Source organism: Balearica regulorum, chromosome 8 (genome assembly GCF_011004875.1).
Source record: "Balearica regulorum gibbericeps isolate bBalReg1 chromosome 8, bBalReg1.pri, whole genome shotgun sequence".
NCBI classification, from domain to species: Eukaryota; Metazoa; Chordata; class Aves; order Gruiformes; family Gruidae; genus Balearica; species Balearica regulorum.
The window spans coordinates 29,940,684-30,056,304 of NC_046191.1; the positions used below are offsets into that span (position 1 = coordinate 29,940,684).

The 115,621-nt window shown below is 48.8% G+C and overlaps 2 protein-coding genes across 3 annotated transcripts; one reads left to right on the forward strand and one right to left on the reverse strand.

Annotated features, from left to right (window-relative positions):
• The first annotated feature begins 13,771 nt into the window (after positions 1-13,771).
• Positions 13,772-99,928, forward strand: ACBD6 (acyl-CoA binding domain containing 6). Of its 2 annotated transcripts, XM_075760390.1 has the most exons (8): positions 13,774-14,021; positions 20,249-20,313; positions 20,845-20,941; positions 40,389-40,471; positions 50,986-51,091; positions 57,425-57,514; positions 95,127-95,157; positions 99,309-99,928. In XM_075760390.1, exons 1-8 carry the CDS (start codon positions 13,809-13,811, stop codon positions 99,461-99,463), a joined length of 840 nt encoding a protein of 279 aa, XP_075616505.1. In that variant the 5' UTR covers positions 13,774-13,808; the 3' UTR covers positions 99,464-99,928. The 2 variants fall into 2 exon arrangements, with proteins under 2 accessions (XP_075616506.1, XP_075616505.1); XM_075760391.1 differs by lacking the exons at positions 95,127-95,157; positions 99,309-99,928 and adding an exon at positions 61,878-61,952 and having other exon boundaries at positions 13,772-14,021.
• Positions 99,929-103,431: 3,503 nt separating this feature from the next.
• On the reverse strand, positions 103,432-115,390 carry LHX4 (LIM homeobox 4). The gene is made up of 6 exons (XM_075759079.1): positions 115,125-115,390; positions 108,438-108,609; positions 104,844-105,046; positions 104,518-104,672; positions 103,920-104,091; positions 103,432-103,829 (listed from the first exon to the last, which is right to left on the reverse strand). The coding sequence occupies exons 1-6, from the start codon at positions 115,384-115,386 to the stop codon at positions 103,432-103,434; spliced, it is 1,362 nt and encodes a 453-aa protein (XP_075615194.1). The 5' UTR covers positions 115,387-115,390.
• Between the last annotated feature and the right edge of the window lie 231 nt (positions 115,391-115,621).

Below are 115,621 nucleotides of genomic sequence, written 5' to 3' on the forward strand. Positions count from 1 at the left end.
CGGGATCTCCAGCCCGGCGCCACCATCAGCGATGGCGGCTCTGGGACAGCCCCGGGTTGAATCCTGAACCCTTTGGGGCTGGCGGGGAGGGATGGGGTGGGATTGGGGTGGGGATGGGGATGGGGGTGAGATGGGGACGGGTTGGGGATGGGATGGGGTTGGGATGGGAATGGGGTGAGATGGAGATAGGAAGGGGTTGGGGATGGGATGGGAATGGGAAGGGGTTGGGATGGGGATGGGAATGGGGTGAGGATGGGGATGGGAAGGGGTTGGGATGGGAATGGGGATGGGATGAGGATGGGGATGGGAAGGGGTTGGGATGGGAATGGGGGTGAGATGGAGAGGGGTTGAGGATGGGATGGGGTTGGGATGGGATGAGGATGGGATGGAGATAGGAAGGGGTTGGGATGGGAATGGGGATGGGATGGGATGGGGATGGGAAGGGGTTGGGATGGGAATGGGGATGGGAAGGGGTTGGGATGGGAGTGGGAATGGGATGAGGATGGGAATGGGAATGGGATGAGGATGGGAATGGGGATGGGAAGGGGTTGGGATGGGCATGCGATGGAGATGGGAATGGGATGAGGATGGGAATGGGATGAGGATGGGAATGGGGATGGGAAGGGGTTGGGATGGGCATGCGATGGAGATGGGAATGGGATGGGGATGGGAATGGGATGAGATGAGCATGAGAAGGGGTTGGGATGGGCGTAGGATGGGGATGGGGATGGGAATGAGATGGGATGGGTATGGGAATGGGATTTGAATGGAATGGGATGAGATGGGGATATGATGGGGATAGGAACGGGATGGGAATGGCATGGAATGGGATGAGGATGGGATGGGAATGGGATTTGAAGGGAATGGGATGAGATGGGGATGGGATAAGGATAGGAATGGGATGGGGATGGGGATGGGGATGGGGTGGGATGGGATGGGATGGGGAGAAGTGTGGCAGGGAGAACAGTGTGCATGGGAGGGAAGAGGTGGGGGCATGGGGAGGTACCAGCCAGGGAAAAGAAAGAGTGAGGATGGAGACCGAGGGGAAGGGTAGGAGAAAACACAAGAAAGATGGGTAAGAATTGAGGGAGGAGGGAAAATTGGCTGGCAGGCCACAAAAAGATGGGGGGAAGGAAAAGAAAAAGAAGACAGTGCAAAGGAAAAGGCGGAGGGGAAGAAAAAGAAAAAAAAAAAGGGGAAATTCTCCAAAAGTTGCACGATGACAAAAGCCTTTGCCCTTGCACCACTCGCCACGCTTCCCGGCAGGGTGCTGGGCACACCGCAGCGGGGCGAGGGGGAGCAGGGACACCCAGGGCGGGGGTAACAACAAGCCCACCTGGGCGGGGGCACGGCTGCCCCGAAATGCAGACACCCCCAGGGGCGGGAGGGCTCAGTACCCGCCGCGTTACAGTGTGAGACACCAAATAGGAGCCATTCGGAGCAGTTATCCCGGGGGCATCCCAGTGGCCCTAATCCTGCCCCTCCCCAATCCCCAGATTTTGGGAATTTGTTGTGTTTTGTTTCTCCTCGAAGCCTCCCAACCTCAGGAGCTTTTTCCCATACCCGCAGCGGGGTGTTAAAGAAGCGGCGGATCCCATCCCAGCTGAAAGCCCATCCCCGAGGCAGCGTTCCTGCCTGCGCCGCAGGCAGCTGCCTGGAGCATCACCGCTTCTGCCGTCTGCGGGAGCAGCACCGGCCCACCCGCCCGCAGAGCTCCTTTGCCGTGGTGATTTATCGGGGTCTTGTCACAGGCCCGGGGACCTCTGATTTGCGAGCGCTTTTACCCGCACCGAGATTTACCCGGCAGCGACAACGGCGCATAGAGCAGCAGCGATGCTCGCTGATACCATCTCTTAATTATGTTTGCAGAAAACCGTTTAATGAATAGACCCTTAGTGCCCTTCGTCTGAAACTTCACACTCAGCAACCTGCCCGGCGCTGACCTCAGCGTGAGCCAACCGCTATGTCACAGCTTGACTTAACATTTAGCAGGTCACCAGCTTTTTTAATGCGTTACCTTTGCAGGCTTGGACCAGATCAAATCACCCGGGGGCTGAGCCTGCTCCCACCACGCTCGGTGGCGTTGACTTCGGCGGGAGCAGACGAGAGGTGGGTCTCCCCCCTCTTTTGAATGCCGTCGGGCTTCCAGAAATAACGTGCAGCATGGGGGGGGGGGGGGGGAGGAGAATGGATTAAGAAATAAATATTCTCTTTAGTATTTGCTGGATGCATTGCATGAAATATGCACCGTGATGTATAATAGGTGAATATCTTCTGATACCGCAGTTTGCAAAAGCAGTGGCTGAAAAGACCTAGTGATCCCCCCTTCCCTTTGTACCTCAAAGAGTTTTTTAGCCGACAATAAATGCTATTTATTTAATATCAATAAATGCTATTTATTTAATACCAATAAATGCTATTTCTTTATTTAATATCAATAAATGCTATTTATTGGTGTTAAACAAAGACAGACGATAGCAGGGGAGGCAGAGCAGAGGTTAGACTCCTTCTCACTCACCATTGCCATGTTCTCTAGCAACAACTCTGTTTAAATATCTGATTGGCAAAACCCTGCCTCCCGTTATCAGACGCGCTTTGGGACCGCGCTTGGCATCGTGACAGCGTTTCGCTGCTCTGCTGGGACTCGGGGCTTTCCAGCTCCTCAAAACGTTTCAAAACTCTCAGCTCTGCACATCCAGGGGCTGGGGGAGGAGGGCAGGAAGGAAGAGAGGGCAAAGAGAAGCCTTAAATGAAAGAGGAAAGGCCACCGCTGCCTGCATCTGCTGCCTTCTGCCCGCAGCCGGGCTGGAGAACGCAGGCAGGGAGAGCGCAGGCAGCGCATCCCAGCCGAGGAGGGATGCGGATCCCAGCCGATCCCAGTCCCCGTGCCTCGGGTCTGGATCCCGTCCCCATGCCTCGCTTGCGCCAGGCTGCCGCGTTCCCCTTGTCTCTCACTCCTTTCCAGGAAGGAGTTTACATTGTGATTTTCCCCCATGCTGTTGTAGCTAGGAAAATATAAAAGAAGCGACATTATTTGCATTTTTAAACTGAGCGAGGAGAAGTCAGGAGTGGGCTTTCAGCCAGTGCAGTCTGGCACTTGCTTTATTGAGAGCATATAGAATTATTTATAAATAGCATGGTGGGGTTTTTTAAAAAAATATATAATTACACTTTTAAAGATCCCGTATTGCTGAGGAGAAGGAGTTTTCAAAAGAGGCTTTAGAAAAAGAGTCTTGCAGAGGGAAAATTTTCTTTAATGGCATTCATAAAATCACAAAGAGGAGGGAGTTCCGTAGCAGGAGACAATGCAGGACACCCGCAGACAACCATTCCTACACCTCCCTTCCCACCTCCTCCCTAGGCAGCTGACTTTTAAGACGCCTGGATATTTAGGGGCTGGTTTGTCACGGGAGGGGATGCTTTAGCCCCAAGAGCACAGCGGGACGTGCCGAGCCTGGACCGCCGGATAGGTCAACGTCAGGGGGAGCTGGGGAAGATGAATTCATCTCCTCTCCATCATCGTGCGGGGAAATGGCTGCTCTCTGCATCCTCCGCTGCCCTGCCCTGCCCCGGAGGTGATTCCTGCTCCCAAGGGAGGACCAGGGACTCCACTGCTGGGGGGAATAAAGAAATAGGGAAATAAAAGCAGGTCAGGGGCGACCTTGGTGTGGAATGATGAGGGGATTTAGTAAATCATGCCAGGAGATGCTGCCCTGCCTGTCAGAATCAACAGGGCATCAGCCCTGGGCTTCGGACATCCTCAGCATCCGGCGGCCAGCCCCGAACGTTCCCATTATCTGCTTCATCAATACCGGTCTTGAGAAACGCAATCGATACATTGGATTTCCCACAGACAGTGGTGCAAAATGCACAAATCCTCTGGCAGCTTGAGCTGAAGCTATTGATTTTTTCATATATTCTCTCTCCCCTCTGGGTACTGGCGGAGGACGAGGGTGTGATGATGAGCATCAGGAGCTGGGGGGGGGTCTCAGTCCCCAGGGCAGAGGCAGCGCATGGGGTCAGACCGGGAGCAGCGCGGCCCAATCCACTGAGAATCGTTAGGACGTTTATACGCCCAGGCGAGCTGCCTGCGGCAGGTTTTTTAAGCCAAGAGGAGCAATGGTTTCCAGGCAATAATAATGCACTGGATGGGCCTGATTCCAGAGGCAGGAATGTCGGTACCAATCCAGGCTCTTCCAAGCACTGTCCTAACAGCCATAACCTCCGGTGGCTCTTCCGAGCGTGGTAAGATGATGCTTTCCTCCCCGTTTCAGCGGGAGCCAGGATGAGACCTGCCAGCACGGGCCATGCCTCCCTCCGCCCTGGCTGCAGATGGTCACTTTACTCGCCCACTGAATTTGATCCATCGGGACCCGAGCCCGTCACAGAGGTGGATTTAGGACTCGAGATCCCCAACAGCCAGTCCCACGCTGGGGTGGGGACGGGCATGGGGCAGCCCTGTCCCCAGCCGCAAGCGCACGGGCATATGGGTCTGTGGGCAGTAACCATGCCCCGCCGGGCTTACTTATCGCCTCCCCTGCACTCTCCGGGGCAGGATTTGGCCCGTACGTTGCTCAGCCAGTGTCAACGTGCTTGATCTTAAAAACCCCAAGGTCAGGCAACAACATACCCCAGGCTGCAAGCCCGCGGGTAGAAGCACGTGGGGATGCAGAAACACGGAGCAAAAAGCCCAAGCAGCAGCAGCTCCCCTTTGCCGGGAGCCTACCCCGCGGGGAGCGGGGGGAGCGGGGATGCCTCCGCTCGTCGCCTGACGCCCCCGAGCAAGCTGACCTTTCCCGGGCTGACTCACGACCGACGTATGCACGGCTGCGAGCAGGCGGCAGCTCCTCGCTGTTTGCACGCGTCCCCTCCGCTTTACTTGAGATGGCAGGGGTGTTCTGCCTGGAAACCCAGCCGGGGAATAAGAAAAAAACCATCCGCCGAGATGGTTTAGGTCACGATGCCCCTGCCAGGTTGCTTCCAGCCCCGCTCCTGCGCTGTGAGGGGTGCACCCTCCACCGCCGTAGAGCCCCGGGGAGCTGTGCTGGTGGTGCTGGGCCGGGGACTCACTGTGCTGTCTTACAACCGGGAGCAGATGGGGGGTTTCACGCCCTTCACTGGCGTGTAAGTGATTGCTCCTGGATCATTTCCAATACATATATATGTGTCTGGTTTAATTTATGCACGCTTGCTTTGTGCGAGAAGACAGCAGCTGACCGGTGGTTAAGAAAACTGAACACCCCGAAAAGGTCTAAAATTAGAGAAGAAACAAGAGCTGCTTCCTCCGAGCCCCGGAACTGCCTGGGCTGCTTCCAGGAGAGCCCTGGGAAGAGCCTCTGATCTCCCTGCTCCGGTCCCGGGACTGCCCCACTGCTAAACCCCTCTCCTCACCGGCTGAAGCTGGGGGGAGCGCAGCATCCATCCCCCCCAGCACCTCTCCGCGTCCGTGGCGTTGCCCTGCCGTGCCCTGGGGCAGGATGGACCCTTATCCCTTCGGGATGTTTTCCCGGGGACAGGGGCTGGTAAAGTGCCAGGTGGCCTTGGGACCATCCCCGTCCTGTTTACCCCAACCTCGCTTTGCCTTGTTAAACACACTCTCACCTCCCCATCGTCATTCCTGGCTGCTGGCCCCTTCCCGGGGGGATAAACCCCAGCAGAGGGGTGAAGGAAGGGGGGCAGCACCCCACCAGACAGTAGGAAGGGAGGTGTCCTGGGACAAGAAACAGCATCCCCAGAGCTGCTGCTGCCGGCTCACACAGCCAACGCCACCGTCATGCCGGAGTCGCGGCAGGTCACAGAGGAAACATGAGATATCGGCACATCTCGGTTTATCGATGCTGCAGGCACCAAGCCCCCGCGAGCACAACAAAGCGGCAGAGCGGCGCTGGCAGCGGCACCGTGCCCTTTGCAGGGCACCCGGGACAGGGAACGTGCCGGGGGGGGAGCTTGGCACCTCTGCAGGCATCGCACCCCCGAACGGCGCCTGGCAGCCGGGGTGGGCTCTGCAAAGCGTGCCGGGGAGCAGGGCGCACAGCTCCCGCCGCTTGCCTAGGTAGAAATCAAGCGGTGCTTTGCTTCTGTGGGCTAACCCACGAGTGACCAGCTCCCTCCCTCCCTCCCACTGTCCCAGAAGGAGCCCACGCCGAGCCGCTCTCTCGCTCCCTTTGCTCCAGAGCCAGCCGGATCCAGGGACGCGGGGTAGGGCTGGGGCAACCGCCCTTTTCTGTGCCACCCCCGCGGTGGGTGGGCTGCGAATGGACAAATGCCGGCGTTGTGCCTTGGTGCTGCTACGAAGATGCTTTTTGTTTGGCGAGCGGTCCCCGCTGGGAAAGGAGGGTGGGTCATACTCATGTGTGACATCATGCATTAGTGGAACCGCACGCTAGAGGACGTGTCACTGCGATTCTCTGCGCTAAACCTGCGACCCTTAACTGGCACGTCTATAACGGCAACGAAAAGCAAAGTGCAGGCGAGGTTGAGGTGTGTGGTAATAGCTACGGTGGAAATCTCCAAAGCTGGCTGGACTTTCTGGGAATTTTTTGCAATCCTGCTATAGCTTTGTGGGTTTTTAACAACCTCTGAACCTTATCAAAGTGCACAAAAGGCCACAGGTTTCCTATTTGCAAGCGCCACGTTAGGAAAACAACGGCCGTTCCTGCCAAACCCGGCTTGACCCTGCCTCTCGGGCTCCAGACCTCACCGCCAAGCTCTGCATCACGAGCACCCTTAGGGCGGTCACCTCCTGCTGATGCACCCAGCGCGTTGCAGGGGATGAACCCTGTCCACAGCGAGTCCATCTGGTGATCTCCCGGGACAGCGCTACGTCAGGCTGTTTCTCCACGGAAGGTCCGTGTGTCTCCAGGACGGAAGACAGGAATCGTGTGTCTCCGGGTCGCGTTCCCTTATGCATCAGGGCTTGAGTGGTGAACCGTCCGTAGGGGCCATAACACGCGGCTCCGGGTCCTGCAACCTCGGGACAGATGTCAGATTGGAAAGAATCACGTAAAGCAAGTGGGGACACGTCCCAAAGGTTTGTGCCACCGGGGCAGAGAGCGAGAGGCTGCACGGCAGCTGGGCTCCCAGGGAGCGGCCGGGATGAGTTCGTGCCGGGGACTCCACATCTGTTCCCAGCCAGCTGTTCGGAAAACAACGGCTCTGGTCTCCAACGGCAGCCGCGGACCGGACACAGCCTGGCTTTGTCCTTGCCGTAGAAATTAGTCCCGGTGCTGCAAACCGCACGTACGCGGAAAGTCCCCCAGCATTTCTCAGTGCCTCTGACTGGTGCCAGATTTGGCGAGGGTCGCCTCTGCAGCCTGAGACCCCCCCGTCCGCCGCAGTTCCTCTCTGGCTCCAGACGTCGTTGCAGGAATCTTATCACACGTCTGGCAGGAATTAGGCTAAACCCCGTCCCTCGCTAACAGGGACCACCGAAGGGGCAGGGGCGGGGGCTCTGACGCCCAGGCTCACCACGGGCAGGGCGATGCAAAGGGGATACCGGGTGTCCCCTTCCTCCGAACCACCCCAGCCTGCCCGGTCAGGACATACCGACCTGCAACCCGAGCCCTGCCCGCTCTATTTTACAGCCAAAACAAGCCATAAATCTCCTTCGGCAGAGCTGGAAGGTGCAATTGCTTTTCTGCGGTGCAGGTTTTTCTTTCTTGTAGCATCACGTGAGGGAAATCTGTAAGTAAAAGTCAGGCTGGAGCCATTTATAACGGCAGTGCCGTGATTGTTACTGCTGACAGCGGCAATTACAGGCACTCCCTTCCATTGCTCCTCGCTGGGGGAGAGTGGAGCCAGCACCAGAGCGGGGAAGGGGTCGGGAACAGATTTTCCAGAGCTGCGTCCCCTCTCCGGTGGACCTTGTCACCCCTGGGCAGAGCTCAGGGAGGGTTTCAGGGAGGAATGTAGGATGGGGAGTAACTCCTGGTAAGGAGGGTTTGGGGAGGGATGCAGGATGCTCCCCAGTAAGGAGAATTCATTGAACACATCATCGGCTGGTGCTCACCTCCATGGGCACGACATCAGCTGGTGCTCACCTCCATGGGCACGACATCGGCTGGTGCTCCCCTCCATGGGCACGACATCAGCTGGTGCTCCCCTCCATGGGCACGACATCAGCTGGTGCTCCCCTCCATGGGCACGACATCGGCTGGTGCTCACCTCCATGGGCACGACATCGGCTGGTGCTCCCCTCCATGGGCACGACATCGGCTGGTGCTCCCCTCCATGGGCACGACATCGGCTGGTGCTCCCCTCCATGGGCATGACATCGGCTGGTGCTCCCCTCCATGGGCACGACATCGGTGGGCAGGACGGAGGATTGCCCCCGGGGCTGTGTAGGGACAGACAACAAGGTCCAAGCACTGGCCGGGGAGAAACGCTGCTGGTGGCTCCAGAGAACCCCAAGGTGGGGCGCAGGTGAGGGCAGCATCCCCGGCAGGTCACTGCCGGACACATCTTGCCAACACCATGGTCTAGGTCTCCTGCCTGGGAGATGTGACGGTGGCTGAGGAGCTGCCAGGGGATTTGAGAGCCGGGTACCTGTGCCCGGCGCGACAGCGGAGGGATGCAGAGCCAGGCGTGGCGCGAGCAGGGGATGGGTGGGCAGCAGACCTTGCCCGGGGGAGACGGAGAGGAAAATGAGGGACATCTGTGGCCTCGCAGTGACAGGGCAGTGACAAACGGAGCCGTTACTCGCTGTCTGCTGCTGCGCGGAGATGCGAGACGAGGGGGAGCGTGGAGGTGGCAGCCCTGCAGCAGCAGAACCGCAGCGGGGCTTTCCTGCTGAACGCCTCGGCTCTGTCTTCTCAACGCAGTTTCAGGGGAACTGAAACAGCCAAAAGCAAGCTAAATTTCATAATTAGCTTAGGTGAAAAAAAAAAAAACCCTTAAGAAGTGACTTTTTGTTTTTTGCCGTTTTCAATGAATAACACCCAGGGGGTTGTCTCAAAACTAAGGGCTCTGCTGCGGTTTTTGCACATTCATGAAAAAAGATGGGAAAGAGGATGGATGGAGCAGGAGGCTGAGTAAAGCGAAGCAAAAATGAAGCTTTTTGTGTTTGTTTCACATCAAGCAAGACACGAGGTCAACCAAACTGAAATTTCTCCTTATGTCTTTTGTTCAAATTTAGAAAACAAAACACCACTCGAAATTTTTATCTGATTGCTCCCAAACCGAACAGACTCAGCGCTGAGATCTCTCTCTCCACGGGAAGATCCACTATTTGCACAGCTCCGGCTGCAACCTTCGAACCGCTGGCCAGCCGCCGTGTTCCAACCGCGCTGCTGCCGGTATCAGCCCAGCAAGGTTCGGGCACGCTTGGGAAGCAGCGCTTGGCACCTGGCAGAGGAGTTTTTCCATCAGTGTTTAGGAGGTCTGATGAAATTCCGAGGAGAGGGGAGATTTATGCATTTCTGAGGGAGGTTATGCATTCCTTTTCCGTCGCGGCTACTGATTTGTATTCACCACGGCGCGGGAATTTATGGAAGGAGGGAATTGATATTTTATCGATATCTAAAAAACCTGCGTGATGGATGTGCTAATTACACGCTTTTCTCCCAGATCCTCTTTATTATACACAAACAAATGACCCCGGTGCTATAACGAATGCAGGTAAAACGTGCGACGGAGCTGAACGCCGCGGAGGTGATGCACGCAAGGGAGACCTCGGCCCTTTGTTTAGCTTCTTCCCTGGCCGGTATTGAATTTTGGTTTCCCGTTGCCTGTGGCTCCATTTTAACTTCATGGAGATCACTCCCCTTGTCGGGGACGGGAGGCACGGCTCTTGCAGCCACGCTGTGGGCTCCTGGCTGCTACGGCATCTATCGGCTCCCAAAAATATTGAACAGGGTGTGCATTTGCTCTGCCTTGCTAATGGGGGACATGCGGACAGGGTGAAAAATGGTCAGGTTTTTGTCGTTTCTCTGCTAAAGCAGCGAGCGTGCAGAGTAGAGGGGCAGCGGTGGGTGGTTGTCTCCTCTCCTTCCTCTCCCACTGCAGGGGTGAAGGCGAGCTGGGTGCCGTGACACGTATGGTGTGTAGCAAGATATGTAAAAAATCCACATTCCAGATGGAAATCACAGCTCAAGACAGGCACACGCCACCCCGTCCCTGCCCGATGAGCTGGGCACTGCTGCAGCCCCGTGCGAGCCCTCCTCCTGTGGGCAGGGACGGACGATGGCTCCGCTCCGGGGTCTGCTTTCTGCACGGGGTACGTGGCGTTTGGGGAGCCACCAGCGCAGTGAAGGGACCTTCTTGGTGCAGGATCCGGGATAGATACAAGAGGTGGTAGCACCATAGAAGAAAAGGCGGGATGAAGCACAGAGCCCAAAGCATCGCACCGCAGCATGGCTTGGTTTTTTACAGTGAGGACTTTGTGATCCTGGGGGACGGGGAAAAGCTCTCGGCCATCAGCCTCGCGTATCGCCAAGAGGAGGCTTCGGCAGGCAGCTGCCACCCGTACAGCTCCAGGCTTCATCAGCAGGTAAAGCCTGGCCCGGCCCGGGGGTCCCCAGCTTTGGGGGGGCTTGGTGGTTCCCCATGGGGATGTTTGGCAAAGGCAAAGGCTCGGTCAGGAGTGAGTCCCATCTCGGTCCCTCCTGTGCCCTGGGCATGGGATCTCCCGTACGGGGATAGTGGGAGGCACGATGGGGAGGAGGCTTCTCCCCCTGGGGTGCGGGCACAGGGGGCAAACCTCCCGAGAAGTAGCGATGAGGGAGACGAAGGAGACGAAAGCGGTGGGACAAGGACACACGCAATGGGTAGCCCGGAGTCGCTCAGGAGACAGGAGGGGACACTTATTACCCAGAGGCACAGCTCTGCCCGCAGCGGAGGTGACGCGTGCCGGGTCGAGGCGTGCCGGGGGCCGTGCCGCAGGAGGGGAGCGTGCTCCGGCTCCCCCTGCTCCCCCTGCCCATCGCCCTCGTGTCCCCCGTGCTTCTCCTCCATAGATAGGTGTCTCCCGAAGTAAAATGCCCAGCCACAAACAAACCAGCTCTTAATTGCCTCTTTCTCCTTTTGTTGTGGGGAGAAAAAAAAAAAAAAAGTAATCATAGCTTAGCTCGCAGGGATCCCTTCAGCTGTTCCTTTCAGGCTGGCCGGGGTTTGATGCACACAATGCAGAGGGACAATGACAGCTCTCCCGGCTGACCGGCAGGATGGATATGATAATTATACAGGGATATTTTTTCCCTGCTCAGCACTGCTGGTCACAGCCTGTTATTGTGTCTCTGGGATCCCGGCACGGGACCCGGGGCTGACCCACAGGCGCGGCTCGTGCAAGGGCTCCGCATGATTTTTGTATTGCTCAGTGCCCGTAACGCTTCTGGGTTTGTGCGCTTTGCAGCCTGGGGCTGGGAGAATGGGCCAAATTTGGCCCGGCTCATACTGGGATGACTGGGGCTCTCCCAGCCCTGCACCGCTTCATGTTTGCAGGGGGTGGTTGGTGCAGCTGGCACAAGGACATCGGCACTGGCGTCCCCCGAGCCCCGGTCCTGTCCTCTCCCCGGCCGGTGGGGACCAGCAACTAAATAAACATCATCCCGCAGAGCAGGCGCAGCGTGTCTGAGCCCAGCATCCCCGTCCTCACCGTTTAGTGCCAGGCTCCTAAAACCTCCACGGGCGCCTTGCATCAAACCTGCTCCCACGCCTGCCAAAGCGAGGGGGTGGAAGGAAGGATCAGGCCCTTGGTGCATGTCGCTTTTTAAAAGAAAAGCAAGGAGAAAGTGAGAGAGATCTAGTAGGAGCTGTAAGTGCTCTAGCGAAGAAACCCAGCGAGGTAGCGAGGCCTCTCTCACCATGGAGACAAGCTGGAGAGCGTGCGGAGGCTGTGCGCTTTGGTTAATTTGCTGCGAGTACTTTTTCCAAGCTATTCAAAGCGGGTTTCATCCTGCCAGCCTGCCCGGCTGCCTGCTCCTTGCTGAACGCCGGCAGACTCGGACCAGGCGATGCTTCCCCATGGGCAACGGGGCCGGTCGGGGTGACACAGCCAGCTGGATGGAGCCAAACGGCTTCTGGTGCAGAGCGGCGGGGAGGACGAGTTCGCTGTAAATATTGCGGTTTGTTTGTGAGGCTGGGTGTTAATCATGCACTGGAGAGGAGCTATTATATTTTATCTGCAAGTGACAGAGCCAAGCCATTTCCGCCTTTCTCCCGCTTCCCGGTTCAAAGTGGGGCTTCGTTCCGCCTGCACAGGCGAGGAGGCTGCGGGGCCCACAGACTCGCTCGAGGGGCACCCTTCTTCGTCCCCTCAGCAGGCAGCCCTGGGCCGAGCGGGCGCTCGCAGGCACGCTCCCAGCTCCGGCAAAGCCGAGCCCATCTCCGCTCCCACCACCCCAACCGTGGGGTCCCCTCCTGCTCCGTGCAGGGCTACGGTGTAGCTACGCTCCCGCGGTTGGACCCTGACGCCCTTCTTGTACGCACAGCCCAGGAATGGGGACACTGCCGTGGCTTGGTGGGAGAGTGGTGGTGGCTCCACAGGGCCGTGTCCAGGCATGCCAGTGATGCTCCAGCTTGCTGCCCTGGCTGTGTCGGGGCTGTTTTCCCCCTGAGTAAAACCTCCTGCACCCAGTGGAGGCTGTGAAGGGAGTAAGAGAATAAAAGCCAGCTTATTTCTGGCTCTGATGGAAGGTCTTTTCACAGCTCCTGCATTTCCCCCTGCAAGCCCCAGGATGGAAAGACGGGTGCGCGCATTGCTCACAGGCTGCACGAACGAGTCTGTAGTGTCTGGGACACGGCCGGGAGACCCCAAGCAGCCACGCGGATGGACCACGTCAAGCACGGGATGTCCCTCCATCCTCATCCTCGTACCCGGGGGGGAACAAGAGCTCATCCGACACCCAGTGCTTTGGAGCAAGACCTCTAAAACCACGGTGCAAAACCCTCTGCTCGCTGCTTGCCCCTCTTCGCCTCGGCGTGCCCACCCGTAAGAGGGGGTCAGGCTGTGGGGCAGCCCCCCACGCGGTGCAGCGGGCCGGGGGGAGCAGCGTGCCCCGGTCGAGGCGGCCGGAGAAGCGGGTCGGGGCGCTGCCGGGGTGGCCAAGGTGTCCCCAGGAAGACCCAGGGCTGCCATTTGCTGAGGCCGGGGGTGGAGGAGGGAGATGGACTCGACAGCTGTGCCAGGGAGGGGGGAAAACTTTCCGCCCGAAGTAGATACCGGGCTAAATATAAACCGCCTTTGGGCTGGCGCTGCGCCGGGACCCCCGGGACGGCGGGCAGGGCCAGCACCCGGCACCCGCACGCCGGGAGGACGCTGGCTGCCATCCCGCACCCGCCGCGTCCCGTCCGCCCAGGGCCTCCACCGAGAGCCGGGGGCTCCCCCCGCCCCCGCCCGGAGCCGCGGGCGGCCTGCGAGTGCCCTCCAGCGGCAGCGGGGAGGCGGCGGGTCCCCCTCGGCCCGGCAGGCTGCGGGAGCGGTGGCGGCGGCCCCCGGGCCAGGACCTCGGGGCACAGGGGGCCCAGCCAAGGGCAAAGGAGGGGGGGGGGGGTTTGGGGGCGCGGGGTGCTCGCGGGGGAGTGGAGGGCACGACACACAGGTTTGGCAAAAGTTATGAAAAGTGTGAGCGTGCGGACAGCCCCCTCGGCAGGTGTTTCTGTTTAATCCCCGCCGGCAGAGCCGCGGGCGGGGTCTTACAAAGCCGAGCTTAGGGGACGTGTCCTCCCCCTCGCTGACGTGCTGCTCTTAGATCCGCGGCCACCCCGGAACTCCCGGACACGGCGCGCGTTTCCCGGCGGCCGGCCGGTCCGCGCGTACCGAGGCGTAAGGGGGACCGGCGCGGCGGGCGGACCTGGGAGGGCGGCGGGCCGCCATGGCGTCGCCCCCGCTGGCGGCGGCGGCGGTGGTGGTAGCGGCGGGGCCCGGGAGCGGCGGTGAGGCGAGCTCGGGATCCGAGGAGACGGGGACGGCGCCGCCGGGCCGCGACCTGGCCGCGCTCTTCGAGCAGGCGGCCGAGAGGCTGCCGGGGCTGCTGCCCGCCGCCAGCAAGGAGCAGCTGCTCTACCTGTACGCCCGCTACAAGCAGGTGAGGCGGGACCGGAGCGGCTCGGCCCGGCCCACAGCCTGGGCCCGGGCACCCAGCGGGGCGGGCGGGACGTGAGGCCCGGGCGGAGGAGCGGGGTGAGGGCCGGCTCGTTACCCGAGTGGCCGGGCCTGAAGCTCTCCCGGGGCCGCCGGCCGAGGGCCTGGGCGGCTGCTGCACAAAACGTGGCGATGGCGAGTGGAAAAAGTTGTGTCGGGGGTGTGGGAGACGGGTGCGGGGAGCTTTCTGTCCTGTGCGGCACAAAGTTCCGTGCCTGTGGTGAAGGTAGCCAAAGTCTGGTAGGACAGTGTCCCGGTAAATTCATCACGCTAATTGTTGTTCTCAGCTCTCGCCCAGCTCCGTGTGGATAGCCCAAGCGTCGGGCCTCTGCTGCGGAGACGTGGGTTTGGCTTCGGCGGTGGATTGCAGCCGGGTGTCGGTGTGGAGGATTTGGCCTCTGTCGTTGGCGGCGGCGGCAAGTCACCCGTGGGTCGGTGGCCTGTCCGAGGGTCCGCTGGGTCTTTGCGGAGTGACTCGGCGGGCAAATCCAGCTGCCTTGCACGTGTTTGGCAGGCTCCCTGCGTGTGCTGGGTGATGAGCCGACTGGGACTCGTTAGGGAAGGTGACTGAATGGTTTGTAGTGCTCGTGTCCCTGTTAGAGACGTCGGGGATCTGCCATAATGGCCCAGGCATTAAATCTTTGGGGTTTTGATGCAACCATGTGAAGGACGTGTCTGTGGAGGGCTACGGAGTGGACTGGGAAACTAAACTGGTTGGTTCTAGTTATAATGTTGAACGTGACTCCTTTTCCCATTCAGTCCCTGTGAACTGAGCGAGCTCTAGGATGCATCCTGTGGGAATCCACGATGTGACTCTTTCCTGCTCCTGTGGGAGAAGTTACGTAAAACAAATAAAAAAACCCCACCAATTAAGATACAAAGGACTGTAATAATCACCTAACCTAGAGAAACACCTGGAAGATTAAAGAGTAGAAGTACAAATAGGACTGAGGCGTGTGGCAAGAGGTGCTGCCTTGACATGAAAACTGAATCCCACCCATTTGGATTAGTAGTCCAAGTTGGGTGTGCACATCTTTCCCAGGATTTTCCTCCCATATGCAATACCCTTGTCCTACTACTGCCACTTGTAAGCGCTTTCATTTTTTAATGCACTATTTAATTATCCTCTGGCTCCCAGGCTGTGGTTTGTGGACCATTAAGTGTATTAAAACACGTCACATGAGGTTTTGTTTTCAGAGCCTCACAAACACGTGGTCACGTGAGGTTTTGTTTTCAGATTTTTCTAATGTTTAAAGAGATCTCCAGGTTTCTCTTTCTCTTTTTAAGAAAGGGTAAAAAAAAAAACAGTAGGAGAACTTTTAAGAATAACAGGACCATGCCTAGGATGAAATGAAAAGAAAGGGTGTTTTTTCTCTTCTGTAATTTTTTGTCTGTATTCTCAGGAGATTTGTTGCAAACAACCTCTTATTTTTTACTCTGTTGTAAATGTTTTGTAGCTGTCCTAGGTGGAAATGGGAAGCCATTACTCATATATCAGCCCGTGATTATCTACAGACTCCAGAGGGTTTCCTGGTGTTAGCTCTGTAAGACCGATAAGGCGTTTAATGTTAAAAATTACTTAAATCGGAAGCTATTTGACAATAGTTTTGATACAAGTCAGAAAAAGCTGATAATTAACACTGGGACAGCACAGATTTCCAGTTGTCTTCAGCGGAGGGGAGCAGGGCACTTCTGTCCTCTTGTCCTTGGCCAAGCAGGATGCAACAGCACGTGCCTTTGTCCTCCTTGGTGGCAGGCTGTGCTTGGCTCCTGGGTTTCCGTGCCTTTGGCCGCCCACTGCTGTCCAGAAAGATGCCATCCCTCTTAGAGTGCCTGTAACAGAGGGTAGCGCTGGCAGTAGAGATGGGAGAAGTTTGCTAGCACAGCTACTGCAGGATTATGCTTTGCTAAGTTTGAGTTTTGCAGCGTTTTGTGCTTTAAATCAAAATGAGGGTGCTTAATGCAAGTTTTCTCTATTTAATTATAGCAGCTGTATCAGTATGCATAATGGACTGCTAATATATTACTCCGGTGGACAGTAGTATTGCTAGTGCACAAAAGGTGCTGACTCAGATCTGTCCACTGTCCTTGATTTGGCATCCTTGTCTTTCCTCAGTTTAGTGTTTTATGTCACTAAGGGCTTTGATTTAGGATACAGCACCGTCATAAAAGAGGTGACAGTAACAGCTGAGCTCTCTGTTAAAATACTGTATATTATTTATTTCAAACTGTTTGGGTAATAGGCATTTTCCTGGAATTTTATTACCTTTTATTGGAGGCCATTTCAGCATTTTATTACTTTTCTCTCTGATTTTGTTTATGTGTCAGAGACTTGAAAATAAGGGAATTGCTTAGTTGTCATCTCCAGTGAGGTTTTTAGAAGATGTTGCTGAGTTTACAACTCTGCCCCAGATCAGGAGGAAAAACAGACTAGTCGGTAGGGCTCTGGACTGGGACTGATTTTTTTTTTTTCTGTTTCTTCCCCTGCTTTCTCTGTAGCTTTGGACAAATCACTGGTCTGTGCCTTGAGTCTGTAGTGGTGAAGTGAAGATAACGCTTTCCTGTCATGTTGAGGATGCAAAAAAACCTGAGGTTCAGAAGGCATAGTAATGGAGACCAATGTAGCGGTCATCATTTGGAGAGGGGAGGGGATCCAGAACTTGCTGGAAATGATCAGACTGAGAAAGCTGCCCTGCTAGGAGGAGGATGTGCCTGTAAACGCTGAGAGGTGCAGGCAAGCTGGAAACCCAGTGCCACTGGCAAAATGGGGCTTATGCTTCATCTGAGTGCAGGCTCAAGAATATAATCTCATATTTACATGACGTCTTTCAAATATTGTAGAACGCGATGCCACGAATCTGCCCTGACCATGGGACTCTTCTGCCTGCAGCTCCCTGTCGCACGGAATAGCGTGATGGTGCTGACTTGGTGTCACGGTCTCTATCTCCTGGGACGTACAGCCCCTTGGTCATGGGGGCCAGACCCCTTGCCTTCTGTGGTTGATGTTTGCTCATTCTTCCTTACACCTTGCTTTCAGTCGATGGAGTATGGGGCTTTCCCACGGGTTGGGGCAGGTTAACGGGGCAGAGCTTTGGGCAGGAACAGGCAGGAATTCCTGTCTTGCCAAAGAAATTCATCTTACTTGGCCTGTGTACAGCTAGAGCTTAGTCCTTAGAGCCTCCTCGTGGAGACAAGTTCTGTTCTTATTATTACTACTCCGTAAGGAGACTGCAAATATGATTCACCTTACAAGATTTACAATCAGGTAAGAAGATTTGGCTGGAACTCCCTGGTGTATAAATGCATTAGTTGAAAAATTAGCAAAGAGCTGTTTTCCCACCGCCACCAGGAGCAGAGGTGGGGGGAGCATCAGTTGTGGAGTGATAGGTGAGGAGAATCTCGAGGTTTCTCCCAGTCCGGACCAGGAGCTGAAGTTGTATGGGGATGGTATGCAGTGCTGACGCATCTCTGAGCATCTGTCTATCCGGGCATTCTTCTGGATGTTGTGACCTTCAGCTCTAAGATGAAGGCTTCATCCAAGGTTTCTAAATTTCCATTTTGGCCACAAATGGAGGCGTCTGCAGACACTTCCCATTGGGAGCTGCCTGGGTCATCTTTGTACAATTCATGAGTATAGTGCCTGCAGGCGACTCTGCATGCAGAAGCAATACTTTAGGAAAGTATTTAATGCGTTCTGCCTGTCGTCTTTTTTTTTTTTTAATGCAGCTGATGAACTGTAAATGAGGAGAGCTAAGCATCAAGTGACCAGTCAGCCCCCTGGAGACCATCAGTAATTATTTTGTGGACACGGAATGGGAAACTCTAACTAGAAATAGTAATGTGGGCTCTTGTCTTTCTGCTGGTTATGGAGAAAAACAGCTTTTGAGGCCCTCCAGGGAAGTAGCAGGAGGGCAGAATCCTTCACAAAATTACACACACACACAGGATTTGTCATGGATTTGCACTGGCATATTTAACTAAAACTCCCTTTCCTCAGCCGTCAGGCTCTGGTCTCCTCTAATGTTAGATTCCTGGTTGGTTTCTGATGCATTACGGAGTCCTGCAGCAAAAAGAGGGAAGCCAAGATCTTTATTTTCTTATTTCCAACAAACCCATTGCAAGCCTTTTTAATATATCTTAAAATAGCAAACAGGGCACAAGTGCACTTTTTCCTCTCATGATGGATGAAATTTAACTACTGTTCCTTGATTTGTATTACTATTGATGTTACTAACAGTCTTTCCCAATGCTGGAACAGCTTTTGAATGCCAAATCTAAAGAGGAAACTGCTGTCGTGTTTTGATGATGGCAGTGGAAAATTAATATTAAAACAGATGAGTGGTTTTTTTTAATCCAACTTGGCCAATTTTTGCAGGTTAGATGTTGAAATACAGAATTGCCAAGCAGGCATTTTCTGTACAGATAATGAATATGCATTTTACTTCCATGTTTTGGTTTTTTGAAACAAATAGTCCAGTCCTGTTCTGAGCACAGGGGAAAACATTTACAGTACAACATGAATCGTGACTGATTTGTAGGACTTAACTGTTGCTAGCCCTTTCTCCTATTTCTCCATGAAATGTGTGATGTTGTTTTAAAGGCTGGCTAAGATGTTCTAATTTGAATGCATTGCTCACTCGGAGACAGTCAGATGTATAGAAAATTAATTTCAGTTACAGTCACTCATATCCTCTAACACTTTAAATGAAAACATAGTGTAACTAATAAATATCTCTCAGCACGGGCATGCTCTCTTTAAAGCCTGATTAATGATTCCATCCTCAGCATAAAATCCCCACCCTGTTAAGGTGAAGAATTGTTAGTTGATTTAAGCACTTCACCTGCCTGAACACTTGAGCATATTTCATAAAACATTTGATGAATGCAGTTTCTTTTTGCTTGGCTAACAAAATGTTCAACCAGCAGCCTTCGTCCGCCTCCAGAACGTACCAGAACGTACCTGTGTTCCCTCCCTGGGGTCTGTTTTGTGTCAGTTCATTCCCTGTCACAATGATACTTTAATTTTGGTTGGATTCACTTTACCAATGACACCTGTGTGCAAGGGGCTTTATTTTCTATGAGAAAGGGACACTGATAACAGCCAGATCTGGTGAGTCCTGACCCATATTCCCTGGCTCTTCCAGGCGCGGATGGAGGCACAGTCACTTAGACGTTCTCCTGAGCTGACTTGAAGAAAATACCTCTGTTACCCAAATCTCAGCCTGCTAATTGCTCTGTTCTGCAGGCCATTGTCAGCGCAGGAACGTGGTTGTGCCTTTGGAGCCCTGGGCAGGCGTAACCTCTGCCAGTCCTTTGTTTTTCCCTTTGTGGGCGAGCTTATGGAGGAGATACGGCTGCTAGACTTCTCTGCAGTGGGAGGAAGGGCTTTGTATTTGTCCCATCAGTACACCACCCTGTGGAAAACTGCCTGAATTCCACTGGCACCAGGTCCATTTTACACTGGCTATAAGATTTTTAATTTTTTCCATATATCTATCCACCAATTATAGCTCGTTCCATTGCTTCCTTGTGCTTCTTATTTCTCCCCCCACATTTTAATTTCTGGCTTGCTTCTGACAGATTGGTTCATCTCTGGCACTTAGGCCTTGACTTGTCTCTCTTGCAGTGCTTCCTATGCAGCCAGATGCCTCGGAGCAAATTCAGAAGCTGCTTGGCGTTCCTTTGCTCTGAGTCTGTCCCCTTGCCTTCCAGAAAATAATTAAGCAAAGTCTGTTTACTTGAGCTTTGTGTGGAAGCAGGTGAATTTCAGCCGTAATGAATAATCATCTCTGTAGAAACCCTAATCAACAGAATTTTTCTTGATACTGGTGGAGGATGAGGCATTTGCCTGGGTAATAAACATAACATTAAGTGAGAAATCACTTGCTGGTTATTCCTGTGGGGTAATGCATGCAAAAGAAATGAGCTGCATAACAAAATTGCTTCCCTTGCATCACGCAAAGAAAACACAGGGATGCAGGGGTGCTAATGACTATGAGAGTGCTAAAATGAGGGTAAGATGGGCCTGAGTTGTGTCAGTTCTTTCCCTCAAAAAACCTTTCCTCTGGCACAAGAACAGAATTACCCTGAAGCCATCAGAACCCAGTATTACCTTATGCAAGTCCCCTTCCCTTTGTTTTGTTCTAACAGAAGGAAATTTCTTTTCTTTAGGTGAAATGTGGAACCTGTAACACTCCGAAGCCAAGCTTCTTTGATTTTGAGGGAAAGCAGAAATGGTAAGAGGAAATCCTTGTATTTTTCCTCGCAATTCCCGGCTCTACTTTTTGTTGCATCTTGTCTCATCTGTTAACAGATTAGGGACCTAGAGGATGTCAACTCTGAGAGTCTGCCACTAAACTGGTTTTAAAATCCTTTGTTTAATAGGGAAGTGTTTGCGACTATGCCTGGTGCAGACATGAAATACCAGACTTCCTGTATTTACCTTGTTTATCCAGAATTAGCCTGCATACAACAAAAATTTTGTGATAATAACTACAGCTTTGCAAGCAGCTTTACTTTGTCAACGCAAACTATGTTCCAGCCTGGATCAGGATCCTCTGAAAGATCCTTTCACAGCGGGGTGCTGCACTGACAGTGGCCATTCACGGCTTCAGAGAAAAGTTGACCATTTCAAACTGAATGGAAGATGACTTTGCACACCCTGAAAGTATTTAGATGAATCTATTCACTGTGTTCCACTGATGACACTATAAAAATACATCGTGCTGTGTCTGAGTGGCTTGCTGATGTTTTGTTCTTTCTCCTAGGGAGGCTTGGAAAGCCCTGGGAGATACCAGCCCTCATCAAGCTATGCAGGAGTATGTTGCTACAGTGAAAAAACTGGACCCCAGTTGGAATCCGCAGGTAGGAAATATGAAAATATTGTTCAGAAAACGAACCAGCATTTGTCTTTGTAAAGCTGACAGTGGTTCAGCTTCGCACAGATTTTAATTGCTGCATGGCAAACTTCATTGTGAGCAGATTAAAGTCTGAATTCATTTTTAAAACTCTCCTTTTGTTATGCCTGAAACATGAAGAACCATCTCTTTCATTCATAATTATCCTCATTACAGTGAGCGCATGCACAGGGCTGGTTTGGCTATAGTGATCTAATTTATTTTGCTTTTATTGGTTCATGCTGTATTTAGCATGTAAAGATACTTTTTATTCTTTTCTCATCTTTCTCTTTTCAACTACTATTTAAATGTTGATCAATAGAAAGTAATCTCCATGAAAGTGACATGAACTGAATGATCAATTCTAAAAATGTTTCCTTTTTGTTTCGATGCAGCAAATTACCAAATCTGATTATGATTAGGTACTCCAACATAACAAGTGTATTTGTAAGTCCCGTCCGTATATGTGTGTTATAGGGAGGCTGTACTGTCATTTTAATTAATCTGTCTTTCATCTACTAGGTTTATTACTTGATTGAATATTTAAGGAGATCTCCTGTTTATAGACTGATTTTTATACAATTTTTGAAGAGGATTGCTCTTTAGAAAAAGTATTGCCTTTGATTGGAGTTAGAGTGGAGATATTTCACTAATAGCAAAATGCTGAAGGCATGGTAATTTCTTTTCATGGTAGGAAATTGATTCTTTTTTTGGTCCTGTGCTTTGGAAGCAAATTCTTGTGTGAGCACAAGCCTATGAATCAAGAATTTGATTCTCAGTTGTTTTCTGATGGTGTTCTGGAGACTAAAGAGTAATTGTTTTTTCTCCACTAGTTCATGTTTCGTGGTGTTGATCCTGATTTTGCAGCAAAGAAAGTGTCATTTAGAGAAAACCCTTTTTGATGCCCTTGGGGAAAATAGTTTTATGTGCTGTGCAGTTAGCAAGAGCTGGCTGCATGCTGTGTAAATTCTTGTCCAATCTAAAATTATCATATAGAAATAAAGCAATATTAAAAGAATCTATGTACAATCCTGAATGAAGAAAGTGTCGAGCAGTGTCAAGTGAAATGTACGGATATCTATTAAACAATAAAAACAACCAAAGAAAAAAGCCCCCAACACTTTCCTGAATTTTTATGAGTAAAGCTTCTGTTCATAAAAAGATTTCTCATGCATGGTGACAACCTTAGCTTTGGGTACTCCCTTCACTTTTTTGCCTCAGAGAAATACTTGTCACAGGTGTGACCTTTAGGTTACAAAGCTGTCAGCTGGGAAAGTGGAATAACCTGTTATTTAAAAAAAAACCAAACGTATTTTAAAGAAGCCATATAGCAAAGAAAGAATGGTTTGCAGCACTGCTCCTCCTCCGTTCCCCTAAGATGAGCATGTTTCTTCCCGGTGTTGTCCTTGCATAAGCCTGTTCCCAGGACTCAGGAGAAACTAGACCGTGCTGGATAGTGCTGTTGCACCAGCGTGTTTGCTCATTCCTGTGTTGCTCCATCCTTCCTTTTTGAATAGTTGGTGCAAGAAGTATGGGCTTGCAGGAGGAGAGCAGTGCTGGAGCTTGAACACAAATTTCTGTGAAGATGGCAGGGCTGTCAGAGTGGTTTAAAGAAATGTGATTTTCTTTCTTCAGACGCTTTTGTTGTAGCGTTTCAATTGATGTGCTTCTCACCCATGTAACTATGCAGATATTTCTTGGCTTTTTGAAGCCAATGGGTTTTTTTTTTTTTTTTTGCTGTGTGGTCTCAGTGCATGGAGCTACCATGCTGAGAAAAATCCATAGGATGCTGTCTGGTTTACTGTCCCTGCATAGGCGCTGCATTTCTTGTCTTGACTCTCTGTTTCCTGTGCCTTGCCTATGGCTGAGCTAGAAACCTGTGAAGAGATCCGAGTGCTTTACACTGAAGGAATATGCTCAGGCGCGGAAAAGGCCTAGCAGAGGAAGTTCCATCAGCAGAGAACATAATCTAAAAGTTAGCATTACAGTACAGATTACATCGCTTTCTTTAAAAGGAGTCACCTGTCCTTCTTACTACATCTGCCTTTTAATTCCACTTTTATACAACCAAGATGCTCTCAGGAGTCCTCTCATTCTGCTCTGTCTCATGCTGCTCTATACTCTTTTTTTTCTTTTTTTTTTTTCCCTACCAAATCCTCCCTCTGGAGCCACGAGAGGGAGCTCTGTTCTTTAAAATGATGGAGGTACATGTGTCAGGGGCATGGAAATAAAATAGCTATTTTAGTCTTCAAATTTGAAATTGGATTTATAGAAAAGATCTATGGGTACGTTACAGGGTGCTTCATCACTGTCATTGTCTCCTTTACATGCTCATCTGCTGGGTTCCTTTGAATTTTTCTTACATTTAGCGGATCATGAATGAAATACTTCTGGTGTTTGGTGAAAAGCAGTATAAAATGCTTGGTACAAATTTGAAAAGTTCAGCTTTCAGATCATTATGAATCATAAATTGTAATTACAGTGCAAGGGTGTTGGAATTTCTCATTGTACAACTTCATTAATTTTGCTATCGTAAAGCTTTCTCAATATTACCTACCTGGTTTCTCTTCAACAGTTCAGCTCATCCCTTAAAGTTGTTCTTGTGTGTAAACTTAAATCCTCTCAGTATCCTGTTTCATATATTTGCAAAGGGTTTTTCATGCCTTGATCCTTTAGTACTGAATATGCAAAATTTAAAACTTGGAAACACCTTATCTTTTTCATAGGTTCATTTTTTCCCCAGCAGATTTGCTGCTGTTCTGCAGCTTTCAGGCTGTCAGTATTTTTCTTAATAAGTAGAATGGATCTAAATGCAGAATTTCTTTTGTGATCTAAACAGATCCAGTCTTCATTCCTTCTCCGTGATTCTTCATTGATTCATTCTTTCATATTGACCTTGCAGTTTCTGTGCTAGTACATTTTCAGCATTGTACTGTAACTGCTATAATTTAGCAATCTTTTTTGTTTTGGATGGGGAAAGTAAAACTCCAAAGTAAAAACATTCTGATGCAGTAGGAGCACCCTGAATTTGTGCTCAGAAGCACTGAGAACACCGGCAGCAGCCAAAATCTGACCTGCTGCTTCCTACTCCTGCATGGAGTTTGGAGTACCTGCACTTTATTAGGATATGACTGAACATGGAGAGGCAGCGGCACAGCTGTTCTCTGCTCTGTGAAGCTGGTATGCTGCTTTTGACCATAGAGGCACATCTGTTGGCTCATCTCCATGGCTATTTCCAGTGTGGTTTAGTGTTCTTCACCCTTGCTGCTAGCAGGTTGTCTGATAGTCATGCCTAATCTTTTCTTTCAGAGCTTTGTCGAAAACCTGGAAGGAAATGATCATACTGCATTTATTTTCAGCAATTTTGTTGGTAGGACATCTTTAAAATAGCAGATAACCTGAAGGACACATAGGTGAGATCCATTGTCTTTACATTCATGAAGCTGCGGGAATCTTCTTGCTGTATTTATCTTGAACCCAGAAGCCTAGAACCAGCCATCACAATTGCCTTTCTGGATGCTTTGCAGTTAGGTCTTCCTATGTTGGCATGGGTCTTACCGTGTTTTGTGTTGTGGCCTTTGTTCCTTTTCCCAAGAACAGCTGTTAGTAGGAGGTCAGGACTACACTTTTCCATGTTCGTCTCCATTCTCCTCTTGTCACAGTCTTCCTTCGTCATCTTCTACCTTTTAGCACATCTTTTTGTTTCTTGTTCTTTCTTGTGAGTCATTCCTTCCAGTCTGAAGTTCCAGGCAGTGGAAAGGTAATTCTTGGACCAGCTCAGCTCTATTTGCATATTTCAGAGACATCACCTGTCCTTCAAGTCTATTCACTCTTCCTCCAGAACAGAGAATAATTTATAAAGCAATTCTTTTGCATTCCCTATCCTTAAACAGAAATGTTTCATGCCGTCAACACCTCCCACTGCTTTGGGTCCTTTAGAGAGGTAAATACGTCCTGGCTGCTTCGCCTCTCAGCCGTTCACCTGTCGTCTTCCCACTGGCAGCAAATCCCGTGTTGCTTTCGATGGCTTTTGCTGGGGTGTGTGCGCGTGAGTTTGGCAATGATTATTTATCTGCTGTCCTTGCCAGCCACCTGCAGCTTATTGCCTACGCGTGCCGGTCCCTCTGGCCCCTCTCTCACGCGGTGGCTCTGCGGTACCCGCTGTTGGGGTCCTACCCTGCAGTCTCAGCGATGGGTTTGGTGATTTTGGGAGGTTCTCCTTCACAAGCTGGTTGTCTTACATCTTTATGCAATAACTTCATTGTCATGAATATCCCCGTCTCTTTTGTATAATTGGTCACTTCTAGTGCTTGTAGCTTTTGAGACAGTCTCAGTAGCTGTATTTCCATTCCCCTCCACACTCTAAATTTCTAATCTCTGGCATGTATTTGATGTCACAAATCCCCACTGGCTTTAAGCATCCAGATTTTTCAAACCTCAGATTGACATGGGAGTTTGTGTCCGCAGGTGCTGACCACCCGGAGATGGGACGGCACCTCTCTTGCTCAGCATTGTCGTACACATCTCTTCAGCTGAGCTTGTGTCGCAAGGGACAGGGGTGGAGGTGTGTACACGACACTGCAGTGAGGCGGTTAGGAGCTGTTATTGATTGTTTCTTGTTACAAGATGGTTATATGGCACAGCTTAATAAAAATAAATAATAAAAAAAGCATCCAGATTTGCTCATCAGTTTTAGCCTTCCATTTGCTGATTGCAGTTTTGGCATCTCTTGATTCTAAATATTTCCTTTTCCTATTTCTTATATTGCACACTTACCAGTTCCAATCTCAACAGCTTGTCACGCTACTAACTTCAATGGCATCCTTCCCCAAACGCTCAGAGGCCACCTTTTATTTGCTTTGACTGTTGAAACTTGCAGGAGGACTTAATGACCTTCTATTTCTCTATTTAAAAAAAAAAAAAAAAAAATCTGCATTTTAACTTGTTTGACTCTACTTCACCAATAATGCACTTAGTAAGATTTCTTCTGTGTAGTGAGGAAAGTTGCATATAGGAATCGGAAGAGCAGAGACATGTCTCTAAGGCGAAGCAGGAAGAGAGCTCGAGTTGAAAGAAAATAGACATTCACCAAACATCTTTTTTTAAGCCCTAAAGGTTTGAAATTCCAGTGTTGATGTTTGCAGGGGAGAAAGCTGCCCATGTTTTTTCAAATACTGTTTTGTGCCTTGTTTGAGTAGAGGAGGATTTATTTCTCTGTACGCTGGACCAAGTAGTCAATAGGAGTAAAATATTTCTGTTGCTGTGCTGGTGTGGGAGCACCGAGTCGCGGTGTTTGGAGCAGCCAGGAGAGGACCCCTGGGGAACAAACAGTCTTATGAAAAAGAGAACAAACTTCCAAGTGAAAAAAATAGCAAATGCACTATTGCTGCAGGCTCAGAGCAGTCCAGTAAGCTGGAAAACCTGCAGGAATAAAACAAATTGATTTGTCCGGTGGCCAGTGGGTGTTTTTGCAGGAAGTACTGCAGGGGGCAATATTTGATAAGGTGGGTGGCCGGTTCCCCTATGCACAGGGCTGGGCTCCATCCCCCTGCTTTCTCTTGAAATAACCTTTCTCTATCACGGTTGAAATGCAACAAGCAAGTTGAAGCTAAAACGTGGAAAAGAGAACTTGCAATTCAAGGATACAGGGAAAAGCAGGAGAAACAATTTCCAGATTTGCAGGGGAGCTGAGTATGTATGCTTTTTATAGGTTGAGCGAGGTGTTACTGAAATATTTGAATGATTGATTTGAATTGGTGAGCCTCTTGTATTTAAGTAGGATCTCCAAGGCAACTTAAAATTTCTGTAGTGACTCAAATACAAACTGCGTATCCAATGATTTGGAAATCCAAACCTGAATTTTTCTTAAATTTGGATTCATTGCTCAAATCTGGTCTGTTCATGTCTGGAGCAAGAAGCTTTGCTCTTTTGCAGCTTACAGGTTTTGGTCAACTTCTAAGAATTACATTAGCGAATGGGAAATCACTCTGTATTTTCAGGCTGAAATCTGTGGATTTCTTGGTTAGTACTGCAGGCTGATTGAATTTCTGCTGGAAATTAATAAATGCATTAGAAGAACCATGGTCTGTAAACAAAATGAGTGCACCCATCGTGTTTTCCTGTTTTGTCTGTCAGTCAAACAGATGTCTCCCTTCATAATCTGTCCAAGCAACCACCGTTTGTGGTTGGGAAAGAGCAGCGGAGCGGTGTGGGCAGGATTACCAGGGGGATGGGAAGAGCAGGAAGGGACAAGACCTGTTTGGGCTGCAGCCCGTCACAGGCAGCAGCAAATTCACATACCCGCTGTGCAGTTAGTTTGGATAAACATCTCCGTTTGCGGCTTGAGGTCAGAAACTTTGAAAATAGTGACTTTATTTCTTTTTGTAGTATAAAAGCGATTTAATTTCATCGTGTAAAGTGGGAACTAATCGAATTATGGCTGTGCTCCTTAAAGCTTACCCCCCTGTGCCATGCTAATGCAGCAGGCTGGGGAGAGGAGCCTCCTGGGTTCCTGCGTGCTACGCAGCCGCGCTGCCAGGCTCCTCACTGTTCCTCTGTCTTTCTGGGTTTGCGTAGCTCCTTGTGTGTCACTTTACTCTGAGTGAATTTTGTGTTCGAGGGTTTCATTGTTTGGTTTTACCCAAATGTTAATAATTGAACTTCAGAATGCATTTTGTAACATCATGCTGGAAACAAACTGTACTGTTTGTTATATATTTTTGAAAGCTGTCATTTGAATGGCTGACCACATGGGAAGAAGCAAATCACTGAGATAATTCATAAACTCTGATTGGGCTCTTCCCCTTTGAAAAAACCCAACCAAAAAAAAAAAAAAATCCCCCCAAAATCCCTACCCAAACACCCAGCAAGCCTGTAAATTTTTTTTTTATTCTTTTAACAGAAAAGGAAGCACTAGAAATTAAGAACAAAACCAAAAAACTGATCCACCCCAGGCTTCTGATTTTGGGGAGTGTAAGACTAATGTTCTCTGGATTTAGGCAGCCTTGCAAACTGCAGAATTGGGTTTTTTTTGCGAACCACCTTGGGGCATGTGATAGTTTGGCATATGTCCTGAAAGGGCGTAGATCTTAACACAGAGATTCTTCTGCCCCGCTGCTCTTTGCCAGCGTGCAAGCAGAGTTCGTGGTAGATGCGGCCCTCTGGGAGGAGGGAATCTGCCCATGGTTTGTGTACACCTTACTTGTATGTGCGAGACTACTGGCAGTGACTCCTTTATTTTGTCAAAGTTGGATAAATGGCAATTTATTAGCTGCACAAGTTAAGCCTCAAGTGTTTTGCTACTGGAGCATGCTTTCAGCATAATTTTTTTTTTTACTAGCAAGGGGGTGTTTTCTTGTTCCTGTTGTGCAAGACAGTACAATATCACACTACAAACATGAACTAAACTTCCCCACGATAAAGATGGATGAAGTCGTACCCTTTGCTTCTCTGCACCTTCTCATGAGGAAAGTGTGCTGATGCTTCAGGTACTTGATATAGGTCCTACTCATAAACAAAGCTGTCCATAGGTCATTTGCTCCCTCTGTCCCTGTCCTTGCACATGTAACTGTTTATAAATTTTATTCCATGGAAGATAGCTCAACTCTGGCACACCAAGCAGGAGGGAGGTTGTTATGCTCTGAGCAGCAAATCAAATTCAATTTCCTATTTATGCTTACTCCTTTTAAAAGCAGCACAGGCTCACGGGCAGCGCAAGTCCTCGCTCAGTACTGTGAAGGTAACACTGCCATCCCTTGGCTGTTGTTTAAATGATGGAGCGGATTAATAAAATAGTATGTACAACTTCTGTTCGTAATGGTGACAGCGTAGATGGGAGCTGGGGGTGGTTTGCCACGAGCCTGCGGTTTGGGGATGGAGTTGTCAGAGGTGTCCTGAGGGTGCTTTGTTCTAGCAAGTGTCTCACATGCCAGGCGTAGGGTGCTGGGCTGGTGGGGCTGACAGCCGTGGTGGTCTGGGATTTTGCCTGTGGACAAGCTTGACAAATGATAGGGCGTTTTCTCCTCTGCAGCTGTGTTTTATTGTAGAGCACAAACCAAAATGCCAGATCCAGAGTGAGATTTTCAGGTTTTTGGAATTGCGGTTCTGGCAAGCTGTGCATAAGTGAAAAGTTAAAATGAGCAAGTGTCTCGTAGTAGAAATATAAACAGCTGGAATATGTGTCAGCCTTCCAACCCCTGGGAGTCTGTTGGATTGTTCTCTTTGATTTTACATCTCCGCAGAAATTTATGGTCTCAGTTCCTTTTATTTATGACATTGCAATCCTCGTTCAAGCAATTGATTGAAGTAGAACAGTGCCAAGCTGCAAGCCTGTATTTTAGAAATGTTGAAGTTTAGAAAGCAAACCAGTGATGCAAACAGCTGTGTATTGAAAGCAGCTCTGGAATCCAGTACAGAGGTTACCCATGTTTCCATGTTCCTAAACTTCTTCAAAGTAAAGAATTATCATGACAAGTGTTTGTACCTCTTCTCTCCCTCCTTTTTAAGCTGCCTGGTCTTGCTAAAAATATACTGTATGTTAAATATGTAATCTTACTAGCCCTGCAAGGGTTAACTTTTGCTTGTAACAATGTTAGCCCCTATTTTTCCGGCTCAGATCCAGCAGTGCTGATGCGTTATGTTGTTAGTGTACTGTGGGCAGCAGAATATATTCTCTCGCAGCTACCTGAATGTAACAGTAGTTGCTTTATGGAACTGCAAGCAAGAAATTGGGGGGCTCATCATTTTTTGCCTACCAATGCAGTGATTTTGGTTAAACATTTAAGCAAAGATGAAATATTTTTTCCTTTTGAATATGAAAATTAATTCATTGACATAATCTTGCACTAATTCAAAAAAAATCTTGTACTATCTAGAATGTATTCACAAAAAAAAAGAATAGAGACGTAGCTCTGCGTTGCTGATGCTGAGTGTGCTGCTGCAGCATAGTGATGTGTGTGACATCCCAGCATCACGATTCCTGGCTTACTGTTGGATTAAGACACTGCATGCTAGCCAGATATACCAGAGGCAACTGAAAAGGAAAAAAAAAAATCAAATTAATTTAAATATATATATATCAAATTATTGGCATTCAATGATGACAAGATGTAACAGAATGAGGCAAGGTACTTTACCATCCAACTTTCTGTGCAGCAGAGACCTAGTTGCTTTTCTTTCTTTCTTTCTTTCCCCCCTTCATAGATGTCAAGAAGTAACTGGGTTTGCTGAATGGCTGTAGGGCACAGGCAGCAGTGCTACAGCACCTGGTAATTCTGTGATCCTGCAGCTGTGGGATTGGAGGCATGGGACACAGCTGAGCTCTGCGACCTTAAAACTTCACTTGAGCAAGCACTCTCCTAGCTGAGAAAGTATCTCAATATCGGAGGACCACTAGATCCGGTTTAAGTTGCTGCTATGGCTGAGATAACAGAAAATGGATAGGTGCTGATACTTCCAGGGAAAGCCCGGGATTTTGGCTTAAATTGAGATGGCAAGGTTGAATTTGTTAAGATGTCAGACCACAAGCTGAAGTGGGTGAGATGCAACCAGGTATTGCTCTCTGCCATTTCTGCCTTGAGGTGGTAGGTTCTGGCAAGGAAGGGGTTTAAATGCCATGTGCAGTTTTTATTTGTTGCAGGGTTTAGCAGCAATGCTGTTTTCTCCCCAGCAACAAAAACGTGGATAACTAAAGTATTGAAAAGCTTGTTTTTATGAAGCAGCTGTGTGAGGCTGGAAGCAAAAAAGAGCAGTGTTGTGGCATGAGAAGTGACCCCGCCAGCAATCAAAACTTTCCTGTTGGGTTCATTTCTGTACTGAAACTCCACTGGCTAAAACAAAGTGGAAAATGAAGTTTTCAGTAGTGCTGGGCAACACTACAAAGCTGAGGTCTGGGGAGGTTGCAGCATGGGCTGGTGGAGGAGAGGCGTTGAACCAAGCAGGATGCTGTCGTGGGCTGTGGAGACGGGAGGCCAAGCAGGCAGCGAGGTGCAGGTAGGAGCTTGGGGCAGAGGTGGAAAGCCGAGCAGCCTGATGGAACAGGAGGTTTGGAAGGGGAGGAAAACCAAATGGGAAGTTGCAAGGGGAGGTGGGGAGGACCAGGAGGGTAAGAGGTGCTTTCTTTGCTCTGTCTTAGCTTCCCACTGGCCCGGTCAGTTCCCAAGCAGTGGGGAGCCTCCCTGACATCCATGGACCCCAATATTTGCCTGGGGTGCCCAGAAACCTAGAGGATCGCCTGATTTAATGCACCCATGTCACCCGGGATAGCAAAGCGAGGGGGTGAGTGAGGGTGGGAGGAGCAGGGACAGTCTCCTCTACTTGTGGCGGGAGGTGGGCTTTGAATTGCTCTGGAGCTCATGGTAGCCTCTCATCACACTCTTGTTCCTGTTTTGGCCAGCAACCCACCGGGCTGTGCTAGGAGCCTGACTGTTTTAAATGGGAAAGGGTGCAACCTCTAATTAAAAAAAAAAAACACACCTCACTCTTTCAAAGTAATTGAAGCTGTTGCAGAGCTTTCAACTTGCTGTGTCAGAGGCTGTTAAAAAAAAAAAAATCAGGAACTTGGGTAGAAATTACGGGTTTATCTTACTGTGAAGTATGTAATGCCTTGATTTTTAGGTGTGGAGTTGTAGACTTTACTTGATGGTACTCAGACACAGGAAGGGTCAGTGTACCCTGCTGCTTCACATGGCTGTGTAAAGGCTGGTTTAAAAGAGAATGTGTTACTTAAAAAGAGCATATGCTTTTGGTTAGGAGAAAATAGCTATGATTGTTTTGTGTGTAACATAAGCTGTAGCATAATTAAGCTGTTTCTTTAGTGAAAATACAGCTTTTCATGTTAGAAAAAGGTTAAGTGGTTATGTTTAGCTTGCTCTTTACATGAAGTATCAAGGAGATATTGAGTGTAATTACTGGAGATTAAGATTTTGTTTGGATGTTAGCTAACACATTGGTTAATGTCTTGTTAGGAGGAAAAAGAGTTATCCTTTAGAAGATTGTGTATTGTCTAACACTTAGAAACTCAGGCACTATTGTACCCAATTACTCCTATTGTAAGAAAAGACGGCAATCCTTAAATGTCTCTAGAGCATCCCATAAGTATTTTGAGCTGGGCTAACCAGCAGAGAGGCACGTAAAGGCTGAGCCACAGTGGCAGTGCACAGCGCTGAAGGCTGTTCAGCAGGCAGCTGCCTCCAGATCCTGCTGCGTCCTTCTGGCTGAGCCTGCCAAGGGTTACACCGTAACTTCCGAAGCCTTCTGTTCCTGCTGGGATGCTCTGGTCCTTCCCTTGCCTAAGTCTGTGGAGACAGGGACTAGTGAAGATCTCTTCATTCTCTTCATTTCTCTGCCTGCAGAGCTCATAAATCCACCCCTTCTCTGCTTTCACGACCCAGATCTGTTGGATTGTACTGTCTGGTCCGGTGTCACTCCAGCAAGCAGAGGATGAATATGTCAATAGGCAGGCTGGGGATGGGGGCTGGTGTCCTGCCACTGCTCTGTATCTCAAAAGTTAGGGTTGCCTTCAGCTCTCAACCTTCAGAGCACATGTTTCATCCCAAGCTAGGTAGTCTTTCGGTATTTCCAGTTTGGCTCAGAATATATTTATTTCTTGCTCATACAACTGTCTGTGTAACTCTAAACAAATATCTTGTATTAGATTGACAAACCCCAGCAATTACAGTACAGGCTGTGTTTGTATCTATAGCTTGGTCCCCTCTGCCTGAATACCTGCGGATTTTCATATAGGTGATGTGACGGAAGTGGTGAATTGTTTCCAGGACTACGATGGAACGCTCTGTGTTCCGCTTGTGAAAGCTCCTGATTTCTGCAGGCTGCCTCACACCAGAAGGGTGCAAACAGGCTGTTTGCTTCACCCTTTGGTCTGCAGCCATTGGGAGCCTGCAAGGAACTGCAGAGTCCACGAAAAGGAGACAAGGGAAGGAGGGTCTGCTGTCTGTCTTATGTTTGCCACCTGCGTAGCTGGTTTTATATTTTAAAAAAAAAAAAAAGCTTCACAAGTCAAAAACTGTTGGAAGCCACTGCATCATTTTTTTGATTGTGCGTATTTCATTCCATGTGTACGTTAAAATGTATACAGTGAGTCATGAAATCACAGCTACTAGCAGGCATAAAACATGCTCAAAATTACGTTAAGCATTTTACATTTATTTCCCTTCCCCTGACTGTCTTTACTACTAATTTCCAACTGTGATTATGATGCAGTTACTAACTCGTTAAATGAGTAATCTACGAGGCCTTGTTTTAGATCACAGCACTGTTTAACTATGCAGCACAATCACATTAATTATAGTATGTTTGGTTTTACTTTTAATATCATCTGGAAAATATTTTCCCTGTCTTAATCATGTTTATAAGAGGAAATTCTGCGATGAGATTTAAAAGAACCAGAAAACTTTTTTTTTTATGTAGCCATTAATGGAATAGTAACTAAACTCCCTGCGATATTTAAAACAAACACAAAAAAATCCCCAACACTATCCTGCAGAGCATACTGCCATTATTTATAGGACAGTTTGCTCAAATTGTACAGATCTTCAGTGGTCTTTTGAAAATGCTCCAGGTGCTGAGTCATGTGCACGCTCTCGCTGAGCTGCTGCTGGGAGCCAAGAAGGATTGTTGAGAGAGGAATATTAAAATAGTCTGTTTATGACGGCCATTAATATGGCTGGTGCGGAGGGTACCGCAGCCTTTCACGAAAGTGCAAGGGAGGGTTTTATGAATCCTGCTCAAGTGTTTAATACAGTGCCTAATTTTATAGATGGTAAAAAAAAAAAAAAAATCTTTTAGTAGCATCACCTCCAAAGGGTTAATATTTACCTTCCCTCCTGCTGCAGGTAGCATGAAGTTCAGCTGAGCTGTAAAGTCAGAAGGATACAGGTGGAAAATACCTTTGGAAGAGGACATTGTTTGTCCTCATTTCATGCTTCATTAGCCACCCTGCCGGAGGACCCTCTCGCATTGTCCCGGGGTCAGGAGCCTCCCGCGGTGTTGGGGGAGAAGGGACATCTCCTCCTTGTCCAAGGGCTCTCATCTCCTGACCACCTGCATTTGGGGTGGAGAGCACCCTCCTCCCCTTGGCTCTCCTGGCACTGGCCTTAACCAGTGAAGGAAAAGACGGGCAGCAATTATGGCACACACAATTAACGAGCTTCTAATCTCCAGCCTTGCGTGTAATTGCTGCTGTCAAATACAATTAGTGTCTGCCCAAGTTCCCTTCCCAGGGGGACGGATGGGCTGTGGCACAGAGGGAGAGGAGGGGAGTGAGCGTCTGAAACTTCAGGAGAGTTTATGTTTTCTTGTTGCCTCCCTAATAATCCTCACTGCTGAAATTGGGTCCAGAAATGTTAATCCAGAGCATTAAGGGGACACGGTGGCCAGCGAAGCAGACTTTGAGGTCTACTGTTGGGTTAACTCTGTGTCTTCTGTAAAATTTGTCAACTGAGACTATACCAGCTTAATTACAATTCAATCAGCACGCTTCAGGGACTTACTGGTGCCTTTGTGTCAGCCTGCCAAGGTTCCAGGATGTCACCTGTCTTGTCATGGCAGCTGAAATTGGAGCTGTGATCACCTCCCAGGTGTAGTTTGGGGAGTTGTGACGCACTCCAGGGTTTCTCCTGCCTCTGCCAAGCAGACCTCTGTGAACATCCAGTGCTTGCAGCTCCTCCAGGCTCAGTGGCTCAAGACCCTTGGTTGCACCCTAAAGCCCTGCAGGCACCCTGTGAGGCCGAGGCAGATTTTGGTTGCTGCTTTTATGGCTGCTGGAGGCTGCCACGTTCCTGTCGAGCAGGGTGTTTCACTGTTCTGTACATGCACCTTTCTCCAAACTGTTACAGAGCAAGGTAACGTGTGTCCCTGGCCCCAGCGCTGGGCCAGGCAGGCACCTGCAGCTGGAGGAATGGGTGAGCTGTAGGAAGGTGAATTACGTAGAAGAAATGCAGATTGGAATCTGCACTACGTATTTGCTGCTGTGGAAACACTTGAAGTTTTGATTGTAGTAATTTTGTTGGGAGTATTTCTTGTCTCCATCCCATAAAGCCCAATGCAGCTGCTACTCTGACTCAAGTTGCATTAGGCTCAGAGGAAGAGAAGAATAATACAATTAAGTAGCCTCTGAACATAACCTGTGAATTTCTTCACGCACTGCGGTGGCTCGGGTGTAAGATCCCAATGCATAGCTCTTATTTAAGTTGTCTGACTTTCCTATTTCCAAGATGCCTGATGATGAGGAGGGCCACAAAGCTGATCAGAGGGCTGGAGCACCTCTCCTATGAGGACAGGCTGAGAGAGTTGGGGTTGTTCAGCCTGGAGAAGAGAAGGCTCCAGGGAGATCTAATTGCGGCTTACCAGTTTCTGAAGGGGGCCTACAGGAAAGATGGTGAGGGACTGTTTATCAGGGAGTGTAGTGACAGGACAAGGGGGAATGGGTTTAAGCTGAAGGAGGGTCAATTTAGATCAGATGTTAGTAATAAATTCTTCACTGTTAGAGTGGCGAGGCACTGGAACAGGTTGCCCAGAGAGGTTGTGGAGGCCCCATCCCTGGAAGTGTTCAAGGCCAGGCTGGATGAGGCTTTGGGCAACGTGGTCTAGTGGAGGGTGTCCCTGCCCACAGCAGGGGGGTTGGAACTAGATGATCTTTAAGGTCCCTTCCAACCCAAACCAGTCTATGAAGACCTTAAGTCTTGACCATTCCAAGGCATTAGCCGATGTAACTTCAAAGACAAGTATTTTGATGAGGTGAACCTTTTTTGCTAATGGCTTTCTCTTTTTCTTAACTATATATTTATGTGAAGCTACTTAAAGGTTTTGGGTGTGGAGAAGAGCCAGAGTGTGAGACATGAGGGAATTGGCGGGATGATAGATGTACTGTGCAACACAGCCACGTGCCTTGCCAAACACCTATTGCTGCTGGGTGTCTAGACAGGCAAAACTAGCCAGAGTTCTCTTTTTGCTCTGGATAAACTGGGATGCCCTACATTTAACCCATGCCTATGACCTAGCTCTTCTATTAATTCCAAGTTATGGATTTGGGTTTGTTTTTTTAAAGTTTCAGTAAAACTTGTGCTATTCCTGCTGTTTTGTAGTATCTTTGTAGGACTTCTCTGTACCTCTCTTTCTGTCAGATTGAGTCCCTCACCCTACATATAACATAGCTGTCTAGAATTCGGTCCAGTTCGGTCCCAGCTAATCACCGGTGGTAAGTTCACTTGCATTTTTATAACGAGTTCTGGCACATGAGTTTGAAGTGAGTCATCGGAAGGGCCCTTGGAAGTGCCATCTTGTTAAATCTGTGGCAGCCTGTTTTGTGTAGATTGGAACAAAGCTTGGGCTTCGAGATGAAAAATAATAAATCCCTGTCTTGTCTTCAGGGATAGAGCAAGACGTTGGCCCACCAAACCAACCCCTGACAGGAAACTACCGGTCTTCCTCTTATGCTGTAATTTTCATTCTGCTCTCCAAAAATGCAAGAAGAGAAATGGATTGTGCTGTGATCGTGGGAAACTTTTAAGACCAAAATAGAAAGTGAACTCAAAACCCTCACAAAGAAGATGCTTGTCTCTAATTGTCTTTCCTTTCCATAATGCATAGTATGATAAAACTATCTTCTCTTTCTCCTTTATTTTTCAATCATGATTAGACTTTAATGTTGTTAAAGCTTATAAGTGAGTTTGAGTTGCTGTCTTGTTGAAGAGAAGATGGAGCTGAAATTCTCAGTGAGGCATTGGACAGAGTTTTTTAATGTGTCTGTCATTGTATGTTAACCTCTGAACTGGGACACGACGTCTGTTTTATGGCTGACAACAATTTAAAGGTATACATCTTGACATCGTGGATAAAGGAAGAAGGGGGAGTGGAGAAAAAAAATGAATTAATGATGTTAGCAAATATTAGTCCCTGTATTTCCATTTTGTTCAGAGAGTGGTTGTCAGGCTTTGAGGCCGTCTGGAGCAGCATTGTCAGTGACAGCCAGTCGAGATGCGATTGTACCTCGAATCAAGCCAGTCTTTTATTGACAAATACAGTGCACTGAGACAGGGATGAGGATGCTCTGCTGTCTGTTCCGGGAGGAGTGCGGCTTTTCTCCTGGCATTCCCGGTGACATTTGAAAAGGATAGTTCTGGGCTTAGTGGAGTTCCCTGCACTGGTCCGCGAGCACGTCGGGAGTCAGGGGAGTTGAAAATGTCTCTTAATGAGTATGTATGCTGCATGCTGAAGCACATATTGTCCATGATTTATGCTAGCTTTGGTCAACCTGATCCACCTACCAAAGTTAACTGTCATGAGTAATAGTGACTTTGATATCGGCCTTAATTGTACACGAGCAACAAAGAATCAATGGGCAAGAGTTAGGGGAAAACACGACAAATTCCAGTGCCTCTTAAGGCATCTCTTACGCTGCTTTAACAGCTCTTCCCAGACCTCTTTACGTGCCACTGCCCATGCTTTGGCACTTGAGTGCTATCCTCCGAGGTTTCTTTTTGTGCTGTCACTAATTCCCCCTTTTTTCCCCCCACAGTTTTTCACTTGCAGTTTGAGGCCACCCCCCCCACGCTCATGGAGCCTGCAGTTGTTTTTGCCTTTTCTACAGCATCTCTCTTGCCTGATCCTGCCTGCAGATAACACTGCTGTCATCTCTCTCGGATTCAGGTTGCAAATTATGGGAGCCTGGGATCATGTTATTTTTTTTTTTAACTATCATTAGTTACATGTGTATCTGTAGTGCTTTTGGACAGCAGCTGCCAGCAGTGAAAGAAATTGAGCTGGCTTAATTGAGAGCCATATAGTTAATTATTAGTGCCTTTTTTAAAGGAGGAGAGAGAAAATTTGCAGTGTCAGTTTTTAATTTCATTGTGGTTTGCAGGCTAATGCGACTTTAAACTCACTGGTCACTATCCGTGTATCTGTAGCGTTTCTTTTATCTTTCCAGCCCTAAAAGCCCTTTTGTGCCGTAGAAATGTCAAGAGATTTAAGGAGGAAAGTGCATGTGCACATTACTGATCCCTTCAGCCGGTATGAGTGACAAAAATACTGGTTCGTGAGCGTGCAATAGCTGTGATGTGGTTTGGAAGGAGCAACTGCTTTGTCCCACCGCTTTCATTACCCGGTTTGGTACGTTGCGCTCAGATCCTGGGTGCAAGTCCCTGGCAGGCTGGGTAGGATAGACATTGGAAGCGGGCAGATGAGCTCATGGTATAGGCAAGTTGTCAAGGGCGGCTGGAAAGAACCCAGTTTGTATCTGTGTTGAGGCAGAGGTAGCCTTTTTGAGAAGAAGTGTTGCTCGTAGCCTGGATAGATTCCCCTTGGGAAGTCCAGGGGTGATGAATGGTGGAGCCATGATGCTGTCTTTAGGGCTTTGCAGAGCAGAGGCGCAGGTTAAATCCAGAGAGAGTACCGAGACTTTTCCTGTACGTCTTTCACAAACTTGCTGTACATATTGAGGACTGTGATGGAATAAGCTTGATTCAGCGTTCATAAACTGAATATTGAGTTACCTATTTCTGTGTGAAAGAGATGGGATAAAAGCTACTTGGACAAAATAACCTGTGTATGGATTAAGAGCCAGAGAAGTTTTTGCCTGAGCATTTTTGGGAAAGCCTTTATTGCTAAGTTTCCCGATGACCTTATGTGTACTCAATCAACATGATTAATCTTCGGTAGAAAGGCATTGGTTGTGCAAAGAAGGTGAACTTAATCCAAGAAACCTGTTTTACAATTTCTGCCTGTAGAAAGATGAAATGTATTTTCTCAAGTCTTGTTTCTGATTTGAAAAAAAAAGCAGCAGCCAAAAAACTGTAGTGGGAAGAGATGAAAGAATATAGGTTAAAATTTTTTTGTTGTTTCTGATACTGGTTGAATGACCACTGTCCCTCAATATGAAAGATGATAGACTAGTTGTGAGTATAGCTTCATTTTGTAGATATTACTCTTGCATGTACTAGCAGATGATCTGAAATGAATTTTCTTTATAAGCGGTGCAGAAATAATTGATGGACAGTAAGGTTCTCTGCTAAATAATTTTTTAAGAGGGGCATTGCACTGTAAAGACTCTGAAGCCCTTTCCCTTCAGGAAAGGAGAACTTTGTGTCATCTTTCACTCTAAATTAGAGAAAGCCTACTTGCCATAGAATAGTTTTCAAAGCAAATTTCCTTTCCTTTTTTTCTTTTAAAGAAGTATGTCTGTGACATCTGCAAACCCAAATATTACAGCTTTGGGCTGGTATAGGAGAGCTGAAAGGTGCAACTGGTTGGCTCAAACCAGGCAGAATGTAAAAGTTAATGTATTCTGGGGAAATAGTAAATTAATTTCAAATGAAACCAACATAGGGAGCAGGAAGAAAGACAAATGTAAGTGTGTTTTATTTAAAAAAAAAAAAAAATTAAAAAATCAACATATTTCTAGGTGGAATTCTGATGAGGCAGCAATGCTTTTTGGTGTAATCGGCAATGTATTGCAGCTACTGAGAGACTGCTAGAGGCTGGGATGGCTTTCCCTTTGCTTCTGATTTTACTCACCCTGCGTATGATAATCTCCTCGTGGAAAGCCACAGAACTGTGCCCTGACACCAACACGTTGCAATTAATGGGCTGGGTTTATAAGGAATTTACTGCTGCGAATTGCAAACGAGTTTCGACTGCTTACCTGAAGACTGAGATATTAGATGCCCCAGAAGAGTTAGAGTTTCTGGTGCCCTGCACCCACTAATAGGGTCAGGCTTTCAGACAGAGCAGGCACTTACCCCTTTCTGCAAGTCTGGCATCAATGTGAAGGCAGCCAATTGAAGATCCCAAGCTGCAGGATGGGGTGGGTTTTTTTGGTTTGTTTTTTTTGTGGTTTTTTTTTTTTTTTTTTAAAAGGTAGGCCTGAGGCTCTGTATCGATCAATCATTATTCTAATTGTTCATTTCTATTATGGTGGGAATCATTCAGAATCCTAGAGTTCCTGGGAGTAAATCATTTGGAAATGCTGCCCATTATAAAATTTAATTTTAAATCTATATTAAATAGATTTATAAAGGCAAGCTTTGCAATCTAGTAACATAACATTATGCTGCCTCACAGAGGCTCAGCTTTTGGGTCCTAAGGGGCCACGGCTGGGAGTGCTACGGTGGCAACGCTTGGGCTCGTTGTGAGCGGGCCAGCAAGGCTACCGAGCCCACCTCTTGGGTGACCCTTCCGGGCCACCTTCAGAGGAGCGCTGATCCCATGGGCCAAGAGATCTGTCCCGCTGTTCTGGATGGAGTAGGATCATGGGCTACCATTTGCCGTGAAGATGAGGTTTCCAGAGGGCTGATTCCCATCTCTGGGGCAGGGGAAGGGGTGGGAGATGGTGGAGGGGTGGCACAGGCTGGAACGGGATGGGAGCCAACATGCTGGACCAATCTTTCTTTTTCTTTCAGACGGCAGAGAAGAGGGGAAAGGAAAGCAAAACTGCATTTGGAGGCCCGGTTGTCAGCTCGTTATATCAAGAAGAAACAATCAGGTGATTATCTGCGCTGGACTTTAGTTAAAACCAGTATTTTTCTAATGTAATTTTGTTAAGCTTTTTCTTTTTTTTAACATTGCACAAGTGTGGTGGCAACTACAACAGCATAATAAATGACAGGAAAGAACTTTTCAGGTCCATAATCATTTAAATCAATAACTGCCTGTATCATTGCCAGGTAGTAACCTTTCCCTAGCACGAGATGTGGGGGAAGGGCAAGGCTTCCCATTTTTCAGTTATATGGCTAAAAAAGGTAATATTGGGTATTTTTAATAGCAAGCTGTTCAGACACTACCTCTTTCAAATAGTTATTTCTTTACCAATACATTCATTAAGGATTGTTCAGTGAAGGTTTTAATGTTGGACAATGTTTGCCTTCAGGGAGAGTTTGTACCTTATATCAAATTAATTTTTTCAAGCTTCTGCAGCTAGCATAGCAGAAATGCATTTACTGAACTAGAATGGCTGCTATTTAAAAACTGTCAAGGTGCAAGTAGTTAGTGACATTAGCTACTGAATAAGGACAGCTGGGTTTTCTTGTTTGGTTGGGTTTTACTGTTCCAGACTACTAATCATGAGTATAATATTAACTCCAATACCTAAATGATTGTCTGGAGGATCTTTCAGAATATAGCATCGTATTTTTACTTAAAATGAACAGTCAGGGAAAACTAAATTTTTGAGCAGTGTTTGCCGTCATGTTGCAGTCACCTATTTATGTGTGTGCAATCCCATCTGTTTTGTTGAATGTCTTGCATCATTTTAGTCCCAGGAAACTAAAAAGTAAACACTGATTTCTCTACACACAGCCTCCCAAGCTTGCTGAGAACTCTCCCAAAGTGTTGAAATTCTAACACAGCATTTCTTTGACTTCTTGTCACAAACTAATGAAAACTAAGCCTTGAGCAGGTGGCTCCAAACCCAGGTCAGGTAGAAATTGGTACAGCTGTGTCCAGAGTAAGCAAATAGGGTTGCAGCTTTGTGCTTGGCAGTAGTGTGGGCACTTCCCTTGGTGTTGCAATCCGCTTTATGGTGAGATGGAACAGTTGGCCAGGAGTTGCCTTCTCTGCCTCGCGTGGAGAGCCAATGCGTCTTTAACTTGCCTCTGGACCCCAACCAGAAGTGGTGAGGTATGACCTTGGTGTAACACGCTGTTTGAGGCATAGCACTTCTGCTAGCCACAAGCTCCTTTTGCTTCCCTGCTCAGTCAATGTAGGTCTCATCCTTGATCTCATAGTTTGACCTTGTGGTTTAAATCCTGTTCGAAGTGTTCTTTCAGGAGTGGAATGTATCGGTGCTGCCCACTGAGCGCTAACTATGAGCTAAGTTAGTCCTACACTGCTTGCGGAGTCTTGGCTCTCCCCAGTACTGCCTGTGCCCCTTCTTGGATAGGAAATACAGTACAATATACAGGAAAACAGAGTTTGCCCTGGTTGGCTTGACTAGCCTAAATCTTCTTGTCATAACTTTTGTTTTTATTTCCATGAGAATGTGACTTGTGTAAGACTTGAAGTACAGGTCTGAATACGCTGTTTTCCAACATACCATGAGGAATATATGTGCTGTATGTTTAGTAGAGCGTAGCTGTACTGGCTGTAGGCAGATTTAGGCTCTGATCCTGCTGTAGGGAGTTAAATGAAGTCCCCCAACTCTGCTGGCAGAATGGAAACTTGTGTATAGGCACATCTCTAATGGTAATAATTATAAAAGTAAAAGCATAGCCCTAACCAGCAAAATTGCACTGGTACAAAATCTGCAAGCAGATGAGTCAAAGGATGGCACTGGACTTTCAGTTTGGCATCCAAGTTTCTCTAGAGCTTGCAGTGGATTGATTTGGTAGTAATACCACTCACCTGAGAAGGGTGACTTTTCTGAAGCTGTGAGCAGTTACTTACAAGAACCTAAGATTAGCATTCAGTGAATCTTCAGTGCATTTGTGAATAGAATGTAGCTTTTAAAAAAAAAGTCATTTTCTGTAGTGGAAGAAAATGAAAATGTTTAAGGGGAAAGAAAACGTAATAGTTACAGCCAGCATAAACTTAAACACATTGATAGTTACTGGTAAGTTCAGAGTGCATGTATAGACTGCCTCAAAACCTAAGATCTGAGAAAAGAAACTTTGATGCAGACTATTTTATTGACTCAGTTGTCTATGGTAGGCCTTACTGAAGCTTTACAACAAGCCTGCAAAAATTGGAATATAAATCAAACCACTTTAGTCTCTGTTTTCCCAGGGCTGTTGATATGATCCTTTAACTAAAAAATATTTATCCTATTAAGGAAGCCCGGAATAAGAAAAAAAAATAATCTTATTTTGTGTACTAAAAACTAAAACTTGAGTCCTCATCACCCCTCATCTGGGTTCTGACAGACTGCTGAAAACAATTTCTCAGCGGGCATTACTCTGCCAAACACAGCCTACCATATACCCTTTAGGATTGTGCTGATGCGAAGGCAGGTAAAGTCTGTCTAATTTATCTGGATTTCGGCATCTTCCCACCCTCACTTTATACCAGGAGATAGACAAGAATGCAGGTGCAGAGTTTTGAAGGTTCTCCTAAGCAGGTTGACTTATTTTTATTCGTAGCAGAAGCTTTTGAACAGTTTAACAAATGATTAACCTCCTCCAAGCTGCCACTGTTTAATAGGAACATGAGAGATCTTATTTTAAATGGTGTAAACCACTAGTTTACCATCAGCAGTAAATTACCATAATGCTCACATTCCTTTTGTGGAATTAAATGCTTGGGGTTTAGGGTGCAAATCTGTAAATGTTGGACAAAGTGGAATAACCATACCCTACCCGAAAGTCAAGTGGATCAGAAGTAAGAGGAACTGGGATGGTGCCAGGGCTGATTTTGCCTTATCACTAATTATCTCAGATGTTTCTGCTTTGAGAAGAAGATAGAAAAATGGTCAGCCTGACTCACAGAAGTACATTGCACTGATTCCAAAATAAATTCAAAAGCATCCATAGAAACAGGTTATACCGATCTAATTAAATCAATTTAGAAGGAGATTCGGTTAAATCAGTGCAATTTGTGTGTTCATAGATCAATCCTGAAATCAGGAGAAGGTCTCTTGAGCTAATGAGGCGTAGCAGTTATTTACTTTGGGGTGCTGGGCACTGGTCATCAATTAGGAGTCATTAATAAACCCTGGCAATAAAGAGCTCAAGTACCCCCAGTGACTAATGGGGAGCAGTTGCAGTATGTATTAGCATAGTGCTCTGCCTCTGTGTTTCTCTGCAAATCACTTATCTCACTCCAGGCATTACATAAAATAATGCGTGCTGGTGACTGATGATGGGACTTGGAGGTTCCCATGGAAGGAAGGATTTAGAAATTATCTGTGATTTCAGGCTGGGTATAGTGGCGGGTTTGGTTGGTTGTTTTTTTTTTTACTGCTATATAAAGCTTTGTGTCTCTTTTCTGGTCTTATTATCAGAACAAAAGCAGTAGTAGTTGAGCTCTTTCATGATCAAATAGCTATAATTACAGTTTCACAAACCTGGGAAATGAGCAGTGAGATGAGGTTGACTGATGCGTCACCACTATAAATCTAATCTAAGGCATGAACTGAGGGAGATGACAAAAATACTGTAGCACTGGAAATTCAACTTTAAAGTTATTTTTCAGTATTTTTTTTAAAGCGGAGGCGAGGGGGAGGTAGTTTATGAGTGTTTCCAGCAAACAAAACCATTGATTTGGTAGATGAAGAATGCAAAATAATGTTGCCAAATGTCCGTGTCCCTTTCCCTTTCCACTGGAGGAGCCCTCCTGCACTCTGCCGTGGACCACTTCCACGTGGCCTCGGCATGCCGGGGTGGGAATGATGTCCACCGGTCGGCCCGGAGGCCTTCCTGAGCTATGCTTTACACTCCTGCCATCCCGAGGGATGCTGAAGAAGCCTTTCTCTGGTAGAAACTTCCACCCTTTCCTGTAATGCTTGGGAGTGACTCTGTTCACAAGCGGAGCTCCGTTTAGGATTGGGGTGCGGAGCAGGCACCCCTCAGATTTGGGAGCCCGCCTGATGCCGTTTAATCTATCAGAATTGTATTAATCCCACTAACGCAGCCGCCATCTGGCCCTGCTGCCGGGCCAGCTCGCGCAAGCCCCCGTGATGGATGGCCTCGGGAATTGATTAGTTGTTGTGCGAGACAAATGAACTGTTTTGGCAGAAAATACCAGAGGTCGCTGCGTGTGGTCAGGCACAAAGGCTGCTGAATTTTAAAGAGCTGCTTCCAGCATCCATTGCAAGGATGCCACTTCGGAGCGGCGACGGCTTTTGAGACGAACTCAGCGCTCCGGAGCACGGTTGGGGTTTTTTTCTCTTTTTCCAGCCCTGCATTCAGGAACGCCGGCACTGGAAATAAGCACGGAGATGCGGGAGCCGGCGTTCTTGCTGTGTTGGGAATTACAGGCTCACGCTGGTATTGTGCGTGCGTTTTGGTGGCTGTGCCACAGATGTCGGTCGCACAAATGCTGGGCTGTGCAATCCCTGCAGAAGAGCTTTCCTGGTTGTGCAGAGCCCGAGCGGCCTGCGGCGTGCTCAGCCGTGGCGCGTCTCAAACAAAACACCTGCGGGTCCAGGCAGCTGGGGTTTGGGTTTGGGTTTTTTTTCAGGTCAGTGTTATTTAGAAATGGATGCTCTTTTGGTGATGTTCAGCGGGCAAGTATCTGACTTCAAGATGATTGCCAAGTTTATTGCTTCCCTTGCTTTTTATTGTCCCCGGAGCGACCACCCTTGGGGTTTTGCTTTGTTGTGCAAAGGGGCGGCTTGGCTCAGGCCTGCCTTCCCTTTGGGAGAGAGCATCCTTCAGTGGTGGCTCCTGTTTGGGCTTTGCTCGGCCGCTTCCTCGCCGGTGCTGCCGCTAATCTACCAAAGTGCATGCGGCGACGGGTGGGGAATTGGATGACACATGTCTCGCTATGTCCCGGCTGCTCTCGGAGGACGGCACGCGAGCGTGCCGGCAAGTGGGCAACACTTCCCCCGGGACGGCCTGCCGGCTCAGAATAAACTTGAGTTATGGATTTATTCAGCTTGTAAAACCTCAGCTGGCATAAATAATTGAGAAAGCAAAGGTTTGTCTGTGGTGCATACCTCAGGGACCCACTCCTGCCTCCCTCCCTCCCACCACCCTTTCTTATGAAAATGATCCCAGTTGCACTGATAGATAATAACAACACCAAGCAATTAAAAGCTATGGGTGGCTGGAGAGAGGAGAAAAGGTTCAGTTAATGAGCTTTTCCTCTTCCTGTGCCCAGGAGAGCCTCAGAAGTGACGAGGCGATTAAAGCGAAGAGATAATTATAGATTATGTGAAAATGGGTCCCTTGGGGGCCGAGGGCCTTGACATAAACAGTAAGTGTTGCTAGTGTCTCTTGGCTCCCCGCACGCTGCCTGCTCCGCTCCACCGCGCTCCCGCTCGCTCGGCAGCGCCGTGCCAAGCAGACGGGCGAAGCCACCTGTTAGCGGCACCCGGGGCCGCTCCGCAGCGGGTCCGCTGGGACGTGGCTTGGACCAGCCCCGGGAAAAGGGGAGAGAAAGAGAGAGAGAGGACGCCCAAAGTAGCACCCGATCGCAGCCCTCTGCCCAGAGCTTTGTGCTGGAGGTAACCTGCAAGGGGGGGAGGAAGGGGATGGGGCAAATGTGGAGGATGCTCTCTGCGCGAGGGTGGAATATCTGCATTTCAGTGCCCTTTTTCGTGGCAGTCTTGGTGGCTGTTTAGGAAGCAAATAGGTTTACAGCACTCCAGGTGAAAAGTGAAGACTGATTAACCGGTGGCAGATCTTTTCCACGAGATGTTTAAAAACTGTTGGCTCAACATGTGTGTTTTGGATGGCTTATGAAGAAGGCTTGTGAAGAGTTCCAAGCTTGGGGAAGAGATGGCTTGGTTTAAGTCCTTCCACGTGCTTTTATTCAAGGATGGAAAAAGCTGCCCATGTGCTACCTGCAGGCAACAGATACGCTTCAGCTCAACGTTAAATCAGTTAGCATCTCTTACTGGGGATGGGGGAGAGCAGAAGATAATAGCTTTGGGGGCTGAACACGTGTCAGCAAGGGAGCAGAGAAAACCCTTCTGGCCATCCTCAAGAAACAAACATATTCACTGCTTTCACTGACAGTCAAGTGGTGGCTGATTTGAAGACTCCTTTTTAGCTCAGCAGAGCCGGTGCTTGTATATCACACAATCTGACGTGGAAACAAAACCGCATCGTAGTCTTCCTTTTAACTACAAGTTTTAAATAATTGTGCGCATCTCCATGAGGTTGAGTTTAATGGTCTTTCCCATCTGAAGAGGTCTTGAATGCTGTATTTTTACTTAAATTGAGATTTTCCTGAAAATACTGATGGAAGTGCAATGGGTTGTGGCCACCTGTCCATCCCCCCTTCCGATATTATGTGAGCAATGTCTTTGCAGTGTCACTTTTGTGTTTCTGATGTGCTTCTGTCTGGTTTTAGACTGTTTCTACCAGTTTCTGGGCCTTGCTGCTGGCTCTTACCAGTTCTATGTGGAGTGCAAATTCCTGCTTGGAACCAGTCTGATAAAAACACTGCATCCTTTTTTGTTTTCTTGTAGGAGGGATTATTCAGTATGTACACATACACGTGTGTAAAATAAAGGGAAGGCAGGGGGGAAACCTGAGTTGCAAGGTTTTCAAGCTGTGTTTCTTATTTGTCCTGTGTGGTTTTGAATGCAAAGTCAGCAAATAACAGTAACTTGGCTTTATTCCATTCACACCTTTCAAGTGGAGCTTTTTCCCTACTATTGGTTCCTCAAAAAATCTGGTTTTAACTCCTATGAGCTCTTTTCTCAGCTTCCCTTTCTGGTTTTGGCACATGACTAGATCAAATTGTTTTAAATGTCGGGAGTGCAGCTTCACGTGACTATTTTGTTTGCAGGTAAAATGTCTTTGTTACGATTGTATAGACTTCCCTTGAATCTATTCAGGAAAGGGCTCATTTTTCTTGGTTAATATTTATCAAAAAGTTGAAGATAATATATGCTAATTTTTTTTAAAGAGGGCATCAGAGGCAGAGGAATGGTTTAAAGCTTGAGAAATAAATGCAGAGTAGAAAGATAAAATTTCCCAAAACCTTATCTTCAGGTGGGGAAATTGCTATTCTGGATTAATTCCATTGTGGACACTTCTGAAAGAAGAGTGGTTTTTTGGAAGGGGGATATATAGAGCATTTGCAGAGCTGGTTATTCCAGAAAAGCTAAATCATATCCAAATAGCTGTGTCAGGTCATTTCCCCCTAACAGATAATAATATCCTCGGGGGAAAAAAAAAACAACTGTAGAAGTTTTGTCTGGAGGCTGCAGTAGGAAGATTGCCTGGTTTTGGTATGTCAGTGTTAACGTGCCCTCTCTCTGCTGGTGCAGAGCCCGCAGCATGGTACCCGGGGAGCACAGTCAGCTGCTTTATGGGTGCCACGTACCTTCGGGTACCTCTGGTGCTGCCGTGTGAGGTCCGGCGGGGCTCTGCAGCACGTGGAAACGCCGGTGCCCGGGCTGACTGGGTGGCATTGCCTCCAGGGATGGAGGGCACAGCCTGAGCTCGTGGTTGTGACGCAGAAAACCATCCAGGAGTAACTGAGGATGGCTGTGGACTTCTTTAGCACTGAGAGACTGGGCTCTGCTTTGGCGTTACGGAAGAGAGTGGTTTGTAATAAATGAAGTGTGTGTGGCCACGCAGTGGGGGAAATGCTGCTGGAACCAAGTTACTGTGCAGTGTCGCCTGAACAGCAGCTTCCTCCGAACGGCTGCTTTCAGCAGCCAAGGGTGCGTTTGAGAGGTTGGACTAACAAGGTAGGACTAGAGGGACTTCCTGGCATATCAAATCAGCCTTTGTTAGTGGGGGCAGGCATGTCTCATAACCTCCATCATGAATCTGTCAAGCTCCATCTCGAGCAATATAAGCTTTTGCCTTTTCTAATCCTGCCGTGAGATTCTTTTTTCCTCAGATTTCAAAGTAATTGCATCTAAAGCATGCAGTGATCTATTTCCCAGGAGCTTGTGTAGTGTACAGACAAGACCTCCAGCGAATGAGTTCATGAGAGACTGGTTAAGAAACTGGAAGACTTCTGTGATGTCCCTAGGCCTATACATGGAGTGTAAAATCTTGTGCAGCATCCATCCCTTTGCTGGAAAGGTGCAAGTCAGCTATGAGGAAGGACTGCTTGGGTACAAAGACATGGGGTGATGTGCAGGTGAACTAAAGGAGCTATTAAAGGAGCAACATGAGAGAGAGGTCAGAAGAAGTGACTTCTTTGGAGAAAGCACCACTTTACTGCAGGAGCTGAATATCAGCACTTTTCTCCCACCTTTTACTGGCACTGAAGAAGGAAACAGATGCTTGAGATCTGAAAAATAGAGTGTAACTTAGTAAGCCAGGTGTGTCATAATTAGACTGGAAGTCAAACTTGTGTCACAGAGCTCTGCCTGTCCTGATGGGAACTGGGGACGTAGTCTTGGTGGCATTGGTATTGTTTTTTGGGGACTATAGGTCAGAGAGCATCACTTCTTTTGTAACCCACTGCTCAAATGGAAATAACGTTTAGATTTTACTTTTCCTTGCTCTGATGTTGTTCAGCCTGTGAGGTTCAAGAGCAGTGCAGATGAACAGGAGGAGTACTGTCGCCTTTTAGCACCGGGGGATCGGTTCTCGAACTGCCCTGTTGCATTGCAGAGGCTGTTCTCTCTCCTGCCCGAAAGGCCCACGGCAGAACGACCTCCCTACTGGGTGTGACCTGCTCCAGGAATTTTTACAAGGAATTTTCTTTGAGGCTGTCAGGTCTGAGTTCTGCTGAACATCCAGTCTGTCTTAAGTTAAGGCAATTGAAAACTGGGGATGTCTTGAGAGGCAACTATTTTGTGTTTAACTCTTTGAAGCTGCCGAGTCCCAGAGCAACGCTGATTGAGCCACGGTTTTCATCTGAAAACCAGAGAGGGTAGTGTCTGGGCTTTTGGTTCACTTCTGGAAAACCCATGACCTCTTTTCTTTACTCCTTACTGGCAACACAGCTGTATCAGTGTATCTATACCTAAAGGTGTTACTGTAAAGGTGCCTCGTGCTAGTATGGCATAGCCCCCTTTCCATTGGAATAAGTAACTTTCCACCAGCATACCAGCACAGACAGTAGGGGAGTTGTACTTTCTCAGCAATACTGGTGTCAGTAACTTCCCAGCATGAGATTTATTACAGCAAGATAAAAATGTCTTGGTTCTGCTCTGGCCTGTTGCTAAAGATTCCTAATATTTGCTGCTTTAACTTCCACGAAGCTCTGTAGCTCCAGTCAAAAGCTTGTACAAAGATATTTTGTATTGTTTTAAGAATCTGTGAAAGGCCTTAACTTCATTAGAGATTCTGTTTGGTTAGGTGATAAGAACAGAAGTTTTACCATGTCTGAAGCCAGGGTATTGCTTTTAGCTCTAGAAGAAGCTGTAGGTGTAACTCAAGCACCTGTGACACCACAGCTTGATCTTTCTGCCCACAAGCAGACCTAAGCGAGCACGCACTGGCGTCCCAGTGCAGACACGTCTGGTCCCTCTGCATACGCTGGCCTGCTGCTCTGAGCAGAGATCACAGTCGAGCTTTGTCTTAAAGGGAGGACTGCAGTTGGGTCACCTGCAGGCTGGTAAATACTTAAAAAAAAAAACAAACCAAACCCAAAAACAAAACCAACCAAGCCCCGTGGTCAGATTCCAAGACAAACACCAAAGTTTTCACAAATCCCTGGACAATTACTTACCAAAGAGTACCCAATAATAGCAGGCACCTGTTTTAAAGCCACCAAAAGAAAGTGCTTGCCTACTGTTCACCCCTTCACACATAGAATACTAAGTTGTGGAGCTTGTCCTTTAGAGAGGCCAAGAGTATAGTAGGTTAAAGAGCAGAATAGACTGGGAAAAGGACCTGGAAAAGGCTGATAAATCTGCTCATCTGGATGCCACTGCTAGCTAAAGAAATCCTTAAGCCACTGAGTTTCTGAAGCTGGGAGGATCCAATTGGGAACAGATTGCTTTGCGTGTGTCCTGTTTCTTCTGCTTTTTTCTCCAAGCCACCCTTAGTAGCCACTGTCCGAGATGGATGGCATCGGAAGGGTCTTTGGTCTGACCCGGAGTGGCTGCTACAGGTCTGTATAGCAGGGAGAAGAGCAGCTTTAGCCTTTTCTCTTCTGTGGGATTGCAGTGATTTATACCAGGACTTGAAGGTGGGTTTTGCTGGCTAACTTTATAGACTTCCTGTGCCCGTTCACAGGAGTAAGCTGACTTTTGCCCTGGCATAATATTGTTTAAAAACAACCTTTGTTTTCCAGGAGCCAGAGTCTTCTGTCTCTTACCTTGGAAAAAACTCATATTATTCTGCATGTGCAATACTAGGCATCTGTTTTAGTCCAGTAATGCTATTGAAATGTCTTAAGAAAATTAGAGCATGGGATGTGCATGAGGCCTTTGCGTTGTGCAGTAACACGCTTTTTCTTTTGCTTTTGTTTCCTGAATAGGGAAGAGGACAAGAACATTTTTGATTACTGCAGAGAAAACAACATTGACCATGTAACCAAAGCCATTCGATCAAAAAAAGTGGATGTGAATGTCACAGATGAGGAGGTATGGAGAGAAAGATGAAGACTATCAATCTTTTAACTGTTTGGTGTATTAATTCACTGCTGCTCCTTTTCAAAATTCCCTGCTTAGGATTGTTATAACAAGGTACTACAACAGTTGGACAAACACTTGGTCACAGAGACAGGGATAATCTATTTGAAAATAGCCTTCCGAGTGTGGATGCACTAACTGTGATGCTGTAGCATATCAGAAACTTTCTGTGTTATTTTCAGCAATGCCAGCAGCCGCTTGCAGAATAAGATCTTCTGAATCCACCCCCCTTTTCCCCACCTTGTACACTAAATGTGGTCAAATAGAAGTAGGAAGTGAGGGAAATGGCTTTTTTGACCGATGACCTCTGTTCACGGGTGAAGTAAGATTTCTGCCATGCCATCAGGTTTTCATTGTTCCCGGGTGGAGGGCAAATGAGTGACACTGGCTTTCCGGCTTCACGGAAACAGTGACATCTTCCAGTCTTTCTCTGCTCATCAAACTCAAAAACTCCATTTCCCCACAGGGAGCTAATACAGGCATTGCCAGAAACCTCAAGAAAAAGGAGTGTCTAAAATTGTGAATTGGCTCAATCCTGTTCTTGGTAAAAGTAAACACTGGATGTGGACAGTTTCCTGTTCATCCTTCAGGAAATGTTGTGGTACCAGCTTTGTCGCCTTGGTTTCGATGCTTGCATACTGCCACCTAGCCCTGCTCGTGGCCCGTCGTACGTACAGCTCCTTTTGCCCGCTGCTTTCCAGCACATTGTGTTTTGGTGAACAGATGAAGTGCTTACACATTCATAGACTGAGACGCCACAAATTCAGTTGGGTTCTCCTGTAGCTCTAAGCAGATTTCTGCCCTCTGAGCCATGACAGCCCCGGCTGGGGCTCTGAATGCTGATAGCAGAGCCTTTTATTATTAATCAGGAATTCATGTGAATTAATTTTCAGAGGAGAGGAGGGAGGGTGTTCACGATCAGGGTTGGAATTTCACATCATAAATTCAATGAACTGAAACTGTCATGTGCCACGTAGTTGCTGCAACAGTGCCATTACTGACCTCCGTCCCTCCTCCTGCCGATCACCAGCAAATGTCCAGGGCAGTCCCACAGAATGCAGCTGGAGTCCTTTCATTAATAAAAGCTCATTTTTGGGATCACATGCTTGCAATAAGTGTATAATAATATCGTGTTAGCATTGCTTCATTTCCAAGGGCAAGATGCTCTTTCACAGTTAGCAGGGTTCAGAAGCTCGTACCTTCCTTTGTGTTCAAGCAACAACTGTGTGAGTTTTCAGCCAAAGAAACTGGGGGGTTTTAAAAAAAAATCAAAATATTTGGTGAAAGATGGCTGAAATACTTTTGTGCTCTAACAACATAAATATTTAGAGCCAGATCTGAAAACTGCCAGGTGACATCCTCCTTGGGAATTATCCATGAGTCCCTGATGTAAGAGAGGTCCTGTTTCTGAACTCATGGGTACTAGCACATGGCTGTTGCAGAGAGTGGAATTGCTTCAGCAGAGGTAGGAGCTGCGAACCCTGCCTGCCTGTGAAGGGCTCATGGGAAGATTCCCCCGTGGAGGAAATTCTCACAGCCTCAGTGATTTTTGGCTTACCCCAGCAAATGCTTAAACAGGGAAGCAAGAACTTTTTTTTTTTTTTTTTGGCAAGTGCTGGCTTCCTTAGGCTTGACCCTAACTGGTCCAAAAAATATAATAAATTAGTGTACTAAAAAGAAAAATGTGAAAGAAATATTTCTTTCATGTTATGTTGGGGACCTGAAAGCATGACCAATGTTTGGTATCCAAACGTGTTCCTCACAGTCTGCAGGGTAGCTTATTTTCCAGTATCATGCAGGTTGATTGAAGTTTTAGAACCCATTTTAGACTAGCGATAACCCAGACTGAGCCTTTGGTAGAGTGAAGTGTATGCAAGCATAATCTTGTCACTTTTATTAACTATTTTAGTGTTACTGTATAAATACATCCTGCCATAGCCAAAAGATGCCTCTCCTAGCCCTCTGAACATAGCGCACGCTGTCAATCCTTTGATGTAAGTGCACATAAATTTAAAATGGCAGCAGGGATACGTACAAAGAGTTAACTTGTTATGAAACAAAATCTACTTGAGCACCAAATAGTCTCGTGCTAAACTGCAAAGACGCTAGGCTCAGCCTTTCCTTCTACGACAAAGGCTTGGCTGAGGTTGTAAGGTGTTTAGGTCTTATTTCTATGTGATGCATTAGTACTGTATCTAATTGTATCCCCTCATTCTGCGCAAACCTGAAATAAGTTAGCGAAAGGAGAAAAGAAATGAAGAATAAAATTGTAAAATGGGGATGGGCCGACTTAGTTGAAGCAAAAGGATTTTGGAAGGGGCAACAGGAGTCTCTGGGGTTTAGATAGATGCACTTGGCGACTTTCAAAGCATAAGTGGTCTTCTCCCCGCAAGAAATAGAGATCTTCGTGTACAGCATTCAAGCCAGCATACCTGCTAACAGTTTGGATATAATAAACTTCAATTTAGAATTAAAGAATCTAATGACAGTAATCATGTACAAGCTTCCATTTACTGTGTCTAAATTGCCAAGAGTTCAGCAGAATAGCTCGCATTCGCTTAGAAGTGGCACGGACTAGAACAACCCGTTTCTCTTACATATGTCAGCAGGACTAACGAAATAAGGAATGGACTATGGCTGCGGAGTCGCCTTTTTGAGAAGACTATTTCTTTGACTTTTAACAAACCAGAAACTGCTCAAAAGCATATAGATGAGTTGCTTTTGTAATTTGTGCCAAGGGCTGTGGAGGTTGTAGATAGAGAATATTTATTTTTAATTGTTGGAGAAATCCCAGTAAACAAACATGTTACCTGTGTGCAGTATTTAAGCCCTTGCCAAAACTTTAATGAAAGGCATCTGAAATGATGCTCGCTTAGTCCCTGATCCTCATGCTTTTGAGACAGCAAGTGCCAAATTGGTGCCAGCTTGCCAAGGAAAGGACGGGGGGGGAGATGGGTTTGTAGAAGGATCACATACTTCTGGATTTACAGGCTTACTCCCATTAGAAAAACTTCCCCAGCTGTTTCAGAGCCCTGAAAGCGCTTGACTTCCAAATCAAACCTGAAGTTTACCTGTATAATTGCAACAATGGCCCTTCCATTCGCTGTTTTTTGCTGTTATGGGAGGATGCAGCCATTCTATATATATCTTTTCTTAATTACCAGTAATAAAGCACTTGCCACAAGTTAGAGCGGCTCTCATTGCTATACAGCCATTACAGCTGCAAACGTTGTGCCTAGAAGTATAGCTTAATATTGTAGCGCATCCATTCAGTTTGGCTTTGTTCTCTTCTTTCTCTGCACTGGCTAATTGATGTGAAAATCATCCCCATCCGTTTGTCTGCTGAGACTCGGTATATCCGAGACAAATCCCTGTCCTGTGCTTTGTTTGTGAACACCCTGTGACTTGGAGCTGAGCAAAATTGATGTGCTGTTGGCTTGAGAAACTGCTGCAGAAGCCGGCCAAGCTGGCAGCAGTTATCCAAGCAAAGCACAGAAGATTTAAGAGGCAGGGTTAGTGCACTGGGGCTATTTTTATGCTTTTTTTATTAAATACTTCAAAGGTAGGAGAAAATGCATCCTCTCAAGTAACTTCTGCAACAACTGCTGTGTGCTTGAATTGCATGGAAGGAGTACCTTGATGTTTGACTACGTTTAGTTGCGACCTCGCTACTGCGGTGCTTTCCTCTACAAAATTATTGGTGTTGCTTTCAGTCTGTCGTTGCCTAATGAAATAGTCATATGGGAAGCGTTTTGGGAAAGCTCAATCTGGCTCTTAAGATTTCTGCCATGTTATTTAAACGCAGAACCACGTTATATGCTGATACAAAGCAGCAGCTATGCAGACTAAAGAATTTTTTTAACATGCATAGGTGATATCCATGCTATACAAAGAGTTGAATTGCACATTTAGTTTAAGTTTGTCTTATTGCTAAGGTTTGTTTTACGGAAGACATGGGAAACAAGTGGATTTTGTAGCCGTATAGCTACCAAAGTACATTAAAACACTCAGGAGTTCTAGCTAATTTGCCTGATACTGTGCAAACAGTAGTGAATATTATCTTGGTTTAAATACAATTTTCTTAGCAATGCTTTTTGTTATACGTTAAGTAGGTTGAGATTCTTTTGCAGGTATTTTTGCTTCCACATCAAATGACGTGCTCTTGCACAGAAGGTCTCCAAAGTCCTTTACACGCCATGTTCAGGGCACAGCATGCTGCAAGGGTGCAGACATTTCTTGGGTGGAACGTGTCAGCTTTTTAATAGTGCACAATTACGATGCAGAGCCATTTAAGGCACTAATTGGAAAATATTGTATCCATTTAGAATTGCAGAGAAAATATATAGGTAAGCAGAGTGTAATTACCCAAAGTGGAATTGGCCCAAGACTTGAAATCCATACTCCTGCAAATAGCACAAGGAGATTTTTAATGACTCTAGATGATCAGGCTTCAGTTTCTTGTTCAAAAGGCAACATTTGCAGCAGAACCAGCCTTCCAGTGTCATGGGAAGGGACCGCTCGCACAGTGCTGCAGTAGCCCTGTGCAGCACTGTCTCTCCAGAACTGTTGGATTTCCTTTACTGGTTGCAGCCAAGTTCAGCACCAATAACATGAGGTTTTGCTTGTCCAGAGACAAATGCAAAGCAGTATATTCTAGCCACTAATCTGGAACGTGGATTTTGTTATAAAGGATAGAAATGCCTTTATTTTGTTGTGTAATTGCACAATAATTACACTTGTGTAATTACAATATTATTCCTCTTGCATATATAAAAAACCTGAAATCATCTGTTGAAGTATTTATTGCTATTGTGCTTATTGCAGATAGTGCTTCCTTCTTTTGAAATAAACATCTGTAGCACAAAAAAGTAGATATTATTTGTCCAACTGAAATGCTAATTCTGAAGTAATTACCAGTCCAGACATGAGTAAAGTATGCTAAAAATAAATTAAAGATCTTTCCATGTTTACCAATTGGTTTATATTATACTCTTCCCACTTTTAGACTTTGATAGTGGTGTTGAGTGCAAGAACATCAATCATTAAATGGCCCATGGATGTCATCAGTGCTTCCACAGAAAGTCATTGTCAGAAAATTCATTCTAATTCAGGGTTAATTAGTGTAACATTAAAATTATGTGTTACAAAAATTAATTACTTGCTGGGTCAAAAAGCGTGTTAAAAAGCTTAATGCCTTGTGTCTGAGATTGCATTTCCTTACTCAAAATCATGTTCTACCTCTGCTGCCCTGCCCAAGAACATCGAGCAGAAGCAGCGTGAGCTTCGGTTGCAGGTGTCTTCTGCCCCTCCTGCTGTTTTGGCACCGTGGTCGGGGAAATTTGGCTCACAGTTCCCATTAGCAGATAAATGAGTTGCTCACCTTGTTCCCCACTGCTCTGCCGAGAGATTTATAACCAGGCGTGGGCGAGTTTCACTGATTTCATCTGTGTAGCATACTGGAAAACACAGGTCAGTCTGTCGGTGCCGCAGCTTGGGGGATAATTTTCTGGTTATCCGCAGGGTGATTTCCAAGGAATCCCCTGCAAGTGTGCCACATGCCGTCCTAAATCAGGAGAGACTGATACTAACAGTAAATCTAATTTACTAAGTGTACGTAGTAAATAGAGAAGAAAACCTTTCATCTCGAGCTATTTGGAGCTACCTTTCTCTTTGGAGTTGCCGATGTATAAAATCATCTATAGTTTATAGAAAATGTCTTCAAGCTGCTTGTCAAAAGGCTCCGCTGCTGCTTTGAATGCATTTTTGCATTATAAGCACTCCAGGCTCTGCGCCGGGCTGTTACAGTGTGCGAAACTACCCGGGCCCTTGGGTGTTGAGTGTTTCGGACCTGCCAGAGGAATGCGCTGCTGGGGACTTGGTGTCCGAGTGACTTAGGAAGCATTGAAAATAGTACCCTTGCTCTGTAAGTCCTTGCTCCAACAAAAGTCAGAGGTTTCAAAATCCCAAATTTATATAGGAAAACAAATCATATTATGGCTCCTGCTTTTCATGCTTTGCTGCTTTTCCCCTCTAAATTTTTGCTGGCTTGTGGGTTTGATGCTACATTAATGAAAGACTGAACTATGTGTCACTTTTAACATTTCTAGCATTATTCTGTAAGTCCAAATCAGAACCAATAGTATGTTACATACTAATATTAGTGTATTTTTTTTTAAAAGGTCTGTGTTAATTTTGTTACTGGTATTCACTCCTTCATAGCAATACTGTGACTCTCTGTGCTTTTTTTTTTTTCTGGCTTTCTTAATTTTCTCCTGGATGTTTCAGGGCCGGGCTTTGCTCCACTGGGCGTGCGACAGAGGACACAAGGACCTGGTTTCAGTACTGTTACAGCACGCTGCTGACGTTAACAGCCAGGTAAGAAAGGAATAAGAAGTTGAATTTGATTGATGTGTTATGTAGCCTCCTGACCAAATGTTTTGCGTGAAACTGAATTCTTCCAAAACTCCATAGCAAGTTCTCTCAGGGCATTTATCACAGAGAAGAACATCCAAAAAGGTAACCTGGGAAAAACAACAGAACTTGATTAAATGAAATACATAGTCGTAAGGGGCCTTTTTCAGTTCCTTCTGAAGCTTCTCCCTGCAGTAGCGTTTTCTGATCACCTGGCTGTGGCTTCCAGTGTGACTCGTGGTACTGATGGCGAGAGGGATTCCCTGCGTACGAGGTGTTTGGTCGCTTCCTACATAAAGTGTGTTCTCCGGTGTATTTTGTGTAACACTGCGCTCTCAGCAGAACTTTGTGGACTAATGGAAAGAATCCCACATTGCCTAGCAGAAAAGCATCCAATAAATGCCTGGTTTTGGCAGAGCACCCCACAGGGGTAGGTGATGCTTCAGGTCACAACGTGGTGGATACGCAACAGCTACAGTAGGATCTCAGTGCCAACCGAGGGCAAAGTCAAACAGCTTATGCCATTTCTGTCCCCACAAACCCACCTCACCCCCTTGGGGGTCACTATTTCTAGCACAACTTGACTTACCTGAATGTAAATCAGCTTTTTAGCCGCTGCAGTTTGCAGGCCACATGTCTGAGCTTAACTAACAGCAGTTTTAGGGTACCTTAATAGACCAGGCTGTGACCTGTACTGGTTCAGCAACTGCTTTGCAAGTGGTTCATCCCAGCCAGCTTGGGTCTGCCTGTGCTCATGAGTCAACACTCCTAGTTTTGTCAGCTTGCTGTAATTAAGAGCTGACCCGTGTAAATGCGATCGTGTTCGGAAATATTTGTCTGACATATTTCTGTCAAATTATGATTGACTGCTCTTTACCAGCATGGTGCTTAATTGGCTTTGCTCTCTTGCCCAGTTTGGACATAGATAGACCTCTGCTGACAAATTTGCTAGCTCTTACCGATGAGATCTTAAGCAGCCTTGCGACAAAAGCTTCAGGAATTTGTAAGAGGTGGACCATAAGCACAGTTGCGATCTGAAGGCCTGTCAGCAGACCTGTAGTGTTCACAGGCTAAAAATAGCTGTGTTGGTATTAACACACGCATCAAATTGTTGTAGAAAACTCTTTCTTGCCCTTGCCTGGGCAAGAATTGCAGGCGGGATGGGTATTAGAAAGCGTGGCTGGTGAGACGTGTATCTTCATGCTTAGACCTCAGTGATTCCAGTTGTAATGGATTTTATGGGAGTTTTTCCTTACATAGAAGAGGGGCAGTGGAGCAAGTACAAACAGGGCTTTGTGTGCCCCGCTGCCAGACTAGACTGTCGCCTTTCAGTCAGAGCTGGTGAGTGTTGTGTCGAAGACACACGGGAACAGCTTTGCCTTGAAATTGGGCAGGAGTCGGATCAGACACCTGCCCGTCCCCTGGCAGCCCGGGACATGGTTCTATCTGGGACGCTGTACAGCTGCAGCAGTCTGAAAAGTCCTTTCTTTGATGTTTGTCTCACTTTGGAGGTAAAGTTTGACTCTTAGAAGAAAAGGCTGAAGGGAGAGTCATCTTATTTTTTTCCTGAACATTAATTTTCTGTTAAAATCTTCTTCTCTTTTTTTCTTTCTGATGTATTGCACATTTTCTAACCAGATTATTTTTGGCCAGTAACAAAAGGTTAATAATAGCCATAAAAAGAAAATCAATCTTTGATTTTATTTTTTTTTCCCCACCAAGGTAATAAAGGAGAATTTTTTATAAAGGTCTCTGTTTGCACATAGGTGTGTTCCCAGAGAAGGCAGACACATTTTTATTCTCAGCCATATATAAATTGCAATAACATTTCAAGACTTTGTGACCTAATGTTTATTTCTCTTTTTTTTTTTTTTTTATTTTGACCTTTACCCCATAAGAATTCACATCCAAAGCAAGAGCAGAAGGAATTTTAAGAGCAACCAGAAGAAAAAGGGAGAGGGGAAAAAACTCTGGCTTCCTAACAGGCCATAAACACCGCAGCCCCTGCTATTATACATTACCAAATGCACTATCAGTTAATGTGTAGGCTATAAAGAACAGTGGGTTAAGTGTAAGGGAATCTGCGGTGACTTGGATCAGCGGCGCTGTTATTTCAGAGTGATGTGCTCTCGGTAGAGGTTCCCTTCGCAGGCTGCATGCAGCACCTCTGCCAGAGCCCGGCGTGCAAGCAGCCTCTGCGATTTCCATCCGCCGCTCAGGTTTTCAGGTGTTTTTCTCTGTCCTTCAATTTTGCAGCAGTACGTACATGCAGGCAGAAAAAGAGATAAAGAATAAATTAGGGATTAGGAGAGTTATGAGCTGGTAGTGAAGGAGTGAAATGTTATAGACCAATTTTTTTTTTTAAATTGCCTGTGTTTTAGTATGCTTCTAAAAAGTTAGTCAAACAGCACGACAGATTTATGCTCTCTTCCATTACCTTTTTAATAAATGCTCTTCCATCTTGGCTCTCTTGGAGTGTGCTAAAGGATTTAGCTGCCCTAAGCAGATGGTGATGGTGGTGTTCTGCTAGGTGACCTGGAGCAAGTCATACCAGTTCACTGTGCCTGCAGATGTGCCTTATTCTCTTTTTGCTGCCTTATTTTAGTTATCTTTGTGCTGTGTGTTATCAAACTATTTGCAGTCTCTAGATCAAGAGGCTCTGCAAGAGTCAACTTACTGCTCATTGTTAATAAACAGGCAGCTTGGGAGCAGGAGGAGAGGTCGCCTGGCTCCGCTCATTCCTGTAGCGTGCTCGAAACCGCTTTTTAATTCTGGGAATAACCACACGCTCCTGGACTGCCGTGGTCCAGCGCCGTGGTTTTTGTTTTAAACAGTGGTACTGCGCTTTCAAAAAGGGTGGTTCACTGAAAAGCTGCAGCCATTGAGTTCTCTGATTTGTTCATAATTAGCTCTAATACCACATTTGAAAAGAGGTGGTAAGCGATTGCCATGGGCAAGGGGATACAGAAAGGCAACAGGCTTCTCTGCTTTGTTGAAAAGGGGCATTTGTGTAATTGAATTACCTAAATCTTCAGAGCCAGAGGCCATTTCAAAGTGGGTGGTGGTATGGTAATTTGCAGCTCTGCTGGAGATGCTCAGTCTGAAAACAGCCTCCTTCCACTGGAGCTGTTTGCCTGACATGTAGGCTTCTAACTGAGTGATGGAGTGAAAGGAAGGGGAGTATATTCATAACGTAACAGTTAGGAAGGAGCTCAGCAATGTGATTATAATATCCATTTCTAGCTTTAAAATATATGAAGACATGAATTAAGTTTTCCTTGCAGAGGATGAGCAACAAAAGAACAACCTTTTTCCCCCTACAGGGAATTTTTTCCTTGCAATATTTCCTCCAGCCCCACATTGTGCTCCCCTGCGGCTGTGCCAGGGCACTCTCAGTGTTCCCATGCCAGGAGCAGCGAGCTGGTCTGGTCAGAGACTTTATTTCACCTCAGTTGTATCTGATGGTGCAGTGCCAGTGTGGAGGAGACGGCAGAACTCTGCTCCGCTCCTGGTGCTGCTCAACCAGCTTTCAGAGGAGCTTCTTTAGTGTACTGAGGGGGAAGCTGAGGCACAGCGTACCGCTTCGGTGCTGTTAGGTGGAAGAGTGCTCTTGGGGCTGGTCACCTCCTCCTGCGAGAGCAAGGCGAGTAAGGTGGCTTGAAAAGGAGGATTCTGTGCTCTGGTGCAAAGGCGCCCCGTGATTGCTCATCCTCCTCAGGGAGCATTGCAGGTATACAAATTACTTGTGCTGTTTTAAGAAAGATGAAGGGCATCGTGGTAGAGTGAGAGAAAGGATGACAAATGGCATCTCTAGTACATAACATCAAAACAGTAGACCATAAGGCTCTGCTTCCAGGCTTGCTGTGGCTGCACTTTGTTCCATTTGTGGGTACTCTTTACTCCAAAATAATAATCTCTGCATTCAGGGTGTGCCCTCGGGAGTGCATGGGGAACTATGTTGGAGTGGTTGCCACAGATCAGCTTGCTCTGAAAAAGCTTTGCGAGCCTACCTGGCCATGTGAACAAGCCTTAAAATAAATATTGTTGGTTGTAAGTGGAACTGTGTACATATCTGTGTGGTAGAGCAGTTGAGTTAAAATTGTATCTAAATACTATTTTATGATTTTTAAACTACATCATTGTGCGGTTCTATTAATCATCTTATCAATGGTATGGTAATCATTTGTGTATGCTAAAATTATACTGTAGTTATGACTACAAGGATGAAAAAAGCTATAACCGATGTTCAGGTTTTATTTGCTGACCTTTCACTTTCCTAATAAAGGTGCAAATCACTGTATTGAGACTTCAAACCACTTGTCAGCAGGTTCTCAGTGGTCACCCATGGACCCTCAGGAGTCTTGAGAAGGAAATGTGAGAACCAAAGCTGAAAAACATCAGGTTAGGAAATCTGTTGCTAGTAAATGCGGACTCTTCTTTTATTCATTCATATACGCCAGTAATTTCAGTGAAAAGCATCTAGTGTCTGTGCTGTCTGCAGAGAGACTTGGTTGCTCTTTGGTGCATCTTCCTATTTGCATGCTAACACACTTGTGAGTCGGAGGGATTCTGGAGTAGCCGTCCCCTTGTAATACCTTCACTCACGTCCTCATTGGAAAGGAAAAAAAAAAAAGAAAAAAAAAATCTTTTCAAATGAAGACAATACAAACATAATAAATGGCAGGGAGGGTTCATCTCCCGCATGACTCAATCGTTCTCAAACAACATTATTATTGACTGGCCTATTGGTTGCCAAAAAGGAAAATCAATTGTACTAGAAGTAGTTGCTGGGCCACAGATCATGGTACTAACCCAGCAGAGACAGGTTGATTTTTATCAACTATCCAAAGACTAATTTCCACCATTAGCTAAAAATGAAGTAGAAATTATGGCTATGTCGAAGATTGCAAAGGTTGGTGGTCTGTTGGTTTTGTTTTATTTGTATGTGTTTTCTGTTTTCCTGCCTGACTTTAGTAGGATTGTGCCTGTATAGGATAAAAAGAAGCAGGGAAGAGTCAGACCTGCTTGCCTGCCTGTCACTGCCTGGGTTTTTTTCTTTTCAGTCTTGTTCATTTGGATTTCACAGCAAGAACACAGGCTGCTTTGGCCTTATGTTGGCGGCGTTGCATAGACATTTCAAAATGAAGCTGGTTTCAGCAAACGTGCAACCAATATAGCTCATGCCCTCATTTTTCTGTATCTGTAGGGAGTGTAGTGACAGGACAAGGGGGAATGGGTTTAAGCTGAAGGAGGGTTGATTTAGATTAGATGTTAGAAAGAAATTCTTTACTGTTAGAGTGGTGAGGTACTGGTTGCCCAGAGAGGTTGTGGATGCCCCATCCCTGGCAGTGTTCAAGGCCAGGTTGGATGGGGCTTTGGGCAACGTGGTCTAGTGGAGGGGGTGTCCCTGCCCACAGCAGGGGGTTGGAACTAGATGATCTTTAAGGTCCCTTCCAACCCAAACCATTCTATGGTTCTATGAAATCAGTGCATTGTGACTGTTCTGACCAAGGACCAAAGGCCTGTATCTACACAGCTTTCCCGCTCCCCAGTGAATACGTGCGTGTCCGTGCAGCCCACCGCCTTTGCTGCAAGCTGACGGGTGCAAACACACGTGTAGGTAGGATGCCAGCTGCCGACGTACTCGGCTGTTATGACCATTCTCTAAACCTGGCCGAGATTAAAAAGGAAAATGTCTGAGCCTTGTGCCCTTGCAGTTAATGTCCCTAGTATAAATTTCCCCCTAAATATACTAAAAGCCTGGCTCATAAAGCCAGGAGGGACCCTGTCCTGGATCTGATGTTTGCTGCAGAGGCTTTGGCATAGTTACGCTCACGGCAAGCAAAGGATGTCGCAGGTACTGCTGAATTGACCGTAGCTGCAGTAGGAAGGGACAGTGGCAAGCAGATGAAGACGCTAAACAAAGACAAAAAGCAAAGCAGTGAGTAATGAGAGCAGAATTATTAACCGCAATAGTTTCCTCCTTTCCTTCTATCCCCCCTCCAATCCCCATCTCAGTATTTCTATAGTCAGCTTTGCCAAGCAGATCTCAGAAGACTCTGCAGGCTCATACCCCTTCAGTCTTGACATTGTTGCCAATGGGTGTGAAAGCCATTAGCCAAAAGAAAGGAGAGATCTGCTTAGTGACAGAGGGTAGCGTTCCACATTAAAGCATTGACATGGTGCCAGTCACACAGTTATGGGAAGTGGCACAGCTCCATGTCTCTCCTGCGGGTCTCTCTGTGGAATGTAGATTGGCAGCAGGTTGAATGTTAAATGGTCACCACTCAGCAGATGCTGATTTTACCTACTGGGAGAAAAGTCCCTTTCAGCAGAAACATTTGCAAAATATTTGCGGCTCTAAATATATGCTGGGAGATGCAGACATTTATCTCCGGTTTGCTCTTCAGCTTCTGAAGACACCTCAAGCCCCATCAAAACAAACTAGGTTGTACGGCGAATGAGATGTTTCCTGCTGCTTGTGCAGGCTGGGCTTTTTTGCATTGTTTCTTTCCATCTTCCAGGCTTGACATGTACAGTCTTTGTTTCTTCTGCTCCCTGTAGACATATGAATCATTGCTTCATTGCTGGTGCAGCAAAGCAGTTGGCACCCTTGCTCAGGCAGTACGCGTGCAGCGTTGCCTGCAAAGCAGGCTCACCAGCCGAGAAAGCAACTGCAGGTTTCTGTGCTGTTCCAGCAGCGATTTCAGGCTCCGCACGGTCCTTTCAACCTCTATGTGCAAAACCGGTGTTTGAAAGATGAAATTCAAGAGCTCATCCTGAGGAAAAAAAAAAAAAAATAGCAGTGGTCTCTTGTTGCTTTACCCTCAAAATGTAAAGCTGCTTTCAGGGTAATCCAAATGCAGGGTTTAAAGCTGGGGGCTGAGGACAGACGCATGTTTTAGTGGCTCGCTGTGAGATTGCATGGCTTGTGGGCATCACCTTGTATTGAGGGCTGCGTTGTGCAGAGGGAGGCACTTTCTGTGGCCGGTGCAGGAGGAATGCAGTCTGGCAGTAAGCACGTAGTTTTAGCTCAGGGAGCGTGACCACCCTCTGCATCAGGGAGCCTTGTCCCTGTTTCCGTGCCTGACCGGCACAGCTATTTTGTGGTGTAACGGTTGCAATCTCTGCCACGCTCACAGCAGACAGAGGCCAGCAGCAGTGAGCTTTGAGGTCAGCGCAGGTGGCACCACGGTGCTGTCGTGTGTTCTGGTGCAGGGGAGAAACAGAAGCTCCCTACTGTCTTTATATGTCTTTGCAGAGGCAGGCAAGAGCCTTCCTTACCTTGAATGCCTCCCACTGAGGACATGGGATGGTCCCATGCCCCTTTGTCTCTTGGTCTCGGGATCATCTTTGAAATAGGCATGTGTTAGAACACCTGTAATTTGTGAAGTCGTTGTTGGAAATGCTTTAGCCCCTCATTAAGGTGTTTGGTTAACTGCACAAACAGGATACCACTGGAAGCCGAGCTGGTTTTTCAGGTGAACGCATCACCATAGGAATGGTCTCTAATCACCATAGGAATGGTCTCTAGCCTTGCTTCATTTCCTATAGCCTTGGCGTCACCCCTCCCTGCCAAAGGAACCACCTTTGCCAAGCAGTCGGCTACTCTTTGCTCAGGAGAGGTGGTTCCCAGAACATTTTTATTTTTTTGCATTCAGCCTCTTGAAAAAGCTTTCCCTGTTTTGAAGGAGTTAAATTCTGCTGCTCACCTTCTCCCTTTCAATATGGGAAAGTCTGGTTCTACTTTCCAAATGGAATTTTGTATTCATCTGTTGTCGGCAGTTGTCTCTTCCATTTTGCTCTAAAAAACAGAACTAAACAAACCCACACACAATAAAACCCGACAAAAACCCTGGTTCTGAGTGCATCATTGGAGCGTCTTGAATTTGCAGTTGTTGGTGCAAAGTACTTTTGTTGTTTTCCTAAATAAGGTTGCTCTAACACTTTAGATGTCGGGAAAATAACTCTTTATGCTTATTTGGTTTAGATTTTAAGTAAGATTTTTGATGATCATAGCTGTTTCTTGGCTCTGTGGACTGTTAAGTTGCAAAATGGCACTCAAAATGGCAAAGCTAATTTAGGAGGTTCCCGTCTCTCAACTTTTACGTCTTACTTCTGCATCCATGCAGAAGTAGCTGTCATTGCAGGAGTTTTTCTAGCTCAGTATCGTGTTTCCAGCGGCAGGGAAGAGTGAATGCTTAGGGGACAGAGTAGGGTAAGCATACAGTGATAATTTCATATATTTTCTCAGAGTCTGCGGCTTGGAGGATTCCTGAACCATTGGTATTATCTTTGTGCTCCTGGATTTTTCTTTGATAAATTTCTCACATCCCTCTTTAGATTCCCAACCTTTTATGCCAGTGGGAGTTCTGTAGTTTAACTGTGCATTTGCTTTGCACTTGCCACGATCATTTCGTGTGAGAGCCCATCGTTCTTGTGTAATGAGAAACAGTAATTGTTCCCCCAGTTACCTTCTCTGTCCTGCTTTTGACTTTATTGGCCTCCTTGATTCCCCTTGATCACTTCTTTCTCAGACTGCGGAGTTTAATCTATTTAATCCCACCCCATTTGGAAGCTGCTCAGTAACTTTGCTCCTTGCCATTCTTTGAATCATTTCTAGTTCTTTCTGATTTCCTTTCCGATGAAGGGAGTAGCACTTCTCTCAGTGCCCAAGCTGTTAAGTGCAATATGAGGTTTAATGAAGCAATATAATGATGTTTTCTTATTTCCTCTTTTTTTTTTTTCCCCCCAAATGCCTCCTTGTTGTTTGCCTTTTATTAACTACCATTGAATACTGAGTTGGTGTTATAATAGCTGTCCATAATAACTCATGAGCTGTTTCCACAGAGGTAATAGCTACTTCGGAGCCCATCGCTGTGGATTTAGTTGTTTTTCCACCTATGCATTACTTGGTGTTTAGTGCTGAATTTCACCTGCAGGTTTTTCACCTCGAGATCCTTTTGTAGCATTTTACAGTCAGCTTTTGGTTTAACAGACTTGGATGCTTCACTCTCAGCCTGCTTCTCCTGTTCATCTGTATGCGTTGAACAACCCAAGCCCTTGCACAGATCCCTCGGACACCAGCAATCACCAGCAATTGTGCAAGCTGGTTGTTTATTCCTATTCCATCTTTACTTTTGTAATCAGTTATCAAGCAGCTCAAGACCTTCCCTCTTGCTCTATGACAGTATCATTTAATAGCCTTTGGTGGGAGGATGTATCAAAAGGTTTTTGGAAATCCATGTGAACCAGCATCCCCGCTGGTGTGAGCGATAGCAGAAGTCTCGGCGGTGCTTGCCTGCATAGGGCAACAAAGGCCGATGCCATCCTCCCTCTGCCTCTCACAGAGAGACTGCTCACTTGCTCCCTTTTGGAAAAAAAAAAAAGTAAATCCTATCCTGGAATAACCTTCTAGTTTATAAACAGACCAATTGGCTGTCCCAGCTTAGACATCCCGTGTTGAAATGGGTCTTCTGTCCTCTTCCGACAAGGCTCAGCTTGGCTGGAATAAACCACTCTGTCCTGAGAAATGTTTCTACTAAAACGAAGGCCTGAACTTACATGAAGGTGGAAGGTACGTTGAAGTTTGCTGCTGCGTTTTCTTGGGTTAGGAGTTGGCTGTCTGCAAGCTGGGTACCAGCGTTGGAAGAATTGGTAAACTTCCATCGTCTAAATCCGTTTCTGCTGTTCCAGCCAATTAAACATTAAAATGAGCATGACAAATAAGTGTTCATTTATGGGTCAATAACTCTGTAGTATGTCTGTGACATGGCTGGCCGAGACAATCCATTTCAGTACAGTCCTGGGCAACCCGACATCTTCAACTATGTAATTGCTTTTATAGGGAAAGAGAAGTAATAAGGATAATGTAGCTATCAGGCCCCGACTCGCTAGTTCAGAAACTTCCCCTTGCCAATCAAATGTCTTTGGTATTCAGTCCGTTTTAGGCTCGTTCCAAAGGCATTTTTGTGATGTCAGAAAATATCCTGATGGATATCTGTATTTTTTCCAGTGTTAGATGTTACCTTCTTGAAGACACTCGGTTTTGTCTACCAGCCAATTAATATCTGTATAAAGAGCCCTCAGCGCACGCTTTGTGGCAATAGACAGGGTTGCCTTGTCCCTCTCCTTTATTTCCCTCCCCTCCCCTATTATATATATATTTTCTCAGCACTATTAGATTATTAAATGCTTAATGACTATTCCATTCCTGCTAACTATACTTTTGATGAGCTGCAGTCATAAAACTTTGTAACAGCGAAGTGTGTTTCTGGTTCCTTTATAGGAAGGGCACATTTGGGGAGCTGAAGTAATGGGGGATAAAACTCAATTAATGAATAGAAATAAAAAGAAGTAAATGAGGTAATCAAACTCAGAGAAATTAGTATTGGCAGGTTCTGAATGATGCTCTTGGATGAACAATCTTTCAAAATCCTTCCTTGTATGCTGCTGCCGTCTCTTTATTTATTATTAAAATAACATGATCCATGAGGCGCTCGGGGTGACTCCCAGCCTAGCTAATTCTAATTAATCCAGTCAGGGAGAGCAGCAGGGTAAGTGGAGCAGTCTATCGGATTGAAATTCATAACTTAATTGAGGTCAAAGTCCCGGGTTGGGAGAACAAAAGTCTTTCGCTGGGACCAGGCAGATCAATAGCAATAAATATCTGGCTTGGATACAAGTAGCTTATAGTGACGGATTATCTGACACTGGCCAGAGGTCTTGGTCTTGTTCAGGGCAAAGTCCTATGGCATGTACAGTGTAGGGTGACTTTTGTCAGTGTTCCCTCCAAAACCGTGAAGAACCCATAAAGGGCTCATGGGAGCCACAGAAGGAGGACGGCCGTGAAGAAATCCATGTGAGTCACGACGAAATTTGGATTTGGTTTCTCAAGGTACGGGTCTCTCATCGGTAGTACAAGGGCATGCGTCACATTAGCGCTGATGGAGGTTGGAAGAAGTTGCTCAGGCTTACAGGAACTTGGAGCTAAATCACAGCTTGTCCAGAGAAGGACCTTTAGGATCGGGGGAAGCTGAGCAGTAGATTCATGGGCTTTGAGCCAAGTCTGTATTTATAGTATGTTTACATAAGAGGAAGGTTGGAAGAGGGAAGTGTAAATAATCATTAAGGTTGATTTGTAGTGTGAGAGAAACCAGCAGAGGCAGATGTGGTCTCGCCTGTTCTTCAGAAAAGCAGTCGGTGCCTCTGCGCTGACCCCCAAAATGCAGGGGTCTGTAAGTGCTAGCGATGGCTGGTTTCCCAAGCCCTTACCCATGCACGGCATGACTTTGGGGGTTGACTGCATCGCTGATCCCCTAACTCCTAAGCCAGGGGAAGAAGCACGAGGTCCTAGCCCAAGACCTGTGGCATTGCGTTATATGCACAGCCTTCCCTAGGAGTGGGTACTAGCAACCAAAGAAGCTTCTCTGAACTTTTAAATAAGTAGGTACTTCAGCTGGAGCTCAGTATTAAAATGCAATCTTCGCCCAGTCTGTTATTAATGCGATGTTTATGCAGATTTGACTGTTCTGCTCGTATCCTCTTTGCAGAGGACAAATACTGCTGTGGTCAGCATTCGATACATCCCTGATGGATGTTGTTCTGCCAATGTACTTCAACACAGCTTGGAAGAGAGATGGAAACCGCAGCTTGGACACAGCCAGTGACTTAGTTTGACATACCTGCTCCCCCCATTAACACTGCATAAGTCTAAAGCATCCGTCAATGTCTGACTTGCCAAAAATGTTCAGAAGATCTGCTTGGCTCCACTGTTCAGGTTTGGAGGTCTAGGTCAAACCCCTCGTCTGGTCAGCTTTCAGGTTTTGACTTACTGAGCAACTGTTGATATTTCTGTGTGTATAAATGGTTGCCGTGCCCTCACACCCTTTTGAAGCTGTCTCTGGAAAACACCTCTTGCTTTCTGCGGCAGGACTTTTGCCTCGTAGAGACAGAATGTAGTGAACAAGGCAGCCGTTTAGTACACGTATATATATATACACACACACACTCTTGCTATTACTACATACTGCTATTACTACATACTGCTATTACTACATACTACTATTACTATGAACTACTTTACTTTCCTCATTCACAGCACAACCTCAACCTCCTTCTTTTTAACCCTCTCCCGGTTTCTGCTGCGTTGGTTGTGCATTCCTGCCACGTTCCTGCCAGGCCTGGACGGGAGCAAAACAGAGTTCCCAGGGCTGTTAAACACGGCTGCAAACAAAATTGCATTGGGAACTGTCGTTTTCCCCATTGTTGGGAGGGAACTGGGGGGTTGAGTTAGTTATTTCATGTTCATATAAAAGCTAACAGAAAAATCCAGATGTACCGCAATGCTGAAAGATTCACCGCTTCACAGTAAAATGTCGTGAGTGACACGTGTCCTGAACGTACAGAACTTTGAGATGGGTAATTCCTTTTAATTTACATTATAGTTCTGCTAAGGTTTAGGAGAAAAAAATGAAAATACGAATATTAGATTTTTTTTTTTTCCTCTTCATGGAGACACATCTGTGATGCAGACCTGCTATTTGAAATTTTCAGAACCAGCAATCGATATACTTTCAAGTGCTTTTGCTAAACTTCAGGCTTCCTCTGTCTAGTAGTGGGGGTAGGCTAGTTTTATTTATTAAAGAGAATTTACTTGTCTTTCAGCTGAGAGAAATAACAGGATCTGCTCCTTCAGAGCTGGGTTATGTATGTTATTAAAAACATAGCTGTAGATGTCGAGGTCTGTAGAATCCTTGTTGATTCAATGAGGAAATTCCCTTTATGGCTATTTTCAGAATCGAGTTCAGGTTTCTAATTCTCCAGTTTTGCTACAGAATTCCGGCGTGACCTTGAACAAGTCACTTGATTTCTTTCTGTCTTGGTTTCCCATTTGGGAAATGGTGGGGGAAATAATCGTTTTTTATCTCATGGATATAACAAGATTAAAAAAATATGGTAGTTCTAAGACCCTTAGAAAACTGATCAAATGAAATTAAACAGATCTTGCAGTCCGGATAAAATGAGATGAAACAAGCATGAAACTATTAGTGAAAGAAATGTTTCTTTATCTTCTACAAATAAAAATGCAAAGTGATTAAGTGGGTCTTTTCTAGCTATTAGCAATAACAGCTCTAGCCAGCTGACTTCTGTCACCCTTGAAAATTAATTTGCGGGGTACAGTCTTGAATTTAGTATGCTTACAATAAATACCCCTAAAAATGTTGTCACCTTTTCTGATGCATGATGTTACTGCTGCGATACTACTGCAATTACTTGCCCTACAGATAAAAAGTGGCTGCTCTAAATGAGATGCTCTAACATAATGGTTTGCAAATTTCTTTTAATTGATTTTTTTTTTTTCCTGTGGTATTTCCTTCCTTTACTGTGCATCCAGCAGTATTTTTGTGAGGCAAATGGGAATAGTATTGAAGGTTATTTTCACACGGGACTGTTTCGGAGGTCTGGTTCACAGCGTGCGCGCGTCCCGGGCAGCCGTGGAGAGGGGTGGCGTGCAAACGGAGCCGAGCGGCTGGAGACAGCCGTACCTCCGGGCAGCAGCTCTGCTGAGGCCGACCTGCTGTGCAGGCGGGAGAAAACCCCCTGCGTCCCCGCTGCTGACAGAGGCTGGACACGGTTAGGGATGAGCTTGGTGTGCGTGTGAGGTGTTGGGAGAGAGGAGGAAAGCACTGGCTCTGTCTATAGGTATTTTGCTTCACTGGCTTGGTGATCGGATGAGAAATGTCTCCCTTTCAGCATAGCCCTCAAAGTAAGGTAGCGATTAATGAACAAAAGAGTAAGGAAGGAGTCTTGACTGGTTGACTTTCTCCAACATAGAAGGAAGATAAGAGAAGTATTTCAGAAAGCAATAGGCTGGAACGTGCTGCAGACAAACCTTGACGTGTGCTTGGACTCAGCCAGAGACAGGGTTACCTGTGTGCAGGAAATTTCAATTTACTCTTATTTCTTTTTTTTTTTTAAACTCAAGTTTTAATCATGTTCAGACTGTGTACATGAAATCTGAGTCAGAAGCCAGGTCTGCAAAAGCTGCCTGGTTACCTTCTCTGTGATGCCCTATTCCTGCTTGCAATTGTGAGGATATTTTCAAGCAGTGCTCACAGATTACATGGTAATTTGGCTTCTGAAGTGGTATGAAATTGAGCATTGCACTTTAAATTCTAGTGGTCAAACTCAGAAGAGATTTGTAAAGTTATGGCTCAGCAATTGCAAATGATCAATTTTTCATAGCTTAATAACCAAGTGCTTCTTTTTGAATGACGGGAAGTGATCATATACACCCTTACCTCCAGTCCTAATTGCAAAGTAAAAGAGGTTCATTTAAACCATGAAGGCGGTTGCAATCTGGATGTTTCACACCAGCAGGAAAAACTCAGAGCTACGGTGACTTCAAATCATTAATTTGACTTCTCAGATGGAAAGTTAAGCGCAGATGTGGTCAGTTTGCACTCATCAGCTGGTAAGAAACAACTTGCTAAGCCATGGGAGCCCAGTTGCTTGGGATAAACCACAATGCAAAGACAGATTGTAAATGTGTATTGAGTCTAAAATTGATGATATAAACTATTCACTTAGACCTATTTTAAATCATCTCTTTTTTTCTTTTTTGCCTATCAGCTCAAGCATATCTCCTGCGCACATGTAAACTATAATCTGAGACAGCTCGCTGAATTTATGTAGTAACTACAAAATCATAGAGAAAGTAGGAGAAAGGAAAGCCCAACTTGAGTAGAAAAGAAAATCTTTCCAAGCTTTTAAAACATTTACTGAACCCACAAATTTTCACTGTTCTGCTCCATTCTCTTCTCAGATGCAGGTGAGGAGTGAATCCAACTGCGGTGCCTCTCTATGCACCGAGCAAGGCAGACCTGTACACTGGCACTTAGATAACGGCAAGTTTAATTTTGCCTTCAGCTCTTCTAGCTTATTTTGTCTGTTGTAGCTAGTGGAAATGCCGGTCAAGGCATCAAGCAAGAGCAAAGACCATCCGTATCCCAAAGAGATCATCTTGGCATGAGATGCAGTGCAACAGGTAGTGCAAATGGAAAGGTTGAGCGAATGGAAGTAAGAGAACAAAACAGAGATCAGCAGAAAAATGGTATTCTTGGCTCATCGCTTCCCCAAGCAATGCCAGAGAGCGGTGACACAGAGGGTCATGGCAGAAGTAGTCTTACTGAGGATTAAAAGGATGGTAAGGTGTCATTACCGAGGACTTTTGATGAAGGATAAACACATGAATTCCCTGCTTAAGTCAACGGGACTTCTATTGGCATGTATCTTAGGGCTGAATGCGTCCCTTTCAGTGATCAGTTAAAAAAAACCCTGCAAGTGTTGTGTTTTATCAAGTCCATTGGGGGATAAATTCAGTGACAGGGAAGAAGTAGGAGATTTTTCGTAGAGAAAAAGAGAAAATTGCTTCATTTGCATAGGAATGTATCACAGCTGTACCCAGTGCAGAAGATGTTTCCTCGTGGGATAGGGTGGTTTAAAAACACAGTGATCCGGCTGCAGAATTGTTTCTGACCTACACAGGCAGTGGCACTAATAGTGGCACTACGTTTCTGGGCGGATAATGCTTTCAACCTCGTGCCTAGCTACTGAAAACACCTGGCACAGCGCTGGTCTCCAGGATGTCATCTTCCACTTAAATGTAGGAGTTTGCTGTTTCTCAACTGAGAATATCTGAGCAATATTCCCTAACTGGGGAATTGTCCATCTAGATTTGCCAACCACAACCCATCTTGTTTGATGTGAATGCTTTTTTAGCTCCTAGGGTGGCATCTCCTGCATCGTCAAATAGTATATAAACATCCAGTGCCGTGCTTTTCAATCCTCATTTTGTCTTTGAGACGCTTAGTTTGTAGCTGGGGCTCTACTTCAGTGAGTCAGCTGTGTGTCCAGTGTATCTGGAGTTGTAGCTAGTCACAGATGGTCCAGGAGATCAGAAAATGCTTATAAGATTATGCTGGGGGTGTCTGGTGTGCTTTTAGCAACACTCCTTTTTTCCCAAATACGAGCAGGTTAGTGGTTCCTTTGTCGTCTTTGCTCTCGGTGCGTTAGGCAGGAGAGATTGCTGCAGCTCTGGAGAAGTAACAAGGTAGAAAAAGAGGAGGGGGTTGCCATGTTTTGTTGGCTAAATAAATACTCTTAAAAATGTAAGTTCTAGGTATTATTGCCGCCACCAACTTTACGCCCTACTCTAACGCCGAGGAGTTACATTTGAGATGCGGTATCAGGACATACGCCCATTGCTGCCGTGTCTTTGCCAGGTGCGGTTTTTCCCCGTTGTCTTCCATTCCAGCAAGATCCTTTTTGCTTCTTTCTTTTTAAAATACTCAACCAGTTTTCACCTCCATTTCTCTTGCGTGTCCCTTACAGCAACTGGGCAGCTAAGCTACAAAACATTAAGTGGTTACTGCCTGATCGGGCCTCCCGCTCTCAAAGTCTGTTGGCGTGAGGTGCCGAGGTACCCCCAGGAATTAATCCTTTTGTTTTCCTTTCCAAACATCCTCGTTACCTGGTATCTGCAGCTTCAGCATCTGCTATTTTTGCGTTGCTCCATTCTACTGCTCCGTTCTACACATGATAGCACGTGATGAGTAGCAGCAAGGTGCAAGGTTGCCCTGCCTTGTGCGCTCTCTTTGAAACCATCTAGAAAAAAAAAAGAGAGAAATGCAGTAAATGTTTGATCTTTAGCACTAATGGTTTCGTTTTGCTGCTCCCCCCAAAAAAATCCTAAGCGATGTTTTAGCGTAAGATTCAGAAGGTTTCAAAGAGGCGTCGGTTAAACCTGCCGGCTCTGTGATAGCCAACAAGTGGATCTTTCAGATGTCTGGGTGTTCCCTGGAGGTTCACATTATTAATATCTGCCATATGACAAGGTGGCTGTGCTGATGCCAGGGTTGTTGGTTTTTTTTTTTCCCCAGCCGGCATGATTAATTTTTCTTTCCTTTCTTAATATCTCTGAGCCAGATGCTTCTAAATGTCCTCACAGGGGTGTGTTTTGCTGTTCTTAACCGCTCCTCCTCCCCCCCCCCCTTCCAACTAATTCATATAATGGCTCCAGAGATGCGTTTTGTAGAGTCACAAAAAGCAAAACTTTGAAAGCCTCCTAAGGTGATGGACTTGACATGTGCAAATCTGGCCTCCTGACGTTCCTGGTGGGTTTGAAAGCTTCGTGCCAGGTAGTCTGTCAATAACGTTTCCCATTTCGGAGCGTGCTTATTTGCCTAGCACTTTACAAATTATATCCACGCAGAACTGCTGAAATGCAAGTCTTTCTGGTGGGGAGGGTGACAGCGGGGTGTTGAGCTGACATTCTGGAGAAAGCAAAGGAAGTTTTGGCTGAGGAAAAGGAAGCACACTTGTGTTATTTATGGGAAGCGCCATGGATCTTCAAGCACTGATTTTAGTTTAAAGGCTTCAAAACATTGCGGTACTGAAAAAAGGGCTTTATTTTGCAAATAGAAATTAATTCTCCTTCAGGCTCTTGTTCCAAAGTGCAGCTGGACAGGCTTGAGTTTTACCAGCTCGGAGAGCAGAAGACCTTAGCAAGCTCTACAGCAAATGGCTTGTTTCCAAGGTGTTCGTACTTTGGCCGTATCTCTCCATCACGGATGTGTGGCTCTTCTGTATTTCTCCTCTGCTGTTTTCAGCCATTAGTGCATTCACCTGCATCTCAGGGCATTTTTCCTGGAGGAGGCAAACCCCAGAAACAGAATAGTTAGTGGTAAATAGATTAGGATTTAGTTGCTCATTTTTGTGTGTGTGTTAATACTATATGTGAGAGGTAGATCACTGGATTTAATGATCAGAGTCTGAATTTAAGAAGCCTAGAAAATAGTGTTTCTTGATTTCTTACAGGCCAGGCTAAAATCTCCTTACATCTATTATCTTTTACTGTATTTTCTTGAAATTTGACAGTGAGAAAAGTTACAATATAAAGCAATGGATTTGCCAGTGCAAGGAGAGCTTTAATTAGGGGAATCAAGCGCTTATTCTCAGTCTCTCTTTTTCTGGGAAGATGAGGATAGTAAGAACATCCACAGAGTAAGGAGGAGAAGAGTAAGAGCAGGAGGACTCCCAGAGCATTCCTTTCCCTAATAGACAGCTGGACCAGGCAGCCTCAGACAGCAGGCAGCCCTTTAGCCCGCAGCAGCGTGGGAATTAAGTTAAAATTAACCTGAGTTTGGAAAACAACTAGCACCACTTTATTTGTCCATTTAATTGAATTATATGACGCTGTGTAAGTATGCTGACCTGCAGACGTAAATTGCTCCACCCTACCCATTTCCCTCCTTAATTCTTTCATGCTAATGGAGCTGATGGGGATGTTGACTACAGAGAGAGAGAGAGGAAAAAAGGCTGCAAATAAAAGGGACCGTTCCAGCCTCCTGCAAAAACCTTCCCCTTCGGTGAAATGCTTCTGAGCGTCAGAGCCGCGCTAACTGCGCCGTGATCTTTGTTGCCATTAAGCTGATTATACCCGCTGAAGGATTCGTCCAACTAATCCCGCCATGCCGCAACTGGTTGCTTTATATGTAAGCACAATTTTTATTTGTTTTTCCTAAGAAATAAAAGTCAGTTTGGCTTCGCTGGACTCTTAAAATGGGTCAGACTGTTACAGAAACCTCACCTTTTTTTTTTTTTTTTTTATGTTTGGTTGGTTAAAACAGGAAAATAGGACACATTAGCGGGCTCCACATATTAAAGGACACGCTCCGTTTGGGAGAGGTCTGTGCACACGTTAGGACACAGCAGCGTCTGGCGTAATTTTGGGTGGATGTGCTGGGAAGATGCTAGGCTCTCGCTGTACCTTTGGCACCGCGTCGTTTTGTGTCCCGCCTGCGTGGGCATACCATAGAGGCAGCAGCTTTGCATCTAACAGTGACTCTAATGAGAGAGGTTCTGACAGGTTGGATTGAGTTAAGTGATTTAATAATCAATTTAAATCTAGTTCTTGGTTATTTTTCTAAGGAAAGGTTGATTTTCATTGGTTAGTAGCCCTTAAAATATGTTCATTTGCAGCTAAATATAGCCTTTATAGTAAATTTAGTTCTTTTTGCTAATCAGATACACAGTGTCTGTCCATGTTTACTTAATTATGAAGTTTATCCACGTTCTCTTAATTTTTACATTTAAATAAGGCTAGAAAACAGCAAATGAAATGTTTTGTCTCTGCTAGACTATTAGTCATTTTGTTTTCACTTGAGTCTAAGTACAATTAGGGTTTTTTTAAAATGAAATTCTTCCAAGGATATTTTCAAACACTTCTTAAAAATAAATTAAAATCTCACCATAAATATGATAGGTTTGGTTTTGGAAGGGGACAAACAAATAGGATTTTCTTTGTATTTATGTATGACGCACTTCTTAAAGGACATGTTGCCTGGCACATTCTGGTAGTCAACTTTCCTGCCCAAGTTTTGTTAACGAAATCAAGGATTTTAGCAGCAAAGTGAAAGAGCAACTGGAGAAAGACGAGGACCAAATACAGGCTTTAATTCTGTCATTAAGCACTCAGCGTTTGATGAACTCTTATCCTCTTTTCTCATGTTGTCTGTTGTCTACCCTGAGACTTTGGGCTTGACTTTGGCTGCCTAAGAAGCACACTTGCCATGTTCCAGGCGAACCGAGAGTGGAAAGAACATACCGTGCGTTCGGTGACATAAATTATAAAGAAGTGTGCATAACGCATTGCCGTGATTTTCCTGCAGGGTTTTGCAGTATTCTTTGAATTTCGTGTCTTCTAAAAGCTATTCCTTCAGCCGCAGTGTTTAGTTATCACTCATATACCTTTAACCTTTCGCACTGCTCCCGCGCTGCAGACATGGCTATCGTATACATATGGTCGTTCTTTCCAATTCCTCAGGATTTTAAAGCTTTTAACATTTAATTATTTAATTGACCAAAACTTGTAAAGCTGCCTGCAAGCGGTCCTTGGTAAAAGCGGAGCCAGACTGAAGATAACCAGCCAGAAGGCATGTGCCAGCATGGCAACCCGCTTGCGGTGAGAGAGATAGTAATCTGGGAAGAAAAAATAATGAAGAGCCAAAAATTGAAAACCACAAGCCGCAAACCAAATTACTAAACGTAGGCTTAGGTGAAGACAGATCTTAGGAGAAGAGGGAAGGCCTAGTGCGGAAAAGGACAGCATGTCCTGATAGTCACAGCACAGGGCTGGGAGCTCAGGATCCTGAAACTAATCCTGGCTATGGGCTGCGTTCCTCGTTTGACCTTGAGTAAGTCAGACAGTGGTTTTTTTTTTTTTTTGCGTGTCTCAGTTTCTGTAACTAACACGGGAATACTATGTGCATATATCCCTGGGTCTTGCCTAGATTAATAAATCAATATTTGTAAAGTAAGCCTTGATAAATGCTAACTGTATTAATACGCACACTTGAACCTTGTGCGGAACTTTGGGAATGCGCCTGCATTTCTGCTGTGCGAGTGGCTGGGGTACGTCGGGGCCCTGGGCCAGGGTGGTCAGCAGCGAGAGAGACCGGTTTGGGTCATTTTCTTCTTCCCAAGGGACTGCCTGTAGCACATATCTGCAAGAAGGTCTTGAATACAACTTTTCCACTTAACATGCTCCCCCATCACCCACTGTCAGCAATGAGATTAAATTCTGTGCGACTGCAGAGGACGTTGCATGATTAAAATCCTCTTTTAGAAATTAATATGTACCATCGCTCTATAGTACTGTGCCTCTTCTCGGAGAAGGGTATTGTCTCCTGAGCACTCAAGGTGTGAAAAGCCACCAAGTGAAGCTATATCTATCTTTGAATTTTATGCTGTTGCACAGTTGCTCCGATGACAGTAACAACTGCATAAAATCAGAGGGACTTGGGGACTTCTCCCTTCCCAGGGTCACAGAGATGTGGGGTAAGTTTTGCAGAAAACAAAAGGAGCATTTGAACTAGAAGTCCTGCTCACAGCAGAAAAGGTTTCCTGAGGGGGAAGGATGGTCAAAGTCCACAGTCACCCCTTCTCCGTAGGAAGCATCTCCCATAACTGGGTATTCTGAACAAAAAAACCCCAAACAAACCACACAACACTTTGCCTCCAGATATTGCACAGCTTTTCTTTACCTTGCTGCTTGTATCACCCCAGAGAATGCATTTCCATCACCAAATTCAGTCTTCATGAGGCATCAGACATTGATGCAGCGTTCACTTACATGAACTCTGCGTGGTCTTGGTAGATACATTTAGGTGTGCGGGGCTGCTGCGTTCGGTACAAACTGAAGCCCTCGAGCAGTCGTTTCCATTCTGCTTTAGGTGCTGGGAGCCTTTGTGGCACGACCAGGAGGTGCAGTAGGGTGAGTTGTCCTGGATGCATTGATGGGTTTTTTTTGGAGGAGCTTTTCTGGAAGCAGCTGATATTTGAATATCCGTGTTTAATACAGCTAGCAAGCTTCATAGTGCTTTGAGGAGGGCTGCAGCAGAAGCGGCAGGTTAGTGTCTGAAGATTGAAGTGATGTTCTCAGGGTTGTTCGGGGCTCCTTCAGCTGCAAGAGATGGGTTTAGGACACCGTTAGCAGATGGAAATCAGGGAGGAGGATGTTGGTCTACTCCCTTCTATCATTCTTTTACAATATATGAAGAAAACTTTGTTTAACAAGGAAGGGGGAGAATTCATCTTCTTTAAAGACAGAAGTCCTAGTTTTTATCTGTTAATTTTTTTTCCAGCATATATTTAGGAGTTCATAAAAATATGTATTTCAAAGGGAAGAAATCTCATTTAGCAGAATGATTTTTCATTTGAGGGTGTGTAAAATTCTGGCTTTACTTGCTGTTAATGTTTGCCTGGCATTTGAGTTGAAAATGCTCTCGTTAGGGCCCTCCTCCTCCACTGCCTTCAGTGGGTGATAGACAGCACTTCCACTCCTGTTGCCAAGGCTTTCAAAGATCTCCTGTGAAATTAGGTTTTACCAGGCTAGGCTTTCCTGGCGTTTTCTAATATTATTAAAAAAAAATAAAAAAAAGAGCAGGAAATTCTGAACATCATGAAGAAGTCTTTAGAAAACATAAAGGTTGCAATTGTTTTTCTTCCCTCTATCAGTATAAGCGAGCTTTTTAAATATTGATCTTTCTCTGGACTGTGTTTTCTCTGCCAGCTTCCCATTGTGCTTGATTCTTCTTTTCCCTGAGTTGTGCAGAGGACCTCGAAGGGCTCCGGGGACCGGGTTTGTTCAGATCCATTGCTATAGCATATTTCCGCGCTTCAAGCAGCCTGATCATGTCCCTCGCTTTCCTAATTTGCTACAAGAGGCCTCTAGCTTATTGGTAGTGATTGTGCAGGAGCAATGGGATTTAAAGGGAGTTTATGTCTCTTCCATTCTCTCAGTGCTGTTGTGTTCTTAACAGTGAATTCAGCGTGCCTTAGAGAATAGCTGTCCTCAGAAGCGTGCACACTGGCCGACTCAGGTATACGGGGCAGCGGGTCCAGGGTAAAAATGATTACATAGGTTTGCAAGGCGGGCTGGGAAATGAGGATAACCCGAGTCCTTTTTCGAATCTGGGTCTGAACTGCCTGCTGGAAGGGACCGTCAACATACTTTTGATTGTTCTGGTGTAGTACTTATGCCCCATTTGTGTCTGATACGATTTTTGGAATTAGATGCAATTCAGGCATTGTATATGGTGGCCTGAAGGCATCTCTGTGGTTTTAGACTATACTTTTTCACGTACAGATAATGAAGTTGCTGTCAGAAGCTACGGACTGGTGCACAGGAGCTGTTCTCATCTCAGAATTTGGTCCCTGTTGTTGAAGCATACACCTAACTCGGGCTCTCCTGCCCTGCCCCAGTCCTTGCTGCCGAGCCTCGGTCAGACACGCAGCCGTGCTTCAGCTTAATTTGTAGTTTGAGGCACGGGGACGAGTGCCCCAGCGGGAAGGCACGTGGCACGTTCCCCATTTTACAGGTGGGGAAACTGAGGCACGGAACAGTTGGAGTTCAGCCACCGTTTGTGTCAGAGCTCCTTCTCCCCACACGGCGCTTCCCCTCTCTCCGTCGGAAAGAGGGGCTGGAGCTACGACTGAACCCGGATACTTTTGCCCCAGGGACTGCATTATGCGGCAGACTGGATTTGTGCCTTGCCGCTTCATGTTCTGAACGTGCGTTTCTGCTCAAGCCTTTCCCTGGCTGCTGGCAGGCTCCTGGCTTCTGAGGGCTCAGTCCCATATTTCCTTCAGAAAACGGAGGATCTGGGGGAATTGGTAAGAGCGCTAACTCAAAGCAGACACGTGGTTTCCAAAATTGAGTCTGGCTTTCCACAGCTTTTAGCAGAAGGGTTGATTTGGGTCAAAATTAATGCAAACACTTGTGTAGACCATTTAACGTTTAGTTTATGGACCTGTTAAGGCAGCAGGATAATCCCTTTAGATTACCCTTGTAATTCCTAGTGAATATTTATTTTAAAGTGACTTCAGTGCCCTCAGTCATTAGCAAAGGTTAGTAATGCATCTCCCAGCTGCCAGACTCAACACGACAGCATTTGTCAATGGGAGAGTTTCTCTTATTTTTTTTTCCTTCTCCTTTTTTTGTTTGTTTGTTTTTTAACATTTCTCCAACTCTTGCCGGCTTAATCCCATGAGCTCACCTCTAATCGCAGGGAAGCATCCGAGCTGCCTCTGCCGCGTTGACTTCCACTTGAGCGAGGCTAAGGAAGGGCGCCTAATCCTGAGCTTTTCTCCTGCTGTCTGCCGAGGGTGCTGGGTACGCAGCCTGCGTGGGCTGCCGGGGGGGAGGATGGCGTACGCTGTGGGTTCAAGGACACGCTCCCGCTTTAATGTGCGCAGACATGCTCCCGCTCGCTCTCTGATTGGCAAGGTTAACTCGGAGAGGCTGCAGCTTTTTAAACTGATTTGATTAGACCCACTACTTTATCCCATTCCCTCCCCCACTGCTCGGCCCACCACCTCCTGATCCTTTTAACACAGCCCTTGGTCCAATAACCAGCCAGTCTGATTTTTATTATTTTTTCCCCTCTTTTTCCAATTTTCCTGCTGAATTTTGACATTTTGTAAAATAGATTATGCAGCCCTACAGGGAAGACCAGGAGACAGTGTCTTAGTCTCAGGGTTGTGTTTTGTTGTGACCGGTTGAGAGGCTGGGATTTGCCTCCTCTTCCTCCCTCTCTCCAGCTCAGCTCCTTTCCCTGCTCCCAGTGCGCGCGTGTGGGTTCGGGGACAAGAGGCTGAGGGCTCACGTACCCCCGGTCGGATGCTCATTGCCCTCCAGTTCCTCCTCTCCCTGCAAAACCAGGGCTGGGGAGGATTATACAGTCAGCCCAAAATGACTTAGCAGCCCAGGTTCCCTTCTGCTGTGGTATGACGACGTGTTCACTGTTTGCAAAAAGACACCTCCCTTATCCCGTAGGAGCAAAATAATGGTATATTTTAGTAGCAAATATTGGGATTACTCTGGGAGAACGGATCACCCATAGCTTCCAGCTTACAGGCTGGGATGGGCTTGCAGGGGCCGGGAGAAGCTGCACTGGCATCAAAGCCCGCAGCCGTTGGGGCAGCAAGGGTTGGATGGGCAGCAGCCCAGCTTTAAAGAGTATTTGACCCCGATGCTGTCTTTAGCCGGTGTGCTTCAGCGCTTTGTGTGCTGCCGGGTTTCAATCCTGGGCTCTGCCACTGGTACGCAGCTTATGTTTGTCATATTAAATACTCCAGGGGAATCTGGAGCCTTGTGTGCATAAGTGCCTCTTGCCAAGTCTCTCTAGTCCTCCTATAAATAAGTAAATAAAGCCTATAAATTACAGACTCTCAGAAAACCAGAGAGCCCCAACTCACGGAACAAAATTCCTCGAGTGACCAGCACTGCTGAATTTTGGGGAATCCCAGACTCATCCAGGGGAAACTGCATTTCATCTCGTTGTCACTTGCCTATTTGTTTGAGCAGAACTGATCTAAAGTGGCGTGGGCCAGTTGAGCGGCTCGGTGCTGGCAGGGACCGAATCCAGCAAACAGGACCGACCCCACAGAGTCACCCTGGTGAAACAGCACAGAATATAGACAATCCCCTACACGCAATTTATTAAACCTTGACATACTGCATTACTTAAGAGGTCTCAGGGAAAATTAAAACCCTTTTGACTGGGTTTTGCAATGCAGGGAAAATTTTAGTGACATTTAAAAGGTTTCTCTTGTGTTCCTCTAATGGGATAAATAAAAAAAGGCTTGTTTTAGGCCAGCAAATGGGGGGACAATCCAATTTCCCTGATTCCATCAAGACACTCTTAAAGCATTAGCTTGTGCAGTTTCAAAAAAACCCGCAACAGACTGACCCCTCTGCCTGATGGCTTTGAAAAGTGTCCTGATGTGGAGGTATTTATCCGACACAACATGCTTCATCGAGGCACTCCAGCAGCACTCCTAAATACACTCCTTTGTTATTAAACTATTTAGGAGGACAGCATGCACAGGAGGAAACACAAACACCAGTTTATTATTTACTGCAGCAATCCACACTGGGGCTGTGCTCAGAGCCTAATGTGTGATGACGTGCTCATTAAATTTCATGCTTAGAAGAGAAAAAGGCTGGCATTAACTAGTAACGTTTCTGATGAAAGAGCGAAACCTAAGCATGCCCTTAACTTTATGTTTTTAAGCCTACTTTTGGCTCAAAATAAGTAAAGATTCCCCTGTGGAACATTATACTTGCAATTTGTTTCCATCAGTCAGCAAGATTAATGTATCAACACTTACTTTGGAGGGGGCTCTGGGGATTGATAATGGGAGATACGAAGCCTTTCACCTCGAGGTCACTGGTTCAGCTCTGCCCCACGTCGGTCGCCACCACCAGTACCTGCCATCTGCTCCTCCCCAGCCGCCCGCCCAGCGCAAAATGGGCTGGTCCCAGTTCTGGGCACTGGGGACAGATGTCCGGGTCCCAGCGGGCTCCCTGGGAGTAGGAACCGGGACGGACCCGCTCAGCTCAGCCCCAGATGTGCCGGCAGCCCCAGCCTTCGGCTCCGACTGAGCAGCACCAGGGAACTTGACCTTCTGCCGCGCTTGTACGACCCGTGAATGGCGAACCTGTTATCCCTGCCCTGTGCAGAATAACTCATTCGAAAAGCAGGACATCCCTGAACGTAAATCTGTCTGTTATAAAGTTGGCCGCAGTTTTCCCCGGTTGCCTCCAGCTCCTGCTGAATTTCATTAGGAACACCTCTATTGTACAGCACAAGCAGGGAGCAAGTGCTGCTTCTAGACATTGAAAGAGCCCTTTAAAGTGAAGATCAATTTTGCATCTCACTAAATAAGCAATGACAGACCAAACTGCAAGTACTTAGTTCAGCTTTATTTTAATAGCACTGTGGCTCCGTCGAGAAATCCCGAGTTACTGATATAGTTTGATATCCTGAGGCAGTTTTCTCCAGACATTTTTTCCTTTTTTTTTTTCTTTAGTATTGACACTTTATTAATAGCTGTTTGGGAACCTGGCTGGCTGTGAATAAGCAGTACCAATAAACCTTTTCCCTCTCTATGTATTTCTTCTTTCTTCCATCAGGAAACAGTCCCAACGATCATAGACTGAGAGGGGAGTTTTCAGAGTCTAACGTGTAGTTGTACTTGGTGGTGGATGATCAAATGAAAGAGCAGCTTCGTGCCTTATAAAATAAAAAAATGGTAAATCAGCTACTAATGCAATTCACGGAGGCTGCTAAAAGGCTGTTGGATGTCACAAAAACAGCAACCCTTTGAGGTGATGAGACGGGAGCTTCTTAAGTCAACACGTGCAGTCGGCTTCTCCCTGGCAGTGGTCCACTGCGGGGCAGGATCCAGGCTCTGATGCCTTCCCTCTCTGGCAGACGGCTGTGAGCGTGCGAACGTCCTCTCTAATTCCAGATTAGCCACAAAGAGGAGTCGTCGTCCTTAAGAAAGAGGCGCGCTTGGGAAGGAAGGGCTGTCTGGAGGCTGCAGGGCACTATCCTGAGATGTCTGAGCAAGGTCCCTGGTTTCTAAAGGGGGTTTTCTAAAGGAGCAGAGAAAAAAGGAGTGCCTTTCAAGCTGAGGGCCGTGGGCCACTGTAACTCGGCTTCCCCACTACCCCAGGCTTCCCCAAGCTTGGCTTAATAAAATCCAGATCTCATTTAATGAGTTCAGAGGATGGTTCAGACCGTCTCAACGTGGAAAGTTTTGATTTTGCACCCACAAACCAAGAAAGGTTTATGAGATCAAAACAGAATCTCCAGAGTCTTTATGCTCACCAACTTAAAGCAGATCCCTGGGCGTTAGCAGTGCCTCTGCTCCTCCTGCAGCACATTGCCACGTGCGACGCGGCTGTGCTTTTATTGCAACCGTGCCCGCCGTCGTGACGATGCTGCAACCTCCCTGGCAGTGCTCCCAACCGCTGCTGCGGGGTTCTCGGGCGCTTCGGCCAACCCTGCCTTTGCCCAAATCCACAGAAATCAAACTGTGGGTTCAGACAGGGCACTGCTTTACCCCACGCAGGGGTGGTTTCTCTGCTTTCTTTTGGATTTGCTTTATCTCTAAGGGTCACTCAGTTGTTGGCTTTAAAAGGATACTTTATACGAAGAGGATGTCCTGAACTGCAGAGCGGCAGCTCTGGGTCCGTTACAGCCGACAATTAAAAGTGCCACATCTCCTTGGCCACCCAGGGCTGTGGGTTCAAGCCTGCGTAGGAAAAGAGGTAATTTCCAAAGTCCTGAATCCCTTTAAATAAATATAAGCCACCATTTGCCTTGAAGTCAGAAAGGGCTGAGGTGAACTGAGCAGTGGCAGCAACGCTCTCGGCTCCCGCTGTCTCCCGTCCAACCTGCTAAATTTAGCAGCCTAATCAAGCTTCCTACTCTCTCTTTAATCAGGTGGGGCAAGTGGCATGTCGACTTGCTGGTTGGCGCTGGATCCGATCCTGCTCGCAGCATTTCCAGCCCCTCGGTAGTGACCGGGGGAGCCAGATGCGGGGGGGGGGGGGGAGCGGCGTGTCTGACGGGCCACCGCGGCAGCGCTTCCACTTAATCTCTCCGCTCCCATCCACGCGTGCTGTCCTGATATCCGACAGCCGGTCCCATGCGGGCACGGTGCCAGCAGTGACTTTACAGGCTTTGTGGCAGAGATTATTTAAAGGAGATTAACCCTTCTAAACCCCTTAGATTTTAATTATTTCTGTATGTATTTATAAAACCTGCAGTCTGCTAGTTCCAGGGCACAACTGCCCCAGTCCCCATCCTTACCCTGGATTCGTGAATAGACAACGCGGCCATATTACAGGACAGGGGCTGGACCGGCCAGGGATCATTTGACTTATTTATTTATTGCCATTCTGGAATAATTCACATCTGGGCTGAAAATGAAACATCATGGTTTCAAATTGTAAAAGGAGCTAATAATTCAAATAACTTTAAAATATTAGCACTAACGCTGCATTAATTGAATTGTTTGAGTCAATGTGGCATCTCTCACTAATTGTTTTGGTTAAGGCGGCTCTGTCATTAATTGCCTCCCCGCTGCCCGTGTTGTGAACACGGAGCGCCTGCTTCTCTCCGAAGACAGGGCTCTCTGTGGGGTTGATGTATTGGCAGCCAGAAGAAGGAAGGCCTGGTCTTTCAGTCAGTCTCTTAGCAAATTTTTAATATGCATATTAATGCTGTGAAATGATGCAGTCTGGAAAACTGCCATGGCTAACAGGTACTGTTAAAAGGAGAAGGAAAAAAAAAAAGGGTGTGCACCTCCATCCTTTCATGCTTTCTCTCCTATTTGTCATGTTACTTAGTGCTGGGCTAATTAGTTTTTTCGACTTAAGAAGTGATGGAGGGAATGTTTCCACTCTGCGTGTGAGCTGTAAAATCCAAATGAAACTGGAAATATTCCTGTTTATATTCTTATTCCTGTTTCACAGAGCCACCTGGCTAATCCCAGGTAATACACACCTTGCAGAGGTGGGAAAAACAGTTGAAGAATTGGTAAGCCATGGCCGCGGAGACTGTTGGATCAGAGTGACTCCAGAGGCCACCTCTCAGCATGGGTTACAGTCCTGGCCTGAGCGCCGTAGCTCTATTTCTGTATAGTCTAGGACTGCTGCTGAAAAAAATGACAATATTTAAATGTGTATCTGCCTGTTTTGTAAATGAAAGCATAAAAGGTGGCTGTTAGAAGGAAACAAAACCCAGTGCGTTATGGACCCCAATGATCTGAGAAAAAAATAGGTCATTTTGAATACATTTCTTAAAATCAGATGATTTTTATTTATTCTTGTCTCCGGAGCAAGGAAATAAATGCAGGCCGTGCCAAGGAGTCCATAAATAAATTTTGTTCTTGCAGAATCTCTTTAATATGCACACAGCCCCGCTTCTGTAGTAGTGAACATTTGACCAGTAGCAATTAATTTCTTATCACAGTCTTTCTATGAGGTAAGAAAACATTAGTGTCTTCATTAGGAGGTGGAGAACGGGAGCTTTCCCAGAGCCAACCATGCACCCGGCTTCTCTCCCCTGCCCCGCGGCTTGCCAAGAGGGAGAGGCCATTGCGGCGATGCCTCTCCTGCATCCAGGATCCAGGCAGATCTGTCCTCCTAATCAACTGATAGACCCAGAAAACGTTCAATATCTATATATTTCAGAATAAATATCGTTAAACTGATGAATTTTCAAACCGCTTACTGTGAAGCATACAGTATTTCCTTTAATGGCAGGTGGTAAAATAGAGAAGAAAAAGAAAAAATTAAGGTCCCTGGTATAAATCTCTTCTGTCTAGAAAGGATGAAAAGAGGGCTTCTCACAAAACCGACCTTACGGAAAATAACATATGATCCCGTGGCATGTAGATGATGAGGCAAAGCGTCCCAAAGGTTAATATATCTTTTCTCATTCAAATGGGTAGGATCTCGACCTGAAAGTGCCGGACCCGTGCGTTCAGCCCCGGGGAGGGGGAGCGGGGAAGCAAGGGGTTAAATTTCGGGGCTGTAGAAGCAGATTGTGTTTTCCTTCTATGATGTGGGCTGACAAGACATCAGTATTCTATTCATCTGTTGGGAATTAGGCTGTTAATCCAATCAATGACTCTTGAGCGAGCAGCAGCCTGCCTCCCCACTGGGGAACAATCGGATCAGACGGGAGATTGTTTAAGAGCACAGCGCGGTCCCGGTGTCAGGTGGAATTTCCAAGCATTCCCTAGTGAATTGGGGATGGGAAAGCTGTCTCAGCCCATTTATCCTGCCCCTTAAATAACCAGGTATCTGCCTCAGCCACGCTAAAGTGATAAAGCAGTACAAGAGCTACTAACTTTTACGTGGGGAGGGGGCAGGGAAGCACCGTGAGAGGAGAGATTTTAGCATCTTGCCCTTAGGAATATTGTCCTGTTGCAGCCTGTGATTGCCTTTGCACAGTTTTGTTGGAAGCTGGCTCAGCTGGGACACTTGTTACAGCACTTCTAATCCCCGGGCCGAGGAAGCCCACAGCTTCCCAGCAGCTTTTGTATTGCACCAACACACTTGTTTGATGACCAGAAAGATGCTTGATGCTGGAAGTTACAAATAGTTCAGCAAATATTCTTTGGAGCAACCTATAAATATGTACGTACAAGTACTCAGCTGTGCTCAGAGTGCCGGCTGCAAAATTGGTGTGAAAATGCACAATAGAAAAATAGCCCTGAGAGTTTCGGGGTTGCTGCATGAGCTGCTGCGTAGGTTCAGAAATCAGTTTGTTCTGTAATTAAAGACAGCCATGTCTGCGGTGGGATATTGAGAGTCTGTATCTGTGCCAGCAGCACTACATGCTGATGGTAGTAGATGTGATAAATCCCATTGAAATTGCACTTGGAAATTTAGGTGCACCACCAGTTAGAAAACTAGGGCGATGAGGGATTAGCGTGACCCTGGCACGCTGAACTCCTCAGGCCGGTGGCGTTTGGGTGCATTAGCAGATGCAGGCTTCGGGAGGGAGCGAGGGACAGTTCCTGGCCATCATATTCTCCCGGAGCTATCTTAGATCTGGTTTTAACAGCAGCTTTGCGAGTAGAGGGCTCCTCCAAATTAGTGCACCTAAATGATCCAGGAGTATGAGCTCAGGCAGCAAATACGAGTAGGGAGGTCCCCAGCCAGAAAGATCCCCAGCTCGGAGGCTTGGCTTTAAAGGGCTTCAGCATCCCTCTTCCCTTGATCATAATTTTGAATCAAACAAAAGCTAATGCAATTTTCTTTGCCTTTCAGGAGCAGATTGTGCTGTAAGGGTCCATGCCATTAGAAATGTAATAATTGCTTCTCTATGCAGATCTAATTTATCCGTGAGGCACTTAGAAGATAGGCCAAATGATAGCCTGGCAGTAGGCTCTGGAGAAGGACCCAAGAGGTGATGATAAAGATCTGTCTAGCACCTTCCATCCTTACGGATATCTGCCGGGCACAGCGCAGGAAAAGGTCTGAATGGGAGGAAGGGGGCAGAGGGGAGAGCTCTTGGAGAGGGACAGCTCCGTAAGGGAGGGGCCCCTGCCAAGCCTACCCACATGCGAGGGAGGTGGAAGAGTTAGTTGGGGAACCAAACTGTGCTTGGTGGCCTGGGCTATTTGCAATCACCAAGTAAGAGCTGCTCATGATCGGTGCGTGGAATTTGGTTTTGTTTCTACCAGAGGTTGCTCTGTATCCTTTGTCCCACGATGTTTGTCCTTGGGGAGTGCCTGAGCTGCCTGGGAGCTGGTACTGAGGATGCACGTCGTGATGGCTCACAACAGCCTACGCTTGGCATTAACAGCCGTAACCTCACAAGCTCTTCACAAACACCAGCTAACCAGTTATCTCTGTACGGGCCACCCAGTGTGAAAAATGGGGAGAAAACATAAAAGTCTGCTTCATTTTCCCAGGGTCGGAGCTGTTTGGGACTCTAGATGTTCTGGCACAAAGCTGTTAGACGGTCTTGTTTCTCAAATTGCGCTGCCTCTGGTATTGCTTTAAGGCTCAGGAGGCAATTAAAAGCAACAGTCTAGGTGCATGTGGGTACACACTGGTCTAAGGTAGGGATTTTAAAAGAACAGGACCAAATTTCAAATGAAACCATTGCTTTTCTGTGCCAGCGTTTGCACACACAGAGACCCACTCGTCTATCTGCTTGGATCAGACAAGCATTCATGTTGCATGTCCCAACCCAGGCTGCTGTGTGCAAAAGCAGCACGTAAATGAAAATAAAGGCTGTCTTGGGGCCATCCACTGAGTTGTCTGGTGGGGTTCGGACTGGTTATGTTAGCCCGCATTGCCTGGTTTTACGTATGGGCGCGTGTTGGCATGTAAATTCTGGTACGCTTTTAGCTGTAGTCTCACCCTCAGTCATCTTGGGGATAAAATTTCAGAGAGAGAAAAAGATGATGAGGTTAAAGTAAATTGTTGGGAAGTTGAAGTCTAAAGTGGAAATAAATGAGAAATAAAACCCTTTTTAAAAGTGGAGGGAAGTATTTTCTTGCTATTTTTCATCTCCCTGGCTTGAGTGAGTGTGTGTCGTGAGGCTGCAGAGATTTATATTCACAGCTCCTAAGCACCGGTGCTTGTTCAGAAGCTGTATTATTCTAGCCCTTTTTATTCACTCACCTTCTAAAGATGTAGCGTAAATATTTATCTTCCCTCCAGCCCATCCATGCTGCCCAGGACCCAGCGCTGTTAAACACTCTTATCACCACATCGGTCTTATCTGCTGTGATCCCTGCCAACATTTGGAGTCTGTCAATGGGAACGAGCGTACACCTTAAAAGATGCCGCAAATGAGCAGAAAGAAGCGGTGATGCGGGCGAAAGAATACCTTAAAATGAAGAGTGCATGTGCTATCCCTCAAAAGGGAGAGGTTAGCAGGTGTGTTTTCTGCTGTGCTTTTCATGCTCAAGGTGTCTGCCCTTGGAGATGTGACTGAAGGCACAGAGCTGAGGTCTTGGTGTGCGCCAGCGCTCAAGGAGGTATGGGGGTCCCGTGCAGACCCTCACAGCCGGTGTGGAGGGCTGTCCTGCCTCAGCTTCACCACCAGTAAGGGGTCTAGCTGGACCAAAGCTCACCCAGGTAACCGGTTTGGGTTTTCCTCTTTCTGTACTTGTGCTAAATAAAAGATGCGAGATGGAAGAAGAGACGGTGTCTCCCTTAGGGCCACCCTCCCGCTCGCTGAGGTTTCTGCATGCAGCTTGGAAAGCAAGTGAGGCAGGTCTGGAGGATCAATGTTTATGTAACACTGTTTTAAAAACTGTCCTGTGAAACCATCACAGTCAAACACCAGCAGGTCAAGGTCTGCTGGCCATGACGGGGCAGCAAGAATTGTGTTTTATAGCCTGCGCAGCATCTCAGCAGGGCTCAGCCAAGACGTTTCCATGTCTCTGCCCCTCGGTCAGTACATCCAGAAACCTTGTGTTAGGTTAAGCAAAGTGCAGAAATTCCCAAAGAATGAACATGGGATGGCAACACCGATATAATCCTATCACTTATAAGACAAAATTGACGTGCACTAGCCATAGTACCACTTAACGGATAAGACAGTTGGTCCATCTGCGCTCCGTCCATCTTCTCTCATTTCTCTTGCTCAAATTTCTTAGGAGCAGAATGCAATCCTGTTATCCAATAAGTTATCCACTGGTAGCTGGATTTTCATTGAGTGACATCTGTTGCAGGCCATGGACGTCGGAGGTACCGATGATTTTGTAGCATCTTTGTTTCAATGGTTTTGGTGGACGTCGACATTTGGGTTTATTTTTGAAGTATTTGGAAACATTCGTCTCCCTTGAAGGCAGTGCGGCTCAGCTGTCACCTTTCCGTGGCCAGCTGTGTCCAGAGGCTGTAAAAGGCAGCAGGGATGGCACGTGGCGTTAGGAGGCAAGAGGAAAGCTTGGGCTCGGTCTGTTCTTGGTCGATAACTTGTGTGTATGGGACTGAGCGCTCCTACATTTGAGTGTGTAATGGTCTTTCCTTCCTTTCTGGTAGTCTTCTGTCTGCCTGTACGGGTTCTGCCATTTCCATGAGCTCCTTTTTATAGACCAGGTATCGCTAAAAGGGCTCTGGGAGAGGTTCCTGCCAGTGAAAGCTTTACAGAAACACAAATTACTGCTTTGAGCCTGGCCTTTTCCCTGTTTCGTGTTGAAATTCACTGAATCAGAACTGTGATTTTTCTCCTTTTTTAACCTGTCACGTTGACATTATTCCAGCTGGTGTGTGGTGTTGAAAGGGCGTTTCTCAGGGGCATCCTGGCATAGAGCAGAGCTCAGCGTTGGCCCCGGAGCTGCCCGTCTCTTCTGCACTCCCTGACATCAGCTCCCCTACTCAACACCTTCTCCTTGTGCTCCTGTCGTGCTACAGCAGCTCATATTTGGGAAATTAAAAAAGTCTCTGATTTCTTTTCACATGCCTTAGTGCAGAAATGACAACGCACCGTGATTACCTAACTTTCCGTTGGCACAGTGTGGAAATAACTGGTTACAATATTCAGGTTTTTACGTTACAGATTTATCGAATCATTGATTTCAGTGTGTATCGACAGACTCTGGGTCTTGGTGTACTTGCAGCTCTGTGTGATTTACATTTCAGATTTTACAGTCTGAAAGCTGAATTGGAGAGAGAAGAAGTAACCAATCATGATGAACATCCCCCTCTGACTCGGTGCTTTGTATAAAGTGAACCAACAAATATCCTGATGGGTTTCAATGGAGAAAAATGAGCTGCCCCTGCTTGCAAGCCAGATGAGCAAATTGGTCCATCGGCATCTCTGCGTTCCTCCCGGTTGCGGAGGGTGTGCTCGGGACACCCCGCTCCTGGCTGGTGCCGGCGATCCTGGGCTGGGCCGGTGACTTTTGCCGGTGCCCTGGGCAGGGTGCAGCGGGGTGAGGACAGAGGCTGTGCCAGGCTGTCCCTGTCCACTCGCCATTTGGGGTTCTTCATCCCAACAGAGGCACCTCCTGGGAGAAAGACACACCGCACTTGCCTAGGATGCTCCAGAAACCGCTGCTTTCCGTCACACGTTGTGAAATATCCCTTGCATCAAGGTCAGCTACAATTCATCTTAAGACCACTTCTGCGTGTCTTGTTTCGTTGTAAAACAAACATTTCCAGCACCTGGTAGGCATTATTCATCTCACGTAATTTCCGCAATGGGAGCTGTAATCCTCGCTGTCACAGCTTGGCTTTGATTAGTTTCTAGGTGTGACCATTTTTGTGCTGGAGGCTCAGCGCTGCCGTACCTGGAGCCAAGCGCTGTGCGCAGAGCAGCTGGGCACATCGGGCTCCGATTAGCCACAGTGCTCCAAAAAGCCAAATGAAAGAGGGATTGAGATCAGCAGCCTCCAGAGGGCATTTCAAGGCCCTTAGTGAGTGACCACACTAGAGCTTTTTCCATTTACCTGGATTAAAATTTGTCACAGAGAAAATACAAGCAAATAGCATAGCATCTGAGACGTGTAACAAATAGCATTTGGCCAGCCGTCAGGCTCAAAGGGGGAAAAAAAAATCCACAGCGTAAATAAAGTGTAAACAATGTTTGCATAGCGTTGGATTAATAGTTCTTTTTAAAAACCACACTGGGACTAAAGAGATGCATTTCGTATGCCGGGACTTGTGCTCTCTTTGTAGCCCAAGAAATGCCAAAAAAATACATCTAAGAGAAATAAAAAGCCTCGTTAGCCCACAGCCTGCTGCTGAAGCAGCAGTGCTTTACACAGCCCTTTGGAAGAGGAACAAATGGCTGTAGTATTCCTGGAGCAGTCCTATGGATTTTGGAAGGAGTTTTGCAGCAAAGCGTTCCCATGGAAAGGGATTTCTGCCGAACGTCCCCAGTCCCATTCACCTGCGGGTTTTGTCGGCTACAATTTTGAAGGCGGCGATGCGGAGGGGAGCTGGCTTCCCATCCCCCAGCACGCACACAACCTGCATATTTGAAAGCCTGCCTTTCCAATAACTCATTCCTAGCGCTCCCGCCTCTTCTTCCCCAGCCCTGCTCCCTGTTTTTGCTGAAGTCAGTGCCGGCCCTGTCACTCCTCCGAGCAGACATGTGCTTTAAGGACCGCTCAGGGGCTCGGGCTCGGATCGGTTACCTTATTAGTGTGGAATAATCAATGGATGCCGTCCTCGATTCCTTCAGTTGTTTGGTTTGCAGGATCTTCTAATGACACCCATTTGCATTACGCGCCGCATGAGCTGGGCTCCTGAAATGAGGTACCTCCGAATGCTGGCGTGAGTGCCACGAATGGGGCATAGCAGGAAGGGAAAAATCTCACAGACACCCCCACGTTTTCCCCAGCAAAGACGCGAAATGGATGTTTAGGTAGCAGATACCTGTTACATTTGGCTTTTCCCTTTTGTCCCTGTTGCTCCTGTGGTCGTGGTGTTGGTGCGGTGTCCCGGAGCAGAGCGTGGCACCTCCTGCCCTGAAACACAAGTCGTTCCTAGTTCCTCAGCTGAACAGGGTTAATATCAAACAGGATAACCACAAGTCCCCAGACAGCAACAGGTGGGATTTCTACCTGTTTTCCTGGTCGTCTTTTCCCTTTCGCCTGCTCCAGAGTCCACAGCAGGCTGTAGAATTTGCACCTTAATCCCAAAGATGATGGTAATTAAAAACTTAAGTCTCCATAAACAGATGCAAATAAATTAAAGAGGCAAAGAACTGAATTAGAGGCTAATCCTGGTGGGGTAGTGAAAGCAAAGGGGCCAGTAATTCTTTCCTTCTGTTATTTCACCTGTTCCTGTGGCAGGATGAGGCTGCAGCACGGTGAGGTGCCCGGGTTTGCACCGCTGGACGTGCCACGCGAGCACCGGCCGCTCACCGGCAAAGCTCTGCCCGTGCTTGCCGAGTCTGGGAACGGGACGCACTTCCCAAACCTTTGCAGCTGATGCAGTGGCGTACATGTTAGCTCGAGCAGGGAGCTGTGTGCCAAATCTTCAAATCGTGCCGTTTGCTTTGCCCTTGCGCCACATCTCAAGGATGAGTCCGAGAACCGTCTCTCGTTCCCAAGCGCTGTGCGTAGCCCTTTCCTCACCCTCCTTCTGCTGGGGTGCCAGCAGCCCAACAGAATTTACCTGGGCTTTGGATCCACCTTTGTTCAGACCTGGATTCTGAAGACCGAGGACCTAAGACTTATTGAGTGGGAAGAAAAATGGGGTTTTTTCCCCTTGTGTTCTCTTTTGTGCTGAAGAGTGCCGAGCCGCGCCAGCGTCCCGGTGCTTTACCCTGCTCTTAAGTAGCTGGACGAGGCTGTGCTTGCCCGGAAGCTCTCAGCAGGCATTTTCCGAGGTGCACTAAAGCATCAGGATAAGTGAGGGTCCCAAAGTAAGGCCGTAGGATTGAAATCCTTCATTTTTATGGGCTGGAAGTGATAACGCTATGAACTGAATTATACTCATGTCATGACGTGATCCACGCACTCTTGTGCGTGGATAGGTATTGATTACCCATCAATAGGGATTGATGGTGGATGATGATTCAAAGCCTGGCTGCCAGGTAGCTGGGTGTCCTGGGCTGTTTATCTAGTCAATTAAAGTATTACTGTGATTCAGCTTATTTATTTAAAAGTGAGATTTACCTGTATCCCCACGATGCTACCTATACCTCTAAAATCAAGTCTCTCTCTTTTTCAGGACGGGGAAGGCCAGACTGCGCTCCATTACGGTAAGCTGCCTTTCAGCTTGGTTGTTCCCTCTTAACAGGATGGATTTGCAGCTGGAATAAATGCTCTACGTACAGAAAGCAAATTTCAGCAGAAATATGAACAGGGAAGCTGGATTTGATTAACCAGCGGCTACTTCCACCAGCAAATCCCAGCATGAGATGAATAGGAGCCCTGGGAGAAGCAGTGAGGAAGACTGCTGTCCCCGCTTCGTTGTCCTCTGCAAATTGCACCTTAAAGCCTTCCTTTTCCCCCCAATTCGTGATGCATCTTATGCAGAGTTTGTCCTTTGTGTCTCCAGGACGTGGTTGTACCTCCTCCAGACCCGAGAGTGGCTTTGGTTAGGGGATGCTGAGGTTGAGAGGAAGGTCTGTGCTGGCTTTAACAGGTTACGCAGGTGAGGGGAAGAGGATGAGTAAGATGGTCTTCACCTCCTCATGTCCTGGTGACAAACCTGTCTGATCGTAGCTGAGAGAGCAGCAGCTTCTCTACTACCAAAACCAACAGAGCGAAGTTACAGTTTGTGTCCCTGCTACAATTACATGCTAATTAGATACGAGATTTTGTAGCAATCCTTTTAATTGAAAGATTGTTCTATCTCCAAATGAGAAAAGCAGAGACTAAGTGACACATGCGGTGCTGATGTGCGGGGAATAGGAAAAAAGTATCGATTTAGTCTATGTCATAATTTTTTCCAAAATTAAGACATACCAGTTCTTATCTTATACTCTCTCTCAATGCCTGTCACTGTGTAATTAAGAGCATACGTGTCATTCTGAAGTGTTTGTGTCTTTTTCTCTCTTCCATTCTCTCCACAAGGACATCAGCAGGATGGCAAAATTGCTTTGCAGAGCCCATCGGTCCCAGGCACAGCATTCTGATCTGGATCTAAACTACCAGCTTCCAGTGCCCCTCAACCGAGGCTGTAATTACAATAATGTACGATTTTCCCCCCATGTCATCTTTCCTGTAGGATACTTTATTTTTCAAATTCTCATCCTTCTGACCGAAGTAGCAAATCTGTTGCTTAGTGCTGCAGTGTCCGCGTTCAGTGTCCGCAGAAGGTGTCTGCAGAATGACAGCACTTAATCTCTGCCCAGTTTGTTCCACATTTTTGGGCTTTCTCTCTCCTGGGGCGATGCTCTCCCTTGCTCCCCGTTTTGGCACTGACACCTGCCTACCGAGGGGTGCACAGTGGATTATAGCAGGTTGTGCAAAAGCATGAGTGTAAATTAGCCAGGAGCACCTGCTTCAAGCAAACCCAGTACGTGAACGTAAAGGATGGATGCATCACCTCAACGGAAATTCTTTGCAGGTGGATCCCTCTGGCTGGGGGGCTGAAGCTGGTTGTTTAACACAAGCAAACAATCATAACTGATTTAATTAACATTATTTCAGAGAGGGTTTCTCTGATCCACCCTACCAGCTCAGATGTTTCAATAATGACAGTTTACATGGGGGTTTTTTTCCCAAATGTTTCAAGTGTAAAAATTTTTTCTTCCACTTGAGTGTTATCCCACTTTCCCTCCCTGTACATCATCTTTGGGGAAGCCTCTCTGGGCCGCTGGCACCCAGGTCCGGCGTGCCCGGCTGTCCCTGGCTGACCATCGCTGCACCCAGGCTGTCCTCATTCCCTTACTTAGCTGATCTGGTCATAAATCACCCCAATCTTGAAAACAGCTTGTTAAATCAGTGAGTGCTTTGGATTCAAGTGGCTCTTGGCCTGAAACTAGAACTCGGTGAAAAAAATCTCCTGATACCGTCTCGGTAAGGGCTTCGTAACCAAGCCGTTAATTGCTGCGGAGAGGCATGAGAGCTGGTATGAAAACTCTCGCTGGTGGTGCTGAGCGGAGCAGCACCTTTACAAGGCTTTCCCTTTTGTTCGAGGCTGTTCAGGGAAGGGTTAAATCCCATGAGCAAGGCCAGCCACTGCTTTTAGGGTGTCTCCATCCCTTTTTATGAGCCGGCGTGGCTTGACAGCTGTCCTTGTGGTGACAGCTCTCCTGATTACAGCCGGTGTCAAACTGCATCCTGCGGCGGGTTATAAATCCTGCCTCCTTCCGATCGGTGCCGACCCCGGGTTTAATCGGAGGTTAAGTGGAGGCCAGCCGGCAGCGCGGTCCGAAGGCGCCGGCTCACCGATGGGACCCACCGCCGGACCAGCTCTCCTCCAGGCTGGAGGCACTGGTCGATGCCGTGTTGATCAGTATGGGCACGGTCTCCCCCGCTAAACGGCCCGTTAGTCTTCGGCTCCTCTCCATCCATCCACCCGCCCGCCGGGAATACTAAAATCATTGCCGCTGCCTCTCCCAGAGGAAATCAAGGCTTCTCCGAGCACTTGTGGCCACGTGGCCGCGGAGTGGGCAGGCTCTGTATCCTCATGGGTGCTCCGGCTTCCCTGCAAAGCACCATCTGTTCGGCTCTTTCTGTGCGGTGGCAGGGCAGTGGGAGGGGACGCCGGAGGGAAAATAAATAATAAAAAAAAAAAAAAGAGAGAGAAAAAGAAATTCATCATCTGAACCCTGAGGATTAATGGAGTCGGAAGGCGAACTGCGCTGAATGGAAATTCATCTTCACCCGTGCCAGTGTCAGGGCTGCCGCTCCGGCCCTTGACAAATCGAGGGTCCCGGGGTGCGATAAATCCAGCAGCTGTGCTCGTCCCCGGGGATGTCCCCGGCCCGTCGGGGACACGGGCTGTGCCTGCTGGCAGCACCGGACGAGGAAGCCCCCCATTCCCCATGCGGGCACCAGCTCCCTGTCCCCGCAGCTTCCTTGGCACCCCTGGAAATCCGCTTTCTGCCGTCACCCCGGGACGTGCCCCCCAGCCCTTCAGCTCAGCCTCACCCACACCCCCACCTGCTTCATCCACCACCCCCTTTTTTTTTCCCCCCTTTTTTTATCTTTGTCAGTATAAGCTGCAATCACACGTCAGATTTATTTTAATTAAACGTTGCTGCTTGTTCCTTTGGGTCAGTAGAAAACTGCAGAGTAATGCAAAAGACACGCTAATTACTACATTTAACGGCAAAAAAGAGTTAGTCGGTTATGTTGTAAAAGCACCTGGAATATAATTAAAAGCAATCGCTACCAGTATGAGAGGAAGCTGCCGGCTTCGCGGTCTCATAAGGCAGATGGGGGCTGAGGCAGTTTTTGGCTTCACCAGGATCTGCATTGCACGGGCTTAAGGGAAAATCCAGGGACTGGGACTTCTGCTGGTATCAGCCAAGCCCAGCTCTTCAGCGTTAAGAGTTTTCCTGGTTTTCCTGGTTCTTGGTTTTTTAACATCCTTAAGCAAGGTTGGGGGGGGGAGCTGAAAGCTGCCAGGCTGTTACGTCCCTGGGACAGAGAAGAGCTCAGGTCAAACTTGATTCTGTCTTGGCAGAGTAAATCGGGATTGGAAAAAATAGTTGGTAGGGGAGGTGTGAGTTAGAACTGAGAGTGGTGTGCCGTTACCGGCTGTCCCTGGGCATGGGCACGTGCCCCTGGAGCTGGTGCTCAGGGAAAGTCCAGCCAGCAGCTAAAAACCACCCGAATTTTCCGCAAGGAGAAATGATGGGCGAAAGCAGGGAGCGAGGCAGTACTGATGATGTCCTGCCTGGGACGTGCTGCCCGTGGAGCCCTGGGAGGTTCAGGAGGCAGGTGAGGGGCAGGGGTTTATAAATGTGTTGTAAATTAGAAATGCATTATAAATTCTGGGTACAAAAGCAGGCAGGGAAGGCTTTCCGAGGCAGCACTTTGGGGCTCTCTGTGGTGCTGCAGTAGCCTTTCCCAGGGTCTGTCTGCAGCCCTGGACGTGAAGGAGCCGAACTGCGCCCCAGCACCCTGTGCATCGTCCCGGGTGATGCCCTGCAAGCTGCCCGGGCTCCGTGGTGGCACCAGTAACACCCTCTCAGGACGTCTGGCTTTTCATCGCTTGCGCTCTGGCTTTTCTCTTTCCTTTGTGCTATTAAATCCAAAGGCAAAAAGTCATGCGTTGAGTACCGAACACTGCCTCAAAAAATGAGCTGCTCCTCCTGGCCAGGTGCTGAGGCGGCATTTCCTGCCTCTGGAACGCACACGGGAAGTCGCCGGCTACAGCGGCCGCTCCAGAAACGCCCGTCACCGCCGCCTCGGGTCAGGATCCCCAGACTAACCCTTCCCTTTCTCCTTCCAGCTGCTGCCTGCGAGTTTTTGGACATCGTGGAGCTGTTGCTGAAGTCGGGAGCCGATCCTACGCTCCGGGACCAGGAGGGCTGCCTGCCGGAGGAGGTGACAGACTGTAAAGCCATCTCTTCGGCTCTGCGGCAGCACACCGCTGGCAAGGCTTAGCCCACGGAGGATGGAGACGCTCCGCAATAACGCCCCTTCTCTTCCCCCACTGCCCTCTGAAACGCCTTGGGGGTTCGAAGGGGAGCTTTTAGAGCACAGGGTCTGGGTGGGCTCTCCGGCACGAGGGCTGGCTGGCTGAGCGCGTATCCTGGACAGGATGGGATCAGGGTTTTGCATGATCTGACATTTATCAGTATTTGGGAGGGAGGGACTAAGGGAGGGAGGGGAAAGAGGGCCTGGAGAAGCCCCCAAATGTTATTTTAATGTATTAAACACAAGTAGTGCATCGATGTCTCGCCAGAGCAGCCTGTGCTGACTGGTCAGCTCCTCTGTGGGGAGGGGAGGGCTGCTGGGCCAGGTGAGATGCTCAGCTCTCCCGTTCCGGTTGAGTTTCGGTTTATTACTCTTTTTTCCCCCTGGGTCCTAACAAAATATTATAAATAAAAGAAAAGCACAGTGCTGGGACAGAGCCTCTGCGTGTTTGTCTTGCAGGAAGTGACTTGATTCCTTGGAAGCAACAAGGATGGGAGGCAGCTCAGTGCTGGCATAGCCCTTAGAAAGTTCTGCTCAAGCTTTCGTCCTGGGGAGAGAGGGCTACAAAAGGCAGCGGGGTCGTAGAGCTGTCTGTCCGTCCCTCTAGTTCTCCCCTGACACACATAAGATGGGTGCTTTATGGCTACTTGCCGTCAAGTCCCTTCTGCAGCACATCCAGCCTCAGGCAAATAAATGGGAACGTTCTCTCCGCTAAGGACTGGCTGGGCCAGAGGCACGCGTGGGTTTTGGCCCCTCTCGGCAGCTGCCGGCTCCTGCCAGCTTTTCCTAACGCTGACCAAGTTCGCTGCACCGGCTCGAACGCCGCCAGCGGCCAAAGCGCCGGCACGGCACGGCTTGTGCGCGCGAGGCACGGGGCGGGCTCGGTGGTGGGGACGAAATGGCTGGGGCAAGTTAACGGGCTGTACGGGCCCTTGTATAGACCACATCGACTTATTTTCTGTCAACTTGATGTTGGAGGGGTCCGATGGGCTGGGGAGCGGCTCCGCGAAGACGCCGACCCCAATGCTTGGGGTGCTACGTACGGAGCTGCTCCGCTGCCTTCGGCACGGGGAACACGGTGGCATCGAGGTGAGGGACAAGCGAGGCCACCCTTGCACGGTGCCGTAACGCACAGCCGCTGCCTGGCTTGATGGACACACTGGGTAATAAAAATAATAAAAAAACCCAAACCTCTCTTAAAGCCGGGATGAAAAGCAGTAGCCGCGATGCCCGTGCTTTCAGAGAGCACATTTGGGGGCTGAGCGCTCAGCCCTGGAGATGTTTATAGCACTTTAGGTCGGTTTGTGAGGTTGGAGCCTTTCCAAAAAAGAGAAAAATTGGGGGGGGGGCGGCGGGAATAAAACGAGAAAGACATATATTATTGTTTATAATCTGCTTTATTCAGCCAAACCTTTCCCCAGCAGCCTTGCGGATTGCTGTTTAAATCCCTCAGTGCCTTTAACTACCGATACAGAAAGTGGTTAATGTGCATTCGGCCTAAGCTTGGCATCTACTCCAGGAAATCACTTTAATTGAGAAGCATTAAATGTTAAAATGATTAAAATACAGAAAGCCAACACACCGGTGCCCGTGGAGGGGCTTGGACCCACCCCCCGGCACCGCTCTTCCATCTCACCTGCGCCCGCCGAGGGTGCGGTGGCGTGGCCGAGGCAGGAAAGCTGCAGGAACCGCGGGGTGTGTGTGGCGGGGATGGAGACCCCCACCCCAAACCCACCCACCTCTCCGTGCCCGCAAAAAGCCAGGGCAGGATAACTGGTGTCGCTTGTCCCATCCAGGGATGCCGGCTCCTCCGGCCGGACAAGACCCAGGGGATCTCGAGCCCAAAGAGCCGATGGTGGCGGAGCAGGCGATGCCGATGGTGCCCCTCCCATTGAGGAAGAAAATCCCAAAGACAGCAGCTGCTAAACCCGAGTTTATTTGACATCGCTTTCCCTCGAGGCGAGGGGTGACCGTACACATCTCATGCCAACGCACAGGAGGCAGGGTACAAAAGCAATGCCCCGGACCCGAATTCAGGGGAGTTTGGGGGGGGGGGGGGGGGGGCATTTCTCCCCAAAGACATGGCAATAAATAAGGTTTTATTCTTTGAAGTTTTTTTATTATTATTTTTGTTGGGTTTTATTATTTTTCCCTTCCCCCCCCCCCCCCCCCCGGAAAACAAGACTCTCACTTTCTGCAACTGTACAAAATTTACATGGCGAGGGGAGGAGGCGTTTGGCCTTGCGGAAGGGGGCTGGAGAGCGGCAGGCACGGCTCTCCCCGTCCCCCTGCCCACCAGCCGCCCACGGTGCCCGGCGAGGCCGGGGGCTTGGCACAAAGCAGCACCCAAGGCTGGGGCGGGGGGAGGCACATGGGTGCAGCTGGGGCAACTCCTGCAGCACCTGCACACCCAGGCGGGGAGGGGGGGGCCAAGGAGGGACAGGGACATACCAGTGATGTGCTTTCTTGTGTGGCTTTTTTTTTTTTTTTTTCCATTTTTATTCTTTTTTCCCATCGACTTTTGGAGCCCCCCCCGCCCCCCCGCAGCTTCTGGCAGCAGCCACCTAACCGGGTCCACCACCAACCCCCCATCAGCATCGCCCCAGAGCCGGGGGGGATGGCAGGGACCCCACGGCCGGCGCCAGGCACCCCAGGCAGCAGCGTGGAGCTGGATTTTATCCATGGGGCTGAACGCCCGCAGCCCGGGGCGGGTGGGGGGCGTGAGATGTGCCGAGGGAGATGGGCAGGCGGCTGTCACAAGCCCAGGGATGTGGGGTGTGAGAAAGGGGCTGATGCTGGGTGAGCCCGGCGGGGAGCAGACCCCGTGGGGCTCACGGGCTGTGCCAAAACCGCCCCTGTCATCCCCGGCTGCCTGCACCCACCCCCAGGTCTGTTGGCCCCGCAGCGCTGGAGGAGGTGGGCAGCTGATGGCTGGGGTCTCACCCGCCCTGTCCCCTCCAGTTCCCACCATGTGGGTGCTTCTGTAGCTGATGAAATGCCCTTTTTCCCCTGTTTTGGCGGGGGGGGGGTGGTGGGGGGGGGAATTTTTTGCAACACCCTCAGAGCAAACATTGCGCACCTCTCCCACCCACCCTTCCCCAGCACTTCCAGCGGTTCCTCTCCACGTGCCAGCCCCGAGCATCCCGGCCGGCCCCACCACAGCCCAGCGTGGCCACTGGGCATCTCGGGCTGCAGGCTTTTTTTTTTTTGCTTCTTTTTTTTTTTTTTTTTTTTTACTTTTTTAATTCCTTCCCAACACATGACCAAGGTAAAACCCACAGCGATGCACCGTAAGCGCTCCTGCGTGCCCGGGGATAAATCACAGCCTCGTGGCCATCGCATGATGGCTCCGCTCCCACCGTGCCCGGAGCGGGCACCATCACCCCTGGGCAGCAGAGCAATGGCCCTGCCTGGACAGGTCCCCGACCTCGCTAAAATAAACCCTTCTACAATATAGACTTTTCTTTCCGCTGAGGCTCCGGGCAGCGCCGAGTCGCGTTTCAACTCCATATCCAAAAATAACTCTTGAAAATAGCAGCGGTGCTCGGCAGGAGGGCTGCGGGATTGGCGTGGGCGCCGGGATGGACTCTGCCATCCCTGATTGTCCTTCCCTCCGGCCGGCCCGCATCGTCACCGGCACCCCGCCGTGCTCCAGCCCCGCGCCGGGCTCCTCGCCGTGCGTCCCGTGTGCCGACACCTCTCTTGTGCTTACACCCAAAGGCATCCGTGCCCCCCACCCCGCCCCGGGCACAGCCACCCCCCCCCCGGCCATCGCTGATGCCGCAAACTCCCCCCCCCGCCCCCCTCCACTTCCCTCCAGCCCTCCGGGGCCGATTCCCATGGGAAATCCTGGAAAGGTCAACTGCCGGCAGGCGCCCTCGGTGCTGCGGGCTGGGGGGGGAGCAAGGGGGGCCGGGGTGGGGGGCGAGCGGCGCTTAGAAAGGGGGGTGATCCATGTCGTCCAGCCAGGAGGCCGGGCTGGTGGGAAAGTCTGGGTACCCGACGCTGCTCCCCGTGGAGATGTCGGAGGTGGGGCCCCCCCCGGCCATGGCCCGCAGCGTCTGACTCACCCCCTGCGCCCCGTGGGCCACCAGCCCCAGGCTGCCGTCCATGGCGTAGTCCAGCCCGTTGAGCAAGGGTGGGTGGGACGGCAGGGAGGAGATGGAGGACGGCGACTGGGGGAGGCCGTAGGGACTGCCGTCCCGCAAGTCCTGGTACGACTGTCCCGTGCCCTCCATGGAGAAGCTGCCGTTCAGCAACTGTCCGCCCGTCACGTCCCCCACGGTGCCGTAGACCCTGTTGGTGTGGCCGAGCTCGGAGAGGATCTGGTCTTCTGCCGGGGAGAGGAGGGAGAGCAGAGAGGGGGGGTCAGTGCAGGGGGGAGCCCCGCGGTCCCCCCGCCCCGCCCCAGCGCCCCGCTCACCACGAAAGCTGAGCTCGCTGTCGCTGACGCCGCAGTCCTCGGCCGAGCTCTCCTTCTCCAGCTTGCCGCCCCCGCGGCTCCGCTTGACGCTCTTGTAAAACTGCCCCCAGCGGTGCCGCCCCGCGTCCTTCTTCAGCCGCTTCTCCTTGGCCCGGCGGTTCTGGAACCACACCTGGGGAGAAACGGGGATGTGGATGGCACCACGGCACCCCTGCATGCCAGCACCCATGCACCCCTGCATGCCAGCATCCCTACATCCCAGCATCCCTGCACTTCAGCCAGCCAGAACCCCCACATGCCCGCACTTGTGCGCCCCAGCACCTTGGCACGCCCCCCACCAGCACGCCTGCATCCCGGCACGCCAGCACTCCTGCAACCCAGCTCCCACACACCCGTGCAACCCAGCACCCCGGCGCTCCTGCAAGCCAGCTCCCGGGCACCCGCGCCACCCCAATAGCCCTGCAACACTTGAAGCCTGGCAGCCCTGCACCCAGCACCCCTGCAGCCCCGGCACCCAGCACCCCGGCACTCCCGTGGGACCCCCGCCATCCCCCCTTAGCGAGGGGCAGGGTGGAGAGGGGCGTCCCCGTGGCCTCACCTGCACCACCCTCATGTCGAGCCCCGTCTCAGAGGAGAGCTGCTCCCGCACGTGCCGGGCGGGCTTGGGGGAGTTTTTGTAGGCATTCTTCAGCGTCTCCAGCTGCTTGGCCGTGATGGTGGTCCGGGGCCGCTTAGCGCCCGCCTCGGAGTCGTCTGCAAGCAAAGGAGCCGGTACCAGCCCCCACCACAGCAGCGTGAGCAACCCCAAACCTCCAGCCCAAAACCAGCTGTCCCACAGCCCGCAGCAACCCCTTCCCACAGGCACGACGCCGGCGACGTCACCCACGGCCACCCCTCGGCGTGTAGCCCTTTCGGGGCGCCTACCATTCTGCTTGGCGGTCTCGTAGTCCTCCTTGCAGACCAGTCGCCCGTCCTCCATCAGGTAGAACTCGTCGCCGGTGGCCAGCTGCCGGCTGCAGATGATGCAGGCGAAGCAGTGGAGGTGGTAGACGAAGTCCTGGGCTTTGCGGACCACCTGGGTGGGGGGGATGCCCTGCTGGCACGCCGTGCATTTGGTCCCGAAACGCCTGCCAGGAGAAGAGGGTGACCCTGAGCCCTTCCGGCGAGGTGGGCTTCATCGGATATGGGGTGGGGACCAGGAGCCAGGGCAGAGTTTAAACCAGCAATCAACCTAATTATGCATGACACTTCACACGGCAGGGGTTTATCTTCTTCAGCGTGAGAGACCGGCCTAATGGAGCCGAGGAAGGTTTGATTTTAATGGTTCTTTTAACTAATGCTTATAGGCTGCCTGATTTTCCCCTGCAAGGACAGTACATATTTCATCCACATTAATACCAAATAAATTAATTACGCTGCCCCGCTAGCATGATGAATCCCAGATTAATGCAGAATGATGGGGCTCTTACACCGTAATGACAGCTCGACGGGTGCGTCGGGCCGGCCAGCTTGGGGTAGGCGTGGGCCCAAGCAAGGAGCGTGGCTGCAAGGAGCACGCGAGAAGCGTGCAAGGAACATGCGGGAAGCGTGCAAGGAGCACGCGGGAAGTGTGGAAGCAGCATGCAAGGAGCATGCAAGAATGGGACAAGAAGCGTGGAAGAAGTATGGAAGGAGCGTGCAAGAAGCATGTGAGAACGGAGCGAGAAGCGTGCAAGGAGCACGCAAGGAGTGTGCAAGGAGCACGCAAGGAGTGTGCAAGGAGCGTGCGTCTCAGCCAGCAGCCCCCGCGGATTGCAGGCGTTGCTGCGGAGAGCCTGGGGCAGCCGTGGCTCCGGGTGCACCCGTGAGCTGGGTGCCCCTGTGTGGGTGCAGCCCGGGCTGTGGCGGGGTGCGGTTGCCCTACGCAGGCATGAAGGTTAACACCCGGGTAACACCCAGCTAACACCCGGCGTAAGCTGAATTAACAGCACGAGGGCGACACGTGCCACGAGGTGGTGGCAGCACGGGAGAAAAGTCAAAAATAAATGGACTTTTTTTTCAGGAGCAGATGCTGTGGGCTTTGGGACTGCCATGGGGCAGATCCCCGCCTCCCACCGGCACCACGAGGGGTCTGCCGGCTCTTCCCTGCTCCCTCCAGCACCCCGAAACGCCCCACCAGCGGGGTGCTGGGACCCCACGGAGCCATCCTGGCATTGCAGCAGCAGCCCAGGCAGCAAAGCTGTCAGAATAAATCTGTCCCCTACGCCCTAAACAGCCCCGTCTGCTTCGGAGGAGGCAGCCCAGGAAAAGCCAAGCCCTTTGGCCCCCGGCCCCGAGGCTGCAGGGGTGGGCGGTGGGCGTTCAGGGGTGCCCAGGGGGTACAGTCACCCCCGGCACCTCTCACTGCCCCCCCCGCCTCCCCGAGGGCTGAACACCCCCCGCCCACGCAAAATCATCCCGAAGCCCCACGGCTGCCCGTGCCCTCCTGCCGCCCGGGGCACAGCCACCAAAGTGGTCCCTGAGGTTGTCCCCGAGTTACGCAGGCGTCACCCAGGGACGGGCACCGGGCGTGAGTGGTGCCGGCGCGATTTCGGCAGCTGCCCAAAGGGGTGTTGGGAAGCAGAAGGCAAGGAGGGAAAACCTGGTTTGTCTCATTTTCTGGACTTGTAGCCTAAAGGGAGAGTCCCCAGACATCTGCTGGGGAGACCTCAGCTCTCCCGGAGTCTGCTGGGAGGGAGGGAGGGATAGGGGATGGAGAGAGGGAGGGATGAAGGGAGGGATGGAGAGATGACGGGAGGGATGAAGGGATGGAGAGAGGGATGTGCAGAGGGAGGGAGGGATAAGACAGCCAGCCAGATGAGGTTTCTCTGTGCCCCAGGCTGAGCTGGCACACACTCTGCAGTCCCCATCCTCCCTCTGCCCATCCACATCCCCCCCCCCCAGAACGCTGTTAAAGCCATTTTAACACCCCCACCCCACCCCAGTATCCCGGGGTGTTTCTGCACCACCTGGGGCTGGCCGGACCCAGGACAGAGCTGCCCATGGCTGGGGACCAAGAGCTGTGATTTGGGGGAGGGGAAAAAAAAGATTAAAAAAATTAAAAAAAAAAAAAATCTGGGCTTTTCAGAAGCGGCTCCCGCATTGCAAACCTGCCTCTGACTTTGGCCTTAAATCCCCGCGTCCTCCGCAGGTTACCTACCCCGAAATCAATGAGTGGTTGAAACAAAGGTGAGGCGAGAGCCTGAGCGAGCGCCGCGATGCTATTGATTGGCACCAAATAATCCAGGCAGGACCTCATCTAAGAAAGTCGCTGATCTTTCAACTCTAATTAACATTGATTACCTGCACCTTTTGGGTGACTATTTAAATGACTTGGAGATTAATAGGCTGGAAAAATATCAGAAGTGAAGTGTTATTACCCAGGCTGTAGCGGCAGCGTTGACCGTTGCACGCTCCCCAGCTGGGAAGGAGAAATTCAAGCTGCAGCTTTGGCCCCGATGGCCGGTGGGGTGAGACACGTAGGAGGCCTGAGAGCCCGGGGATGGGCAGGGAAAGTCCTGCCTGGGGATTAGCGTGGGGCGTAATCGCCATCGGTTGGTTTAGCCGACCGGCTGGCAGCGGGGAGCGATGGGGAGAGCCGGCGTGGCCGGGGATGTGCGGGAAAGGACGGCGTGGGGAGGCGGCCCCGGTCCCCGAGGTGCCGTACATCCTTTTTGGCCGGGCCCCATCACCTGCAACCAGGCAGCAAAAGGCACCGGCTGGCCAGGATCCGGCCTTCCTCCCCGCAGGAGGTGTAAAGCTGCACCCCTCTGCTTCGTGGAGATTCCCTGCCGGCAGAGCTGTGCCCGGCCCCGGTGCAACACCCTCTGCCATCCCTTGGGAAAATTCCCAAATTTCGCCAGCAGCCAGGGACTAGAGCATCCCGGCCGAGAAGTCCATTTTTAACAGAAATAGGTTGTCCTGGCCAGCGGGAGCTGGGAAACGCCGAGGCTGGGGCATCGCACAGCTCAGAGGCAGCTGCCGAGGTTTGTACACTACTGGGAGCAAAAAAAGGAATTTTTTTTTTTTTTTTAAAAGGGAAAAAAAAAAAAAGAAGAAGTAAAAAGACAAAGGGAGAGAAACTGCATCAGCAAACCCCGGCAAGGCGAGCGAGGGGCTCGGAGCAGGCAGCGCGGCTGGTTGCGCGGGTTTCTCCTGCCCTCTAGCTCCGAGCAGAGCCTGGGCCGCTGCCAAAGCGCCCCAGTTTGCCAACCCACGAGGACTGGAAACCAGCACGGGGGAGGGACGGGACCAGTGGGGAGAGCTGGGGCTTTAAGAAGGTTCAAGCCCAATAAACAGCATCCAGCCTGCGGTAGCTGTAAAGCACCAATATTTTTCCTTTATTTCTGCAACAGCAAGAACCAAAAAAAAAAAAAAAAAAAAAAAGAAAAAAAGGCAGATTTGGGAGAAATTACGGTTAAAAATAGATTGCGTGTTTGTCTGCTTTGCGGGTGGGGAGACGCTGCTTTCGGGGGGGCTGTGACCCCGAGTGGTACTCACTTGAAGAAGTCCTCCTTACAGTAGACGCTGCCGGCCCGGGAGAAGCAGCGGTCGGCCAGCTGCATCTGGCAGTCGGCACACTTGAGGCAGGAGCTGTGCCAGTGCCGGTCCAGGACCTTGAGGATGAACTTGTCCAGGATGTGCTGGTTGCAGCCGGCGCACTGGGGGATCTCTGGGCAGGGGAGGGGAGAGACGGAAGAGCAGCGTCAGCCACCGCAGCCCCCTCGCCACACACACACACGCGTGATGCTTTTTCCCTTCTGCACCCCGTTTTCAGGCCACGTCCTGCTCCCTGCCACCCGTTTCCCCGCCTGCCTCTCGCTCGCTCCCTCCGGGATGGTGTCCCGCAACCCCCAAACTGGGGGACACGGCTTGTCGCTCCCTGCGGTCACCCCCGTCCCCCAAGGGCCAGGCTCCTGGGGTGACCCCAGGGTTCACCCACAGAGTCCCAGCTGTGACCCAGGGGTGCAGGACACCGACCACCTCCACCCCACCCGCAGAGGCTTTTTCCACATGGGCAAATGTCTCTTCCCCTCCGCCGCATCCCGAGGCCCACGAGCCGCCCGTGTGGTCCGTACACCCCCCAACGGTCCCCAGGACCCTGGTTTGCTGGGAACAGCACGTTTCCAGCTGCTTTCTCCCATCCAGCTGTGGTATTACAGCCCCCTGTGGCTGGAAACAGCTGGCAAGCGTGGGCTGAAGCAAGGCCACGCTGCGGCATGGCAGCAACAACGGGGGGAGAGCGGCAGTGGGGGGGGTCCAGCCCCATCCAGTTCCCCCCTACAGCACCCGTGATGTGGGCGGATGCCGGGAGCAGGAGGGCTTTTCCTAAGGCAAATGTATACCTGGCCATCCAGACTCCTATACAATGTCTGCCTATAGATGGACAGCTTCTATAGATGTGGAGAGCTGAGTATTTCTCTCTCTATCTGCCCATAGTTCAGAATAAACGGGAGGTGCTGTAAAAGTCCGCAGGAGAAGATTGCCCGGTAAAAGCCAGACACATCATGCTGACACACACGCATGAAAGAAGATTGATTTTGGGGGGGGGGGGGGAAGAAAACCCCACCACCGCGCCCGTAGCCGGAGCGTAAGAGCAGGAGAGATGTTTATGCATAAGGGCTGCCTCCCTCTCCTGCCAGAGAGCGGCTGACAGGAAATATCGGGGAGGGGGGGTGTTCCATTATTTAATTCTTACGCTGCTGCAAGTGCTGGGGAGGGTTAGGAGGGACCCTGTTGTCCCCAGCCGAAGTGGCCGAGCTGGGTGGCTCCTTTGGTGACCCACGGGGGACAAGGGAGGGGAACGGCGGGGGAACCTGCCCCCCTCGCTGCCCAGCGATGCCGCCTGCTCCGGGGGGGCCGGGAGCTGCCCTGCCCCGGCATGGGGAGCGCTGGGGGAACAGCGGGGAGAGGGGGACCTCCTGCACCCTCACCTGGGTGCTACGGGGGGGGAGAAGGGGGGAAAGGAATGAAATGGAAAAAAGGGAGGGAAAGTGAGAAAAAGGGAGGGAAAGGGGAAAGGAAAGGGGAAAGGAAAGGGGAAAGGAAAGGGGAAAGGAAAGGGGAAAGGAAAGGGGAAAGGAAAGGGGAAAGGAAAGGGGAAAGGAAAGGGGAAAGGAAAGGGGAAAGGAAAGGGGAAAGGAAAGGGGAAAAAGATGAGAAGAAGGGGAGGAAAAGGAGGAAAGGAATGGGAGGGAGAAAAAGAGGATAGGAAGGAGAGGAAAAAAGAGGAAAGGAAGGGGAGGAAAAAAAGAGGAAAGAAAAAAAAGAAAGAAGTGGGACATCATAAGGAGGAAGAAAGCACAGTAGAAAATTGTATTGTTACAGCCTTAAACGACATTATTTAAAAATACTTTGGGGTACTGTCAAGTATCTCAAGTGAAGGCAGCTTATTTTATAATTCACAAGGTTAGATAGTTACAATCCCAGTGCCCTTCAGACCATATTTATTGCTGGCATTTAAGCCCGTGTCGCATTAACAACACTAGAATAAATTAAAAAAAAAAAAAAAAAAAAAAGTATCTACAGCTTCCATAGGTCTCTCTTCTCCTTCTTGCTCCGAAAACACCTGGCTGCTTTGCTCCCCCCCACCAGGTCGGCACTAGCCACATTTTCCACATGTCATTTGTTTAAACCTGTTCCAGAGCAACGTGCAAGGCGTTGGCACGGACGGTGGCACGCAGCACAGCCTCAGCCCCGAGGAGAGGTACGTTGGTGGTGCTGCGAAGGAAATCTTTCTTATTTATTTCATAAACATACCTACACGCATGTTTATGAACATGTTTTATATATAAATGGTTCTTTCCATAAACGTGTGTGTGTGTGTGTGTATAGGAGTTTCTCGTTCCTAAAAGCAGCAACACAAATTAATTTCAACAAACAAACGACTGCAGCAGATATTACAATATCTTTCTCCAAATTTCCAGAGAAAAAAAAAAACACACATTTTTTAACAACGGAGACCTTTTATTTTTTTTTTTTTTTTTTTTTTTGCTTTTAATCTGTCCGTAGATGTACGGCACCAACCAAACGCACGCAGGTCTGTGTGTGCACGCAGATGTGCAGAACTCCCATTGACCTGCCTGCTCTCCCCTGTACTAAATAATAATAATAATAATAATAATAATAATAATAATAATAATAATAACAGGGGGAGCTGCCGGGGTACCAGGACGTGTCCCAGTCAACCCAGTGCTTTGCCTGGTGCAGGCGGAGAGAAAAAGACTTTAAATACAAGCCCTGCGCTTTGCTTTGTGCTTCGCAACGGAGGCGGCTGCGCCGGGGCCGGCTCCGCGCTGCTCCCCGCCTGCGGAAAGCCTCGCGTTTATTATTTCACCTGTTTTTAACCAAATTCTTTGCTGGGATAAGAATAATGCTAAGGGCACGCTGCGTTCCGTTGCTGTCGTTGCCCACCAGCGTCTCGGGGCTGGCTCTGTGCGCAGGGTGGTTTGATGGATGCTCCGGCAGGCAGAGCTGGGGGGGGGACACACACACACACAGCCCCACGGCCCCCTCCTCTCCACGCCGGGGATCTGGGGACCACCCCAGGGATGCAGCAGCTTCAGTGAAAACCGCTCTCCGGGGATTGGGGGGGGGTTATAAGAGTGGGGGGGGGTCACCCCCTCTCCCGAGGGGATGCGCCCCGGAGAGGGGACGGCACAGCTAGTGCGCATCCCTGCCTCCGGCCGGCGGCTGCCCGGGCAGGATTTGGCCGTATCCCACGTAAACCCGTAGCAGCTCTGCAATCCGCTCCCCCAGCACCCTCCCACGCACCGGGGCACCCGGGTGCTGGCCCGACAAGGTGTGCTGAGGGCTGGCCCCACGCCGCCCGCCGGCAGCGCGGCCGCCGTTACCGGGATTTACTAGCGGCGGGTCCGTCTTTCCATCCCTAGCTCTCCCCGACGGAAAAGAAAGAAATAACGACGGAAACGAAACAAACTCGCGGGTGGGCTCAGAAATCCCTCAGACCCCAAAAACCTCCAAACCCGAGGGAGGAGGGGATGCCAGGGCAGCGTTTTGGGGAGGATGCTCTCCTCCAGCGCACCCCGCAGCCCAGCCGGCTCCGGACCACGCCGGGCACCGAGCTAGCAAACGGCCCCCGGTCTTCGGGGCTGGGGTTTAGGTTGGTTGGGTTTTGGTTTTTTTTCTTTTAAGGGGAAGAGATCGTCACTCGCGGAGAGGAAGGTGCTGCAGAACGGGTGTCTCGGCAATGCGGGTAGAAAGCCGGAGCACAAAGGCGGTCCGGTTCCCCGGTACCGGAGCCTGCACCAAACACCCACCCCAAAGAAAGCACCAGGTCGGGGACTACCTTAAAAAGACTTTCTGCGGGGAGGAAGCCTCATTCCTTCACATGAAGAAAAAAAAAAAAAAATTAAAAAAAAAATAAATCCTCCAGTTCATTTCTCTGCAGCGTGCAAACGACTTTCCCAGCGGCGATTAATCAATCCTCCCCCCCCGGCCCCTCGGCCAGAGCCTGGCGGCACCCGGGCACGATTCCCGCTGGCTTTGGCAGAAGTTTTTACTTCGGTGAGATTTGCAAAACAATATTCATAAATAATATTCGGATTTATAATTTTAACAATCCCGGTTGCAAAGGGGGAAACTGTCGGGGGGGGGGGGGGGGATTCCCCCAGGTTCGGCTCCCCAAAATTTTGCTGTTGTAAGACAAAGTCCCTGCTAAAATAAGGCGGCTGTGCAGCGTTAAATAGAGAGGAAAATCTGCGACTTCATCGCGATCAGAAATGAAAATGTCCCGTATTTCCATCGCACACACGATAACACAGCGAGGTGCTGCTGGGGAAGGAGGTGACTCCCCCAGCGCAGGCAGCGGGGCTGAATTCCCCTTGGGAAGGCATTCCCTGCCCGGGGACAGCCCCTGCGGCCCCAGGGAGCTGTGCCCATGTGGCACCGGTGCAGGATCAGGCCCCGAACGTGTCGCGCCGGGGAAGCCCACGGCAGCGGCCGCAGGGCTCGGCGCTGGAGCGGCGGCGGAATTGCAGAACGGTGGAAACTTTGACCCCGGCCCAGCCTCACCTATATATATATATATATTTCTCCCCCCCCCCCCCCCCCCCCCCGCGACGCTATTTTTTGCGCTTAAATAAATACTAATAATCATATCTCGTTGGATTATTTCCCGATAATTTCCGACATACGTCAGTTAGCACGGAAACGGCAATGTCACGGGCAGGAGGGTTTGGTGGCACCCAGAAGGGCCAAACCAGGGAGCTCTGCTGGGGCGATTGCTGCTCCAGGGCGATTTAGGCACCCGATTTCTCCTCGGGGCCGTAAAAGCGACGCTGCGGCTGGGAACCGGAGGGTCTCAGGGGGCACGGGCAGGATGGGGCCGGGGGACAGCCCCCGGCTGGCCCTGCACCGGCTGGGCGCTCCTGACGAGGGTTTTTTTCCTCCCCTCTGCTGCGGTGAAACACGGTTAAACGTGCCCGCCTGTACCCCCTGCCCCCCCCCCGGGGCCCGGCAACCGGACCGGGGGATAACGGGGTCAGCCCCCCCCGAGCAGGATGGGGACCGGCCAGGAGCGGCGGGCAGCGGCTCGCCCCCCTCCCCGGGCAGCAGCGGGCAGGGGCACCGGCTTCACTCCCCGCGGAAACACCCACGGAAAACGAATTCCAGCCGCCCGGTGAGGCCGGGGGCCGGTGCGGGGCAGGGAACGCCGGGGGGAGGCTTTGGGGGGCGGGGGGAGGCTTTGGGGGGCAGCGGCGACCCCGGGGCGGGAGGGGAAAGCAAAGCCCGGCCTGGGGCGGGCAGGCGGCCGGGGTGCGCACCCCTCTCTACCCGTGTGTGTCCCCCGAAATGCGGCCTCCCCCCCCCCCCGGGCACAGCTGCCCGCCCCAGCCGGGCTCTCCCGGGGCTCGGGCCCGTCTCGCCCCGCTCTGCAGGGGCTCCCTCCCCTAAACTTTCCGGTTGCCCCTCCCGGGGAGGGGGGGGGGGGTAAGGGTGGGGGCAGAGCATCGCCCGGCTCCCACTGGTGGGGTCCCCCCTCCTCCGGGCCCGCAGGGACACCCCGGTTCTCGGAAACCGTTTGCAAAGGGAGGGGGAAAACAACCATACTAATAACAGCAATGATAATAATAACAACACTAATAATAATAACAACACCACTAACACTAACACTAATAACAACACTAACAATGATAATACCGGCGCAGCTCCAGCCCGGGCCGCCCGCGGAGCTTCCCCCGCCGCCCGGCCGAGCAGCCCCGGGGATGGGCCGGGGGCACAGCGGGGCCCGGCCGCCCCCGCCCCGGCTCGGCGCAGCCGTGGGGGTGTGCTTGCCCACGGGCTCCCCCCGGCGTGGGGCTCGGCCCTATAGGAACGGGGAGGCGGAGGGCCCCTATGGCTCACACCCGGCTGCCGGCGTGCGCGTCCCTCCGAAACACGCGTGGGGCCGTGCACCCGTGGAGCCCCTACCCATCCACACGGACGCGGGTGCGGACACTCCCCAGACGTGTTTTTGTACACCCCCTCAGCACGCGTGGGCATGTGCTTTCACGCGAACACGCTACCTGTAGCTACCGAGCATATAGGGGCACGTATAGAGATAGAGGTGATCTTTGGACACGGCGGCATCGTTCCACGGACCGCGCGGAGCCGAGCCGGGTTCGCCGTCCCGGTAACACGCACGCAACACCCGTGGGTCCCTTCCCACCGCCGCCGTTCGCCCGTGAGGCGCTGCCTGTCGCGATAAACGATATAAACGGGGGGGGTCGTGCGCTGCGGGCCGGGGGTGCGCGGGGGCGGGCGGGGACCGGGGCACCACACACACACACACACAGACACACACGCGTACACTTGCACACGCAGAGCCACATCCACGGCCGCGCAGACCTCCCCGTCGGGGCCGGGGCTGCATCGCTCCGCACGGCTCCCGCCGCTGCTGCCCGCCCGCCCCGGGGCGGAGCTCTCCCTTCCGCACGCTCCTAATTTTTAGGTCTATTAACGCTCCTACACACGGGGGGGGGGGGGAAATTAAAAGGGAGGAGAAAAAAAACCAACCAAAACCCCAAAAAACCCGCACCAAAACACGCCCGGGTGGGAGCGGGAGCGGGAGGCACCTGCCCAGCCCGCAGGGCGCTGCCCCTCCAGCCCCTGCCCGCCCTGCCCCGCCGGCCCGGGGCCGCCTTTGCGGCAGGGAGCGAAGGAGGGAGAAGAGAAAAGCGTCCTTACGTTGCACCGGCACACCGAGGATCTCGGGAAGCCCCTTGACAGCCCCTTCGGCAGCGAGCGCGGAGCTTTGCATCATTTTATTGGCCCGGGGGGGCGATGGAGGGGAGAGAAGAGGGGAGGGAGAGATGCGGCCCGGGCCGGCGGAGCCCCGCGGCGGGAGGCAGCGCCGGGTCCCGCGGGCGGTGCCGGTGCCGGTGCCGGTGCCGGTGCCGGCCCGGGCGCGGCGCCGCAGCTGTGCCCGCCAGCGCCGCCCGCCTCCCATTCATTCACCCTGCGGGGAGCGCGCCTGACGTCACCGCCCGCAGGGGGGCGGGGGCGGGCCGGGCCGCCCGTGGCCAATCGCCTCCCGCCCCGCGCCGGCGGAGGCGGGGCCCGACGGTGCGGGAGGCGGGGCTTGAGGGCCGGAGGCGGGGCCTGCGGGGAAGGGGCGGGGCTAGGAGCCCCCCTCCGCGGCCGCGAAGCGCCCCGGGGCCGGGCCCGGCCCCCAGCGTCTGGCG

Coding starts and splice junctions, on each gene's coding strand:
- ACBD6 (XM_075760390.1), top strand. CDS start 13,809: ATGGCGTCGCCCCCGCTGGCGGCGGCGGCGGTGGTGGTAGCGGCGGGG. Junction 14,022..20,248: donor TGTACGCCCGCTACAAGCAG/GTGAGGCGGGAC, acceptor TCTTTTCTTTAG/GTGAAATGTGGAACCTGTAA. Junction 20,942..40,388: donor ACCCCAGTTGGAATCCGCAG/GTAGGAAATATG, acceptor TTTTTCTTTCAG/ACGGCAGAGAAGAGGGGAAA.
- LHX4 (XM_075759079.1), bottom strand. CDS start 115,386: ATGGGAGGCGGGCGGCGCTGGCGGGCACAGCTGCGGCGCCGCGCCCGG. Junction 108,610..115,124: donor CCTCGGTGTGCCGGTGCAAC/GTAAGGACGCTT, acceptor TCCCCTGCCCAG/AGATCCCCCAGTGCGCCGGC. Junction 105,047..108,437: donor TGTAAGGAGGACTTCTTCAA/GTGAGTACCACT, acceptor TTCTCCTGGCAG/GCGTTTCGGGACCAAATGCA.